At 43.3% G+C, this 121,896-nt stretch overlaps 1 protein-coding gene across 1 annotated transcript; it reads right to left on the reverse strand.

Annotated features, from left to right (window-relative positions):
- Positions 1 to 20,584: 20,584 nt before the first annotated feature.
- On the reverse strand, positions 20,585 to 114,799 carry PLCXD3 (phosphatidylinositol specific phospholipase C X domain containing 3). The gene is made up of 2 exons (XM_034774935.1): positions 114,543 to 114,799; positions 20,585 to 21,297 (listed from the first exon to the last, which is right to left on the reverse strand). Exons 1-2 carry the CDS (start codon positions 114,643 to 114,645, stop codon positions 20,585 to 20,587), a joined length of 816 nt encoding a protein of 271 aa, XP_034630826.1. The 5' UTR covers positions 114,646 to 114,799.
- Positions 114,800 to 121,896: the final 7,097 nt, after the last annotated feature.

Consider the following 121,896-nt stretch of genomic DNA (forward strand, 5'->3'; position numbering starts at 1 on the left):
TTCTTTTCTTTTGGTAACCATTCTGACTTTTTGCCTATCACTTACAATCACTTAAAATCTATCTTTTGTAGTCAATAAACTTGTTTTACTGCTCATCTTTGCCAGTGAGTTTGCCTGAAGTGTTTGGTAAATCTGCTCAGGTTTACAAAGGCTGGTGTATATCCACTTTCCATTGACAAAGTGGTGAACCAATAAATAAACTTGCACTGCTCGTCTTGAGCATATTGGTATATTCCTGAGATACAAGGCTGGAAACTGGGGGGGGGGGGGGGGGGATCTGGCGGGTGCTTTTCTGTGTGTGATTCATGAGTGGCTCTCGGAGCATTCATGCAATCTAGCTGGGTGTGGGGCTTCACATGCGGTTGTGCTGAGTGATAGAAGCGCTTGGAGGGGTTTGTTTCTTGTCACTAGAAAATCATTGTGTGGGACAGCCCAGGCTGGAATGTTAAGGGGGCACAGAGGTCCCACAATCCCAGTCTGCACCCCGGGGATCCTGTTACAGAGAGACCTTGTCAAAGTCTTTCTGAAACTAAATCCACTGGATTACCCATATCCATATGCTTGTTGACTCCCTCAGGAATTCTAATAGATTGGTGAGGCATGATTTCCCCTCACAAAAGCTGTGTTGACTCTTCCCCAAAATATTGTGTTTATCTATGCATCTGATAATTTTGTTCTTTACTATAGTTTCAACCAATTTGCCAGGTACTGAAGTTAGGCTTACTGGCCTGTAATTGCCAGGATCACCTCTGGAACCTTTTAAAAAGATTGACATTAATTAGCTATCCTCCAGTCATCTGGTACAGAGGCTGATTGAAGTGATAGATTACATACCAAAGTTAGTAGTTCTGCAATTTCATATCTGAGTGCTTTCAGAACTCCTGGGTGAATACCATCTGGTCCTGATGACTTATTACTGTATAATTTATCAATTTGTTCCAAAATCTCCACTGCTGACATTTAGATTTGGTTCATCTTCCTTTTGCCTTTTCCCCTGTAGGGTTGGGAGTGAAGTATGTTCTGTCAATGGTGCATTAATGTCTCAAGGATTCTGAAACTGCTTCTTTCCCTTCTTGGTTTTGCAAATCATAAGCAATTGCCTCAGTTTGCCCTTGTACCCTCAGTGCAGAGTCTCTTTTGTCTCAGATTAAAGGTTTACTGGTCTTTTCCCAGCTCATTTATTTCCAGACTTGAGTCTTGGGTTATTTTCATATATATTAATATGAGAGGCAGACTGATTGGATGCTGTGCAGGTATGCCTCTCCCCTCTTTTGCCCCGTAAAAAGGGCTGGCTGCATTGTGGCTGGACAGCAAGGCTCTGTTCTCTCTGCATGCTCCTGCAAACTGCCTGAAAGGAGACAAGGAAGAATAGGGCTAGTTTGCTGCCTTGCTCACTTGTTTACCAGCAGCAGCAGAACTAGCTGGGTGGAAGAGAAAGCACAGGGCAGCATTCTCAAAAGGTAGGGTAGCTGCTATACCACTCTTTCTAGCCAGGCTTTTATACTGTGCCTGTCACCATAATATCTGGGCTCCCAGGGTTCTCTGCATGGAAGCCCCCAGGAGGAATTGTGGCCAATTCAGACTCTGGGGAGCTCTGGCTGCCCTGTGACTACTCCTCATACCCTTCCCGAATGTCTAAATGCCCACTCTTACCTTCAAGGAGCTAGGGTTCATTCAGTCCAACAGAGATAATCATCTGAAAAGCTTGGATAAGAATACATAGGTTACTCAGAAACGAGAGCTTAATGAAATTGTGGCCTCTATGATTTGTTTTAATAAATGTTTACATGTAATTTTACACCCCATTATGGGTGAAAAATGAGCCTTGGAGAATCAGACTAGGAGAAAAAAATAAATACTTCTCCCAATATCAATAATAATAATAATAATAATAATAAAAAACCCCTACTTCTCCCAAAATAATAATCCTTTCAGAACAGGGTATTCATGCAATAGTACCACATATTATTCACTGCAACCACCTGAAATCACAAGATCTCATTGACAGATATGAGATCAGCGTATGCCACCCAGGATATCTTTGTTGACCTTCTTATCTGTCCTGTTAAAAGATTAATTAACAGCAGACTTTAAACTCAAATGTTAGGAGCCATTACTCCTAGCTTTTCATTCATCCTTACAGTCCGCAATAATGAAATGTTTAGATGACATCTGAATTGAAGACAGTATAGTATGATTGATGAGCAATTTTTAGATCTCTTATAAAGCCAAGTAATCTCCACCAGGCTCTTTCATGTTGCATGTCTCTAAAATTATTGCATCTAAATTACATCTACAATCATGTTGACTTCCCTGATTTCAAATAATTGTAAATTTTAACAGGGCATTTGGGTTCAACAACAAAGACGAGTTGAACTGGAATTAATAAAAAAATTACAAGAATTGGTATTAAGTTTTGACTTATTTTTCTTGGTTTAAAGAGCCTAGAAAATGTGCTTCTGTGTGAAACTTATATTAAAGTCTCTCACCCTCAGACCTTATTTGTTATTTCTCTGCTGTTTATTATGTGTTCACAAGATGAAGTATTTTTGTTAATAATCAGGTTTAGTTGCTGAAGATGGTCATATTTTCCCTGTTTCAACTAGAGACAGTCACTCTGGTATTAAATAGAGATAGTTGGACACCAGAATTTCAGTTTTGAAATTCCAACATTTCAAAATTTGTTTTTCTGAATTGAACTATACAATGGAAGCCTCTCAGAGATAGCACGTATATAAGGGAGGCTGCTTGACTCACATCACAGTAAAGGATCTTTCCAGTAAGCTGGAAGAAGCTATAAAAGAGCAAAGTGACATCATCACTTGGCCTCACTCCCTCCACAACTCAACACCTGGAAGCACGTCCAGAGGGAAATGACTTTGAAGGGGGGAGGGTTGTCCCAGGCTGGAAAGGAGTTCCAACCTGTGTATGGAGGATCTGTAAGCTGCTTGTACTATCAGAGTGAGACACTGCTTATTTCAAATCCAGTCTAGTTAATAGAACTCAGATTGCAAATTTGTTTTATTTCTTAGGTAACCAACTTTGATCTGTATGCTATTACTTATAATCACTTAAAATCTATCTTTCTGTGGTTAATAAATCTGTTTTATCTAAAACAGTGTGTTGTTTGAAGTGCAAAAGGAAATCTGCTCAGGAACAGGGGCTGGTGCATGTCCTCTCCACATTGAGGGAGGGGCAGACTGGGTAATAAACTTACACTGGTTAGACTTCTGACCGGGGCAGGATGGTACAGCTCTGAGGTGCTAGACTGGGGAAAATTGGCTGGAGCCAATCTATTGTTGGTTCATGAGTGGCTGGCGAAAGCGTTCATGTGTCCCTGCCTGCGAATGGCTGTGTGAGTGCAGGACCTGGAGGGGTCTGTAGCGTGTCACAATATCACAGTGTGAGAGGGAGCCCAGATTGGTCGGAGAGAGGGATTAGCGGTACCCCAGTTCCAGGTTGCACTCTGGTGAACCCATCACAGTCATCCAGTCCCAGCTTTTGGAAGCTGGAGGTTTAGGAACACCCACAGCACAGGGTTGCGTCCTTGATGATCTTGTCTAATAACCATCAATGGACCTATCCTCCATGAACTTATTTATTTTATTTTTGAACCCACTTATACTTCTGGCCTTCACAACATCCCATGGCAACCTATGCCACAGGCTGATTGTATGTTGTGTGCAGGAGTACTTCACTTTGTTTGTTTCAAACCTGTTGCCTATTAAAAATACATTATACTCTCAAACAATAAAGCGGGAGTGGGGTTGAGTGAGAACACGATATTACACAGGAGACAACCAAACTTACAACTGAAATCTGATTAGAACAAAACAGAGTTGGATGGCAGGGAGCTGCGACAGCAAAGGTGTCATCACCTGTTCTCTCAAAGAGTGCTGGCAGGGATGGCAAGTGCAGTCACAGCATAGATACCCATCAACACAAAGCTCAGGGAGGAGGTCTCAGCCATAGCCAGTGCCTGAGCCATTCAGGACTTGAAAAGCCAGCCAGGCCACCTTAAAAAAAAAAATCAAACTTTTACTTTATAGGTAAATCAATGGAAGAAAAGTGGGGTGGACATAATATGATTACAGCTGCTCAGTCCTGTGAACAGGCACTCTGCGTTCTACACTAGCTGCAAGCAGCAGAGAAGTCCCGCTGAGAGCTTTATTAAGAGGGAATTACAATACTGAGCGTGGTGATCAGGAGGGCATGTGCTGCTTTTCAAGGTCATTCCAGGATAAGGAAAATATGCCTGCGCTGGAAAATACAGATTCACGTCACCGCAACATGTAGCTCTCATTAGAAATAGCAAGGAAAAAATAATGCAAAAGGTACATCAATTGCCTTGCTACTTCCAGCAGTGTCCCCTCCGTGTGTGGGGACACAATAAAGAGAATCTCCTTGTCCTGACAGATCCCTCTCAACAGCTGGACGTAATGTCTTTCAGATCCAATGCAGCCAGAGATCAGTATCATTCAAACACTTTGCCAGTGTAGAGAAAGGTCATGGAGCAAGAGATGTACAATTAAGTATCATTAGCCTATTAATATATTCTCATCTGTGGTTAGAAATGACCTCACCAAGAAACTTAGTGTATACATTGAAAATGGGAGATAAGATAGAAGCTTTAAGGTCACCAAGTTTCAAATTCTTCAGTGATGGCCCATAATCATCCATTGCCACCAACTGATTTCAGTTTTCTTTAACCTCTAGACCATGGGTGTCAAACATGCAGGCTGCAAATGGCTCATATGATATATTTATTATGCCTGCATGTCTGTGATGCTCCCCAGGGATACTCCGGGCGTGAAGCACCTCTCCTCCACCTGCCCTTCGCATGAAGCAGTCATGTCTGTGCCTGCTGTGAATCAGCTCCCTGACACTACCAGCCTCTGCCAGCACATATCGTGCCTTCCAGACCTCGTTCACTCTGTGTAGGTAGCAATAGGCTCATACCAACCCCCAGTCCTCAGAGCATTCCCTGCAGCGTCCAGCCCCTTGTCCACTAACACTCATAGAATTATATTACAGCATATACCAGCTTGCAAGATACAGCTAAGGACCATCACTTTGCTTAACACCACAGCACTTAGATATATTTATAGTGAAAATAAGGATAAGTCTATTATCAAAGAATAGAGATTCAAGTGACAGTGAGTAAGAATACTGGAAACAAAGTTACATATAAAACAAAATCATATTACACTTTCCAGAGACTAAACTTAACTGACAGGTTAACATCCTGTCTAGATCAAAGCTAGCTCAAGTAACAGCAGCAATGAAGCTGGAGCAGCATAGGCAGTGACTGCTTGAATATGCACTTAGGGTGGTCCATAGTATCAGGTGTACATGGGTGGGCAGAGCTAGCTTTTGCAGATACCCTTGCATTGTTACTCAAGCTAGCTTTAGCTAGCGCTAGTATGTCTACACATGCTGCAATCACCCCTCTCAATTGCAGTGTAGAGCAGGTGGGAAACAGGCACTAAGACGTGAAATGACTTGCCCGAGGTCACACAGCAATCAGTAACACAGCTTGAAATCCACAGCTCCTAAATGCTAGTCCAGTGCCTGATCTACTGGACAACCATATCTCAACATAAGCATGAACGCTAAATAGCAGAGCTATTGTACTATTTAGAACTACGTCTGAAACACAAATGGCATCAGAGCTTAATGCCTTACAGCGTGTATGACAATATCAGTAATCTTAAGCTTCCCAGAGTATAACACTCCTTGTGATGTGGCTCTATAAACAATTTTTTTTTGGTGGGATGGTGCTTGCATATCACCATGGCTTGCAACTGCTTCTGACCAATCAGTCTGCTTCATTTCTTATTGCCATATTATATATGATATGATATATTCTAGATGACAGTTGCTTGGTTACTAAAACTCTTATGTCAACAGCTACAATATTAAAATCCTTCCAAAGGTCAAATCACTCACTGAATGATCAGGAAGTGTCTTAATATATATTATTTATCTTAACATCTGATATAAACACTGAAAGTCATTTCACGGTAATCGCTTGTACATCTGTTACAGCCACAGTGTAATATAGTATCATATGTGAAATATATCATTATAATTGTGGAAGTATTTCCATTATAAACTCTTAATGCAGTTTATATCTTGGCCATAAAATTCATTCCTAGCAGATAACAGAATAACAAAGCTTTTGCCTAGGAGTAAATTTGTTGAGAAAAATTCAATAAAATCAGGTTAGCTATTTCTGAGATCTAAGCGGGAAGAAATCACCGTAAGCTTTATGTTCACATAAAGAATGATACTTAATGAATTCAGCCTCACTATACCCCGGTGAGGGAAGTATTATTGTCTCTGACCTAATGGGAGAAAATATTGCACAAATGATGGCATTCTGCTGGCTGTTGTGTGTGCAAGATTCAAGTACAATGATGCAACATCAAGCTCTCCTGCACGACTCATCTGCATGGTTGCCTGTGCTATTTACCAGTTCATTTATTGCTAGGGTGACCAGACATCCCATTTTTAAAGGGACAGTCCTGTATTTAAGCTTTCCTGCAGGTGTCCCAACTTTTTCTTAAAAATGGGCAAATTGTCCTGTATTTTCAGTCTCTCTGCCATCAGTACTGGTGGGTCCTGCTGCTGGCAAGATCCCTGCTCACCAACCGACCGCCCACCAGTGGTGAGTGCGGGGAGGTCCAGTGGCCGACTATGGGGGTGGGTGTGCAAGGCTGGTGGTGGGGCAATGCTACAGCGCGTGGGGCCAGCCGCTCCCACTGATGGTCCGTCAGCACAGGCCCTGCTGTGTGCTGGCTCTCGGCAAGCAGGACCCAGTCCTGTTTCTGGCTGGCACTGGCTACATGATGCAGCGGCTGGCAAGTGCAGGCAGGCACTGGATGGCGGCGGGTTATGTGTCGTCTCCGCTGCCCACCCACTGGCCCTTTCCGTGCTCCCCCTCTCGCTGTCTTGCCCTACCTTTCCCACCACCCTCCCCCCACAGCTGGAACTAGCTCCCATCCCTTCCCTCTCAGTGCCAAAAGGCTGCTGCTGACCACATTGTGGTGTGAACCCTGGCAGAAATCTGGGGCGGGGGGCAAGTGACCATGCATGCCCGCACCCACGTGTTGCCACAGGAAGACATGGTACCAGGAGAGAGGGGTCCGTCCCGGGGATCCAGCCAGGCATGGAGGGCGAAGAACACCAGGCAGGGAGGGTTGGGTCAGTTGGTCACATTCCCTTCCCCCCGCCATGAGAGAGATGTACCGGAGCGTGCGTGCGTGTGTGACCCCTCCCCATGTGAACCCTAAAGCCTTAAAAATAAAAAGGTAAATAAAAAAAATACTGTGTAGCTGGATTATTTTTAAACGGGCTCAGTCAACTTGATGTTAATTTGAAAGTTTGTACTGCATAGTTCTGATTGATTGCCATTGAACTCACTTGAATAAGAGTCATTTTACCAGGTGTCCCGTATTCAGCATAGGGAAATATGGTCACCCTACATATTGCACCAAATACTGGCTTGCCTTTCTTCTATTAGATAACAGTGGTCTGCCAATGTCCCTGTGTCACTTCCTGTGAACATCATGTTCTTGCCTAACTCCAGGTGTATTCTGCGTAATTAACAGTTTACTCAGGATATGTACATAGGCTGTTAGAAAGGGATGTGGGAGCTTTTCATGGGCAAAACTGGTTTCAGGTTTGGATATGGCCCCAAATGTCAGAGAAGACTTAAGCCAGCTTGAAGCATATAACTAGAGGCCTCAGAGCGTACTTCATATAATCCTCCTCATCTTTAGCGGTCTTCTGATCAGACAGTCTAGCAGCTATTTAGCTCCATTCTCCTCCCAACTTCAGAGATGGCTTCAGTGCTTCAAGTGAGACAATACTGATCAGTAATATGTATCAACCGCTTTTCGTAGCCCAGCATATATTGCCACATAGCAGTGTCCCAGCACCCCTTGTATATCAGCATTTCTCTTTCTCTCTCCCCCCGCCCCCATTCTCCTTTGGGCTCTGTTCAGCATGCATTATCATGGCACATGCTTAGTCAGGAGTGGTGAAGCTCAAGGGTTTGTGTGAAAAAGAGGGTGTCTCTCTCTCTCTCTCCCCCCACCTCAGATGTTGGCTGCATCCTACCATCCAGTGGCTTATTTACTAGTCTGAATCTACAGCCTGCTCTGTTCCCTGGAGAAAGAAAAGAGGAAAGCAACACTCAAACAAGCCACCTTCTTTGGCACAGTCAAAGAGGGTGAGAAGAAACTCCAGTCCTTCTGTATGAACTGTGCATAAGGTCCTCGTTTCCACAATGTTGACCTGGGGAGAGGCTATAAACAACCTTGGTTCCTCCATGGGCAGTGAAGGAGAAATCTAGGCTAGTGCTCCTTTGGCATGGAAGAGAGAGAGAACCCCCCTTAGTTCCACTGTAGAGGAGGCAAGAATCTGTGGATAAATAGCTATGTTTTGTGGACTGAAAAGGGGAAGAGACTCCCACCAGCATGCCTTTCTCAATCTCCCGAAAGCATCGGGTCTTGGTGGCTGCTGTGAGTCTCCCATTCCATCGGGAAGGAGAGAGCATGGGTAATGGGGTTGTAGGAGTCAAAAAGAAAGGAAGGAATGGCTGATTTGGTTGGTGATGCAAAAGAAGCTAACTTGTGATTGAGGGATGAACAGGGAAGACAGGAGCGGATAACATTGTGGGGGGAGGGGAGGGAAAAATAGCTCCACCAGCTTTATGGCACCAAAGGAATTCTCTGTTTGCCAATTCTGGCCAGTTTCCATCCATTTCATACCACTCAAGCAGCACAGAGGGCATGTAAGAAACCAGAGAATCCAACCCACTGAATTTTTTTCGACTGGGTGCTAGTAAGTCTAGAAGTAAACAAGCCCACTGGTCAGAAAATGGTAATGACACTTTTATGTATCTAGTTAATTACATGGCCCTGTAGCATCTGTGTCACTTCTTGTGGGCCTATACCAAAGTAGCATTGTGGGTCCTCAAAGTCATATGATTCCTTATTATTACAGTGGTGTGGCATCACAACTTCTTTTTAAAGGTCAATATTTTAAAGTTTAAAAGCAATATGCTTAATCGGATTACTTGAAATTTGGTGTGCCTCAGCAGGGTACAGGGTAGGGTTAGTGAGCCAAATTTGGGGTATTGTGGAGGATTGTGGAGATATAAGCCCTGAAAAAATAGCCATTTTTCTAAGAGTTTCTAGGGTTGTGAGAGGTGGTTTTTGTTGTTGTTTTCTGAGGAGCTAGAGCTCAAACTTGATGTGATGCGGGTCAAAATTGCCTCACTCTGAGTTTTACCCAAGGTGGTGTATGGCCCCCCAAAGTCTTTGAGGGGACCCAAACTGAGAATGGCATTGAAAAAAATGTACATTTTTTATAGTGCACATGCACCAATACAGAAAAACGGCAGGAGGGTTTCCATTCTCGCCATTTAATATGCTTTAAAGCTCAACTCTTGTAAGTGCTCTAAAATGCAAATAGTTAATCGGATTGCTTTGAAATTTGGTGTGCCTTAAGGGGGCATGCAGGAGATTAGTAACCCAAATTTGGGGTTCCCGAGTTACAGGTGCAACAAAACCAGTTTTCTTCTACTGCCTTGTACTATTAAACTGAGAGGTATCATGACCGGATGAATCATAATCACAGACCTCACTGAAACTGATGGCTGTGAACTTGCTCTGCAGTTAATATAACTAAGTATACGATAACAACAAGTCCCCATCTTAGATAAAAGGAGTTCTGGACTGAGCAGCTGCAGGTTGCTACAATTCTGGGGAGAAATGTAATCAAAGTCTTTGGGGGAAAATAGACACGTGAAGGCTTCTGAGGAGGGGAGGTGTATTGGGGGGTAGAGGAGTGGGGGAATACAGGGAGAAGAGTTTGAGGCTGCAGTGAGGGGAGGAGGCTTATAAGGAGGGGGATAAATGAAATTGGATGATAGGGATACATATAGAAAGGCCAAGGCAAAAAAAAAGATATTAAACTAGCTAGAGACAAAGGGTAACAAAAAAACATTCTACAAATACATTAAAAGCAAGAGGAAGACCAAGGACAGGGTAGGTTCATTACTCAATAAGGGGGAGGAACAACAACTGAAAATGTGGAAGTAGCACTAGTGCTAAATGACTTTTTGTTTCGGTTTTAACCAAAAAGATTAGTCCAATCGCTACTAACATAGTGAATGCCAGTGAAAATGAGGTAGGATCAGAGGCTAAAATAGGGAAAGAACAAGTTAAAACTTATTTAGACAAGTTAGATGTCTTCAAGTCACCAGCGCCTGATGAAATGCATCCTAGAATATGCAAGGAGCTGATTGAGGAGATATCTGAACCATTAGTGACTACCTTTGAGTAGTCATGGAAGATGGGACAGATTCCAGAAGACTGGACAAATATAGTGCCAATCAATAAAAAGGGAAATAAGGACAACCCTGGAAATTACAGACCAGTCAGCTTAACTTCAGTACCCAGAAAGATAATGGTGCAAATAATTATGCAATCTTTTGCAAACACCCAGGCACCACATTTCAGGAAAGAGGTGACAAATTGGTGAAAGTCCAGAGGAGAACAAAAATGATTAAAGGTCTAGAAAACATGATCTACGAAGGAAAAGTGAAAAAATTTGTTTAGGCTTGAGAAGAGAAGACTGAGAGGAGACATGATAACAGTTTTCAAGTACATAAAAGTTGTTACAAGGAGGAGGGAGGTAAATTGTTCTCCTTAACCTCTGAGGATAGGACAAGAAGCAATGGGCTTAAATTGCAGCAAGGGAGGTTTAGGTTGTCCTTAGGAAAAACTTCCTAACTGTCAGGGTGGTTAAGCACTGGCATACATTGCCTAGGGAGGTTGTGGAATCTCCATCATTGAAGAATTTTAAGTGTAGGTTAGACAAACACCTGTCACGGATGGTCTAGATAATACTTAGTCCTGCCATTAGTGCAGGGGACTGGACTAGATGACCTTTTGAGGTCCCTTCCTGTCCTACGATTCTATGATAGTGGAGAAGAAAGAGGTTGGGAACTCAGGTGCGGGAGCACCTTCCCTGCTCTGCCAGTGCACCCCAACCTTCCTGCACCCTCAGCTCTGCCATTGTACCTCAACCTCTCTGCAACCCACAGGTCTGCCAATGCACCCCAACTACTCTGCCAATATGCCCCAACATCTATTCACCCCACAGATCTGCCAATGCGCCCCAAGCCAGGCACAATTCCTGCACCCATCAGCCATTTCACTTGATTGTGAGCTCCTTGGGGCAGGGACTGTCTCTGTTATTACAGTGATGCAGCAGCGCCATCTTAGTTAAAGTTGTGTCAAAATTTCTGTTTAAAGGTTGACCTAAGTTCTCTAAAATCAACATATTTAGACTGATTCTTTTGAAATTTGATGTGCCTCAGGAGAGTGGAGGGTAGGGTTAATGACCCAAATTTGGGATCATTTACCCACGTGACCTTTCTTCTGTTCTTCTGGAGCTGGCAGTAGCCAATGGGAATTATTTACATATGCTCTAGGTGCAGTTAGGATGTTAGGTGTACCTACACTATGTAGTGGAGGCAATAGTGGGATCTGATTGGTAAGTGTATTTGTGATATGAGGACATGTGTGGATTACTTTGAGGTGTGGGACAGAGCTGTGATTCTGATATGAGGAGATCTCTGTTTTCTACCCTCTCGTGTGTGAGCAAAGGGAAGAACTGCATGTGTACCTTCAGGATCCAATATGCGTCATTTCAGTGCAGAACTATATATATTACACAATTAGTATGGCACACGGGTTTATTACAAAGGGTATGGACAGTAGCTAACTGGGATATGAGAGCTGTCTAAGCATTTATTATCTGCAAGCACTCCAATAAAATAAGTGTGGTCAGTGTTAGGTGCAGCTGTATTGAATGGTGGAGGTGGCAGTTAGCTCTGCTTGGTTGAGGTGTGTTGGTGAGATCTGTGAATTACTTTGAGGTGTGTGATTATGAGGAGATCTCTATTTTCCACCCTCTCATGTGTGCGAGGAAAGACATGAGGTGCGTGTGTGCCTTCAGGATGCACTATGCATCATTTCTATGCAGAATTGTGCAGTGTCGTGCAGGTAGCAGGGCCTTCTATTACAAAGGACAGTGTCAGCACTCACTGAGGTTGAATAAGAGAGGATTCTAATGCTTTAATGGTGGTTAAGTGAAAGTGTACGTTAAGATGGTATCCTGGGAGCAAGTGTAAGGGAGTTGTAAAAGGCTTTGAAGTTGTTCTTAAAGTGTACATGTGTTGTATTCTTTCTGGGAAGTTGGATAGGTGCGTGAGTGCTGGGATCTGGAACCTCCTGAATGTTATAGTGCCAATGGCCAGTGTAAGTACCTGCTCTGTGCATACTGAGGCACTGCAGAAAGAGGGTAGTGGGCAAGTGTCATAGGCCACTTTGTCCTTTAAGAGTGTTAGATGGAATCTTGTGGGTGAGAGTGAATGGGCTGTAAAAGGAGGTGAAGACTTCATACCATTTTTCAATGCTGGGGTTGATATGTGGGTTAATGGGGCATATTGGGACATTGCTGAAAGAGGGCAGAGTTAAGGTTGCATAGGCAACGTGAACTGTGCATTTCCTGGTTTACAGAAGTTTGAGTTTTGCTCCACTAAATGTTCTGCAAGGGGACGACCTACCATCAAGTAACCTGAACTCTGCATTAACAGTTTTTTGTCATTAATTTAAAGGTTTGCCTAAGCTAGTGTTGGATTTCTTTCATACTGGAGGATGCCATTATCAACCATAAATGAAATCCATTTTGAGACTAAATCTGAAAAGGTTTTTTCTGTTAATCTTAGCGTTCATCTTGTAATTCACAACTGAAAATGGGTAGGACTAAACAGGCAATGACTTGTCTCTTTCACAGGATGTACAAAACAGCTAGGCGAGCCCAAACTTGTATACAGATAAATGCACTTATCCTTGAGGTCAGCACTTGTCAGCATTTATTAGCTGTAGAATTATCAGAGTTATCTAAGCAATATTGGAGAGAGCAAAGAAAGCACAACTGCTTTAAAATGTGTCTTGAGGTATGCATGACCTCATCTTTGAGACATGCATATGCTAGGGACAGGATAAACCCGAGTGAAAGAAAAGTTATTTTTGATAATGAAAAATATTTACCCCTCTCCCTATACCCAGGAATAACAAGTGCTCAGATATTACTGTGATGGGATCATATAAGAACCTATACAAGTACATAAGATCTAACAAAAGGGTTGCAAAACAAGTGTTTCTATGTCTAATGTGCTTGTAAATCACACACATCACAAAAGGTGTGTGTGTGTTCGTGCGGGGGGGGGGGGGAAATCCTACAATACTAACTCTTTGACTGTTAAGCTCTAAAACAATTTCCTCTTGGCTGTAAAACTAATTGGTTATTAGTATGTACTTGGATGCCTAACAAAGCTTTCCACCTATAAGGCTTTCAAAAAAATCATTGTGTTCTTGTATTCTGCTGCATTCATTTATACTGTTCCAGATGCATTGAATATGACAACAAAATACTGAATAGGGAAAATTGTGTTGATCCACTTATACTCAGAAGCTATGGTGATGATCACAAGAGAAATACCCAGAACTACAATAAAATGAACATTGGGACGTATCCCAGAAAATTCTGTGCAACTGCCACTGTTTGTGTTTATGTTCCAGTAGTGTCCACACAAACACACACTCTCTCTCTCTCTATAAGAGCCAGTTCCTGCCTGGAAGAATTTACAGTCTAAATAGTCAGAACAGTCACAGGGAGAAAGGAATATTAAGGATTTGGCTCTTTGCGTAGTTTTAGAAAATATATTCATATGCCAGGGAATTGAACTAATGCTTTGGCTTCATAAAAATGGCTAAGGACCACCAATCTTGGTCAACAAAAATGCGGTTAGAGAGGTAGTGCATTTGTATAAGCCTAAGGACCCAAGCAGGCAGGTTGATATGTAGGAGACACCAATGTAATCAGTACATCAGGTCAAAAATGGTAACTTTTTTTTTCCTGCTTCAAGGTTTGGGTTACAAACACCAAAAGCCTGCACCTCCAGCAGCAAATAAATAAATTAATGGAGATATCCTATCTCCTAGAACTGGAAGGGACCTTGAAAGGTCATTGCGTCCAGCCCCCTGCCTTCACTAGCAGGACCAAGTACTGATTTTGCCCCAGATCCCTAAGTGGCCCCCTCAAGGACTGAACTCACAACCCTGGGTTTAGCAGGCCAATGCTCAAACCACCGAGCTATCCCTCCCCGAAAAGCTATGCTAGGGTGAAAAATGGCAGTGCCACCTCCTGACTGGTGAACATCATTTCTTGCAGCACATGGGATTTTTCTTTGAATGACTCCGACCTACATGCCAACTAGGTCTGATCCTACTTAGCTTGTGACAGCAACCAGAGATGGTCCCTCTGCAGGCAGCCTTTCTTGGCCCAGTTATCCTTTTTCTCCTTTCTTAAGCTTTGGTTTTAATCAAAGGTTCTTATGTGTTTTGGGTTTGTTTTGCCTTGGTTGCTAAGGCAGAATGGTACATTTTTAGTGTGGTAGGCAAGGATTTAGTTACATGTCTGTTGAGGGGTGCATTATCCTTAGAGATTAATTTGGAAATAAAGTATTACTTTTACAGAGATGGGTGGATTTATGTGTTTTCTGTTCTCCAGTCCAGGTACATTAAAAGTACCTCAACATTTCTGCATTCTCTAAGGGAGCTATGTTATTCCACCCAGTCTTCAACTTCAGAGACAGCAAGGGTAAGAACAGCTCCAATGTCATTTACCAAGTTCAGATAAAATTGGCAATTTCACTGAAAGTCAGAAAACAAAACAGATTCATGTAAAGTACAGCTTTATGTGTATCAAAAAGGCTCTTTCACAACTGTCTTTCAGATGTGCTAAAGGCAGCTGTTTCACTGTCAAGTTAATTCAATAAGCAAAGGGAACGTAATTCATTTGGTGTGTACTGTTTGCTAATCAAAGAATATTTCTTGGCATGTAAACTGTGCATGACAGAATGTTAAGCCTGAAAACATATTGCTAGTCCTCAAAGTTTTTATCAGCTCCAAGAAACAGAACGTACAATCATGTGAACAATTCTTTTAATTAAACCACTGAAGGCCAATGCTGCTGTATAAAATTCCAAGCTGCACTGAGTATGTGGTCATATGAGGGAAATCAAAAGAAAAGACTTCCCCTCCCCCCTCCCCCCGGGTAGGAGAACAGGGACAGATGATAATATAAATTTCTCCTCTTTCAAATTATTGTCCAACTGAGAGTCATATGCAATATCAATAGCAAAGGCCCTAAGCATATAGTGTATCTGTTATAGATAAACTCCTTTTATCTAGGTTACCCTAATCCTCCCATATTGTACATCTGCTACAATGCCAAAGGGAGTGGTGGGGGAACAAAACCATTTTCCATTTTGAGAAGGATTGATCAGCATCTCTCTATAGCAGTGGTTCCCAAACTTGTTCCGCCGCTTGTCCAGGGAAAGCCCCTGGCAGGCCGGGCCGGTTTGTTTACCTGCTGCGTCCGCAGATTCTGCCGATTGCAGCTCTCAGTGGCCGCGGTTTGCTGCCAATGGGAGCTGCTGGAAGCAGCGGCCAATATGTCCCCTTGGCCCGCGCCGCTTCCAGCAGCTCCCATTGGCCTGGAGCAGCAAACCGCAGCCAGTGGGAGCCGCGATCGGCTGAACCTGCAGACGCGGCAGGTAAACAAACTGGCCTGGCCCGCCAGGGGCTTTCCCTGGACAAGCGGCGGAACAAGTTTGGGAACCACTGCTCTATAGCTTCATCTGCACTAGGGGCTTGGTCTGTTGCATCTTGAACAAGTGGGGCTGCTCCAGTGCAAGCTACATTGGTTCAGGGCATCTATACCAACCATCTTGTCTTGGCTGCAAAAAGCTGCACTGTATCTACATGCAGCTCTCACCGAGGGTTGCCACCTTTCCAATTCCTGGTAACCTGACCCTCAAGGCCCTGCCCCTGCCCTGTCTCTTCTTCCCCAGACACCACCCTCTGCTCCGCCTCTTCCCCAGAGGCCTCACCCTCTGCTCTGCCTATTCCCCCAAGGCCCTGCCCCCATCACTTACTCCTCTCCCCACGTCGCTCGCTGGATCATCTCAAGGAGCCTGCCTGCAGACAGGAGGTGTCCCTGGCCGAGCAGGGGCTGGCACTGGTTAATGACTCGGCACTTCCCCCCACACCACGGTAACCGGGCTTTTGGTTGGGTGCCAGTTAGGGTTACCAGGTCCCCGAAAACTGGGCACCTGGGAACCCTAAATGGCACCTGGACACAGAACCCAAAAACTGGACTGTCTAGGTAAAAATGAGATGGGTGGCACCCTACACTCGCTGCAAGCACTGAAAGTCTCTATGATTTGCTGCACCTATCCCACTATTCTCAGCACACTCCATGGAGCAGGTGCATGCAGGAGATGGTATACACTGTCTCTTCTGTTCATAGTGCAGATGCCAAGGCAAAAAGGCAGCAGACTCACCTTCTGAGTAGACCATTGCTGAACTGACTCCAGACCTAGATGCTTGAGGGCAATTGTAGGAGCACTGCTACTCTTGGGTGGGGGTGATGCACCAGGAAACTAGGAGCTGGATTTAATTATTGTCATTCACTTATTCCAATTTTTTTAAGCTCAATATTTTTTCCTATTCTTGTTTTAATACTCTTTGTTTTGCTTTGTTATGTAGTTAAATGACTGCTCTCTTTTCTCTTGTGTTTCCCTGTGGGAGACAGAGATTAAAGTGGTCTGGGTGTGCGATGGCAGGGATGTTATCTGTGCCAGCTCCTCCGTGGTGTCCAGTTGGCAACCCATGCCCCAATCCTTCACATCATGCAGTGGGGCTCAGAGGACGGACTGGTTCTTGGTGGGATGAGTGGTGCATGGTGTAGCGGGGAGCTAAATGGATCTACTAGGGGATAGGGGGAAAAGGATTGTGTGCTGCGTATCCTTTAACTCATGACCCCTTTGTTTTCCAGAGCTCAGGAGTGTGGAAGATGCTGTGAGGCAGCATCTAAGCCCAGTAAATAAGTACGTGTATGCAGGAACCCTAGGTTAGCTGTCTGCTATCCTTTGATGTTTGTGCTTTGCAGGACCAAATAAACAAACAAAGTTTACAAAGTTTTACCTGCCTTAAATAATAACAAAGTTTTATTTTCCAACCTGTCTTTACTGCTTTGGAAGATTGAGGTGGGGATGGAGAGAGAGAAGTGGGCAACTGTTGAGGAAGGACAGAGCCAAGCAGATACCAGACATGTTTGTCTCAGGTTGTTCCAGACCTGTCCTGAATGGGGGATGTGCACTTCTAAGACTAGCTGAGTAGTCAATGGCTCTTGGGCCTACAAGCAGCCAGTAGGTAAGTGGCTTGACAGATGGCAGAACGGTCTGAGCTAACAAAGCAGTCACTGAAGCGTGGGCAGGAGCACCGTGGGATTACACTGGGATGACAAATTGCACTGTTGTTGCTGCTAGGCCAGTGTTTGCTCTCTGCACCGGCACTGCAATAGTACAGAGTCATATGGTGGTGGATAAATACCATGCTTAGCCTTGTCCGGAGCAAGCACAAACACAGTGGTGGTGTGAATAATTATGTGTAGCTGCAAGCTCTTTTGTGGGTGCTACATGACGTGATACAAGTGTGCTGGGTGTTGTGTTACTGTTGGCAATGCCAAAATGCTCCAGCATCAACAAGGAGATGCTTCAGTGCTTAACTACCAATCAGGCATATTACAGCTTCTATTAGTATCCAGCAAAGAATGTCTGTGTGTGTGTGTGCACACATGCGTTGTTTTTACTATATAAATTAACAAGTACTGTATAACATAGAAAACACATAGTAGCTGTCTACTCTGCCCTTTTCTGAGTAGCTACATAGTTCAGATTATGGTGTGGTATGTAAAGTTTTCCCAGTTAATTAGAATGCGCCTTACTGCATCGGGGTAATGAATGTTGCATACATGCATGACATGCAGTACGGATTGCATGCTTATCAACTAGTAAAATCTGAATGCAGAGATGGTGAGAAGAGTTCTATACTTACTAGTATTGTTTTGCTTCTTTGGATTGCTCATCTATCTATTTTTGAACAGGATCACAGTCACATGGGTTCAGCTTTGGAATATTTGATCTTCACTTTCAAAGCAGTCATCACAGTGAGTTCAGGGCTATTAACTGTGTAGATCTCACATACATTCCCATCGGCTGTATCCTGCTGTGTGGTATTTTTGCATAACTAATGAAATTTCAGCATTCCTGGCAGGCAATATGTCATAGTTCTGAAACATATTGAAAGTTTGTTTCTCTTGCAGTTGTTACAAGAGGGATTGGGGGAATAAATCTTTCAGACCAGTTTGGATCCACACTTGCTGCTTGTGGGAAAAATCTCAATTATGGTTTTGAAAGCCATGATCACCAGATATTCCTGCCGTATTACTTTTTGACATTTCAAATATGTTAATTAGTGATAGGTTCAAGTTCCATGCAGAAACGAGATGCTGAGAACATAGAGATTCAGATTATACAAATCTCAACCAATCATTAAAATCTGGACTCCATTCATGCCTTATTTTCTTTCAAACAGCTACAAAAAAGACCATTCTGAGCAGAAGGAAACAAAAACAGATTCTTGCGGTCCCCCCCCACTGCAATTTTAAAAAGCATCATTCCAGTAATGAGTGAGAGACTGGTGGTTTGTCACTTGTGCTACTGAAGGTTCAACAGTAAAAGCCTCTGACAAAGCAAAGGAAAGAAATAGGGGTGCTTTCTAGATGCACAGTAAAGGTACATCTACACTATGATAAAAGACCCTCTGCACAGCCGCAGCTGGCCTGGGTCAACTGACTTGGGCTTATGCAGCTCAGGCTGTGCGGCTATAAAGTTGCAATATAGAGGTGCGGGCTCCGGCTGGAGCCCAGGCTCTGAGATCCAGCCAGTGGGGAGGGACTCAGAGCCTGGGCTCCACTGCAAGACTTTTAGCTCTACAAGACCAAGCCCTGTGAGCTCATGTCACCTGACCCAGGCTCTGAAACTCAGTGCCACAGGTCTTTTTATCGCAGCATAGATGTATCCTCAGAGACATTCCCTTCCCCAAGGAGTGCATAGATTTTATATAGGTGAAGCATGTAGCAATATCTGTGGGTCAGGTTGCACAAGCATTTCTGTTCCGAAGTCATTTTCAATTACTTACATCATTTTTTGCTGTCACATCATTTTGGCTGAAGTTTAACCTTGTTTTTTCCAGCCTGAATTTGTTTGGGAAAGCTGTCATAAAAACAGTTCAGCCCCTTTCAACTAGGAGGGAGAGTTTGGGGGTGTGCATCACAATTATTTGGGAAAAGCGGTTTCATCCTTAGCCATTCATCATATGGAAGGAGACACTATTCCCTCTGGACCTTTCCAACATAATCGCATCTTTGCAAAGAGAACAAAACATTACCAGACCATTGTTCCTCATTATAACTGTTTTGTTTTGCAATGCTCTTGTGCCTTAGGGTATATCTGCACTGCAACTGGAAGTGGGACTGCAGCACCTATGGATCAAAGCTAGCCTAGATACCAAGAGCCACGAAGCCACAACAGCGTGGATTTCAGGATGGGCTGAGTAAGTACCCAGGGTCCCGGGTAGATACATACTCAAGTGGTGAGTCCTTCCTGATATCTGTGCTGCCACAGCTTCATCACTATTGATACATGAGCTAGGTAGATTATAGCTAGCTCCATTATGTCAACACATGATGCAATCACACTTCTGATTCTAGTGTAGACATGCCATAATGGTAGTGTGGTGGCCACCTGAAATTTGGCAGGCATATAGTCACAGAGAGGTGCCTTTAGGTGATTTGGTGAAAATTGGTTGTGATTTGTCCAGTCACAAACGTTTAAATAATTATATTTCTTATATGCGCATTGATTTTTATAATGTAACAGCTAATAACCTGTCAACCTTCTGTTCACTTTGTGCATGCATTAGATCCACAGGGAATCTTACCTCTTTCTATATGATGAATGCCTGAGTGTTTGGGAAGGAAATAGACTCTAAAGAGTCCACCCACATTTGATATGATGTGTGAAGTTAAATAAAGAAGGATGCATGGCTCCGTCCTATGTCTGTCCACTGGGTGTGTGAAGGTTTGTAAGGAAGAAAATTTTGCACTGTCCGGCTTTGTTAGAGACACTAATTGATATCTCTTTCTCCTGTACCTAGAACTAGTGCCAAGAGCCAGGCTGGGTTCAGTGATTGCATAGATTTGCCCAGATCTAAAAAGCACATTTTCTGAATAAATATTTGCAGTGTTAAAAGGTAAGAAACAAAATGTGGGGGGGGGGGGGGGAAGTATCCAGAAAGAATCAGGACTTTGTTTACGCTTTAGTGCGAATTCTCTTTCCAGGTAAAAGCACTTATCTTTCATTGTTGTTTCCTTTAAATGCTTGAAGATCATCTTTGAACTTTGACCCTAACCCATCATAGCAGAGAAAAAAGAAATGCATCTGCTAAATCTTCCATAATAGGAGCGATAAAAACAGAGTTAATGACACATAGAACACAATCAATCTGAACACACAGTGCCTTCCAGACACTTACCTTTCTGTGATTGTTTCTCTGAGTCCACTAGTAACACCCTTAACCACAGTACTAGCTTTGGGGGTCAGCACCACTTGAGATATAAAAAAGGAGCCCTTCTTTCTTCTCTCAATGATTGATGCCTGAAGAAACTGAATCAGTTTTTCTGGGTCTGTTGTGTTTGCCCAAGGAGCTGGCATCATCTGCCCTGGCCAAAGAAATGGTACCTCAAGAGCGACTGGACTGTGATAAAATACCAACACTTGGTAATCCTTCTCCCACAGGTACTGGAGACTTACTTCTTGGGCAAATATAGCAGGGCACATTTTATTTCCAAAGGTGCCTTTGAGCATTTGGACCAGATTCTCATGATGATATTTCTGCATCCCATAGAAATGATTGAAGTCCAAGAAGACCACTTCTTTATGGTGGTCAGTCAGAAATGCATTGATCTCTTCAAGGCCCTCATTGACTTTGGCACTGAATAAACCATGAGCAAAGTAAAGTTCATTGTCAGGATCTCTGGGTTTGGTGGAAATTCTGAGATCAAAATATCGTATACCTGCACCCAGCTGGCTAGTAAAGTTCATCGTCTGTGTTGCCAACCACTTTCTCATCAACTTTTTAGCCACAGTCCCAAATACGGAGACAAAATTCTGGACAGTTTCTGGTTGTTCAGGTCCAACTGGAGAGGCTTCGTCGATGTAGAAGCTAAAGGAGTCGTGAGACCCTACAAATATAACAAAGAAAAATCAATGTTGCATTCATACACAAAGTTATAAATACTCCTCTTTCAGGATAATCTAATTCTGGTCAGCACACAGATACTCTAAAATTGGCCTTTTCCTACCAACCTTCCCACCCCCATCCCACCCCATACATTATTTTCATGGAATCAATATTCACATGTGTTGAAAGTGAATGAATTTAGGGGAGCTAAATGAAATGTGTATTACTTTCATTAGTACCCCTTACTTATGCCCTTAGTACTACTGAAGTCAATGGGCCTGATTATTAGTGTAAGTCAGGAGTAACTCCATAAGTCAGTCAACTTGCAGAAGTGTGTAATACCTATGTAAATGAGAAGAGAATTAGGCCCAATCAGTATGTTCACATGACTAATGGTTAGCTGGACCAGGACCTTTGTGATGAGCAAAAATACATATCCTTGAAATTTTACAAAAGCGAAAGTTTTCAATAGCCCTTAAGTGACTTAGGAGCATAGATACCATTTTCAAAAACACCTAAGTCCCACTGACTTTCAATCAGGATCCTAAACCAGTTACTTCTGAAAATTATATCCCAAATCTTTGCACTCATGGGAGAAACAGTGTAAGAATGATAGTTTAATAGTTATAGCTGATGCAGACTCTGTATTCCATTACTTCGAATGAGGAGGTTCATTGTGTACTTTGAACAAGGATGAATTGTAGGGTATCTTTTGGTGATCTGAGGTTAATTGCATTGCACATTTTTTAAAATTTGTACTACCAAAAAAGGTCAACAACACCTCCACTTTGCACTGCACATTTTCCTTAGTTTCAAGGATTTGTCTTTATCTTGCAATATTCACTTATTTTGTGTAGTCTGCAGCCACTTTGTATGAAAATTGCAACTACAGTTAAGGGTGTTAATGTCTAATAGGTTTTCTATAAGGGGACTATAGATCTTGCATTGCAAGGAGAAGCACGTGATCTAATAGGTCTTTTTCATCCTTAAGTACTGTGATGCAGTCTAAAGGGAAAGGTGACAGTCTACACTAATATGGTCACCACTGTTACAAAATTGTGAAATATTGTATAAAGTATGCCTTGTGAGGTATCACTGGAAAAGTTGTAATCTGCTAAATATGATCATCTTGTTACAATGTGTATATAGACGCTGTGTGTGGAGTTATGAAATTTTGCTCTGAGTTTGTAACTCAAACATGTTGTGGGTCTGAGAAACATCCACAGGCTAGCTCTTTAGAAATAATAAAGGAGGTGTAAACAAGGATGTCTGCATGTCATCCCTTAAGACCCCTCAGACGGCATGTAGGCAAAGGTGCAAACTAGAATCCGCAATTCAGATGAAGGACAGATGGCAGAGCACATATGTCATGGAACTGCCTGACCTGTAAGTAGGGTGACCAGACGTCCCGATTTTATCGGGACTGTCCCGATATTTGCTTCTTTGTACTGTGTCCCGACCGATGTTTGGTCGGGACAGTGGACAAACAAGAAATTTTGCCCTCCCGGAGGGACTCTTGCCCCCCCCTCCACACACCCCGGCTCCGCCCCCTCCTTCCCCCATTGGCTCCCTCCCCAAATCCCCGCCCTGGCCCCGCCTCTTCCCCAACCACGCAGCATTCCTCCTCCCTCAGGCTCCTAGGCGGAGGAATGGCCAGGAGGGCTCCGCGCACACTGACCCCGCCCTATGCGCCAACTCTGCAGCTCCCATTGGCCAGGGAGCTGCAGGGGCGGCACCTGTGGGTGGAAGCAGTGTGCATCGCGCAGAGCCTCCTGGCTGCCCCTACACCTATGGAGATGTTGCCACTTCCGGGGAGCCCCCCCAAGGTAAGCGCTGCCCAGAGCCTGCTCCCTGCACCCCCTCCCACATCCCAACCCCCTGCCCCATCCCTGAGCCCCCTCCAGCACCCAAACTCCCTCCCAGATGAAACTGAAAAATCCCCAAAGGTCACTGCCAATCTGACCTAGGGGAAAATTCCTTCCTGACCCCGCACATGGTGATCAGTTAAATCCTGGACATATGAGCAAGAACCAGCCAGCCAACCACCTGAGAGAGAGAGAGAATGCTCAATGCCACCTCTGGACCTCCCCATTCAATGTCCCATCTCCAGCTGTGGCTATCTTTCATGTTTCAGAGGAAAGAGATACAAAACAAAACAAAAAACCCAGAAGGTATTGAGGAAGGGGACCTCTGTAGGTGGCCAGATGTAACCCTCAGGAGCTTTTAGGAACATAAAACTAGGCTCTAAGTAATTCAAATTCCTAGCATCAAGGGTGGGATTTTCATCAGCACCTAAGTGTCAATGACTTTGAAAGCACAAAAGCTGTGGCAAACAACATATCAAGGTTAAAGAAGTCCCCCAATCTGCTCATTTCTGGATACCACATTAGCTAAACCATGATGAACCTTACACATTGCAATGACAGATGAAATGTTTTCTTCTTTACATGAAAAAAAGAAAGTCATTACTGCCCATCTCAAGCTTTGGTTGAATTCATCTTTGTTTATTCCAAAAAATACCCTCATCCATTATTAAAACCACCCCTACTAAACAACTCCTTGAAAGTCCCATTGTTTTTCCTTATTATCTTAACTGCCTCCTTCAACTGAATTTTATTTTAAATAAATTGTGAGCTGTGATTAACTTTTTTCTGACAAGTGCCTTGATACCATATTCCTTGCACAGCTGGTTAGATCATAGAGATGTATGTGGTTACACAGAGATAGCCTAATAGACTAGATCTGCATACAGAATTTTAATGCTAAATCAAATGGGTACCACCAATTTGAGCAGTGACTCGTGTTTCAACATATTACAGGAAAAATAAATGGAATGACATTAAAGGTTCTGCTCAGGTTAGCAGAGAGAGATCAAAGCAAACCTCTTGTTTAAGACTAGGCTTAGGTTATTGATACTATCCTGGAATGGATCATGTGAACATTTACTACCATGTATATCCTTAATCTAAAAAAAAGTCCCTTTGATTTCAGTAGGATTCTGTATGGAAGTAAGGATATCTACAGTAGCAGCTGATTGCAGGATTAAGCCCCCAAATTGTGGGAAGTTAGGAACAGACCAATGGTCTAGTTCAGTGGTTTTCAAACTTTTTTTCTGGCGACCCAGTTGAAGAAAATTGTTGATGCCCGCGACCTAGTGTAGTGGGGATGAGGGGCTCCGAGTGTGGGAGGGGCTCAGGGCTGGGGCAGAGGGCTGCGGGGTGGGGCCGGGAATGAGGGGTTCAGGGTGTGGGAGGGGGTCAGGGCTCTGGGCTGGGGTTGCAGGCTCTGGGGGAGGGCAGGGATGAGGGGCTTGGGGTGCAAGAAGGAGCTCTGGTTTTGGGGGGGGCTCAGGCTTGAGGCAGGGGATTGGGGCACAGGGTTGGGCCGCGGACTTACCTCGGGTGGCTCCTGATCAGCGGCTCCTGATCAGCGGCGCAGCAGGAGTGCTAAGGCAGGCTTCCAGCCTGTCCTGGGACCACAGACCACGCTGCACCCCAGAAGTGGCCAGCAGCAAGTCCAGCTCCTAGGCGAAGGTGCGCAAGCAGCTCCATGTGGCTCTTGCCCACAGGCACTGCCCCCCCCAGGCTCCCATTGGCCAGGAACTGGCCAATGGGAGTGCGGAGTCGGTGCGTGGAGCCCCATGCCCTCCCCCACATAAGAGCCGGACCTGCTACTGGCCACTTCTGGGTCGCAGCGCAGTGTTGGGATAAGTACGGACTAGCCTGCCTTAGCTAGGCAGCACCACTGACGGGACTCTTAACAGCCTGGTCGGTGATGCTGACCAGAGCCGCCACAACCCAGTGCCTTACATTCCGCAACCCACAGTTTGAAAACCACTGGTCTAGTTAGTCTGCTAGGTTGCCTCCAGTAGCCTGATGTTTCAGAGGAAGGCATACAACTCCCAAAATACACCTGGTCATGGAATTATAGAATATTAGGGTTACAAGAGACCTCAGGAGGTCATCTATTCCAGCCCCCTGCTCAAAGCAAGACCAACGCCAACTAAATCATCCCAGCCAGGGCTTTGTCAATCCGGGCCTTAAAAACCTCTAAGGATGGAGATTCCACCACCACCTGAGGAAACCCATTCCAGTGTTTCACCACCCTCCTAGTGAAATAGTGTTTCCTAATGTCCAACCTAGACCACCCCCACTGCAACTTGAGACCACTGCTTCTTGTTCTGTCATCTACCTCCACTGAGACCAGCTTAGCTCCATCCTCTTCGGAACCCCCTTTCAGGTAGTTGAAGGCTGCTATCAAATCCCCCCTCAGTCTTCTCTTCTTCAGACTAAATAACCCCAGTTCCCTCAGCTTCTCCTTGTAAGTTATGTGCCCCGGCCCCCTAATTGTTTTGCTGCCCCCCGCTGGACTCTCTCCAATTTGTCCACATCCCTTCTGTAGTGGGGGGACCAAAACTGGACACAGTACTCCAGGTGTGGCCTCACCAGTGCCGAATAGAGGGGAATAATCACTTGCCTCGATCTGCTGGCAATGCTCCTACTAATACAGCCCAATATGCCGTTGTCCTTCTTGGCAACAAGGGCACACTGCTGACTCTTATCCAGCTTCTCGTCCACTGTAATCCCCAGGACCTTTTCTGCTTAGCCAGTCAGTCCCCAGCCTGTAGCGGTGCATGGGAGTCTTCCTTCCTAAGTGCAGGACTCTGCACTTGTCCTTGTTGAACCCCCATCAGATTTCTTTTGGCCCAATCCTCCAATTTGTCTAGATCACTCTGGACCCTATCCCTACCCTCCAGCGTATCTACCTCTCCCCCCAGCTCAGTGTCATCTGCGAATTTACTGAGGCTGCAATTAATCCCATCATCCAGATCAGTAATAAAGATGTTGAACAAAACCGACCCCAGGACTGAACCCTGGGGCACTCCACTTGATACCAGCTGCCAACTAGACATCGAGCTGTTGATCACTACCTGTTGAGCCCAACAATCTAGCCAGGTTTTTAATCCACCTTATAGTTCATTCATCCAATCCATACTTCTTTAGTATAAAACAGTCATTATTGGTCAGTATAAAACAGTCATTATTTAAATTACTAGAGTCAAGAGGAACAGCACAAAAGTCTCATCGCACAGGACTAAGCTTGTCAATATACACAATTTAACTTTTGTAAAGTAACCACAGACAATACAGAGGAGGAGGGGGAGATTCATTTAACGTCTGGCAAGCTTCTGAATATTTTCAGCCAGGGAAATTTAGAAAAGTAATTTTTGTAATTTTAGTATCTTTATGCACAGGCCGGAGTCCAGTGAGTTGGGACTTTTGGGGGCAGGGACAACAGGAGAGGAGAGTGCCATAAGTTTTGAGACATTATGTCATGTTGTGCAGTTTGGACAGGAGGAATTCATTAAAAGGTATCCAAAGACAAATGAAATCAAACTACTGTTTGGTTTGCTGATTGACACTATGTATTGAACAGATGTGATCATATCTGGAGCTGACCATGATGATATAAAAATTCTTCCTAGTTGGAGATTATAACTGACTCATAATATCCATAGGTATAAGTAATTTGAACAGTTCCTTCCAATATGATTTATCATGCACTTGTCAACATCAAAATTTCTCTGTCTTCATCTTGGCCTGTTACCTTTACAAATCTACTCATATGACTTTGAGATTCCAACATCTTTGCACCTGGTAGAAAAGTTATTTTATGGTCCTCGTGCCATCACATCTAATTGTCAATATTCCTGATGATGAGAGGATCTCTTACAACCATCACCTTTATTATATAGCAAACTGGGTTCCGTTCTATTGTAGAGCTTACCTAGGTGGGTGAGGAATCCGCCTCCCCCTCCTTCCACTAGAAAGTGGGTTTTTAGGGACAATTGTCTGTCAGTGTTCTATCAACTGTGACACTGGCTTCCATAACTGAAGGAAGGATGCCATTTCTGAAGTAAGGTTTCTCTGGGGTACATTAGTTGAAACAATGATAGATTTAAAAATACAATCTTTCTCTGTCTTACTCATCCTCCCCTTTAGTGTCCCATGCTTCAAGGAAGTATATTTGGATTCCCGGAGGCAGAATGTGGAAACACAGTTCAATGGACAGAGCACAGGACTGGAAACCTGCCATTCCCTGAGTTCTAATCCTTGTTCTATCACTGACTTGCTGTGTGGTCTTGGACTAGTCACCTATTCTTCAACTGCACTTTAAGGACCAGGAATCCCAGGCTTGCTACAGGTTCTCTGAGACGCTCCAATTTCCTTTCAAGACCTTTGGGATGTATTATGTTCATGTAGTTAGATTAGTAACTGCAAGAGCCCTGAAGACAACTTCCTGCACATGGAAGACTGCTGATCTGCACCCTTATAATTTGTATCACAATAGTGCCTAGAGGCCCCAACCGATATTGAGCCCCATTATATAGGTAAGTAACAGCTAGCAAGAGAATCTCTGCTACAAAGAGCTTACAATTTAAACCGACAAGATGGACGGCGGGCGGGAGGCAGAGAAGCAAAGTGACTTGCCCAGAGTCACACAGCAGGAGACCCAGGAACAGAAACCACATCCTATTGTTAGCCCACTATCATATCCATTAGACCATATCGAATTTTCCTGCAACATATATTCTGCCACAGGCTGCCTCCAAGAAGGGTTAGGTGATGGAGTGGCAGCAGGTCAGTGCAGGGCTCACTGGTAGGCTTTTTAAGTTGCAAAGGAGAAGATCTGACACTCACTCTTTATCTTTCACTCAGAACAAACTCTTTTTTTATATTGACTCACCCTATTTCCATCTCTCTCTCTCTCTCTCTCACACACACACACACAGCTTCTCACTGTTCTGCCAACTTTTTATACCTTTTTTCACTACAATCACTCAGTTCCCCCGCAATCAGTCTCGTCAAGGATTGGCTTCCGTTCCTACATTTACAGCTCTTAATCAGTCACTCCAATTTTATGTACTCAGCAGTGGTAACATGTTTTCATAATTCTCATTCCAAAATAGCTAGTCAGAAAGAAACTTGAAAAATAAAATGCTTACTCACTGGATTTCCACTCAGCCAAACTCCTTTTTAGCATGCAGTCACCCTGTGTATGTTTTTGTTGCTGGCCTCTCAGCTTTAGAAGTAATTGCAAATGATGCTTAAAGAGTCTGCAGCATGCACAGTTAAAAAAATAAAGTGGTCAATTTCAACCACTAAGACATTAAGCTTTGATGTACTTACAGGTAGTCAAGCATTATTTAGATATTCAAGAGTGGAGTGTACAGTAACATCTAGCTTGCAGGCAAAAAGCTTCTGGTACTTTCATTAAGGAAACGGTCTTAGCTTTCTATAGTGAATTCTTTTAACAGGACAACTGGGAATATGCAGCCTAGTTATCAACATATTTATAGAATCCCTGGAGGACTATACTCCCCCATTTAAAAAATAATTGGACTCAATGGTGGAAAAAGGACCCTAAGGGAGAATGTATTTCAGTTTAGAAGTTGTTTCTTTAGTTCCCTAGAGTTTTACTGAAATATTGCCAACCTACTGTTTCCTGGCTCCCAGCATTGTCCCGTCATCCATAAAAAGGGCAAGCATAAATGGACTTTGGTATGTCTCTCCCCCATCACTGCCCCTCGGCAAATGCTTAGATCCTCTTGCTTAATGGGGGTCTAGTGACTGCCTCCTACAATAGTTATCCTGAAATGAAATACTTCTTCAAAGCAGTGACAGACTCCATCACATCCTCAGTAATGTTCTCAAGATTCACAAGCCATAGCAAGGCACAAGTAGGATACACAGGTCTGACGCATTTTCTGACACCATAACCCCCAAATCTTTTCAGTGTCACTGCTTCCCAGGATAGGGTCTCCCCATGGGTGATGTGTGAACCCCCCATTTGGGGAAGCTCACCCCTAGCCTTGGCCCTGCCCCTTTCACCCCAGGCCCCGCCCCTCCCCTGCCGGAGCCCCTGAGCTCCCCACCATGGCTGGAGGAGCCCTGCCCCAGCCAGCTCAAGTCCCAGCTGCCCCATCCTAGCCCCGGGCTGGATGGGCAGCCCCAGCACTGGCCCAAGTCATGCCGAGTCCCGGGCAGGTGGCAGGCCCACCCTAGCCTCAGCCCCCGCCCACTTTAGGCGAGAGGCTAAGTAACGGTGGCAAGAAGAGCATGACCCATGATTGAAAAAATTGGGTTTGTTTAGTCTGGAGAACAGAAGACTGAGGGGGGACATGGTAACAGTTTTCAAGTACATAAAAGCCTGTTACAGGGAGGATGGTGAAACATTGTTCTCATTAACCTCTGAGGATAGGACAAAAAGCAATGGGCTTAAATTGCAGCAAGGGAAGTTTAGATTGGACATTAGGAAAATCTCCCTAACTGTAAGGGCAGTTAAGCAGTGGAACAAACTTCTTAGAGAGGCTGTGGAATCTACGTCACTGGAGGTTTTTGAGAACAGGTTAGACCAGTGGTTCCCAAACTTGTTCCGCCGCCCTTTGTGGGCCGGGCTGGTTTGTTTACCCGCCACGTCCGCAGGTTCGGCTGATCGCGGCTCCCAGTGGTCGCGGTTCGCTGCTTAATTTACACTTAATTTACCTAAAAAGTGTGTGGGTGCATGCATGCAAAACAGACAGATTGGGAGGAGTGTCTTTAGGTCTGTCCCAATTCCTACTGCAGAAGCAAAGTTCAGTTACTTGTTTCCTTGAACCCTAAATCAGCTTATATCACATTTTCAGGGTTACCTTTGTAAGGAAGAGGGCTAGAAACTTCCTTTTTAAACAAGTTAATAAATAAAAGAGAGCAAGCTGAGATTCTCCTTTGTATTTATAACTCTCCAAATAGGGTGCACGTGCTACAACTATGGGTTTCATGAGCCAACTGCTGAGGCAGTTTTTTAAAAAAAGGCAATATAACCACATACAGCCCTCCTAACAGCAGGTTTCCCCTTCTCCTTTGATAATTTTGTTAGTCTCTTGTAATTATTTGTGTAGGAGGAAGTGTTGCAGTGTTTTCTATGAAATTTTACAAAGTTAAAAAGACATCACTGAGTGTACATACCCTCCCACCTCTTCCCAGTCAACCCACCACCCCCAGACAGATTTCAGTTTAGAACTTGTACAGATAAATGAAAGCATGATGGGAGATTATTTCAGAGGCAAGCCCTTGTTGGGTGCTTCAGCACAGAATGGTAATTTCACCAAATGTGGGCTCCACATTAAGAACCCTATTCTACATTCTTTACTCAGGCGAATGTCCTTTAACGTCAGTTAACTGACCAAGGACAGCAGGATTAGGCCTTAACACAGAATCAATGTGGAACTGACTAATCGGCATGTTGAATCAGCTCATTAGAGATTGCATGCTGTGCTAGTACATTAACAAAGCAGGTGCTCCTTATGAGGGAACAAGATAAACTCCTCTGGGAATTAGGCTTCTAACGCATATTTATGCCACTGAAAAGTGCCCCACACTTGTAAAAGACAAGTAGATTTTCCATGAAGGACTGCAAGCTGAAGCTAGAGAAATTCAGATTAGAAACAATGCTCAAATTTCTAGCACAGAGTAGTTAACTATTGGAATAATTTACAGTAGAACCTCAATTACAAACACCTCGGAAATGGAGGTTGTTCGTGACTCTGAACAAAACGTTATGGTGGTTCTTTCAAAAGTCTACAACTGAACACTGACTTAATACTGCTTTGAGTGTGTGTGTGTGCGCGCGCACGCGGGTGGGTGCGTGCACGCGCATATGCGTGGCCTGAGTGCATACTTCTGGTTCCAAATGAGGTGTGTGGTTGACTGGTCAGTTTGTAACTCTGGTGTTCATAACTCTGAGATTCTATTGTACCAATGGATGTGGTGGATTCTCCTTCACCAGAAGCCTTTAAATTAGGATTGTCTATCTTTCTAAAAGATGATCTAGTGTCAACCAATAGTCATGGGCTTGATACAGGAAATAACTGGGTGAAATTCCTTCGCTTGTGTTATGAAGGTCAGATAGGAGATCATAATGGCCCCTTCTAGCCTAAAATATCAAAATTTCAGCACAGCATATGAAGATTTAACTGAATGTTTGATATGAAAATTAAAGTGCATCACATTCCTTAATACTTTTTTCAATGCATTACAGATTACCCAGATCTGAATTTAGGGGCCCAAATACAACTCCCCTTCAAAATTAACCACAAGAGGCCAGATCCTCAGCAGGCACAAATCAGCATAGCTCCTTTAATGAGGATCTTTCCCAAATCTTTGCGAACCTTGTGGCATGCATCCTTTTTGAGAAGAGCAAACAAACCTGAGCTTGTTATTTTTCCTTTCTCTGTTAAAGCTCAATGCTGCTTGTTTAGATGTATCAGGGGGAAAAAATCTTTATCAGATTTGACAGTCTGGTTAAGTAGTAGTCTCACACAGCAAAGTACCATATTAGTTATTTTCTCTTCTCCTAGTTCAAGGAATAGCATATAAAATATGACTGGTCTGTGGCAGGGAAAAAATAGCAAGGAGGATATCCACTGGTAAGCATAAAATTCATGAGCCAGCAACCATTTAGGGTATGTTTTACTGTAGCACCAGCACATCCAAGCCAAAAATATCATCAGCACCCATGTTATACTTCTTGGGGCAATCAGCAGTGCTTGCGTTTTGAGCTTATACCTTCGAGAGTAGCATTAAGCTATGATGACCCAAAGTGGCTTTGTTCTGCTGAGCATAAGAAATGGCATCTTACCAATCCTAGTGCCTTCCTATCATAATTCTTGTTCAGAACCCTGATGCTCCCACTGACAAGACAGCCTTGAAGGGCAGAATGTCATGTGATAGAATTTTCCTCTTAAAGCCTCTATTGATTTGTTACTATCCTCCCTTCTTCACACAGATACACATAAAACCCTATTTAAGATATGACCCAGGATGACAGCCTTCGTACTCTTAAAAATATCAAATGAAAGACACCCCCTTAGCCCTGAGCTGCTATTTGTTTGATTTCCTTTCATGAATAGCAACAGTCCTTACTAGTGTTTGTACTATGGAGAGAAATTTCCCTTAAAATACATTGCTTCGGATTATACGGTTTCCTCACAAAAAACTTCCTTTCTTGCCAATTACTGGATCTATTGTTGCAAAGGGACATTTTGCATCCATGGATTATGCATCCCATTTTACCACTATTACAGACAGTACAGTCCTTTCCTAATCCAGGGCTGTCTTGGATGTATATTTTTAGCTTCACTATGGACTTTATTGAATTAGGCCTCTTTCCTTTTCTACCACTGTAACATATTCTATTAAATCTTTAAATGACCTTAAGGATATAACTCACATTGCTCCCTACTACAATACAGTACCGATATTATGCTGTGGACTACAGTACAGTGGGCACTTTTAAGAGCTGGATATTTGATTGCCACAGTAACTTTAAAACTAACATATTTTACATTCTGAATAAAGGGAATATGGCAAATACTCTTATAAACTGACCTCTATGGGGTTTTTTGAAGCACGATGCACAATTTCAAATAGATAAATGAAATGATTTAAAAAAATAAAAACTAGATTAAATGTATTCACATTTTTGGTAGAACCACATGTTCTCTAATTGACTTTCAGTGGAGCTGCAGGTGCTCTAGAACCTCTGGAAATTATGCTTGGTTTTTTGGTGGGCTTAAGTTACATGTGAGATTTACATGTGCACTTAACATGGATAGTAGTTTGTGGGTTTTTTTAAGCTAGTTCAAATCCCTTGTAAAAAAGATGAGGTTTGCAGAATTCAGGATGACAACTGGCCAATAATGAACGCAAGTAGAAGCTGCTAAGTTTTCACATTTTTAGCCGTTAGATTGCCTACCATCTTGTTTATCTAGGTTGCATGGATGGATTAAATGAGGTTGTATGAAATGCATCAAATCCCCCTTTCACTGGCTTTAAAAGTGGATTTTCCATGACTCTTAGTGTATTGCCACACTGTAACTGAAGCAGGTGATTGTAGCATGTGTAGACATATCCAAGACAGCTTTAACCTAGTTAGCTCCTGTACTGATAGCTGTGAAGCCCCAACAACAAGGGCTTCCGAAAGGTGCAAGCCTGCTAAGGATCCTGAGTGATTACTTGGGTGGGTACTTCACCGCTATTAGTACATGAGCTTGCTAGATTAACACTATCTTGGGTATGTCTGCATGTGCTGACATCACACACCCCAACTGCAGTGAAAATATACCATTTATGTCTCTGCAGTCTGAAATTCATCTCCAGGAGATTTTTAAAGGTAAGATTTTTAGATTGTTTGTATAAGCTTCAAACTTCTGCAAGGAAGCCTTTAATACAAAGAATAAGGATTCCTGCAGTACCTTAATGCTCATACGGAGTCTGACCACTGGTGTATCAGTGCGGGGGATAGGGTGGCCTAGGGATGCCATTGACAGAGTTCTCTAGTACTAGGAAGAGACATAGGCTAGATTTCTATGTGCATTTTCTCAGTCACTGAGCCAGTAAGGGCAAATCCAAGTAGTTCACTTGATCCTTGTGAAAGGAAATTGAGAGATCAAGTAGGGAACATGTTATAGATGGGGTCCTACCAATTCACATCCATTTTGGTAAATTTCACTATCATAGGATTTTAAAAAATTTACATTTCATGATTTCAGATATTCAAATCTGAAATTTCACAGTGTTGTAACTGTGGGGGTCCCGATTCTAAAGGAGGTTTGGGGGGATGGTCACAAAGATATTATAGGGCAGGGCTTCTCAAAGTCGGTCCACCGCTTGTTCAGGGAAAGCCCCTGGCGGGCCGGGCCGGTTTGTTTACCTGCCATGTCTGCAGGTTCGGCTGATCGCGGCTCCCAGTGGCTGCGGTTCACTGCTCCAGGCCAATGGGGGCTGCAGGAAGGGCGGTCAGCACAACCCTTGGCCCACAACGCTTCCCGCAGCCCCCATTGGCCTGGAACGGCGAATTGCGGCCACTGGGAGCCGCAATCAGCCGAACCTGCGGACGCGGCAGGTAAACAAACCAGCCCGGACCGCCAGGGGCTTTCCCTGAACAAGCGACTTTGAGAAGCACTGCAGTAGGGGGGATGCGGTATTGCCACCCTTACTTCCGCATTGCTGCTGGCAGCAGTGCTGCCTTCAGAGCTGGATCTTTAGACAGCAGCCATGGAGCTTCCTGTAGCCAGGGGAGGTTCCTGGAGGTGGGTCTGACTTTCCCTGGGAGCAGCCGGTGCTGGGAAGAAGGAAGTTTCATCCCTCCCCAGCGCAACTGGGACTAGCAGCTGAAGCCTGGCGCAAGGTAGGAGCCCCTGGCTGGGACTCCCCATTCTTGCCCCTCCTTAAGGGCTAAAGGAGCCTAGGGCTGGCTGTGACAGCACCCTGGGTGGTTGCTCACATCGCCCACCCTTAAAGCCAGCCTTGCCCCCTGCAAAAAGTGATGACCCCCCTCATACCATGCCACCCTCACGTCTGTGCTACTGCTGGCAGTGGCACTGCCTTCAGAGCTGGGTGCACAGCCAGTAGCTGCCATACTATACTCTCCAGCCATGCAACTCTGAAGGCAGGGCTGAAGGAAGGCTGGCAATACCTCAACCCCACTACGATAGCCAGATTTCAGGGTGGAGAACAGATTTCACGGTCTGTGATGCATTCTTCACGGCTGTGAATTTGGTAGGGCCCTAGCTATAGAGCAAGTCTTCCAGTGATGCCACACTTCCTGTACAGTTTTGAGGCAGACTTTGGTTCACTATGGCACATTTCTTGCTGGGGCAAAAACAAAGAAGCGCAGGTCTGGGCATTTGCAGGCTGCAGCTACACAGAATTGTAGAAAGTTTTGTTACTCGATTGTTGTATGTAGCTACTGTTCATAATAAAGGGTTTATCTTGATAGCACTCTGCTCATCAGTAAGGTACTACAGGGAATAATTCCCCTTTCTGAAGTTGGTTCCCAAAGGTTCCATGAATAAATCCTTCCTATAGATCCATTTCTATCATGACACCTGCACAAAACTAGCTGACAGACAATGGCAAGGTTGATAGGAAACTGTGGTTAATTCATCTAGGGGGGAAATCAAATTAAAATATTGTATTGTGAACACATGGCCAATCACCACCTTGACCACTTCACAAGTATGTTGTACCCTTTACCTTTATTTACCTGGTGTTTTTACACTGGAAGGTCTTCTACCACGGACTAGGTCTTATTTTAAGGTTTGCTCCATGCCTAGCACATTTTAGGTGTTATCAGAAACTAAATAGCCTCTAGCTATCATACTTATATTAGAAACATTTCTAGTGGTGATGTACCACAAAAGGATGCTCTCATACAGGGTCATCTCAGTTAGAAGGAAGGTCACTGCAACATTTGGGCTCCATGTGAATGGGTGGGAATGGATTAAATCAGACCCTGAGATGTACATGGAAAAGAATTCTGTTTTCCCTATAGCTGGAAATCAAGTGCCTTAGGAAGAGAGTAAAGAATTAATCCTAGATACTCCATGCCTGATTCCCCACTCCCTTGCACTTTATGGCGTCATTTATGCCTTTGCAAAGTGGGTGTAAAAAGCTCACACTCATGAGAGGACTCTGATTTGTTAATGTTTTACAATTAGTTTAGTAAGTAGCTACACCAGGTGCAAGGCAACACAGAACTAAGCCCTATATATTCACTCTTAGCTGCTGTAAATAAGCTTAAAGGCATTTCTCATTGATCTGGATTACTGCCATCAAGCTGAGACTGCTGGCCGAAAGCATACCACTGACATTCTGCTGTCTAATGCCAGAGATCAGAGCATCTAGTGCTGCTGTGCCTTACAGTATGCACCTACTGTTTGCACAGCCACCTGGTGTGAAAGCACTGCAGATTAGGAACCCTTTCCAGGAGGCCTCCATTCAGCTCCTCCATGGGAAGGTAAACAGGATCATCAGTATTTGATTTTTAGCTGTGCCTGTAGAATAAGGCTAACAATCTCATTCAAAGATTTGACAAGTCACGTTTCAAGATTGGGATGGCATCATTAGGTGCTATACAGAGATTTCCTAACCCATTAGAGGATGTCATCCTCCGATGTTCTTTACTTGGCACTGTAAATCAGATGTCATAAAATGGTACCATGTCCTCCTGCTATATGACATTTCATCAGCAACATCTCTTGCACAACATTTTAATGTTCCAAATCTCATGTGACCGCATTAGTTACTGTAAATTGTCCTTCCTAACAGTATGTACAGGGGTAGAAATTGTAAAACCGGGACTGTAAATGTATGTTGCAGGAGGAAAAGGATTAAGACAGGGGTAATCAATAGGCAGACTGCTGGCCAAATCCAGACTAGCTGTTGCTTTTGAACCGACCCCCCCAAAATTTTTATTTACTTATCTTTATTATTTTCTCTGGAATCTGGACCTTGATTATACCTTGACCAAGAAATTTAGACCTTGACTAAAAAACCTGACTACCCTGGGTTAAGACACACATGGAACATCACATGACAGGATCTTTGCCATAAAATACTCATCTGCAACCTGCTGTTACCAGGACTAGAAGACAATGGGCAAAAGGTCTATTGCAAATGGCGTGCCATGGATTTGTGAAGGACGGCAGTGAAGTAATGCATACAATATGAAAAGGAAATCTTGAGTACAAACAAAAAACAAGCCAAAACATTTGATGACTACTCAATGGGAACAAGTGATAGGTGACTTGTGCTACTTCTTAATTTTCCATAATTGAGGCATGGGTAGTGGTGAAAGTAGAAAGGGGAATGCTCACTGCACATCAAAAGGGGGAGACATGGGGAGCACTGCTTAGCCAGCCACGGAGGAGTGAATGAGCTCCTCTCTGCTTTTATTTCAGCCTCTGGACATGGAGAAACCATGACAACAGAGCACAGGAATTATCAAAACTGGATCAGACCTGAAGACCATCTAGCCCAATGTCCAGTCTCTGACAATGGCTGGAATCAGATGTTTCAGAGGAAGGTGCAGGAACAGCAGGCAATGAGGGATAATCTGCTTCCATATTAGGTCTCATCCAGATCTCTAATAGTTAGAGATTGGCTTAAGCCCTGAAGCATGAGGTTTAATATTTCTTCCAAAATTTTCATCATCATTAATTATAACTCTGGATATTCTTGATAGCTATAGAAATATCCAATTACTTTTGAGCCTGAAGGCCCAGGATTTGACAAAGAATGGAAGAAAAAAAAGTATCAAACTACAAAAGATCTCATGAGATGTTTCTCAAACAATATTCTGTGAACATAAGAGGAGCTTTGATGCGATTTCAACTATCCCATTAAAATAAAAACCACCTTGTAAAATAGTTAAAACATTGAGAAAGCGAGTGACAGAGAAATAATAGGTAGGATTGTAAAACAAGTCAAGCAGTGAGTTGCATCGCTTGGTGTACATCTTCTGTGCCCCAAGGAATACGAGGAAAACAATCATAATTCCATTTTGAAAAACAGGAGTGCAACAAGAAAAGATTCACAAAATGTAAAAGGATTGACTTCAACTGAGTCAGGCCAATTTACACTAGCTGAAGATCAGGTCAAGAACGTTTAATAAGCAGTCAAGTACAAAGAGCGCTCCATTCAATTAATCTTAGCACTCAGCTGACTGAGTTTGCTCAGGTTTCTGAAAACATGTAGTTCACACTGGGCATGTGCATGGCTTAATACAAGCATTACCTCAGTTGCTTCATGCTAAAATTACACAACATATCATTTGCATAGTCAGAAATATACATGTCCAGGGTTGCTAGAACAATTTGTAAAGTGTGTGTGGAGGGGAAGAGGGGGTGGGGGTGCTGAGAGCCATTGGAACCAAACTGTAAACCCTGTATATGATGGAAACCACTTCAAACCAGGGGGTGTTGATGCACCCCCAGCATCTATGTACATGTAATTTGATGCCTATCCTTATCCTTCCACCACATCAATTTTAGCTACTTAATTCCTGTGTCCACTGTTAATATATAAACTGGTAAATATATTTTAAACACTTTTCAAAGCAACTGAATCACTTACATTCAAGACTGAAATAAACAAATATCCCACAGGTTTTCTGTGGTCACACCTGCTAACATGTCTCTCTCCAGCAGGAGTATGTTGTGGCTGTAATATGATGCTGCCTGGGCTTGGAAACCTTGAGAATGCTGATGTCTGCAATAATCCTGCAACTGGCAATGTTGAGGGATCTGATATTTGGTAGGATTTTGCTGACACCAATGCAAATTCTTTTATTGTTCCTTGCTAATCGAGCTGTCACCTTTTCCTTTGGCATTAATAGGCATAGATCACCATAGTATCTCAGCAGAATTATCACAGCCAAGACGAGCTTGGGGTCTTCTTTCCCGTATAGCTCTCCAAGGCAAGCTCAGGTATTTCAGGTCAAGTCACTGGCAGGGATCTGCTCACACCCTAGACTATCAGTTTGTTACCCTGTTGCAACAGTAAAGACTCTGGCTGTTTTCTAATTGTTGTGCTGTTCTTATTAAGGCGAGGTGACCTTGTACTTAACAATTAAGTTATTTTTATTAACATCATAGTGTGGTGTAAGCTGCAGCCTGCCACTTACTCTGTTCTATCCCTTGCAGTCCAGAAACCTCCCTTGCAAAATGGTGGATGACCTTTGGCCTCTGCAGCCACACTCCAGATCTTTACAGAACAGCAGCTGCTTCACTCAGTTCTGTTCTGAGCTGGTTCACGCTGAAAAGTTACATCCGCATAGCTACGTCTCTCAGGGGTGTGAAAAATCCACACCCAAGAGATGTAGTAAAGCCAACCTAAGCCCTGGTGTAGACAGCACTAGGTTGACAGAAGAATTCTTCCATTGACCTAGCTGCCACCTATTGGAAAGGTGGATTACCTATGCCGAGGGGAGCACCCCTCCCATTGCTGTAGTGTCTGTGCTGAAGTGTTACAGCTGTACCACTGTAGCATTTTAAATATAGACATAGCATCAAGTGCCAGACTGGAGAATGTCTGTCATAGTTGATTTTTTTCCTGTTTGCCTTTCTTTCAGTTGGTGCACAGTAAGTCAGGGATTTGCTTCATTTTGAGTAACTTTTAGGTTTTGTGAAAAACAAAGCCCTTGTTGGTCTGCCCATAAATATTTGTGCTGCAGAAGCCAATCACATTATTTGTAAACTTCTAAAATCTAACATGTCCAGATACTAATCCTTATTGTCAAGTTTAGCTTTCTCTGCAAAGATTTTTCCCTGCTAGAATAACTCTTAGACATTTGTGACGGGTTGGATCACAGAAACCCCCTTGGGAGCTGCCACCCAATGTGCAAAGACTANCCAAGATGGAGTTTTGGAGTCACCTGGGCAAGTCACATGCCCCTGCATGACTCAGTCTTTGCAGGCCGATGCCATTGTCCACATGGCATCTTGCATGTCTCCAGGAAGACTTCTCATGTGGATTGGAGCATTCCAAGATGCATTGTTCCCTAAGTGTCTCCTGATCAGGTACTTAACCTGGCGAATTCCTTCCTAAAGCAGCTGACCAAATGCCTCACAAAGCTTACTTAGAAATCAGGCAAGCATACAGCCCATATTCTTAACCTCGAGTAGAAAATGATATATATGTACAAATAGGATGAATAGATATAGTAGATCATAACCCTTACGGAGATATGTTACATGGCACAGGCAGCACAAAACATATTCCAGTTATGTCATACATACATTTATAAGCACCCCCTCCCCATAAAGTCTTATGGGGTACACTGTCACATCACATCGTTCTGTATCCCTGGCCAGTAGAAATTCCTCCTCAGCCTGTCATATGTCCTCTGTACCCCCAAGTGACCAGCAAAGGGACTGTCATGCGCTACCAGCACTAATTCCCCCCGGTGTTGGCTGGGTACAACCAACTGCTTATAGGGTTGACCGGGACCCTGGTTTTTACCTACAGGGGCCTGCCTGTACAGTTTCCCGTCTTCTTCAAAAAACTTCTCCCCCCCCCCTCCCTTCCTGGAGTTCCCTCCGAGATACACTGTCTTATACTTTCAAGGGAGGGGTCCGCCCTTTGTCTAGCTGCAAATTCCTGACAGACAACCCTTGAGATAGCGTCCCCGTCCCTGGGCACTGACTGCATCTCCCCGGCCCCCACCCCTGGGAGCCTGTTGTCCTCAGCCAGACAGAGGCCTGGCTCTGTCTCTCCCATATTTGGAAATACCCCGCCTCCCTGCGCTGTCCTGTCACTGAGACCTTCCCCCAACTCCCCTATGGGTTCCAAGGTCCCCGCCCCATCCCTGGGGGCTCCCTCTGAGTCACCCACTACCATGTTCCCTGGGGCAGGAGGGGTTGGCTGTTCAGCTGCATCAGACCTACAGTCATCAGCCGGAACAGCCTCCCCCTCGCAGCCTTTCTTCATGCTGCGAGTTACCACACTAACAGTCCTAGTTCTGCTGAAAAAATCATTTCCCAGCAACATGTCCGCGGGGATGTCCTCGAGCATCCCCACCAGTAAATCCCTTTCCCTACCTTCCCATTCCACATGAACCTTAGCCAGGGGCACAGGTAACTTTTAGGTTTTGTGAAAAACAAAGCCCTTGTTGGTCTGCCCATAAATATTTGTGCTGCAGAAGCCAATCACATTATTTGTAAACTTCTAAAATCTAACATGTCCAGATACTAATCCTTATTGTCAAGTTTAGCTTTCTCTGCAAAGATTTTTCCCTGCTAGAATAACTCTTAGACATTCCATTATGTTCTGTGCATAGACAGGATTGGAACTAGGCCCCTGGTCTTCCTTTTGCATGAGGGGCCTCGTTCTGAAAACCTTTACTCATCCAACTTCCGTATTCTTGTGAAAGTCGTCTCACTAGCTTCAAGAATGAGAGCTTCATGCATAGCTCTTGTGCTCACTGTATGGTTAACATCTGGACTGAACACTGGTCTCTTTTACAGAGTTGCCAGGAATAAAGCTTATTAAAATAGGATCTAAAACTGTAAATGTCAAAATAAGCTCAGCAGCAGTCAAATCATACGGAAATCCCATCATGTGTTAGTTAAAGTGACTTTGAGACTCTCTCAGATTTCCTCTGGTTTTACAAAACTGAGTTTGAGAAGGAAGCATTGGAGAGATGCTTCTGACCCTAATAAGCCTGGTTAATGAAAATGAGCTTGCCGAACAAACTATGGGGAAATCAATGGGATTGCTTGTCTGAGTAAGGATTTGCAGTATCAGTTATATCTGCAGTAACTATTTCCTCAACGTCCTCAAAAAGCTGTATGGATTAAGCATCACAGCTGTGAATATTTACACAGCAGCAAGATAGCTGATGCCTGTTTCTGAGAATTTCAGTGGTGAATCCATTTTAAGTTAGTAGAGAAACCTGTTTGCAAAACAAACCCTATCTAGTGAGTACACTTAAAGAGTTAAACTACAGTATCAGCTTTTGATCTCACGTTGGTTTAAATCCAGAGTAACTCCATGGAGTTACCCTCCTCCAGACTTACCAGTGTAACTGGATCAGAATTTGCTCCCCTGACTATAAGAGAAATTTTCTGAATGTTTATTAAGTGGTATGCAAATGAACATTCGGTTTAAGGCACATTGAGTAAAATTTTCAAAAGCATCGAGGGTTCAGATCCACAGCAGTACTTTGGTATTGCTCCATTCACCATTGCAATGCCTCACCCCTAGGCGTCCTGCTGCCTAGTGTAACCCTCAGCCCTAGGCCAGGCGCCCAGGCTCCTCCAGCAATCCCTGGGGACAGCGGGGCACCTAAGAAAGGGATCCTTAGAGGCCTTCATGATGAGTGGGGAGTTGTCTAAACCAGCCAGGAGTGAAATGCAGAGGAAAGAGGAGGGGCTTCAGGCAGGGAACTTAGGAACCAAAGTGACTGACCTGGTGCCTGAGATAGACACCTTCCTCCACTCAGAATCCTCAGCTGTGAACCCCTTCCTGGAGTTAGGAGCCTTATCCAGGTCAGCCACGAAGGTAGCATATGACCAGTTTTCCCATCCCATTAATAAAAAAAACAGAGGCAGAGACCACTCCACGATATCCCAGGGCACTCACCTGGGACGAGAGATTCAAATCTCTACTCTGCCAGGCCTGGAGCAGGGAGTTGAACCCAAGTCTCTCATAGGCCAGGTGAGACTCATCCACACTCTCTCCCCCACCCAAAAAAAGTTTTGAAAAATTCCCCATCTGCTCATGTTGGCTGCCATCCCCCCCCCCCCCCCCCGCCAGCTCTCTTATGTGCAGGTGTTGGGCTGCCTCCCTTCACGCCCCCTCCTCCATCCAGCCCTTATGATGCAGAGTGAAATAGGCGTCAGGCCCTAGGCACGCTTAGAGCATGCCCAGACAACCTGGGCCCGCTGGTGAGACCGGCATTCCACCACCTGGTTTGAGAATCCCGCTTCTGGGCCATCAGGACTTCAACTTGAGCTAGGGCTCCGAGCAACTTGTTAGCTAAGGGGTGGCATCAGAACTTAGGTGGCTTTGCAAATGGTGACCAGCAGGGACTTAGGCAGCAGCTGAGCATCACTTTTGAGAATGTCGGTGGTGCCCAACAGTGAGACCAAGCAGGGCCGGCCTTAGCAAGAGCAGGGCCCAATTCCTGGGGGCGGGGCTTGCCACTGGCAAGCCCCGCCTCCAGGAATCAGGCCCCGCTCGGGCTGAGGTCGCGGGGTTTGGGTCCGGGCCGGAGCCACTGGGGCCGGGGCCAGGCCGGAGTCGCTCGGCCCGGGGCCCGAGCCAGAGCCGCTCGGGGCTCGGGCCCGCGCCGCTCGGGCCAGCGCCCCAGGGCCCGAGCCGGGCCGGGGGTGCTCGGCCGGCACCGCTCGGCTGGGGATGCGGCCGGCGCGCCGGGGCCCGAGCCAGAGCCGCCGGGGCCCGAGCCTGAGGTGTTGGGGCCAGGGCTGGGCCGGCGCCCTGGGGCCCGGCCGGCGCCCTGGGGCCCGAGCCGTGGGGCCGTGCTGGGGGTACTCAGCCGGAACTGGGGCCGCTGCCCCGGGGCCCGAGCCGGGCCGGAGCCAGAGCCAGAGCCGCTTGGCCGGGGCCAGAGCCACTCGGGCCGGGGCCGGGGGTGCTCGGCCGGCACCAGGGCCGGAGCCATGGGGCCGGGCCGGCGCACTCGGCCAGGGCCGGTGCCGGGCTGGAGCCAGAGCCGCCGGGGCCGCTCGGCCAGGGCCGGACTGGGCTGCACCCCCCCTCCCTCTTACCTGTTGCTGCCGCTGCCTGCCCCTTTTCAGACTTCCCGCGAACATCTGATTCGCGGGAAGCAGGGGAGGGGGAGGAACAGGGGGTGGAGCATTCAGGGGAGGGAAGGGGAGGAGGGGGAAGTGAGCTGGGGGCGGAGTGGACAGCTGCGGGGCCCTCTTAGGCGCGGGGCCCAATTCAGCCGAATCGGCTGAATCGGTTTAAAGCCGGCCCTGAGACCAAGGTACGTAAAAGGGCAGTTAGGCACCTAAGTACCTTTGTGAAGCTGGACCTAAGTGACTTAGGAGCACTCAAAAGTGACTTAAGCACTTCAGAGCCTAAATCTCATGGACTTCAATAAGACAGTTTCCCAAAGGCCATATTTTCAAAGATACGTAGGAGCCTGAAGATGTAAATGGAAGCACAAAAATGCAAATAGGTACCCAATAGGATTTTCTAAATCACCAAAGCAGGCTAGGTGCCTAACTCCCATTGAAATGATCATTATGTATAAGAAATGATGTACATTTTTGCCTTAATGTTTTCTTCTTTAAAGCTGGTATTCAGTGCAAATAGACGTAAATGGATACTGTATTCTTTCTGCTTATAAAGTGCAGACAGGAAGAAAGCACTTTGTCAGACTACAAAAAGCATGTCATAAATAATGTGATTTCACACTATATGGAGAGTTTCTGCTGCAATAATGACTTTTGTACCATACAAACGCACACATAAAGATGCAAGCCTCCTTCATAACAGCGCATCACAAATTTTCTAAATGAATGATAGCTAATTAAAGTACGTCACTAACTCAATGTCCATAATGGCTGATTGCCAACTGAGATGCAGAATTAGTGTCTTCCTGTATATTTTATTTTTTTATTAATATGCTGGGAGTTTTCAAAATATTCTTTATGGTAAAACACATGTTCCTGTTTGTTTATATTTCATTGCTGTTGCTATTAACAAAAGATTACAGGTTAGCTGGTTCTAAAGGCGGGAACTGTCTTCCCACCGAATTATTTTGATCTTGTCTTTTTAAAATGTTCAAACATCCCCACTGCCAGTAAGGCTCCATATTCTAGTCAGATTAGCACAGCACAGCCTCCTAGACCAAAATCCTACAACAAGGCCCTCTCGCAGTGTATGCTTCATTCTGGGCCAAACTGACAATTACACAGCAATGTTAATAGATTATTTAAATCATTGAATAACCTTCAGTTTAATGCCAATAGTAATAAAAAATACATCACAATGTGAAAATCTAATCAGTGCTTGTTAGTTACAGCTGTGCAGCTTTTCTGCTGTGTAATAGGTGTTGGGGTCTTTGGAGCCTGGGATGGCAGTTGCCTCGCCCTCTCAGATTTCCCATGTTCCCTCAACATCCATTCGCTTTGCTGCAGCCCCTACCCATGGTTCAGAGAAATTTAGCTCATCACCCATAGCCCCCAATTGCCAAAGCGATGCCTCTCTGCCGTCCTGCAAGGGAATTTCATTTGGGCAATGGGATTGCTCACAGTGCAGAGGTTCAGGGCTAGTCTGCAGAATCTCAGAAGGATCCTGTTAAAGGCAGAAGCCAGCATCATAGGAACAAGCACAGGAAAACCACTGAAGCACAGAATTACTCTTGTGCGTGAGGTATAGCACAATATGCAGATGCTGGCAAAATGACAGCTGGATGAGTTGAAGATGGCAGCAAAATGGCCATTTTTGTGGATAAAAATCACCATAAATAGATTTTATTTTTTAAAAGTGTACTATAGAGCCTCTTAAGTGAGCGCATGCGCATTATACACATTGTCCTGACTGTACCATGAATTTCAGCACTACTACCGGCTAGCTCTTACATAACACTTTTCTTCTGTAGATCTCACAGCACTTTACAAACAGGAAAAAAATGGCAGCATAGAGAGGTGAAGTGATCTGCCCAAAGTCACCCAGCAGACAAGTGGCAGAGGTGGGAGTAAACCCCGGTCTCAGGTCCAGTCCAATGCACTACTCACTGGCCAAACCGCCTCTCAGCCTAGAACTACTGTAGTCAGTTCCCAGAAAAGTAAGAATCCCAACTAAACGAAAACCTCAGACTCTGGTGAAGTTCAGAGGTGGATATGAATTGTGAGGCTTGCACCCATTTTTAAACATTGGGGCAGATAAGCTTCCATATACTGAGTTGTTTATATGAGCATTAGAACTGCAACTCTGGGAAATGTTCCCAATAAAGCTCAAAAATAATTAAGCAAAAGTCAACTGGTTTCATGTTATGCTGCAACCTCAACAAAACTCAGACCATGTTCATGGAAAGATTTGCTGAGAGCAAATCACAAGAAAGCACTCTTTCAAGTGCTTCTGAGTCCAAATGAGAACATCTCTGGGTTGACTTCTGGGTTTGGAGTGAAATCAGGCAAAAGACAAATTTGCATTGTTTTGTCACAAAACAAGGTGAAACTCAATGGATCTGACTGAGTAGTTTCTCTTTAAGATTTTGCATTCGTCTGAATCCAAGCCAAAAGTGAAACTTTGGAGGTGCATGAAACCCTGTGAATGGAGACTACTGAATTTTGAAAGCTCTCAGTCTAAACCAGGGGTGGGCAAACTTCTTGGCCTAAGGCCGCACTGGGTTTCATAAATTGTATGGAGGGCTGGTTAGGAGAAGGGGTCGTGGCCCGGCACCCACCTCCTATCTGCCCCCCCACCCAGGACCCCTGCCCCATCCATACACCCCTGCTCCCTGACTGCCCCTAGACCCCTGCCGCCCCATCCAACCCCTCCTCTTATTCCTGACTGTCCCCCAGGGACCCCTGCCCCCATTCAACCCCTTGTTCCCCCCCCCGAGCCCTATTCACACCCCTGCCCCCTGACCACCACCCCAAACTCCCCTGCCCTCTATCCAACCCCCCCTGCTCCATGCCCCCTTACCGCGCTGCCTGGAGCACCAGTGGCTGGCGGTGCTACAGCCGTGCCTCCGGGCTGGAGCCGGGCCACGCCGCCACCACGCAACTCAGAGCACCGAGTCAGGCCGCGGCTCTGCAGCTGCACTGCCCCAGGAGCTTGTGCAGCAAAACAGCACTGGTTCTCTGCCAAGGGAGCCTCTAGAGGTGGCAGGGGCAGAATTTGCCACTCAGTGTAGGCAGAGGAAGAAGAGTGAACAAAATAGCCATAACACCTACACCCACCACAGAACACCTTCCCCAATATGTGAACTTTGGTTTCCTGTCAAATCATTACTCTGTCAAATCATCTGTTCCAGCCATTCATCAGCTCATTCCAATCATCTGTTCACATAAGCAAAGGCTGTTTTGAACCTTCCCTGACCTCTACTGTGGCAGTCCAATGGCCAATAAAGGTAGCTCCCCTCTGGAAAGGAGACAACTGCAGAGTAATGTGCTGGAGGGAGAAAATTAGAGTCTAGAGGCCTCAATGTAATGTCCTCCCCTTTCTGTGCGTCATAAAGAATAATGCTCAGAATAATTACTACAATAGGGATGTTAAAATGTTAATTTGTACAGTAGTCTATGGCGCATGTAGTTTTGATTGACATTTTGGCTAGAAAGTGAATCTTACTTAGCAATCTCTGTTTGCTGAATTAAAGTACTTATAAAGGCAGTTTGATAAAGTGATGTCTCCCTTTTTGAAAATGAGCCAAAGGAAACAAATGTTCTTATGACTTTGCTCCTGCGACTACAAAATGATATTTAGATAGATAAGATTTCATGGTTCTGAGTGTGGGTGGATTTGAATCTTTAGCACTAGAAGATAAATATAATGATTAGGAAGTCTTTATAAAATGTATGTAAGCTGTGTAACAGTCCTCAGTTAGAAACACATGCTGCCTTCAAGATCTGCCCTATACTGGATGCTCCATCTCCTTATGTTGATCTGCACTTCTCTGACCACTATCATTGAAGAATATGAGTACCTCAAAAATTAATGAATATATCCAGATGGGAAAGGGAAGTATTATCACCATTACACAGACGGGGAACTCAGGTACAGAGAGGCTATGACTTGCCCAAGGTCAGAGAGGAAATGTGTCGATGAGCCAGGAATTGAACCCAAGATTTCAGAGTCTTAGTCTTGTACTTTAACCACAAGTTATGGTTGCTAGTTACTTCAACTAAAATTTTCACAGGTGGCCACTATTTCTGCATTCCTAGTTTTTGGGGGTGTTCAATTTGAGTCACCTGGAGCATGAATTTTAGAAGTGCTGAACACTCAACTGCAAATGAAGTAAAAAGGTGCGGAGGATGCTCAGTAGCTCTGGAAATAAGGCTATGTAGTCTAGAAGAAGGAGCATATGGCTAGGAGTCAGCAAGTCTTGTGTCCTAATCCCAGCCCTGCCAAGAATTAGCTGTGTGGCCTTGAGCAGGTTACTTTGCCTTTCTTCTCAGTTTCCACATCTATAGAATGGGAATAAATATCACAAACTTACCTACCTCTCAAGAACATTGACACCATTAAGTAATGTCTGTCCAGTATTACATGAAAAAAAAAAAAAAAAATCACACCCCAAACCTAATCTGAAAATTCAGGCCCAGGAAGTCTCTAATTGCGCACCCAAAATTAGTGGAGATTTTTTGAAAATATTGTCCTAAATTTCTCTGTGCCTCAGTTCCCTACCTGTAAAAACCTTATAGGGTTGTCATTATTTAAAAAAAAAAAAAAAAAAAAGAAGAAGAAAAAAAAAAGATGCATTTGTTAAAGTTTGTTATTTTTTCTATTGTGATAGTGCCAAGAAGTCCCAGTCAAATGGGCAGGATGCTAAGCACTGTACAGACATGTAATGAAAAGCCCATACTTTTGTGACACGGTGCAACTTGGACTGTGGTTCCGTTGAGACCTCTCTCCTACCAACTTGGGCTCTCTCTCACACTGTGATGCTGTTGGTAAGCTACAAATCGCTGGCAGGTACTGCATTTACAAAGACATCCACAGGCAGGGACATACCCAACTGAGTTACATGAATGCTTCTCCCAGCCACTCATGAACCAACAACTGAGAGGTTAATGTTCAACAGATTAAGACTTTCAAAATGATACCTCACAAGGCATACTTTGTATAAAGCATATCATAATTATATGACAGTGGTGAATATGGTGGTTCCAGGGCGGCTGCTTTGAGGTACAGAGTGCCACAACTTTCCTCTAAGATCCTGCAATCCAAGTATAAAATGAAAGACAATAGGTGAAAGTAAACTGATGAGGGAACCCCAAGAGAACAGTAAGACAATTACAAACAGTACAACAAACAAACAGTGCTCATCAGCTGCTTAACCATTGTTGAGTTGTGTAGCTCTGCTTCATGGCATAGGCAAGTTTGAAGAAAGAGAATGTTGTGGCTTTGCTGATTTGAAGCTGCTCCTTTCACAAAAAAAGAGAGCAGCATGAGAGAAAGGGTGACAGTATTTGGGGAAAATTTGAATATACAATAGAGGCAGCCATTGTTGATGGAAAGGAGGCAGAGATCGATGGCTCAATAGCACATTTGAGATAAGTAGAGCTAGGCTAAACCACAAATAGTCTTAAAAGTGAAGACGAGTAGTTTGTGTTTGATGTGGGGGGGAAGGAGAAGAGTGCAAAGATGTGGTTGGTGCATGGCTGGTAAAGCTCAGATACCATAGTGATGAGCACCATAGAAAAGCCTTAGGAAATTAATTCCTTATTCAGTGTAGGGTTTGTATGGCATATGGCCACACGTTGAATGGAAGATAAAAAGAAATATGGAAGAACTGCCTTATTTCTTAAGCATTGTCCTTTTTGTGCACTGAATAAGGTAGGGATATTGTGAGAGAAAAATAATACGTGATCATGTAATTAAAGACTGTATCATAATGCACAAGGGAGCAAATTAAATTTTCACAGGCAACTTCTCGCAAGCGCCCCCTGGCCAAGTGCGTGTGCCTGCATTCACTGCCATAGTTTGTGGTGGGTCTTCAGTGACTCAGTCTTCCGGCCAAGTTACACACAGTCTGTGCAAAATACAAGTCAAATCCTTTCTGGGGTAAACACTCCAACAGGGGCCTATCCCAGTCCCCCTCAGTTGGAAAGTCTTTGTAGCCCTCCCCAGGCTCAGCTCAATATCAATTTAATAGTCCCCCAACCCTGGTATGGGGCCATGCCCCCAGGACTTCCTCCCTGCAGACTCTTTGCCCCCTCTGGGCCTTTCTGACCCCAGCTCTCCAGCCAGGCCACTAAACAGTTCAGTTCCCATCTGGGGGTGTGGGGGGAGGGAGAGGGGAGGCAGGATGTATCAAAGTCCAATATAATCCAATGTCACTGACCCTCTTTGGGGGTCTTCAATCCCCTCTCCTGGGCCTGGTCCAGGGCTTAAGTCACTTCCCCAGTGGCTGGTTGGGGGGACCCATGCCTGCCCACTACTACAGGTCCCAATCCAGGGACTCTATGAATAGTAGTTACTGGCTGCATCCCTTTGACTACTCACGATGCTACTACATTTCCCTGGACCACTTCCCTGCAGCCCCTTCACCTTCTTTGCTCTTACCTTAAGGCTTACAGTTGCTAAGTCCCAGCAGCCAGCCAAGAACTCCTCTACTCCATCAGTCCTTGCCAGAAACAGCTCTGTCCATGGTCCTGTAGCTTCTTCAATCATCCAAGAACCCCATCGACACTCTTCCAGCTCCAGGCAGCAACTGCCTTCTGAGCTGCACTGCAGCTCCTCTTATATGGGCCCGGAATAGCTGCTCCCTGCAGCCTCTCTCTGATTGGCTGCATGAGACGCAGCCTCTCTAGGCTGCTTGGGGGATTCACCTCCACTTCTCCTTTCTGGGACAGGGTGTGGTAGGACCATGAAGCCTTCCGTAGGGGGGGGTCACACTAGCATTTTTGAATTTCTGAGTGCTTGCTTTGCAATCTTAACATTCTTTTAATGAAGGGTTTTTTCCATGCAATAATATCCTGTTATCAAGTGATTAAAAATACCAGGCTATTGATCACTCTAGTTCTCCTAGATCCTTGCTAGGCTGACTCTTCAAGAGCCAGGGGGAACCATCTCTGTGGCACTTTCCTCACAACCAACGGTGAGTAACAGTCATACTCCACTGATTGAGTTACTCAGGTTTTGTTTATTTCTAGAGGATGTTGCTATTAGATTGATGTCAGGTTCTAATTCCACAGCTTTTTTCTCTATCACTGTAATTCAGATTGCCTTCACCCCTTTCCTCCTCAGAAAGGATTCTCCTAAGATGTCCTTGTCTTTGCCTTCACCCTTAAAGACATTTAAGCATTATTTACACATCCCCCAGTATCCTGGATTTATGAGCGGTCTACATGCCTAAACTCTGCCACTGTTAGCAACACTGTTGGTCCCAAGCCCAAATAACAGAGAAGGGTTTTGCAACACTCTCTGGTAAAACTTTACAAAAGAACAGCTCAGTTAAATCAAAACTTAAGGACAGTGGGAGCAGATGGAGTTTGAGAGTCAGAACGACCAAATCTGTAACTAGAGTAGGCATGTGGAATGCAGAACTTTGTACAGTATGGGAATATTGGCACAGGTTACATGAGAAAGAAAAAGATACCATCTGAACATAATTGGTGTCAATGAGATGAGATGGGCAGGGAGTGGAAAAATGGGGTCTGATGGTACTAACATCTTATACTCAGGAACAGGAACACATGAAAGAAGTATGGGAATTATACTGGATAACATCACAGCAAAGACACTACTAGCTTGGTAGTCAGTGAATAACAGAACAACAGTCAGGCTGCAAAAAAAACACGCAAAGAATTTAATAATCCAAGTATATGCACCAACAAATGCAGCTGGTGACAATGAAAAGGATATATTCCAGGTCCAAGTGCAGCAAGTACTGGATGATGTGCCTAACTATGACATCAAGTTGATGATAGAGGACTTCAATGCACAAATTGGCAACAACTCTCCTGCCTGGGAAGGAAACATGAGCACAGCAGTGGATAGCATCCTAACTGATAGCGGCAAACAGCTGTTGAATCTGTGGTAAAACACTCTAAAAACAGGAGGCAGTCTCTTCCAGCATAAGAGGGTAAGATCACATAAGATTACCGGACACCGTGATGATCAACCAGATACATCATGTGTGTATATCTAAGAGATGTGCATATATCTAAGAGATGTGCATCTTCACCAGGGGGTGGAGAAGTGAGAGAGAGTCAGTCAGCAGAGAAGCAGATGTTGGCTCTGATCATTATCTTGTAGTGTGGCCCCATTACAACTTAAACTCAAAAAGATTACAAAAATGGACAAAAAAAAGTGTTACAGCAATAGAGAAGTTCAAGGACAAAGAAATGCAAATCAGACTGCACTTAGCAACTATTTCAGTGTTGTACAGGGAGAGGCTGATGAAAGTCTGGAAGAGAAATGGTGAAACTGGAAGAAGACAGTAGTCAATACATCAGAGGAGGTAGCGGGCCTCCAAAGAGGTTGGAAGAAAGATGCATGGATTATATCTGGAACGTGGACAGCAACTGACAAGCTGAAAATTCTGAAGGGGAAAAAAAAAGGAATAGTGCGAGACACTGACAGAACTCAGAGGCAGATGCAAGATATAGCAAAAAAAAAAAAATAATAATAATAAAGAAATGAAGAGAGGCAGGCAAGATAGAAATGCCTGGGTTCAGAAGAAGGCTGCAGAAGCAGGCACACAGAGGGGCGACATCAAGCAGCTGTATAGAATAGTGAAAGCTCTCTCACAAATAACTAGACTGCCACATGGACAGATATTGAAAACACATGAACAACAAGCCAGATGATGGACAGAACATTTCCATTCCATATTAAACTGTCCAGAACTGATGATCATGCACAGGTCTGAGAGAAATGCCAATGCTAATTTAGAAAAAAAGAGGAACCAACAACACCTGATGAAATTAAAGAGTTATCAAAGGTCTCAAATAGGGGAAGGTTCCTGGGGTTGACAGTACTCAACTAAAAGGCCGGGGGTGGGTTAATTCTGATTGAGCAGCTAACTGATAAAGAAAGTTTAAGTGCCACAAGACTGGAAAGACTATCATCATGGCATTGCCAAAAAGGGTGACCTTATTCAGTGCATGAACTGGAGAGGTATTGTACTGCTACCAATCCTGAGCAAAGTATTTGCTACTGTTATGCTGAATAGAATAAAGGCGGCAGGGGACGAAATCTTACAAGAAGAACTGCCTGGATGGAATCCAGCCTGATCATTTTGTGAACCCATTCACTGTTTGGCTGATCATCAAAAAGCTACTGCTTGGCAAAAAACTAACTAACTATCTTAATAAATTTTGACTTTAAGAAAGTGTTCAATGGTGTCCACAGAGACACCCTATGGAATATTGCCAGGAGCTATAGGATACCAGACAAGCTGATCAACATAATAAAGAGTTTATATGATGGAAGATCAGATACAGGCCTAGGTGAGTAGTTTCGTACTACGACCGGTGTTAGACAAGGGTGTGCGTTGTACCAATCCTTTTTGCATTATCAAGAGGCTGGTTGATGAAGTGGACAACAAAGGCATTGTGGACAGTGTAAAATGGTTAGTGGAGATGAGTTACATGACCTTGACTTTTACTAAGTAGGACATGGAATAGAAGGATTCCCCTTACATAGGTAGAACTAGAAACAGCAAAAATTGGATTGAAAGTAAATGTAGAGAAATCCAACATTATAAAGGTAGGAAATTAGAGAACAGATGCAAAGGTGTATGTGGATAGAAAAGAAATCAAAAAGGTAGAAAAAGTTCTGCTATCTGAACTACATGATGACATTTGAAGCTGTATGCAATAAAGGATACTCATACAAGATTAGCAAAAAAAAAAAACTTCTGGAAGGCTGAGGGAGCTGGGATTGGTTAGTCTGCAGAAGAGAAGAATGAGGGGGGATTTGATAGCTGTTTTCAACTACCTGAAAGGGGATTCCAAAGAGGATGGCTCTAGACTGTTCTCAGTGGTACCTGATGACAGAACAAGGAGTAATAGTCTCAAGTTGCAGTGGGGGAGGTTTAGGTTGGATATTAGGGAAAAAAAAAACTTTTTCACTAGAAGGGTGGTGAAGCACTGGAATGGGTTACCTAGGGAGGTGGTGGAATCTCCTTCCTTAGAGGTTTTTAAGGTCAGGCTTGACAAAGCCCTGGCTGGGATGATTTAGTTGGGAATTGGTCCTGCTTTGAGCAGGGGGTTGGACTAGATGACCTCCTGAGGTCCCTTCCAACCCTGCTATTCTATGATTCTATGAACAGCATCTGGTCTCCACACCAAATTAAGAGATCAGATTATGTCATGTGACTGTAGCAAGCATGCTACTATATGGAGCAGAGATTTGGCTAATGATAGTGGCTTTAAAAAAAAAGGTTGGAGGGCTGCCTGTCACAGATGGCTGAGGAAGACATTACACATTTCATGGCATAACAACAAATGCGAGAGTAAGGGAGTTGACATAGCAGGACGTTAGCAAATATCAAAGAAAGAAGGCTCAGGTGGTTCGGACATATATGCCTTATGGAAGATGGGAGACATGCTAAGCATGGATTTGGGTGCATGAATGAAGAAGGAGAAGGCAAGGAAAAAACTGGCAGAAGATAGTGATAGGAGGATCCTGAATGTATCCTGGCATCACCTGTGAAGAAATATCACAACAAACAGGCAACCATAATCAGTTGACAAACTGGACTGCCCAATGTGTCAAAAGCACAGGAGAAACTCAGGTCGAGGATAAGGACTACATAAGTTGAAAGGTAGAAGCTTCCTGTAGTTCTTAAAGCTTGTGAAAAAATACATAATTTTATTAAATAAATACATACATACACAACTGTCATTTTCAAGTGGATATAATACTATTACAACTGCTCTTATCTCTTGGGAAGAACTGCTGTATAATGACAAACAGGTGCCACATTCCACATCACAGGTGGCTACATTTCAGTGAAGAGGGTAGCAACTATTGTATGAACAGTTTAAAAAACAAACCTCACTCTGCATCATTTTGTATGTGTCCTTTTCAGGGTTAATCACGTGCTAACAACCAAACTTTTAATTCAACCAGAAGGATGTGGAGTTGGTTTCATTCTGGGAGTCGAAATTACGTCCTGTGAGTCATCATTATGGAGCCAAGCTGTGTGAGGAGGTTTGGCTAGGAGCATGGAAACCTAGGAGCAAACGGGTAAGGTATTTCTACAGATGTCTTTGGAATTGTTGGTTCTATTCTGTTGCCACGCAGCTTGCTTGGTAGAAAATCAAACCGTTATACAGAATCTTGCCCTATTTTTTCCCTACATGGGAGAGGAAGGGCAAGCTTGTCATTAAGGCACTGGATTGGGACACAGGAGATTTAGATTCCCATCTCTGCCACAAACATCTTGTGTGATCTTGGGAAAGTCACTAAATCTCTCTGCACTTCTGCTCCTCATCTATCTAATGGAGAGAATAAATTATAATACATTTCTTTTCTCCAATTCTTTGTCTGTCCTATTGATTTAAATGGTGAACTCTTTAGAACAGGGAGTGTCATTTGATAAGTGCAATATATGTTTGATCATAAGCCGGTTCATATATAAGCCGACCCCCCCACCAAGATGGATAAGCAAAAATGGCAAATTTTTATGATCCATTCATAAGCCGACCCTATAATTCAGGAGTCGGCAAACTTTGGCTCCCAGCCCATCAGGATAAGCCGTTGGTGGGCCGAGACAGTTTGTTTACCTCGAGCGTCTGCAGGCACAGAGATAAACCCAAGTAAACAAAATGTCCCGGCCTGCCAGCGGTTTACCCTGATGGGCCGGAACAACAACTGGTGGGGAAATTTTCGGGGGGAGGGGGGCAGAGAAGCTGGGGGTCAGGGAAGTAACCCCTGTGACCACGCCCCACATGACCCCTCCCCTAACCCAGGACCTCCCCACATGACCCCTCCCCATATAATCCCTCCTCACCCCACCCCTAGCCCGGGACCCCCCACACACTCTCCCCATCCCAACCCATCCCTTCCCATCTTACTTGGGGTGGCCAGGGGAGGATGTCTCTGGCCTGGCCGGAGCAGCTCCAGCAGGTTGGGCGGCACGGCTGCAGCTTGCCAAACCTGGAGCTGCAGCTGCTTCGGAGGCTGGGGGGAGAGCAGCGTGGCCAGAAGCGGAGACACTCTGGCCCCGCCTCTTCCCTTCTGGCTCTGCTAGCTGTGCTGCCTCTCCTTGCCCCCTCTGTTGGGGGGAGGGGCTGTGTCCCACCTCTCCCCCTCTCTATACCTGTTCATAAGCCGACCCCCTTCTCTGATGCTTCCCTTTTTTACTAAAAAAAAATTCAGCTTATGAACAAGTATATACGTTACTTGTACAGTGCCTAGCACAGTAGGATAGGTAGGTGCTACTATAATACAAAATAACTAACAATAATATCTGCAATTAGAAAAGGTGAGTCAGGAAATGATGAGTCAAGAATTTCTGAGCCCCTTCCCCCGCCCCATTGCTTTTGAATTCAATGGTGAATATATTTTAAAAAAAGCAAACCTGCATGCAATTTGGGCCTGATCCAAACCCCATTGAAATGAATGGAAAGACTCCCATTGTCTCCGGATCAGGCCTTCTCAGTGTTTTAATTTCTTTCTTGCACAGTTGGAGGTTAATAAAAAATGCAAACTTCTAACACCTCTAATATTTCCTGAATCAGGAAAAGTCTTTTCCTTAAGGTGTTCCCATTAACTCTTTATCAACAGGAAACAAATCCAGCTGCCAGACCCCCACTGGGTTACGAAATACCACCTGGCACCTGCTATTGTTGATTACCCTCCCATCTGCCAACTACATACCCATTAATCTCAGACTACACTCTAGATGCAGCCCTAAATATTAGAGGAAAGCCTTTTCTCCGGGTATAAGAGGCAAAGCATCTCTCTCCATAGTGTTCCAAAGACCACCAGGAGGAATGCTGAGGCTCGAGCTCTGGTTCACACACCATGGCAAGCAAGAGGCATGCCCTCCCAGTCGCCTCACACATATGCTGCTAGAGGCACATGCAGCTTGTGATCAAAGAAGCAGCAAATCATAATCAGCAGCCCTCTGAGCCATCTTGCTCTGCATCTGCAAGATGGCTCTTGTTTGGAGCCCAAGGCCAGCACTGTTCTGTTCTTACCCACCCTTCAGCCTGCTCTTGACAGGAGTGAAAAATTCTTCCCTTTGAATTTTTGTGAGGCTTTTGTTGTGATGACACCATGCGTTAGTGGACTGGCTTTTTGTTGTTCGGCTTTTGTTTTGTTTTATTTAAGTAAAACAAGGGGGAGGGAATAGTTTTTACTAGGAAAACAGTGTGTGCCTATATACAAAAGGTTATTATTTTCTCTCTCTTTCATGTGTATGCGCACGCATGCGCACACGCACACGTGCGCAAATGTCCAGACTTTGCTTGAACAGACTTCTCGTTTTCCCCCAGCACGGTGCTGCAGACACATTTTTAGTCTCAATTCTAAGAAATTCAAGGAAGGTCAGTTGTGACTTGTGCCTTCTGTAGGCTGAATTAAGTACAAGGCTAGCTTATTGCCTTGTAAAGAATAATTCTTGGTGGCAGAGTATTTTCAAATAGAAGAAGTTTATTTCTATCCAGTTTGCAGTCTTTCATTAAAGGGCTGCACACAAATCTGCTCATCCTGGTTCCCAACATAAAGATGTTTACTGGTACATTCCAAACATACACTCCCTTTCCCTATCCCTACCTCCTGGTAAATGGGGAGAAAGGGAGCAGACGCCTTAAATCAAGGACATTCTGAGTAGAGCTGGTTGAAAATTTTCAGATGGACACATTTTCAGAAAAATGCTGATCTTCTGTTGGAATGTGTCAATTCTGTCAAAACTTTCAATAGTTTCTAGGCAGCCAGCTAACCTGGCTCCCCCACTATTGCCTCATAGAAATGTAGGACTAGAATGGACCTCGATAGGTCATCTAGTCCAATCCCCTGCACTGAGCAGGGCCGGCTCCAGGCACCAGCTTGCCAAGCAGGTGCTTGGGGCGGCCACTCCCGAGAGGGGCGGCAGGTCCAACTATTCGGCGGCAATTCGGCGGACGGTCCCTCACTCCCACTCAGAGCCAAGGACCTCCCGCCAAATCGCCGCCGCAGATCGCGATCGCGGCTTTTTTTTTTTTTTTTGCGCCGCTTGGAGCGGCAAAAACCCTGGAGCCGGCCCTGGCACTGAGGCAGGGCTAAATATTATCTAGAGTTCTAGACCATCCCTGACAGGTGTTTGTCTAACCTGTTCTTAGAAATCTCCAATGATGCCGGTTCCACAACTTCCCTAGGCAATTTCTTCCAGTGTTTAACTACCCAGACAATTAAGTTTTTCCTAATGTCTAACATAAATCTCCCTTGCTGTAATTTAAGCCCATGATTTCTTGTCCTGTCCTCAGTGGTTAAGGAGAACAATTTATCGCCTTTCTCTTTACAAAAGCTACCTGACTCCCTGAGTAGTCAGCAACTTGGAAAAGTTGGACAATAAGGGGAGGCAGCTTCTCAGGGAGCCTCTTCCCCAACTCCCCAGGGAGGGGGCAAACCCCTGGAGGCAGCGGCCCATGCAATCAGGCAGCCATGAGCTAGCCCAAAAGTTCTGTTTTCATTCTCCTGAAACAAAATTTTTCAGGAATTTTCCTCCCACAAAAAGTTTCTAATTTTTGACTTTTCATCCTGATTTGGGACAAAGTCTTTAAGGTGACTAATTCTCCATCAGAAATAATGCACAAGTATAGAAACTATTCCAGTAACTAATAATATAACCTGTACCCTATTGCAATATACTCCCTCTTATGCCGTTAATGCTAATGCCTCTCGGAAATATATAAAGGTGTTCAACCAATAGCTGTGGTATAGTACTACACCAAAGAGAGATGTATTAGGATATCGATGGATTGTGATTAATACTACACTAGGGGCTGTCAAATTTACATCGCCCTTATCCAGTTTCCAGATCACCTCTACATATCCAAACTGCTCAAAGGGGGCTGCCATTAGATTAGCACAGCAGAGGGCCTGGGTTATTTCCTCTAGAAAGAAGAGGGACTTGACCAGATCCCTATGGGATGGTGCCAATAGTGCAGCAACAATTTGGAATATTTTTAAAAGCCAAGAACATGATGAGAAATTAGGACAATTGGAAAAAGCCAAAGGCCTTATTACTGGAGCACAGCTAATCCAAGTACAAGCTGGAATTGGTGAGTTACATGTTATTTCCGCCCTTAGTTCAATGACCCAGAAGTTATTGACCCAGATGGTATTGAATATCACTGAGGCTGGGAAGGCATTGCAGTGGGATTTGGCATGTTTAGAAATTCAAGATTTTCTGAATGACAGCTAATGGCCATTCGGAGTGATCTGAAGCACCAGGTGTGGCCCACTGCCCTTACAGACACTTCAGGAGTACCATCTGATCTGTGGCCATGGAGACATACTTGGAGATTTTCTGGGTGGAAGTGCGGACGTTCACAGTGCTCCTTCCAAGCATACAGACTGGTTGGAGGGGTGTGGGCTCCCACATACCAAATCCTGCCAGGTCCATGGGGAGGATGCATGTGGGATTGGGTAATTCACCGAGACATCTGGGAAATTAGACTACCTGGTATGCCTAATCGATTTTTAGTCAGTGCTCCTGGAATAACACCCAACATTTGGATGGGGATAGGGAGTCAATGGACATTTTGGTTGTTAGAACCTCATAAGAACATAACATAAGAACAGCCGTACTGGGTCAGACCAAAGGTCCATCTAGCCCAGTATCCTGTCTAACAACAGTGGCCAATGTTAGGTGTTCCAGAGGGAGTGAACCTAACAGGTAATAATCAAGTGATCTCTCTCCTGCCATCCATCTCCACCCTTTAACAAACAGAGTCTAGGGACACTATTCCTTACCCTTCGTGGCTAATAGCCATTAATGGACTTAACCTCCATGAATTTATCCTGTTCTCTTTTAAACGCTGTTATAGTCCTAGCCTTCACAACCTCCTCAGGTAAGGAGTTCCACAAGTTGACTGTGCGCTGTGTGAAGAAGAACTTCCTTTTTTGTTTGTTTTAAACCTGCTGCCTATTAATTTCATTTGGTGACCCCTAGTTATTGTATTATGGGAATAGGCAAATAACTTTTCCTTATCTACTTTCTCCACATCACTCATAATTTTATATACCTCTATCATATCCCCCCTTAGTCTCCTCTTTTCCAAGCTGAAGAGTCCTAGCCTCTTTAATCTCTCCTCACATGGGACCCTCTCCAAACCCCTAATCATTTTAGTGGCCCTTCTCTGAACCTTTTCTAGTGCCAGTATATCTTTTTTGAGATGAGGAGACTACATCTGTACACAGTATTCAAGATGTGGGCGTACCACTGATTTATATAAGGGCAACAATATATTCTCCGTCTTCTTCTCTATCCCCTTTTTAATGATTCCTAACATCCTGTTTGCTTTTTTGACCGCCTCTGCACACTGTGTGGACATCTTCAGAGAACTATCCACGATGACTCCAAGATCTTTTTCCTGATTTGTTGTAGCTAAATTAGCCCCCATCATATTGTATGTATAGTTGGGGTTATTTTTTCCCAACGTGCATGACTTTACATTTATCCACATTAAATTTCATTTGCCATTTTGTTGCCCAATCACTTAGTTTTGTGAGATCTTTTTGAAGTTCTTCACAGTCTGCTTTGGTCTTAACTATCTTGAGCAGTTTAGTATCATCTGCAAACTTTGCCACCTCACTTTTTACCCCTTTCTCCAGATCATTTATGAATAAGTTGAATAGGATTGGTCCTAGGACTGACCCTTGGGGAACACCACTAATTACCCCTCTCCATTCTGAGAATTTACCATTAATTCCTACCCTTTGTTCCCTGTCTTTTAACCAGTTCTCAATCGATGAAAGGACCTTCCCTTTTATCCCATGTCAGCTTAATTTACGTAAGAGTCTTTGGTGAGGGACCTTGTCAAAGGCTTTCTGGAAATCTAAGTACACTATGTCCACTGGATCCCCCTTGTCCACATGTTTGTTGACCCCTTCAAAGAACTTAAATAGATCAGTAAGACATGATTTCCCTTTAGAGAAACCATGTTGACTTTTGCCCAACAATTTATGTTCTTCTATGTGTCTGACAATTTTATTCTTTACTAACCACCACAGCTTCAGTGTATACGTAAACTGAAGCCAGGAGAAGTTGTTACTGTACATGACAGCGTTTACTGAGAGGGTAGGGGACAAGGAACTACCCTGACAGGACACCTACTTTTTCAAGCTAATGATAGCTTCATGTTGAAACCACCACGTTGCGAGATATACATTTTAATCTTACTATTGCTGCAGGCAATCATATTATTTACTGGCCTGTGGATAGAGTTTTACAAGTAACCCTTAGGTTTCAGATATCCTTTAATTGGACTAGTTTAGTATCCGATCGGTTTCAAAATTTGCTTTCACAATTACCAGAGGTTCAAAGAATCTCTGAATTACAAGGGCAAATTCACATGCTACAAAATATATATCAAGTTGAAAAGTATGCTTTTCATACAGCTTATAGAGTGTCTACTTTATGTACTAAGTATGATGTATTGTGCTTTGTGACTAAAACTGTACAACAACCCCATCATATTATTACTATGGGAATGTTACTGCTTTTATTGTTGTTGTTTAGTTTAGGATTATGTTATTATTGTTGTAAAGGACGTAATAATAGTAATACTTTTCATGTCCATGCTAATTATGCATTGTCATTGCATCCAATCAAAACGCCTAAGGTTGAAGCATTTGATGTAGAATCTGAAATCTAAGGCTTGATGCAAATGGAGGTTTAAGAATGTTAGGTGTGCTAGAAACACAAAAGAGGGGGGTGTGGAAGTAGAGAAAACTGACAGGGATTTGAAGGGGATTTCAAATTCAAACAGTCCCTTATGTGAGCAAGAGTCAGGCTAGCTGTAACCCTAATAACGCGAGATTTGTAGAAGCGAGGATTGTGTGAGGCAAGTGGGAAAGAACTGTATGAGAAGTTGTTGTGACCTTGGGTTAGATAAGTATGGAATGTAGACTATAAACAAAATGCAGCTGTCGCCCATTATTGTATGTAACAAAAGGTATACATGCTTGCTGTAATTGTTTACCTGTAGAGAGACGTGTTCTGCTCTCTCCCTCCACACAATTGCTAGAGAAAATAAAGTATCTAACTTGCTGCACCCAACCTGAGAGTGAGAACTCTGTTTTTCTCCAACAACTGACACAAGCCAGGTTTAAATTGATGGAAGAGTGTCCACACACAAAGTTGTACCTGTTTAATTAAATCGGTTTTAAAAACTCACTTTTAGTTAAAGTGGCACTACTTTCCAAGTAAACTAAGCCTAGGAGTGAAGTGTCCTGTCAGTGTCCCCCTCCCACCACTCCTAAAGTGGGGAAGGTGTGGCTATAACAAGTGGTGGTGTTTAACAATATTCTGTAATGTTGGCTGAATGAGCCTGCTGACAGCTTTTAGTGCCTGTTGCGATGATACACAGTTCCAGGTTAATAGCACTGTAATGCACCTAAATTTGTGTTAATGAAAAGACAGCAAGTTTCTTAAGGATATACTAACAAGTTGCTGGGAAAGAACTCGCCACTGTTAAAAACCTGAGTAGTAAAATTTAGTCAACCACACCAACTCTGATAACTATCTGCAATGGAAACATAGCCACTGGAGTTTGAAAATTAAGTGAGGCAAATGTTCTTTGGGATTTTTCAGCCACCTCTAGAGAAAACTGAGATTCACATTTCCTATTCTAGGATGGCCGCATTTTTCTGCATAAAAACCCCAAATGCAAGCATCAGTGAAAAGAAGGATATGTAAGACAGAGAGAAATGCAGATCTAAAAATACAGGGAAATTTTAAGTAAGCAACACTTGTGAGCCAGAACTCTGACAGGGACATATTGTTAACTGCAGAGATTATAGAAAAAAAAACCTGATGTTCCAAAATAGGAAAAGCTACTACTTAATTACTTCACTGACTTGTCTTCAGGCAAAACCATTTACTAAGTAAATAAAATATTTCAGTGTAGAGCTATGATTTCTTATGGCTCTCGCTTCGGTCAGGGTGACAAATAAAACTAGCACAAACCTCAAAACCTGGGAGGCAAACAGTTCTCTCATTAAAGCACACTATATTAACTTGCAGCCATCAACCCTGCTGCATGCTATGCTATGAATAAATTAAATGTGAATTCAGAAGCATTCTGGCTGGCTGTGTCTGAGAAGCAATAGAACTGTACAACTTCACCAATCATTTCAGCTTGTGTAACAGAGTCACAGGGAAGACAGGAGGGAGGCAAAAACAACTGAGTTGATTTCTATCCTTGGGCATTGGTATAGCTGTAACTCAAAACACATGAAATAGCTTTGTATTAATATGATGTTGAACATACAAAGCTGAACTGATCTCTGGTACAATAACCAATAATAAAACAGATATTTCAGTGAATTACCATGATCAGTGTCTTTTTCTGGTTGAACATAACATGCCCACTTCAGAGGAAATGTGATTTGGGACATGAAATGTACTAAATCTGGCCCTGTAACAGCTCAGACAGACAGCAGAATCAGATCACACACTGGATAATGGATTTCCCCATCATCTTAAATTCATTGGGTCGGATTCTTATCTTCACCAAGCCCCTTTACTCCACCCTGACATTAAGGAGGCTTTGACGTGGGCATAAATTATAATTTTGCCTACTTGCATCGAAATTACTTTCCAACAATTATAAGGCCCATCCTTGGTGTACAGCAGATACACCATCTGAGTGGAGTAAAGGGCTTAATGTAAATGACAGTCAGGTTTTGGGTCCAGTTCTATCATCTGATATACAGGCATAACTCTTACTGATGTCAACAGGAGTGAATAGCACCCATTTATATCAACAGAAGTTGCACCTCGGGGCAGAATCAATCCCTCAGTGTTATATATGAACACATTTCTGAATACATACATACACTCTTGAATTTGTGAATTTCAGTTGGGTTAAACCCAGTTTAACAGGATAGCTTCTCTTTCCTTCATCATAATAAAAACAAGAATGAGCAGGCAAGTGTGACAGCCACCATCTTGGTGAACACCAGGGATTGAACTGGAAACCTCCAAAGCTAAAAGCGCAAGTCAGCTTGAACTAAAGTGGGTTACACAAGGATAATATTGTTCTAATGCACTCATGATAAATATAAGAAATACAATATCAATGGAGTAATGCCAAGACTGACAAGTTCACAGGAGACAGATCTTGCTGGCTGCCTGGCCAGTTTGGTACAATGGCAGGAGCATTATGGAAAGACAGTCAAGGAATAAATAAGAATCAAAATGTAAAAAGAGAAGATAGTTTAAAAAGAGGTGTAATTATGCCTAGAACTACACAAAGCCCTTTTCTTTTAATAAATCTAGTGTGTTGGCTTGTGGCAAAATAAGATTCCATGGCATCATATTTATTTCAATGTGCAGACACATTAAGTCACATGCTGTCAGAAGGTTTCTGGGATAAAAAGCATGCTAAATTCTAATTAGCAAGTTTAAATTGATGGGAAATTAAAAATTAACCTTTTATTCATCAATATTTTAAAACCATATTAGGCTCCATTCAGTAGAGAATGCCCTAAGGAGGCATACAAGGCTGTCTTACAGAACAACTGAAGGGAAACTGGGATGGATGAGACGCATCAACTTTAATGTGAAGAAAGTACTGTAGCACACAGCTAAACTCAGGCCCATTGTGTAAATGGTTCCAAAATTAGAGCTATTCTGCACCTGTATTCCACAGCTAGAGAACTCCATTTGCCTACTTGCCATGGGAAGCATTCCCAGGCAAGTAAGGGGCCCCTTCATATCTCCAGAATGAAAGCTTTATTTCAAAAGCATTTAAGAGATTTCCAAAGCAGTATCAGAGGGAAATTAACAAAACTCTCATGCTGTGGACAGTTGCAAAACTATCTGGACATGTACATTTCACAGTGATCTCACAACAGGAAAGAAAAGTATCAACCCATCACTCCAGCTCTGGCTCCTAATTAGATCAAAGTCTAGGTCAAGATTTCTGTCCTGATACTTAAATCTCTCCAGGAGATTGTCCTTACTGAGATCACCTTTCCTTCCACAACTAGAACCCCCCAGAAGTCCCTCCATTCCACCAGAACAATAGAAAGAGGTTTATACATGCAGAAGACAGATCTTTCACAGGAGCTGGACATAGACTATGAAGCTTATGACTATATGAACTTATGAATTCCCATTTGATTTTATGAACTCTGTATAGTTATACCCTTACTGAAGTATTTCACTATAGATTGACATCCTCCCTCTTGTGTTAAGAGGAGGGGGTATGGTACTTGGTGACTGTCCTTGAACGGAAGAGACCTTAATGATCATCAACAATTGACTAATCTTGCCCTAGCAGGACAGTGGAGCCACTTGTTAATGACTCATAACTATTGTAACAAACACAGGAGGAGGCTTTCAGCCACAACCCACAGAGGATCAGAGAATGGAAAAACCCCAGGGGAAGGACAGAAAGAGACAATGTGTTTGAATCCACTGTTAAAAGGAGGATCAATACTGTGGCCTAGTGTGCCCATCCACAAGGGGGTGTTCAGCCAGAGATGTAATGGAGCTAACTCCTGCCTAAAATGAGAATGGCCATGGAACTAAGCACAAATCTTATTTCTTCAATTTTGCTTTATCTCATTAATTCCTTCAGACATAGCTGGATTTATTTACAGGTTTGTCTGGAAAGCAAAAAAGAAAATTTATTTCTATTTTTAAATACTTCGGAGGTGTCTAGATATTACGATAATGGGGTTATACAAGTAACAGAGATGGATGTCAGACTTCAATGCATATTTCAGAGTGAAAACAATGGGTTTGATTAGGATACCGAGTGCAGAGAGCCCTTAACACAGGGTTTAAATGGTGCATAGGGCCTTGCATGGACCCTCTACTACAACGGAATTGCACTTAGTAAGAGGAAGGGCTGTTTGTCACATTTGACCAACTAAGAAGAGGGGGTATGTTTACACAACAGATCAAAAACTTGCATTTCTGGCCACAGAAGGATGATCTCTCTTCTCTACACTGGCTGCAATTCATTAAGATACTTTTCTAGAATTTAGCTCTACGCCCCTGAGCAGCATGAGCACCAAGAACACAAAAGTAGCAGCTACTCACCCATCACACACAAACGTAACCCTCAGCCTTTGCTGTCTTTGCCCTTGCAACTAAACTTAATTCTTCAGAAAAGAGACACAAAAAGTCTGAGAGACCAATTGTTTAGGAAGAGGAGGTTACTCACCTTGTTCAGTAACCGTGGTTCTTCAAGATATGCATCCCTATAGGTGCGCCGCTTCAATTGTTCAGGTGCACATGCACCTCTCAAGCCTTTGATCCGAGGTTTTCCATCAGCAGTGCATGAACACCAAGTTCCATTTGGCCTGTACATGAACGCTATACAACCTTGTGTCTCACACACACACACACACACACACCTCTCAGTGCTTTCTCTAGCCAAATGTCCAACAAAGAACAGTCCAAAGCAGAGGGGAAGGAGAGTGGGTAGTGGAGCACCCAGAGAGGGGCATATCTCAAAGACCCAGTTACAGCCAGGGGTGAAAGTAACTCCAGACACTTACCGGTACGGGAATGGCTCCAGCATCCCCCAGCCAGCCCTTCCAAGCCACCTGACCCACACTGCCCAGGGCTCCAGTGGCGATTTAAAGGGCCCGGGGCTCCAGATGCCGCTGCCACTACTGAGTAACCTCCTCCTCTTCTTCTAGTAGTGTCCCTGTGGGTGTCCCACTTTAGGTGATTCCTGAGCAGTATCCCCACAGGGAGGAGGGGCCTTCACAACTGAGTCTAAGATGACAGTATAGCAGAACCAAGCACCACATCAGATCTGCCAGTGTGGACCAAGGCATAGTGTTTAGAACAATATCCACTGAGGCCCATGTAGCAGCTCTGCATATCTCAGACACTGGAATGTTCTTGATTAAAGCTGTAGAAGTTGCCTGTGATCTGGTAGAGTATGCTATAATCCTTTGGGGAGGTAAAGCACCAGCTGCATTGTAGCGAGCAATGATATACTCAGACTGTGGACCCCTTGGACTTTTCTGCAACAGAGGCAAACAGCATAGATGATTTATCTAGATAGGACCAAGAAATTTCAGAAAAGGCCAATGCCCATCTCATATCTAAAGTATGAAAGGAGATCTCATGCTGATATTTATGTGGTTTAGGAAAAAATACTGATAGGTGAATGGCCTGGTTAAAATGAAAATCTGACAGCACTTCAGGTAAGAATTTAGAGTGAGGCTGTAAAAAGATTTGTTCTTGAAAAATACCTAAAATGGAGGGTTTGCTATCAAGCGCCCAATCTCCCCAGCCCTGCAAGCTGACATGATAGTTACTAGAAAGGCTACCTTCACAGAGAAGTGAAGCAAGGAGCACTTGCCATAGGTTCAAATGGAAGTCCCCTGGAGGCATCTAAGTACAAGGCGGAGATCCCAAGAAGTAGGGGGATCCTTAACCAGGGGTAGAGGTTCCCGATACCCTTAACAAATCTTGAGGACATAGGGTGAGCAAAGATAGAAAACCCTTCTACTGCAGGATGAAATGCTGCTACTGCGGCCAGATAAACCTTAACAGAGTTAAAGGATACCCCAGATTTCTTCATGTCCAGCAGGTAATCAAAGATGGCTGAAAGCAAAGAGGATTCTGCCACTCAACAGTGATAGTGACACCAGTGATTGAACTCTTTCTATTTCAGAAGGTAAGTAATTCAAGTAAACTCCCTTCTACTATTTAGTAATACTTTTTGAGCAGGTGGATTCTAATCCTGGGAACCAAATAAAACAATGCGTGGAAGTGGAGGACTCTAGGCTGGGCTGAAGCATGCAGCCTGTGTTCTGGGAGAGGAGATGAGGGATGGTCAGAAGCTTAAATGCCAGGTGGACACCCAGGTGAAGGAGGTAAGGATACGATGTCTGTCTCAGTCAGGGCAGTACTATAAGGATAATCCAGGTCTTGTCCTGTCTGATCTTGTTTATCACAGTTAGTATTAGTGGTGTTGGAGGGAATGCATAGAAGAGGCCCTTCGTCCAGGGAAAGGGAAAACCATTCCCTAAAAAGAGTGGTGACCTAGGCCTCCACTTGAGCAGAGTAGGGGAGCACTTCTGGTTGCAGAATATGGCAAATAGGTTCATCTGTGGAAGTCCCCACCTTTGCAATATCCCATGGAGAATTTGAGAGTTCAACTCCCATTCGTAGTCCTGGGAGAAATATCTGCTGACCATAGCAGCGGTGTCATTCTGGACTCCAGGAAGATAAATGATGCAGATACGACTCTAGTGGGCTATACACCAGTTCCATAACTTTATAGCTTTGGGACCAAGGGAGAGGGATCTTCTTCCTCCCTATTTGTTGATACAGAACGTGAAAGCAACATTATCCATTGTGACCCTGAATGGACTTGCCATTGATGCGGGTAAGAACTGAAAGCAGAGACATTCCTGACTGCCCTGAGTTCCAATGGGTTGATATGGAGACCAGTTTCCTGAGGTGCCTAGCTGCCCTGAGTTGTGAGGGCATTGATGTATGCTCCCCACCATAACAGTGATGCATCTGTTATCACACAGTCATTGTTCGAGCTGGGCCAATAAAAGGGACATACAAGCAGACACTGACAGAAAAAATTAACTCAAATTAGGGAGTTTTTATGCACTTATTTGTCACCCCTCACCACTCTGATAACCCTTTAGACTGCTGCAAAAAGCTGCAGGATGGGTCTTCTGTTCTAAGGCCTTATTCCAGAGGTCCCCAAACTGTGGGGCGCACCCCCCTAAGGAGGCACAGAGAAACATTGGGGAGGCGCGGCAGAGCCCGAGCCAGCCCCCCTGGGGGTGGGGAGGAAGCACCACCCAGCCCCGCTCTGCTCTGACTCTGCCCCCAGCCACAGCCACAGGTCCCAGCTCCAACCTGCAGTTCCACACCCAGTCCTGCCCTCAGCCTCAGCCTCCTTACCCCTGTCTGCCTTCCCTCCCAGAGAGGTTGGGGGAGGCACAACCCTGAAAAGTTTGGGGGCCACCTCCTTATGCAGAGTGTTCTTCTACCCTTGTGCTGGAGAGACCCCCAGTGTTCTATCTAGCTATTGGGGCTGAGTTTTGGAAAGAGGATTTGATCTACAGGGGCCTGCCTAAATTACTAGGTCCCTAACAAAATGCGATCTGACCTTTTTCCCCCCTCTGATCAGAGCTCATCACTGGTTAGCTTGAACATGTAATCATGGAAATAAGCACAGATGGTAAGCCTGATATAGTTGGTGCCATTCTAGAGGAGTGTATGCCTTGGGCATCCCGGTCCTTCATAGATGGCATTGGGGGCCTGCTGGAGCCATGCTTCCCCAAAGTGCTCCAGGATCTCCTGACCCCGCTGTACCAGAGGAAGAGTTGTTTGCTTCCACACTACCAAGCTGAGCGGTTGAAGCCTCTGACACTGTAGACTCAGTGGGAGATTGGGGCCTTTTGGGAGCTGGCTTCTTGTGATGGGAGACCAAGCTCCACTTCTTCGCAGCTTTCCCTGAGTCCTCCTGCTCTTAGGCAAGACAATGGCCAAGGTCGAATGGGTGCCGGATCTGCCCAGAGACAGATGTATGGGGGGGGGGTGTGTGTCCTGACCAACTCTGAAGAAGGTCGAAGAGAGTGCTCTGTCATCAAAACCCTCAGTTTGGTCTCTCAACTCTTCTGTGCTCTAGATTTGAGAGCTAGGCAAAAAGTGTTACACTTTGGGTTGATATGAGACTCTCACAAGTAACGAATACACTTAGAGTGGCTATCGCTGACTGGGATAGCCTCCAGACAAGAGAGACAGCGTTTGAAGTTTGGTGAGCCAGGCATGCCCAGAAAGGCCAAATAAGTGCCCCAGAAAAAGAAGGGGGGGGGGAAGGAAAGGGAAAAAAAACAAGCCTCTCACTAACTAATTCTATGCTAGCAACAAAAATACTCTTAGAACACCCTGAGGCACCCACAAGGTGGACATGCGAGAGCTCCGTCTTGGGCCGAGGCAGTAGAGAAGGAACTGAGAGCAGTTTGCCTGCACAGCTCTATATACCCTCAGTGTGCAGCATGAGGTTGTATAAAACACATGCACAGGCCAAATGGACACTGGTAATGAAAAATCTCCTATGAAGGCCTTGAAAGGCCCATGCACACCTGAAATAATTGAAGTGGAGCACCCACAGGTATACTACTCAAAGAAGAATATAAAGAGTTTGGTATATTGCTACATAAGGTATATTTCCTCTGAGGAAAAAAGGTGTGTGGTGGTGTGGAAATATTTCCTTTAAAAGAGTAAAAATATTTATTACATATTAGTGTGCTTCTTACCTGCGCCTGGATCTCAGAGGTGCTAAATTTACAGCAGGGTTCTTAGATTGCTATGGTAAATATTCCTTTTTTATTGAACAGCAAAGTAACCACCACCATAAAATTCCTGAGCAGATATCACTTGTGCACATTCATGTTTTTTTAAAAAGTTCCCAAAGGAGGCTATTTATCAGAGCAAGACACATCACTGCCTAATGGCCTACACACCGCTTGATGGCACAATGGAGAATGAAACCTGTGTTGGTAGAATAAGAGAACAGAGACTAAAGGAGAGGGAGAAAAAGGAGGCAATGACAACTAGTTTTGAATAGGACCATTTATTCTGAGTAAATGCTACATAAGAGCCATGTAACCAGACGACATCTTTATAGCAATTAAACCTTCCTCTTGTATTGTCTGTCTCTTCTGGCACTTGACTTGTCATACAGAAAATATATTCATTACAATCAGAATTACTGTATCACAGCCATAGTTTGTGCAAATTATAAATTAAATTCACTCTAGCTTCATCCATCACAATCTTTCAGTATAACAGTTACCTGTAAGGGCAAAGCCAAGGGAAAGAACATTTGACAGTCACCATTGTTAACAGTGAGGCCATAAAACAATTGTAAGATCCCTACTATATGAGGCCATCAATAGAGTGACAGCATAGCGTCCTTCCCTATTGTCATCGGCAAGCAAACTTTTTTCATTATCCTCCAGCGGTGATCCATGGTCCTGATAGCAAAGATTTGCCTTGACCTCTAAGGAAATAATGGTTGGCAAGGAAAGCCTCTATTTCTCCTACCGCTAATGCCTGTCCAAGAACGGTCTCAGAGTACGGCCAGCTTCTTGTTGAAGGAAATCATTCATCCTGCCCTTGTTCTAAGGAATTTATTCTCTCATTGTGAGTGCTTGTAGGGGAAATGTACACTGATAACTCCTGTTACCGTTTATGTGGGTTTCATCCATTAATTTCCTGTACATAGTTATTAGAAGTATCATTAGGTGCCCGCTGCTATGTTATTTGGATGCCCTCAAATGGGGGATTCAATCCCCAAAGTAACATTATATTGCATGGTTACTTTTTCCAGCAGTTGCTAAAAAAATAATTAAACTATCAAAATTCAGAGAGAGTTTAAAATAACTTGACTCTAACACGCACTGCAGTGCATGCTCTGTATGCCTGGGAATTGCAGGTATAGCTACAGTGCAGTACAAGAGGCAGGTTCCCTTTCATCCCTCTGTCGCTTAGGAATTCACAGGCGGAGGATGTACAAGTTTGACCTGCTTGCCACAAGGAGTCCTGTCTGAACAAGAGATTTCAAAGAATTTTTAATGTTTTTTTTTTTAATCCAAGTTGCTGGCAGACAGAACATTTTGGGGGCCAGAAAACGACCCACAGATGTGTCCTGATCATAAAATGCTACCAATACTTGCACTCAGAGTTGAGAAGATATTATAAGGCTCTATTTTCAGGTGGATAAACATTTTTGGGAGTAGAAAAGGGAGAAGTTAGTCTTTCAGCTGATATTTTTCCATGCTTATTCTCAGCTCAAAAAGGTGAAAGCTCCTACTATATGAGCTAGTGTAGAAATCAGAGCTAAGCACATTGAATCCATCTGTGCTTATTTCCATGATTACATGTTCATGTTAACCAGTGATAAACTGCAATAAAAAAAGTTAGATCACATTTTGTTAGGGACCTATGCATAGGACAAAAGTAATTTAGGCAGGCCACTGTGGATCAAAAATCTTCTTTCCAAAACACAATCCCAGTAGCTATACAGGACTTTGGGAGGGTCTCTCCGGGGGCAAGGGTGAAAGAATATTCTACATGAGGTCTTAGAACAGAAGAAGATCCTTCTACAGCAGTCTAAAGAGTTACCACAGTGGTGGTGGTCGTGGATGGGGAAGGACAGATAAGCGGATCCACCTAGTGGCTATTTATTCCCTTCAGTCCCCACCCCTAGCTTTCCCCCAAAGAGTGACGGGGTGTGGCTGTCCTGGGAGACCTCGCTGAACTGGGCTGTGGCCAGAAAAGGAGACAGGATTCTGGCCTGAGTTAGATAAGTGGCAATTATCACACATAAGATCCTATCATGAGCTGCACGCAAAATGCCTTACAAACCTGAAACCAAGATCTGCCCAGACAAGCATGTACACCTCGCATATAAGATCCCCAACTCAGCAGATCACATAAGCACATACTTAATTTTGAAGTCACTGGATGTTAAGCACATGCTTAAGTGCTCTGCTGAATCAAGATCTAAGTCAACGGGAATTGTACTTGCTTATCCTGGAGCAAACCCTGACTCAAATTCCTGCCTAGATTGAGAAAAATATCAATTGCTGAACACTAGTTCAACACAACCAACATCAGCAACACAGAGACCTAGTGTAGACAGGGCTCAAATATCTGGGCTAAAAAATCTAATAATCAGCCATTGATAAAAAGTCATTACACAAGAGGGGCCTCCACACTATACAAAGCCTGTGTCCTCAGAAGAGAGGATCACAAGAGATACAAATAACTATAGGGCCAGATGTCTCTTCTGAGTGCACAAGGTTTCCTCACGGAATTCCTAGCTGCATTAATGAGAATTACAGATATGGGGTATGAGTCTCAAAGATGCTCAGCACTGCTCTAACTTTGCTTCCATTGAAGTCAAAGGTTAAACTCCCAATGAGAGCTGAATTGTGTGAATGCTGAGTGCTTTTGAAAATCCAACCTATGAATATCTACATCAGGGGTCTCAAGCTCAATTTACCTTAGGGCCAGTGCCAGTCCTCCAATCCTCCCAGCAGGCCAATGTCACTTATGCCACCCAGAACCCGCCCTCCCAAAACTCCGGCCCCACTTGCCTAAGGCTCTGGGATGGAGTTTGGGTGGGGAAGGAGGTCTGGGGCAGAGGATTGGGGTGCAGGCTCTGGGAGGGAGTTTGGGGGCGGGAGGGGAGGGTGTGAAGGGGAAGGGGGTGCAGGCTCTGGGATGGAGTTTGGGGGCAGGAGGGGATATGTGGGGTGGGGGTGCAGGCTCTGGGAGGGGGTCAGGGGTGCAGTGTTTACCTGAGGCTCCAAGGCGGAGCGGGCACCTCCCCCGCGGTTTCCCATTGGATGCAGGGGTGCTCAGGGTGGGGGCAGCGCTTGGGGCGGGGGCAGCGTGCGGAGGCACAGCCCCACCCCGCCCCTGGGCCACAGGGAGGGGCCGGCAGCCACTGGAGCGAGCAGGCAGACACTGCTCAGCTTCGCTGCACTGCCAGGGTCCCTGAGGGGGGAGCACCTGGGGGCAGCAGGTGGGGCCAAGGGAGAGACTCGGCCCCAAAACTGCTTGAGTCCCACGGGCCACATTGGTGAGGCTCGCGGGCTGCAGATGGCCCGCGAGCCAGGACTTTGAGATCTCTGATTTACACGCTCATATGAAAATAGACCTTCATGGCTCTGAAACCTGAACAAGAACCAGCAGACAAACACACACACACACACACTCACACACTCACACACTCTTGTGCTGATTACTGTTAAGTAGCAGAAAGGTTTAATGCTTTAAATGATGGCATTTTATTTACATTTGCATTACAAGAAAGTGCAATTGTTTATATTTTCAGTCAGTATACCCAATATATGTAAAAAACTTTAAGTGGTATAAATTCAACACTTTGGAATTAACAACATTCATCCTCATGAATATTTTAAGGTGTCTAAGTCATCCCTGAGTGTTTTGACTGATGCTTCAAAACTTGATAAATTTGATTGAAGCATTTACTGATGGCTTCAAGGCTTCTGTATCTGATACAAGCTTGATTGATCAAGCTAGCAAAGTGAGTTCGGTGACATAGCCCTAACCACACAGGTCAGTTTTTCCATTTGATGTAATTTCAATACATATTTTAGCCTGAATGGAGGATGTTGTGTCTGCTTGGCTCACACTACTGTTTGGTGAATATGATCTGATTGATATATAGGGCCTTCTACTGCTGCCTTTTCTCCAGTGAGTAATCCTTACAGCAAGTATCTCTAAGTAGGCCCACTGGGACTATTTACATTAGCTCACAAATTACTCATGGAAGGAAAGGTTGTTAAGATCATGTCCTTGAACGGAACAATTATGTCATTACAACCAATAAACCTTTTTTTTGCCTCTTATTTTTAAATTAATACTTTTCTGTTTCAAGTCATTTCCACTCATTGAACTAGGATCATGGACTTACCTCTTTTCATCCTTTCCTTGCTCCTATTTTCAAAATAAAATGTCCAGGCATCGATATTTGAGCTATGGAGTATACCTTGAGCACATAGCCAGTCTGATCAGTCATGGTACCAGAAGGGTTAGTCCTTGACATCAGTTTTCCTTGCCAGCTTACATTTCTTTACACTGAATACAAGCAATTGCTAAATATATTCTTTAATTTTACAACCAATTTTTTTTTAAACTTCTTAATACATATATGGGCTCACTCTAAATTGTCCACATTAGGTTAGCTGATGAGGATACCTAAGCAGACATGTTTCTCAGTCCTCTCCCTCCCTCCACCCCTCCCCCACAAAGAGGAAAGCAAGGGCAGCTGCCTAACTCTAAGCTAGAAAATAATTTTATTTAGTTTTTAAAGGCTGTAGATGAAATTTCAGTAAATACACAGTCAAAAGACAGCAAGAGTACATAGAAAAGAAAAGGGCTAAAAGTTAGGGGAAATTTATATTCATCAAATAGTCAAGGAAAAACGAATAAAAGCTGGGGGGGGGGAGAAAAGAATAAAGAAAAGCAGGTTATAAGAAAACAAGTGCAGAGATGAATTAAAAAAGCTTTTTTAATTCAAGTACTTTAAAAACAATCTCATCTTGATAAGTCTGGAAGTCACTAGGTCTACCCAGAAATTCTTCACTTCTCAATTAATGCCACTATTGTCCACAAATGGGTAGCTAAATGTAGACTCCTAAATCCAGTCTTGCACACCCAAATAAGTCATCTAAGGACCAGGAAATGTTAGAAAAGAAAATTCTCACTTTCCTGGGAGCATCTATGAAGAGACCAATTAGTGCACATGCTGGTTTAAATCTTTATTGAAGGGAGCAGCAAAAAATTGCTTCAGGATGCATACATATAGCCATCTCTTCTTTTATAACCCTGTTGACAGTTCCCTCTTCTTTAGGTTTACAAGACATTACATGATGCTGGTTTGAATTTTGACTGACTTATCTTGGAAGCCTACAAAGTGGCAGATGGCTGCCACACTACCCAGGTCTCAAGGACAGTGGAGAACAACATCCGCTTCTCTTTGATGGACCACTGAGTCTGAGCGAACAGATTATATGGTCTGTTCTATAAAGCATTTGCTGTTACGGAAAGCAGTAGATGGTAGAATTCACTTCTACATGTGATCACACATCATTCTAAGCCAGGGATCGGCAACGTTCGGCACGCGGCTCGCCAGGGTAAGCACCCTGGTGGGCCGGGCCAGTTTTATTTACCTGCTGACGCGGCAGGTTCGGCCGATTGTGGCCCCCACTGGCCGTGGTTCACCGTCCCGGGCCAATGGGGGCAGCGAGAAGCCGCGGCCAGCACATCGCTCGCCCGCACCGCTTCTCGCCACTCCCATTGGCCCGGGACGGCGAACCGCGGCCAGTGGGGGCCGCAATCGGCCGAACCTGCCGCGTCAGCAGGGGCCGCGATCAGCCGAACCTGCCGCGTCAGCAGGTAAATAAAACTGGCCCGGCCCGCCAGAGTGCTTACCCTGGCGAGCCACGTGCCGAATGTTGCCGACCCCTGTTCTAAGCACACACATTTTCTGGTGAAATAGTATCTGAAAAGCAGTGACGTCTAGAGAGGAGAGAGTGGTGGAGGGAATGGGAATGCATGGGGGAAATTACCAGATTACACTTTTTTTTTGTTGCAGATCCACAATAAGAAGTATACACACCATTGCACCACAACCTTAACAGGTTGATCTGGCAGTTACTGCCTAAAACAGCCTGACACAAAAACTCTATTTAAAAAAAAATCTAAAAGCAGTAAGTAATATTGATTTATATGCTATCTGATAGCTAGTAAAGATGACAGATAGCCCTCCCCTCTGGCACCTTGTTAGTGGTTGGCAATGCCCTTCCAGTAGCCACACTTTCTGATTTTAAATCCATAGTTACATAAAACAGGGATACGACCCCAGAAGTGATTTGATACATTCCTGGTGCCCTGCAAAAGGGGCCTATCCCAAATCTAGTTATTTTGAAATAAAAAAAAAAAAAATAACTTTGTTTTAAAAAGAGCCGTGGTTGAAAAAAAGTGTTGCAGTGGAGTCCAGTAACCTGCTCTTCCCAGTCCTCCAAAAGGTTACCCTTCCTTTACCAAAATTCTACAACTTCTAGAACAATCCAAAGACTGGCAAACCTAGAAGACAGTGTCCCCTTCCTGGAGGGGTCTCATACAGCTGGATGAAAAAGCTACTTCAAGCTTTAAACCTGGAGACTTATGAAATATAGTGGCTTGCCTGGGATTTAAACAAAATGGAATGTTGCCTTTACGATCTTAGTACGGGCTACATTCAAAGCTCAATGAAGTCAACGTAACTCTTTCCAGTGGACTTTGGATCAGCCCCTATTCATAGGAGTTTAAGGCCAGAAATAAAACAATATTATCTAGTCTGACTTCTTCCATAACACAAGCCATAGAATAATTTCACCCAGTAATTCCTGCATCAGACCTAGAACGTCTGGTTGTGCTAAAGCATATCTTTTATAAAGATGTCTAATCTTGATTTAAAGACGTCAAGTGATTGAGAATCCACCACTTCCCATAGTAAATTATTCTAATGGTTAATGAGCCTTGCTGTTAAAAAGCTTATACTTTATTTCCACTTTGACTATATATGTGACTGAAGTGACATTTATATTTCACTTCTCTGCTTCCCCACAGCATGCTGTGTTAGTTATTATCTTACTGGAACACCATCCTGATAAATATTGCTTATATTCTTTAATCAGATTCAGCAACACTTTTGTATTTTGTGAGGGAAAACAGTTTTCCAGCAATTCTAGCAGTATTCTGAACCTACAGTTCCTCTGTGTTAGCGATTCTCTTGCTTTTTGGTTTTGCTGTGCCAACTGACTGTGTTCAGATTTTATTGTTTTGATATTTTTAAAATAAGTTAAAGATTTAAAAGGCAGCAACTTAATACACATGGAATAAGTAAGTTAGAAAACTTCATGCACTACAGCAAAACAACTTTCAAAGAGTAACATTGGTAGAAACAGTGCTAGAGCAAGCTTGTGGATATCTTCAATCAGTGTTGCAGATGGATTACGATACACTGGTCAGCCACAAAGCAAAGGAATCATGGTCAAACACTTAGCGAATATTGGACCCTAAAAAAATATGGAAAGAGAAAGAAGAGCATGCCAGCTCTGTCATTGCAAAGACAAGTTATGTGATTAGAAAACACACACAGAACAGGGAACTACATGATGACCGTGAAGGATGAGACATGTATTGGAACATGGAATGTAAGAACGTACCATGCTGGAGCACTTGCAGTAATGACATACGAGTTGAAAAGATGTAGGGGGAAAAAAACTGGGTCTATGTAAAATGGGATGAGAAGGCAAAGTAGAATTCTACCCTGATGAAAATAAGATATTGACCCCAGGAAGAGAATATGGTGGACAGCAGGACAGAGTTGCATGGTACTGTAGCCAAAGTAAAGCCAGACTCTTAGGGCATCTAACTTGATATCATCTTGTATGCTGAAGGTGAGATTCCAAATCAAATCCAGTGAAGTTACAATAGTTCAAGTATATGTAATGACCTCAGCAGTGCACAAATAAGAAATTGACTAATTTTATAATGACCTACAAACAAACAAAAAAACCCCAATGCAAGCAGTTTCAAGACAAGACCAGTCATTGATGATGGAAGTTTTTAAATGCGAAAGTAGGAACAGACTGAAATTCCTGGGCTGGAGCATAGGCAGATTTTGACTACATGAAGAAAACGAAAGAGGAGAAAGGTAGAAATTTAATAGCCTACGCATCAACCTGGCAATAACAAACATACTGTTTCAACTAAAAAAGATTCAGAGGAAGCAGACATGGATATCACCTGATGAGCAAAGGAAGAACATGATAGACTTTACTTGTGAATCACAGATGGAAATCAAATGTGTTGTCATGCAGATCATTAGCAGACAATATCAGATCAGATCATAAGTTAGTGCTGGCATCCATGAGGTTGAGGCTCAGAGCAATTGAGAAAGTGTCAAGCACTAAGATCTATGACACGGATAAATTGAAAGAGCTAGATATCAGGAGAGAATACAAAGAAGTGGTGCAGAGAAACCATCACAGCGCTGGTGGAAGAGGAAACACAATGTGTGATACCAAGTGGAGTTACTCAGACACTTCAGTTTGAACACACTGGATTAGGTAAAGCAATAAAACAAAGTGATAGATTGCAAGGGAGTACAAGTAACAGGCATAAAAGTCAGAAATGGTTACAAGGAAAATCGCTTACTGGTGCCTAACAAACTATATTAGAGTCAAAGCAAAAGTTTCTCACCACATGCTTTCAATAGTGTTACTTGACCAAACTCTTTAGGTCAGGACCTCCCCCCAGGATCCAATGGCGATTTCCTTGGTCTTCTTAGGTGTGACGCCAGAAACAGACAGAGAGAGAGAGAAGTGTCTGCCCTTACTTTTTATAGCCCTGTCTCTCCCCCCCGCCCGCTTTGGTGATAGCAGGTGACATAGCCAATGGACTCAGCATCAGCTGTAGGCATAGTGGCAATCCTCTCTTGGAGAGGCTGCTGAAGTTTCTCCCGAGTCACTACATCTTCAAGGGACTTGACGGTGAATTTCTTTCATACTGATTTTGCCTGCTTGCGATGCCTTGAATCAATCAGGAAATTCATGATAGATCTAACATGGATGCTCTGTCCAACAGCCATAGGTTCCATGCATGGGCCTCGTGATGCGTACATCCTTCTGATCTCGAGCTCTAACAATAAGAGTCAAGAAGGTGCCAAAGCCTGGAGCAAGTGTGCAAGTGCTTCCTTTGGGAAATTGCTCCAACGCGTTTTCACGGACTGTGACCTACAGCAGGACACCAAAATCCAGGTCTCTTAAGATGGTTATTCCTACACTTCTTTATGAATGCAAAACCTGGGTGACCGATCAACAGCATCTCGAGAGTCTGGAAAGGCACCAACATTGCCTCTGGAAGATCCTTTGCATCAAAAGGGAAGATCCCTGCACTAATGCCAGCATCCTCACTGAAGCCAATGTCACCAGCATTGAAGCAATGATCCTCATGCACCAACTCTACTGGGCTGGATATTGTGTGCAGATGCCAGACTCTCACCTCCCAAAACAAGTCCTCTATTCTCAGCTCACCCATGGTCAGAGATCCTGTGGTGGTCAAAGGAAAAATACAAAGACATACTGAAAGCCTATCTTAAGAAAACTGACGTGGACATCACAAGTTGGGAGGAGCAAGCCACCAGCCGACCCCAATGGTGCCACATTCTCCATCAGGCAGTGGCCCATTTTGAGGAGAAACGCCTTGCCCTTGAAGCTGAAAAGAGGGAGAGGAGGAAGGAAAAAAAAAAAAAAAAAAAAAAAAAGTTCTCCCGGCAGGCAGCTGGCCCGCCCAGAAATGTCAGTACCTACTGCGGGCAGATCTGTGGTTCCAGGGTCGGACTCCTGAGTCATCTCAGGACTCATATGTAAATCCGTGGTAGAGATTGTCCTCGAATCGAGGGATCACTGATGATGATAGTCCTGTCCCCCCTTTGAGAAGCATTTCCAGCTGGGAGACAGGCAACAGGAAACGCCATGTGGTTTCTTTGCTAAGATGTGATTTTTGCCGCTACCCCCTTTCTCGCCAAAGAAAGGTAATGGCCCATCAGCCTTGTTTACACCTGTTAAGGCATCAGCTTGCCCTTGGTCTCTGCAGAACTGGTTTGGTCACTCCCCAGACTTATCTGGAAAAATGTATTTTTAGTCATGATTTCAGTTTATTTTAATAACTATACATATGAGATGTTGCTATGTTCAGTTTGCCACAATATTACTGATCAGCAAGTTACGAGTTTTTAAACAATACTTCACAAGGCATACCTGGTACAAACATTACTACACTAGTGTGTAGGGTGTGAACACAGGGCTATATTCTGTCACAGGTAGCATTTGGCAGAATGGATTACAGCAAGTCCTGACAACATATGGCATCCCTGAAAAACTGATCAAGCTGATAGAGAATATGTACAGGAGGAGTCAATGAACATGGTGAGAGTAGACAGAAAGCTGATGGATGGATTCAGGACAGTTGTAGGAGAGAGACTGGAAGCAGTAATGGCTGTAGCACTGAGATGAAATGGGAAGAATGATGTTATGTGGTAGGACAGTGCATAATCTTAGATTCACAGACAATATTGACTTCACAGCATTGACCAAGGAGAATTTACAGAGAATAACTGACAAGATAAACGAGGAAAGCAGAAAATTCAGATTGAAGATCCACAGGAATATGACAAAAAATTATGGCAATTGTGAAACAAGAGGTAAAGATCAAACTCTGAAACAAAGAACTAGAACAAATGGAAAAATCTGAGTACATTGGAGGACTAGTATCAAAGAATAGGAACTGTGAAGATGACATTAAAAAAAAAAAGCCAACAAAAAAACAAAACATGAGACTAGCCGCTACTGCATTCCGAAAATTTTGCAAGACCTGGAAGGCTAAAGACATTTAGATAAAACCAAGAGTCAGCATAAGCCCACTGTCATGCCAATACTGCTGTATGGATTGGAATGCTGGAGTGTGATGAAAAACGATGAACAAGAGATTTTGACTGCAGAAATGAATTGGCTGAGAGGAATACTGAGAGTTTCAAGACTGCAGAAAATAAGAAAATGACTAAGGCAAGATATAATGCTGCTACAGAAGATTGAAGCAAAATAATTGTGATGGTTCGGACACATGTAAAGAACGACCAGAGAAAAGATACCCTATGTGGCAATACATACCAGTCTGCAAGGAACTAGAAACAGAGGATGTGTTGGTGAAGAATGACAGAGAAAAAAAATGTTTAAGGAGAAAGGAAGCTGAGAAACTGGTACGAGATAGAAAGTGGTGAAAAACACTTCATTCAGCCCCATCATTGCTGTTGAGCTGACAGACAGGAACCAAAGAGAAAAATTTAGTACACATCATCTTGAACTAAATTGTGAACCTGGGAACATGTCACATGATAAACAATGTGCCATAACACGATGCACAGGGGTTGAAGTATAGGAGAGGGATAGCTCAGTGGTTTGAGCATTGGCCCGCTAAACCCAGGGTTGTGAGTTCAATCCTTGAGGGGGCTACTTGGGGATCTGGGGCAAAATCAGTACTTGGTCCTGCTAGTGAAGGCAGGGGGCTGGACTCGATGACCTTTCAAGGTCCCTTCCAGTTCTAGGAGATGGGATATCTCCATTAATTTCTAATTTCTAAATCAGTAGGGAATGCAGCTTCCCCTCCTCTCCTAAAAGCAGAGGAAGCGCTCCCTTCTTTGCCTGGATTAGCTAAGCAGTTCCTCACCACAGCTCCTCTCCCCCATTCTGGATGGTGCAATGGGAACTCCTTGTTTCTATCTACTTTAACCACAAATGGCACAAAGAGCATAACAACAATCTCCACTTGACCCAGAAGCACAGCAGCTACAAGGTCATATGTTCCACCACTGGCACTTCTGCAAGAGAAACACCAACCAACCATGTCAGAATTGCCAGCACAGATCACCTAGACAGATTTCCTGATTGATCTACCAACACAAGATTCCCTGTCCGTTTACTTTGTTGTTGCTTTAATAGACTGATTTCTAGTGTGACACATTATACAGTAATGCACTATTCTTATGCAGAGAGATTATCATCGCTGTGGAGTGCAGAATAGTAAGAATCATCCATTTTAGACAGAGAGTGCCATTGCCATGTATAGAAGTGTCAAATTTCCAACGAAAGGCATAATGTGTTTTAACAACTGTAGGGTTTGGAATATATTAGGGATTGTATATCTGAGTAGGCAGTATGAACAGAATAGCAAATACACTGGCAATGGTTGGAGTTTTTTTCCTTTCTTTACAGATTTCACAAAAGCTCAGGAAACTACCATCACTGCATCAGAGACCTCTAAAAGAGAAGAGGGTAATGGGATACTGTACAGTAATGACTTCCTGCCATGCCTCATAGCATTTTCATGTATGCGTTCAAGAATCGGTGTAAATTAAAACAGGATTTTTTCTTTAGCAGTGTATTTTTGCATAATCTGTATTAAAAAGATAGATGGATTCACCCTCCCTCCCTCCCCCACCCAAATCTCTGGTTTCTCCTTAAGTTAGAGAGATTTTTATGTTATATTAAGGGGCAGAACACGTTTCCTAGATCCATACATGGTGATTTCTCTGTTGAATCATCTTTTCTCTCGACCCTCTGGAGATCTCTCCATGTGGCCCAGGCTCTGGAGACAGGACAGGCAGAAAAATTATCTTTCCCCTCCCAACCCCTTCCAATTCAGCTTGCTTAGACAAAAGTGATATTGCAGTCTGCATCATCTCAGGATCTCTAGGGAAAGGAGCCTCAAGCAGCCTGGTTCTGATGAAACTGCACTGCCAGTGTAGATGCTCTACCAGGAGGCAGAGCCAGGGCCGAGGCACAGGGCCAACATTCAGATGACCCTGGGATCTTACAATGCCTGTTAAAAATGCTAAAATACATAAAGGTGGCATTGTATTTCTAAATAGACAGCATACAGTGTCTTTTTTTTATATAATGATACTACACTATTAACACATTTCCCCCAAATCCACTGCATATGCACAGAGATGTTAGATAAAAACAAATACTCTTTCTGGAAGGTTGCAACGTAACTTTGTTTCTTAGAATTCAGAAGGATAACAAACAAGAGCCCCAAAACAGAGAGAAACAAAGCAGGCTGCTCCCTAAAACAGAGAAGCACAACTCAATCCACCTTACTCTAGGCTGGCTGTAGATTCACTGCTACTATGCCCAGATTGTTCGCTTCCCAACAGAGCCCTGTAGCCTGCAAGTAGGACCAGGAAAACCTCTGAAATTTAAAGTGACAAGCTACAATTTCAGCACAGTTTTTAAAATATACCACAATGGCTGTTTTAGCTTACACACTAAAGCCCTGATTCAGCAAAATATTAAAGTGTTTAAATGCTTTGCTCAATTAGGGCATTAATCATTTGGGGCCAGATTGTAAACTGTCAACTCCTAGTGGTGGGTAGTTATTTGCCACATGAGTAGTCCCACCAATGGGATTACTAGTGAAATTAACTGCTCCCCAGTGGCAGTCATAGGTTTACAATCTGGCCCTTAATGAGCAAGAACAGCTGCATAATTATTGGCCTCTTATTCAATTAAGGGGCAACTCAGCACAGAATAGTCACAGCTTTGGGCCATGTAGAAAAACTCTAAGGTCACTAATCTTGGCCCTCAACCAGACTGAGTTACTCAGCACAAAACTTGACCTGGGAGCAGAATCACTTTCTGGCAGAAAGTTAGATGCCTCCTGCAGACAGCTGGTCTGTGCTTGACAAGTCATATTAAAGCGTTCTCTCTCACTCAGACTTTTTATACCGAGTAAGACAAAAATTTCCTTGTCTTCTGCACTATCAGGATGAGTTTTTTAAAGGGAATAGCTGCTGTAGTTCAATGATTTGCATTACCTATCCTCCACTCATGCAGGTTTCTCTTTTTTAGTCAGAGACAGGCACAGAGTGGTCAATCTCTAAATCAATTCCTTAAAAGGTTTTTTGCCAGCAGGTGACCTCATTCTGACTGATGGTAATAGGACACTGAGCAACATTCTTCTTTTTTTAAACATTGTCTAAGAACATTCCAAGAAAAGTTTTCTTACTAATAAACCATCATTATTTTCCTGTCAGCCACATTTAAATAGTCTCCTTCCTGGAGGCAGACTGATGCTCAGTGGAGTCTGACATTGTCACAGATAATTATACTCCAGATTCAGGATAGCTAAACAGATCCATATGATCCAGAGAAGAGAAAGTCAGCTGGAGAAAACTGAAAGCACATTGGAAGACTGACTAGGGTGAGGTTGATGTCAGGGAACAACTTCTAAAAGGCTGGATAAATTTAGTTGGGTTTCAGATAAGCATCCAAATGGAATACGTGGAATATACAGTTACTCTGAATGAGGTAGACTGAAGAATCACTAGGTATCAACTTGGATTTCTTAGAGTCAAAGATGTGAATTGAAAAAAAAAAAAATCTGTTAGGTCATGTAATGCATATACCTACCAAATGCGATAAGTCCTTATTTTGTGTTTACCAGTGTTGTGTGCTATCCAGTTTTACAATAACTAAGCAATGCTGCTTCCACCACTTCTCTGGAGAGACTATTAAACCTAATACAGCTCCTTGTCACATATTTTCCTGATCAGAGTTTAACTGTCATTACGGAATAGAATTCTATTAAAAAGAAGTTTAAATTAAAAGTATGGTTGGGAGAATGGGCGACTCTCAGAAGTTCTTTTTAAATGTGATCTCACACTCTGGAAGGATATTCCTCCAAAATATAAAATATTGTAATGTTTTTATACCCACAATAGTGGGGGGGCAGCACACAGGAGGAGAAGCAAGGGGGTCATCTGTGCCAAACAGTAGAAAAAGCATAATGAAAAACAAACTAAAATGCATTCCAATTAGGTATTCCTTTCGAGTTTTAAGAATGCTGCTAGTTAGGGAAACTATGACATTTTTATTCAAATAAAAACAATTGGAAGGAAAAGGCATGCCCTTCATCTGTCTCAAGAAAAGTTTATGTTCCAATTTATTAAACTCCCCTATTGACACTTCCAGGGGCATGGTCAAAATATAAAAAACAGATACAATTAAATCTTCAGATGACAGTGTCAAACAAACACTCTTCCCATCAGACAAAAACCTGATAGATGACCTTCATGCTGCACTGCCAGACTAACAAACACTGGAGCAGCAAATTCCAAAGGCAAGGTAAAATCAGCAGCAAAGTGCTAATATTGGCAGCTGGCTAGCACCCAAAGAATCCTGGAAAAGGACAAGCTGGACTGAGAGGAGTCCAAAGAAGAAGTTCCTCTGGGCTGTGGCAGTGCTACAGAAGACTGAGAAAATTACATTCTCCTTTTGAAGCAATGAAAGGATGATGGATATGAACAGGAGGTGGCTATTGGTGGAGCTGGGTTCCCACTACTTGACCAGGATGTCATGCATGTGAGGGAAACTAGGGCTTCAGTCTAGATAATTCTCATATGTCCTCTCCAAATATGTAATTCCAGCTATGGACATCTGAATTAGATAGGCACGGTATTGCCAGCCGCCACCCCCCCAAGTATGCAAGAGTCCTGAGTGAGGCTCCTCAATCATGAGATTTAATTGGCTCCTTTTTATTTGCTTTCTGGATTTTGAGTCTTTGGGGGTTACATTTTCAAGCTGTCCTCTGCAACCAGGAAGGATAGAAACTTAAAAAAATAAAAAAAATGGGAAAGCCAAAATTATCATGATTCCAGGAGCTGGAGCTTTTAAAAAAGACCAAATATCATGATGAAAATCACAAGGGTTGGCAACACTGTCAGGAGCCAGTCACAGGCAAGCCCAAGTTCATGCAGGAGTCTATACAGGATGAAGAAATGAATACATCCGGGGCCTGTATGTTGATGGTGCTGTTTTTTCTGCCACAGGGAGTAGGTAAGGAAGACAGCAAATGACCAACTTCTCCTGGCCACAAGATACCAAAATCAAGTGAAGAGTTGCATTTGGTCTGGGAACTACACCTTTTCCATTCTGTATTAGCAACCAAACAGGCAGCTCTGGCTGTAACTAGATTAGAATAGTATGTTAGCTCCCCTTCAAGATGGCTTGACTCAAGGTGAGGGGAAGCAGAAGATCAGGACAAGAAATTAGCTCTCAACTCTTACCTCTCTCCCTCTTAGCAATTCTAACTCATCTTAACCCTTTAGCAATACTGCACAACTTGAAAACACCCTAAGAAGAACTGATTGCTCATGATTTGTGAGATGCATGATTAAAGTTCCCTGCTAGGCCATTTCATATGCTGTAGAAGCTGCACTACTAAGCAGACTGAAACTAGCACCTTCAAAATTGACCAGCCTTGCCAATCCTCCCTTTGGTTCAGAGACTCACTCCAGTGGCACTACAGGGAATTAGGCCCACATGCACTTTCAGCGGCAACTAGCCATTCCTTCCCACTGCAGGGGGTCCCCAGTATACATCTCCCCCTTACCTGTCATTTCACATATCCATTGCTTATCAATAGGGGAACATATTCCGATTCACATCAGTCCTAATCTGCATATCTGTTGCTTCACCTTTTAAATGGCTTTTCTTTGGGTGCTTCCCCCGGCATTCAGGAGGTACTGGGAGGAGCGGGGATGGGGCATGCTCAGAGTAGGGGGCGGAACTGGGTGGGAAGAGGCGAGGTAGGAGTGGATGGGGGGCGGGCCATTATTTCTTGGGGGGGTGGGAATTCCTCAGTATCCATCATGTCAGTATTCGTTGCACTTTTCAAGAAAGGAACCCCAACCTATACTGGGGACCCCCTGTACCATGTACCTCACTGACCCCAGATTTGCAGCCCACCAATTTAGTATCTATTTACACCAATTAACATTCCCATCATGTTTGAAGACTGCCACATCAGAAACTGGCACATTGATACTGGCTGTGGAACTCCCTCCTTTAGCTGAAGAACTTTGAAATTTTGAGGAAAAAGAAATTAAAACACTGTGTGGCTTTTGGTCACCACTTCAGTCCATAGGCACTTTTTGTACTTGTAATACAGAATCTGAATATTTTCTGCCACTATTTAACTATAGAGATTATACTGAATTAAGGTTTACAGAGCCATTTTGTGTGACTGCCAGAACACCAGTTACATGCTAGAGCTATAATAAAAGAAAAAAATATTGTCTTCTACTAAGCATTAATTGATGCAGATAAAAGCGGGCCAGCAATTTAAAACCAGAAAGTACATTACTTATTAAAGCTACACCTTGTTTTTACAAAATATATTACAGGAACTATTTAAAAGGTTAGAGTAGTTCAGTTGCCTCTAACCTCTCCTTTTTAAAATCACGAGTAATTTTTGTAATCGAGTAAATCTCCTAGCCTCCCTAGCAACAACATCTCAGCTAATCTGCAGTGTCCTGTCTGAGTGTGATGTGCAGAGGGTAGTCAAATCTGGAACCTGTCCAGTGGAAAATATTGATTCAACTTTCTGAAAAGATTTTATCTGATGGTTTACTCATCCAGGGAGTATGTAAACCAGTCAGATTTTACATTAGATAAGAAAAAGATTAAACATCTTTTATCACTAGTGGGGATATTAAACCAGCTGGCTAGGCATCTGAAAATTGTTCCATTAGTTGGCTTTAGGTTAGATTACCTGAAAACCATCATGTGATTTAAAGAAGACAGAATTTGTATTTTTAAAAAGATTAAAAATATATTTAGTTTCATACTGAAATAATGTCAGCCTCTTAAATGGATTTATCATTCTACTCCACTCCAGGAGAAGGGGCATTTAAGCAATAGTGACCCATTTAGGAAACTTTGGGCCTGATCTTATGAAATGAGTAGCCTCAATTCCCACAGGAGCTGAGAGCACCTATCAGGAATGAGGCCTTTCATCTGTTGCACAATGATCTATTAGGGAAAAAATATCCTTAGCTTTTCCTCAAGTCCTAGAAGACAATTATCCGACAGGTAGAGAACATCTGAGAAAGGGATGATTACACTGCTCTACAGCCAAAATGCTTCTGAAATAAATGTAGTCAAACTTTACTAATTCTGGGTCACTGAGAATGAAAACGATGTTTAAAATTGTTGATTGGCTCTAGTTTTCAAGATATGCTATTGGGTCAGTATATACGACCCTTGACTTGGGAATGGCGGAGGATAAGTGAGTTATAAAGGGAAGGGATCTCAATTTAAACCAGAAATGACAAAAATACATCTTTGACTGGATCTATGAATAAATCTATGACTGGGTTTGGACAGTACTTGCTTTTTAGGCAAAACAATGAATGATGAAATCTGAAGCTGGTATTGCATCATACATGATATGAATTGCATCATGTTATTCCTAGAAGTCATGGATGATGCAATCATAACGAAGCTTACATCATTCTGCTGAACAAATTGCCCTATATCAGCTCTACAAATCATCCAGTGTCATGCTCTCTCATTTGTCAGTGTTTGCAAAATCAAAGGGACACATTTCTGTTTAGCCAAAGTGAGCAGAGATGCCTCGTACTTGTGTGAACAGTGCAGGTAACTTCTGCTATGTTTGTGGTGAAGTGACTTTTGCATCACAAAAGCGCAGTATAACCACGATGGTTAAGAAAGCCTGTCACCTTTATTTTGGCTGCAAAATTGGAGATCAGGACAAGAGGTGGGCCCCACACATATGCTGCAACACTCGTGCAACAAACCTTCGCCAATGGTTGAACAGGAAAAGGAAATCTATGCCTTTTGCAGTGCCAATGATTTGGAGAGATCCAACAGATCATACCAGCAATTGTTACTTCTTCATGGTGCCTCCAGTTGGGAAAGGTCTGTCAAAGAAGAAAAAGTGGACTGTGCATTATCCAAACATTCCATCAGCTATACACCCAGTACCCCACGGAGAAGGACTGCCAGTTCCTGATGCACCAGAATCATTCTCACTTGAGTCAGATGAGGAAGAGGATGAAACTTCTGGTCCTGAACCATCAATGTCACAGGACCCACATTTTCTCCCATCCTCCTCCTCTGAACCACACCTCATAACACAAGGTGAACTGAATGACCTTGTCAGGGATTTGGAACTACCCAAGAGTAAGGCAGAGCTGCTGGGCTCCAGACTACAGCAGTGGAATCTCCTGGCAGGTGATATTAGGGGTTCCATGTTCCGTGACCGTCAAAAGGATCTTGTCCCATTCTTCTTCATGGAAGGTGATCTTGTAGCCTGCAACAACATCGATGGTGTGATGGCAGCCCTCAACATCGTTCACGATCCAGATGAGTGGAGACTGTTCATTGATTCATCGAAGACGAGTCTTAAAGCTGTTTTACTGCATAATGGCAATGTTTTGCCATCAATTCCAGTTGGTCATGCAGTCCATATGAAGGTAACCTATGACAACATGAAACAACTTTTGAGGTGCATAAACTATGACCAACATCAGTGGCGATTTGAAGGTTGTTGCTCTCTTGCTTGGTCTGCAGACTGGATACACAAAGTACTGCTGTTTTCTCTGTGAATGGGATAGTCATGCAAGAGATTCCCACTACATCAAGGAAGATTGGCCACTCCGACAGTCATTGGAGCCGGGAGGAAAAGTGTTCAGCATCCACCACTTGTTGAATCAAGGAAGATTTTGTGACCACCCTTACACATCAAGCTGGGTCTGATGAAGAACTTTGTCAAGGCCATTGACAAAACACAAGCAGCTTTCAAGTACCTCCATGGAAAATTTCCATGGTTAAGTGAAGCTAAAATAAAGAAAGGTGTCTTTGTTGGTCCTCAGATTCGTGAACTTCTTCGAGATGAAGCATTTGACCATGCACTGCGTGGCAAGGAAAAGACGGCATGGAAAGCCTTCCAGTTAGTGGCAATACATTTTCTCAGAAACAACAAGGTAGACAACTACAGGTTGTTGGTGGAAAACCTCCTCAAGGCATACAAAAGCCTTGGTTGCAACATGTCACTAAAGATACATTTTTTGCACTCTCATATAGATTTTTTTCCACCGAACTGCGGAGTAGTGAGCGATGAGCACGGCGAGCGATTTCACCAGGACATTGCAACAATGGAGAAACGCTATCAGGGCAAATGGAGCCCATCAATGCTTGCAGACTATTGCTGGACAGTGACAAGAGATGCTCCATTTAATGAATACAAAAGACAAGCCAAGAAGCGCCGAATAGACAATGAATAGGACTAAACTATGTACATAATAGTTTTTTGCCTTTTGTTTCATAATAAATTTTATTTATATAACTCTTGCTGATTTTTAAAGTGTTACATAAACAGGACAGGTGAAATATTATCATGTAAAGCAACCATAAACACATGAAAAGACCTAGTTTTCCAATTTATGATTAAAACTCTACTATCTACACAATATACATAGACATAAAATGTAAAAACTTAAATATCTTAGAAACTGTAGTCAGTTGTTTTAATTGTCATATTTGAATTCAGATCAAAATACATAATAGCACATTTTATCTCTGAAGCAGACGACTTCTCAAAAATTGTAGACCAGTGTTATTGCTATCATAAATGTAAAAGTTGGAAGGATATTTAAATCAAACTATGTAACTAAACAAACAGAAATAATTATTGTTTCCTCATTTCATATAACCCACTGCTTTTTAGAGCACAGTATTTATTCTGCTACCTAGCTATACCCAATTATGAAATTGCATTCTTGCTATAAAAATCCTAACCATGACCTCAGTGATTTGGTATGAAAAGCTTTGCAGCACCATTACAAAATTATACCAGCAGCACGTATACATTTGTACATGAAAATATATACATGAGCTGTTCCTCACCAAAACCCCTGGAGGGCTTCAGACCTGGGTGGCAGGGCTCAGGCTACAGGCTACCCCACATAAGGCTGAAGCTCTTGGGCTTCGACTCTGGCCCCCGCCCAGGGCAGTGGGGCTCAAGCTTTGGCTTTGCCCTGGGTGGGGGAACCAGAGGGGCTCAGGCTTTGGTCCCCCTCCTGGGGTCATGTAGTAATTTTCATTGTCAGAAGGAGTTCACGGTGCAATGAAGTTTGAGAACTGCTGTGAGTAGTCATCATCTACCAATGATTCCAATTACTGACTTGCTACTTTGGGGGTGGGGGGGGAAGAGTTACACTGCATTTGTTTCCACTCATTTGTTCCTGTCATGACAATATTTCTATATAACTGATTGCTGAGTTCTTTGACACTACAGTTGTATTCCAGCTAAAGAAACGCCCAAACCAAAATCCCTAATGATTGGTCAACAGATAATCCTGCTTCCAAACATGCCCTAAATTCTAGGAAAGTTTAGACTGAAATCCAATCTTTACAACTTAGACTCATCTCTCTTTCAAAATATATTCCTGTGCAGAGACTCATGAATTTCAATGGGGCTCCAGGCTGGAATGAAGGACTGTACCTGAGGATCTATTTGCAGGACAGGACTCTAAAATTATAACGCTTTTGAACACAGAACGAACTAGGATAGAGGTTATTCTCACTGGAACAGATGACCTATAAAATCTAAGCAGTGTATAATCAAAAGTGTCTTAAAAGCAGAAACCAAATTATATTTAATTAAAAGCAGGAAGACATCCCTCCTCCTCTGCTCTCCTCCCTCCCCCCCCCCCCCAGCCATTAGAGTGTTCAACATGATGAGTAAGACTTTTCAATAGAAACAGCTCTCTGCAAAGCCATGGTTGTAGTTCCCATAACCTTAACTATTTTGCTTTGTATAAGTAGGATTTTATTATTGTTATTATATGGCACACTCATTTTGAGCTCTTAAATTATGCATGTGTGGCAAAACAAATAAAAATATTTTCTATGAAAGGTATGATACAAAGTTACAATACACAATTACAATTGCAGAGTTACATAGTAGCAGAGGAAAAGAGGAGTTTGGATGCACAGACAAAGGAGTAAAGATGTTTTCAGCCATGGTTTGGAAGGAGATGGGAAGTCAATGAGGTAGCAAGACAGGAATAATACTGGTCAACATTAGTGAGATTGTATGGAAGGTCAGAGAAGATTGGAACTAAGTCAGCAAGTAGGGAGTGGACAGAGACAGAGATGCAGTAAATAGGCAGCTCTTATTTAAAATAAGTAAGGTAGTTCTGAATCGGAGCGGACAGTAGATGGGGAGCTAATGAAGGAGGCTAAGGTGGTTCTGCTCTTTTAGGAGGAGGTCTGAGGAGGCAGCATCACCATTCAGAGCATGCTGGAGTCTGGAGAGCTGGGACTCAGAGAGACCATTGTGAAGGGAGATTAATAGCGAAGGCAACAGAAAAATAAGCCCTGGCTCAGGATTTCAGCAAAGGTGGAAATTGAGGCAGTGGAGAGAAGGAGAGGTGTTGACAGACTGTTTTACAAACAGGGCAGACGTGAGAAGAGTACAAGAACAGAGGAGAGAGAACAAGGTTACAGTTAGTAGAAACAAAGGGAGGGGGGAAAGGGTCAAGGAAGCAGATAGAGTTATTTTTGAAGATGATCGTTCATTTATTGTCTTGAAACAAGAAAGCACTTCCCTGGGGCAAGAGGAAATTAAGACAAAGCCATAGCATGGACTGGAAATGAAGGAATGATTATAATATATCAGAAATATATGTATACTTTATCACCTCAGTGCAAGAATGGTAGTTAACATTAAAAGTAAGACTAAGAGGGGAAACTATGTACATGTCAAATTTAAGTTTCTAAAAATGTATGAATTATCTGCTATTCAAGCTCAAAGGGAAACAACATCTGAACAATATTTAGTAGCTGACTTCCCTCCCCTCTCCTCCATTCTTTGATAATCTCAAAAATGGCTCAACAATTTTTCTTAAATCTTTCCAAGAAGTTTCCTCACTTGGCTGAGAATATGTATGAGAAATGTCCATCCAAGAGGTAATATTTTCCAACAGTTATAAGACACTAATATAAAGGACTGGAATTAAAGTGTCATCTGAAACAGAGCTACAGTGCTGTTCATGCAGTGCTACATAATGTATAAAACCAGGTAAAATACAGCTATAGTAATTCAAGCGGCCTGTTCAATGAAGAGCCGAATTAGGCATAACAGCCGCCATACTGGGTCAGACCAAAGGTCCATCCAGCCCAGTATCCTGTCTTCCAACAGTGGCCAATGCCAAGTGCCCCAGAGAGAATGAACAGAACAGGTAATCATCAAGTGATCCATCCCCTGTTGCCCATTCCCAGCTTCTGGCAAACAGAGACTAGGGACACCATCCTTGCCCATCCTGGCTAATAGCCATTGATGGACCTATCCTCCATGAACTTATCTAGTTCTTTTTTGAACCCTGTTATAATCTTGGCCTTCATAACATCCTCTGGCAAGGAGTTCCACAGATTGACAGTGCATTTTGTTTGTTTTAAACCTGCTGCCTATTAATTTCATTTGGTGACCCCTAGTTCTTGTGTTATGAGAAGGCATAAATAACACTTCCTTATTTACTTTCTCCACACCAGTCATGATTTTATAGACCTCAATCATATCCCCCCCTTAGTCGTCTCTTTTCCAAGCTGAAAAGTCAGTCTTCTAAATCTCGCCTCATATGGAAGCCATTCCATACCCCTAATCATTTTTGTTGCCCTTTTCTAAACCTTTTCCAATTCCAATATAACTTTTTTGAGAGGGGGCGACCACATCTGCATGCAGTATTCAAGATGTGGGTGTACCCTGGATTTATATAGAGGTAATATGATATTTTTGTCTTATCATCTGTCCCTTTCTTAATGATTCCCAACATTCTGTTCGCTTTTTTGACTGCCACTCCATATTGAGTGGATGTTTGCAGAGAACTATCCACAATGACTCCAAGATCTTTCTTGAGTGGTAACTGCTAATTTAGACCCCATCATTTTAATATGCATAGTTGGAATTATGTTTTCCAATGTGCATTACTTTGCATTTATCAACACTGAATTTCATCTGCCATTTTGTTGTCCAGTCACCCAGTTTTGTGAGATCCTTTTGTAGCTCTTTGCAGTCTGGTTGGGACTTAAGTATCTTGAGTAGTTTCGTATCATCTGCAAATTTTGCCAATTACTGTTTACCCCTTTTTCCAGATCATTTATGAATACGTTGAATAGGACTGGGCCCAGTACAGACCCCGGGGGAACACCACTATTTACCTCTCTCCATTCTGAAAACTGACCATTTATTCCTACCCTTTGTTTCCTATCTTTTCATCAATTACTGGTCCCTGAGAGGACCTTCCTTCTCCTCCCAAGAGAGCTTACTTTGCTTAAGAGCCTTTGGGGAGGGACCTTGTCAAAGGCTTTCTGAAAATCTAAGTACACTATGTCTACTGGATTCCCCCTTGTCCACAAGCCTGTTGACCCCCTCAAAGAATTCTAGTAGATTGGTAAGGCATGATTTCTTTTTACAAAAACCCTGTTGATTCTTCCCCAACAAATTATGTTCACCTATATGACTGACAATTTTGGTCTTTACTATAGTTTCAACCAATTTGCTCAGTACTACAGTCAGATTTCCCGGCCTGTAATTGCTGGGATCACCTCTGGAACCCTTTTAAAAATTGGTGCAACGTCAACTTCTGTATCAAATGACTGGAGGATAGCTAATTTAAATGATAGGTTACAGACTACAGTTAGTAGTTCTGCAATTTCAAATTGAGTTCCTTCAGAATTCTAGGGTAAATACCATCTGCTCCTGGTGATTTATTACTGTTTAATTTATCAATTTGCTCTAAAACCTCCTCTAATGACGATATCTCCATCTGGGATAGTTCCTCAGATTTGTCACCTAAAAATAATGGCTCAGGTTTGGGAATCTCCCATACATCCTCAGCCGTGAAGACTGATTCAAAGAATTCATTTAGTTTCTCTGCAATGGTTTTATCATCCTTGAGTGCTCCTTCAGCATCTCAATCATCCAGTAGCCCCACTGGTTGTTTAGCAGGCTTGCTGCTTCTGATGTACTTAAAAAATGTTTGCTATTACTTTTGAGTCTTTGGCTAGCTGTTCTTCAAATTCTTTTTTGGCCTTCCTAATTATATTTTTTACACTTAAATTACCAGAGATTATGCTCCTTTCTATTTTCCTCATGAGAATTTAACTTCCACTTTTTAAAGGATGCCTTTTTGCCTCTCACCGCTTCTTTTACACAGAGGCACTTTTTTAGTTCCCTTCCTATGTTATTTAATTTGGGGTATACATTTAAGTTGAGCCTCTATTATGGTGTCTTAAGTTTCCATGCAGCTTGCAGGGATTTCACTTTTGGCGCTGTACCTTTTAATTTCTGTTTAACTAACTTCCGCATTTTTGTGTAGTCTCCCTTTCTGAAATTAAATGCTACAGTGTTGGGCCACTGTGGTGTTTTCCCTACCCGCCAGAGGGATGTTAAATTTAATTATATTATGGTCACTATTACCAAGCGGTCCAGCTAAAGTCACCTCTTGGACCAGATCCTGTGCATAGATCCACTTAGGACTAAATCAAGAAATGCCTCTCCTCTTGTGGGTTCCAGATCTAACTACTCCAAGAAGCAGTCATTTAAGCATCTCGAGGTCCCAGTCTTATGTCTGTCATTATCCAAGCATTGTGACACCTGGCATAATATAAGCAAGAATGAAATAATGCAGCAAATTATGGTGTATAGAGGCACGCCTCCCCAACCCCCCCCCCAAACTGTTTGAAATTTACTTAGAACACATGGAACAAAGGATGAAGAAATGGCTTCTAAAGAGGTATATCATTACTAGATGTTCAAAATGTAGGGTATTCCTCAGTAAAAAGAATCTGAACTTCAAGCATCCCTATTATTCTTGGGGTCCCATTCATTTCCCACAAAGCATAAACACGTAAAACAATGGAAACAAATTAAATCAGTAAAAGAGAAAGATTTTATTAGCAGGAGCTTGAAATGGCTACACAGCTCACAAGCAATGACGTGGACGTGAGTTATGCCAATCATACTGAACCAGTCCAGTAGAACTTTTTATATCTCACTCTTCTAGGTGTGTTTTGTGACAGACTCAGACCAGTGGGGTACAGGAGTCTGGTAGAGGGCAAATATACTGGTCACTGGATGAGTAGTTTTCTGTTCCCTGAGGGACCAGAGCAGGGGCTGCACTAGAGTAATCAAGAAGCTGCTAGAATCAGTAAAGGCAGGCTAATCAGAGCACCTGGGTTTTAAAAGGAGCTCACTTCAATTTGTGGTGCAAGTGTGAGGAGCTGGGAGCAAGAGGCGCAAGGAGCTGAGAGTGAGAGGGTGTGCTGCTGGAGGACTGAGGAGCACTAGCGTTATCAGACACCAGGAGGAAAGTCCTGTGGTGAGAATAAAGAAGGTATTTGGAGGAGGCCATGGGGAAGTAGCCCAGAGAGTTGTAGCTGTCATGCAGCTGTTACAGGAGGCACTATAGACAGCTGCAGTCCACAGGGCCCTGGGCTGGAACCCGGAGTAGAGGGCGGGCCTGGGTACCCCCCAAACCTCCCAATTGACCTGGACTGTGGGTTCTTCCAGAGGGGAAGGTCTCTGGGCTGTTCCCCAACCCACATGGTGAATCTCTGAGGCAAGAAAATCTGCCAATAAGCACAGGACCCACCAAGATAGAGGAGGAACTTTGTCACAGTTTCTATACCATGCTCATCTGACTGCCTTCCAGTGTGCATTAAACAACATGACTATACATCTGTCACGTTTGTTCTCTCATCCTCTCTCCAGAGGGAGCAGCATGTGCAATGGAGTATGGTTTTGTTTTGTTTGTTTATTATTACATAAATAAACACAGAGGAACAGGTCTATCTTAGAGAATGCAATTTGCACTTGAAATGGAAAGTGGTAAGATTTGTGATGTCATTAGATTTTAGGGGTGTTCGGTCCAGTGTCTTGGACCACCCTTAGAAGGTTCTGTATCCTTCACAGACAAGCTTTGCTCATATTGCTGAGAGTTCCATTGTGCCAAAGGAGCGAAGTTGTTGACCACAGTCTTTGTCCCGGAGCTTTAGACAGTCTTTTAGGTATAATGGGCGTAGGCCATGGTGCGCTTTGAAGATAAGGACCAATACCTAGAATTTGATTCAAAGTTCTACAGGAAGCCAAGGTACAGCATGGAAGACAGATGTGATGTGTTCATGGTAGCTCGTGTTGCAAGAGAAGTGCTGCAGCATTTTATACTAGTTGGAGTTAATTCTAAGTGCTGAATGTTTCACGCTCAGGTATATCACATTGCTGTAGTCCACCAGAGAGGTGATGAATAATTGAGGCCAGGTATTTGTCAGCCAGAATAGGACAGAGTTTCCTAGCCACCTGGAGATGGTAGAAAGCATTACTCACAACTGTTACGATGTGAGAACTCAGCAGCAGCAAAGAATGTGTATTCCTAGACTATTGACTAATTGTAGATGTAAACTTTCAATTGGAGGAGACTGAACTGTGGCTACAAAGTCCTCAGAATATTTCTCTCTGCACATCAGCATCATCTCTGTTTTGCTGGATTCAGCTTCAACCAGCTCTTCTCCATCCATGAGCTGATCTTGTTCAAGCACTGAGCCATCTTGCTGCTAGTTGTGGTGAAGGACAGGTATTGGCAGGGGCAAAGCTGACTCCCAGCCTGGTCACAACCCAGCAAGCTCAGCTGGACCAAATGAGCCCCCTCCAAATGGCCATGCTTCCTGATTGCACATGGGAGCCACCAGTTTGCTACTTGAGTTTTGCAGCAGCAGCTCAATGTCTGCCACACCTACAGCTGCACTTGCCCTGCTCTCAGTTCTAGTTCTTGTCATTGCTCCAAGACCTGCTCCTGCTCCAGCCCCAGATTACATGCTCCATTCCAGGTTTCTGATTCCTGGCTACATCCCTGACCATGACTATGGCTTACCCTTAGGCTTTGATTCTAACTCTGGTTCTAACCTTCAGTTTGGCACCTTGACCCTGACTTCACCTTTGAATCCTGGATCTATGCTTGCCATTACCCTTACCCAAATTGTCATCACAACCACCTGGCAAGCTTCTGCTCCACCTATTAGGTAGGCTGCCCATTCCCCATCAGCTTACCAGTAGAGTTGCATCTCATCTGCATATTGCTGGCATTTATGTCCATGTCATCTGACCAATTCACCTAGTAGTCGCACACAGATGTTGAAGAGGACCAAAGAGAATTGATCTTTGTGGAAACCCACAAGTGAGGGGTCTAGTGGTGGAGGTGCAGTTTCACACCACCACTCATTGGGTGCATCCCTCAGAGAAGAACTCAAACCATTTTATTACTTTACCCTGGACCCCTACCACCCCTCTCAGGGAAACAGCAATATTGCATGCTTAACAGTGATGAACACAGCAGAGAGGTCCAGAAGTGTGAGACTAGATGCCTGCTGTATTCCCTCTAAGCTGCGCGGTCAGGCGGCCACCCAGGAGCGATGCAAGTGCCACACATTTGATTAGTAAAGCTGCACATATCCGGCTGGCAGCACCTGTTCAGGGGGCCTCCCCCTGCTGCCTTGCAGCCATATTCTGGTGAGCAGACAGCAAATGTGAAAAATCAGGATGGGGGTGGGGGGCAATAGGAGCCTATATAAGCAAAGACCCAAAAATTGGGACTGTTCCTATTAAAATCGGGACATCTGGTCATCCTAAGCCACATTGGTCCTGTCCCCTGCCTTGGAGCCCTTACAGGTCCTGGGCCCCTCCTGCTGGCTGTGCACAGGAGGGGTATTGAAGGGAGGTGCTGATGTCAGAGTGCAGAGCAGGTAGGGTGACCAGATGTCCCGATTTTATAGGGACAGTCCTGATTTTTGGGTCTTTTTCTTATATAGGCTCCTATCACCCCACCCCACCACCACCACCACCACCACCTGTCCTGATTTTTCACACTTGCTGTCTGGTCACCCTAAGAGCAGGAGAGGGTCTGAGGTCTGAATGAGCTTTCTGAGCAGTGAGTGAATACTGTCTTAAAGAGACAGTGCACGGCCTCTTGGAGACCGCCCCAGCAGCCAACACACAATCTCTCCTCCTCCCCCCTGCCTATGTACCCCATCTCCACAGAGTGGGGGAGGGGAAACATGGCTCAGGAGAGCTTTCAGTGAGTGCCTTAAAAAGACAGCGCACAGCATCTCTCAGAAATTTCCCCAGCGCGCGCACACACTTTCACATTCACCTCCCAACACATACTTGTGTTATTGGTGTTACTTCTTGGTATTTCCTGCAATGCACATATACCCTTTGTAATTTCATTCTTTCAAAGTGTGTTTTTATTTTTTTGACTGGTCTATGCATTTCATAATTTTTATTTCTCTTACGCTTAAACTTAATTCTTTGAGTAGTGAGTTCTAAAATGCCTAACCTGTCCTGGCTGCAGGGCCAGTGCAAGGAAGTTTCACGCCCTAGGCGAAACTTCCACCTTGCGCCCCCCCCCCACCCCTGGGGCAACCCCCCCCCCCGCCACCCTGAGGCACCCCCCTTGCGGCAGCTCCCCCCCCTCGGGGAGCCGTGCGGCAGCTCCCCACCCCAGCTCACCTCTGCTCCGCCTCCTCCCCGAGCACGCCACCCCCCCCCTCTAATTCTCCTTCCCTCCCAGGTTTGCGGCGCCAAACAGCTGATTGGCGCCGCAAGCCTGGGAGGCAGGATAAGTGGAGCGGCCGCTGCGCTGGGAGAGGAAGTCTGAGCCGCACCTGTCAGCGCACCACCGGCAGCCCAGCCCAGGAACGCTGTAAAAAAAATTATATATATATATTGGAGGCACCACATTTTGGTGCCCCCAAATCTTGGCGCCTTAGGCAACCACCTAGTTTGCCTTAATGGTAGCACCAGCCCTGCCTGGCTGGCATAATTATCCCTATGGTAACTTTTTAAAAATATGTATTATATCTAGCTTTTTTTCTACTGGTGGCACACATCACCTCTGTGCACATAACAAAATTTATTCCACACATGGATGGAAAATATTAGAGGGAACATTGAATGTCTTTCTTTTATTCATTGACAGGTGAAGATCATCCATCAGTGCTACTAAAGCAGTTTCAATTGTGTCCTGGCCCAAATCCAGATTGCTCTCTTCATTTAGATGAGCTTGTAGTTGCCCTGTGGCTAGCTTCTCCACAAGCTTGCTCAGGCATGGGAGCTTGTTGAGATTCACAAGGCTTGGGTCAGGACTCCTCTATGGTATCCAGAACTTCTTGATGAGTGACGGTATGTAGGCTATTGGTTGTTGGGTGCAGGTGGAGAAAATCCATACTGTTGGAGGAGGCTTCCCCTCAAGTGTCTGATCTTTTCAGCAAAGCAGGATGACAGTTCTGATGAAGCAATTTACCACCCAGATTTACCAATGGAAGCTGCCAAATCCACATCACTATATTCAAAGCTTTCATTAGTGACTTGGATAATTGAGTGGAGAGTAAGCTTATAAAAGTCTGTGAATGACACCAAGCTGGGACGGGTTGCTAGCAGATTGGAGGTTGAACAGGATTAGAATCTGAACGGACTTTAACAAGTAAGAGAACTGGCCTGAAATCAACAAGATGAAATTCAATACAAGTTTGAAGTACAATACTTGGGAAGGGGAAAAAAAAAAAATCAAATGCACAAATACAAAATGGAAAATAACTGCCCAGGAGTAATACTGGTGAACAGTATCTGAGAGTGACAGTATATCACATATTGAATATGATTCAACATGATACAGTTGCAAAAAAGATTAATATAATCCAGAATTATATTTGCAGGGGTGCTGTATGTAAGATACGTGAAGTAATTGTCCCACTCTACCTCATGCTGGTGAAGACTCAGCTGGAGTACTGTGTCCAGTTCTGGGCACTACACTTTAGGAAAGATGTGGACAAATTGGAGAGAGTCCAGAGGAGAGCAACAAAAGTGATAAATGGTTTAGAAAACCTGATCTATAAGGAATGGTTAAAAAAACTGGGCATGTTTAATCTTCAGAAAAGACAACTTGAGGGCGGACCTGATAGTTTTCAAATATGTTAAGGACTGTGATAAAGTGTACGGAGAACAATTGATCTCTCTCTTTGTGCCCTGAAGGTAGGACAAATAGTAATCAGTTTAATCTGCAGCAAAAGATTTAAACTGAATATTAGAGGGAAAAAATCTTAACTATAAAGGATAGTTAAGCACTGGAACAGGTTTCCATGGGAGATTGTGGAATCCCTGTCATTAGAGGTTTTTAAGAACATGTTTGACAAATACCTGTCAAGAATGGTCTTAGGTATACATGGTCCTGCCTCAGTGCCGGGGGCTGGACTAGATCAGTGGTTCTCAACAGGGGTACATGAACCCATCTAGATGTGTCTAGTTTTACAATGGCCACATAAAAAGCACTAGCAAGGTCAGTACAAACTAAAATTTCAAACCGACAACTCGTTTATTCTGCTCTATGTACTACACACTGAAATGTAAGTATAAATATTTATAGTCCAATTGATTTATTTTCTAATTATATGGTGAACATTAGAAAATAAGCAATTTGTCAGTAATAGTGTGCTGAGACACTTTTGTATTTTTATGTCTGATTTTATAAGCAAGTAGTTTTTAAGTGAGGTGAAACTTGGAGTACACAAGACAGGTCAGACTCCTTTACAGTCGTCTGGAAAGGTTGAGAGCCACTGGACTAGATGATCTCTCAAGGTCCCTTCCAGCCCTACATTCTTATGATTCGGTAAATTCTGATGGTGACAGATATTTTTAGAGCATTTTTATAAAGGACTGTTTCTTATCACTCTCTACTTGTGAAGCCACAAATCTAACTGTGCAAGACTTGGAGTAGTGGAAAATGTAGCTCCGAAATTGAGGAGCTTTTGCTTTTCTGTGTACTGCACCTTTATTTTCTCTCAGCTCTTTCCTCCTGTGCCCCGTACTCTAAATCCCATAGTTGCTGCCAAATTTCTTATGTTTCTCCTTTAGTAAGGAGCAAATGGATATTTTCTGAATAAAAACTAAGTCTCACCCAGAAGTGCACTGAGCTCTCAGGACAAAATGGCTACTAAACTAGGTACATAATGTTTGTATGCATAAGTTTAAAAAGAGCGGGTCACAAAACAAAAAATAATGAAATTTCTCACACTTACAATTAAATATAGATGTTTAACACTACTCTAAAATAATCTATTAAAAACATAAGTGTCACAGCATTAAAGAGAGACTTTAAGGCTAGAAGGAACCATTGTAAGTATCTCGTCTGACCTCCAGCGTAACACAGACCAAGAGCCTTCCTTAAATTAATTGATGCTTCAATTTCAATTGCTGTGCTTGAACTAGAGCATATCTTTTAGAAATAGATCTAATTATAATGTAAAAAATTTCAATGATGGAGAATCCACTACAATCTTTGTTAAGTTTTTCCAGTGGTTAATTACCCTTACTATTAGAAATTTACCCCTTATTTCTAATTTCAATTTGTCTAGCTTCACCTTCCAGCATTCCATCTTGTTATGCTTTTGTCTGCCTCACTGAAGAGCCCTTAATTATCAAATTTCAGTTCCCCATGTAGGTATTTATAGACTGATCAAGATGCCTTTTAATCTTCTCTTTGATAAGCTAAATAGGTTGACCTCCTGGAGTCTCTCACTATAATTCATATTTTCCAATCTTTTACTCATTCTTGTGGCTCTTCTCTGAACTCACTCCAATTTGTCAAAATCCTTCTTGAAGAGTGTGTGTGTGTCACACACAATATAGCTACTTTTACTTCCCCTCTAAGCCAAGCTGGTCTTTTCAAGGTGGAATCATGTGTTGTGTGTGTTGCTCTCACTGGAAAGTTCCGAACTTCCCTTTTCCAGTGGTGCAAAAATAGTTCCAAAGTATCCACCCCTGGCCTCATGTAGCCATCAACGTATTATTAATACAAGTTTAGCAACACAATTCTACCCCCTCCCCCACAGCCAAAGCTTCATTAGTCAAAGTTAAAGATATAGTACCCTACCTTCTTCTAAAATTAACAACCCTAATCCCTCAAAAAAAGTTATGCAACTTTTCTTAAAAATCAACTGATTTGGGTATTTTTTTAAATAAAGCAAAGGGATTGCAGAAGGGGTGGGAGAAGTGTAAATGTCAAAGCTCAGAACATCTCTAGCCATGTGCAGTCTTTAAAAAAAAAAAAAAAAAAAAAAAAAATCAAAGCCTAGACATGGCCACAGAGAACATGTTCCTCCTTACCCAGCAGTTCCTCCTTACCCAAACTGACGGCGTTCCAGCTCTGCCTCCTATAATAATTGCAACTGTAACAGTATGGCATAGAGAAGAGACAGGTCCTTTAGGTGGGTGGTTCCCACAGAATTTAGGGCTTTTCAGGTCAAATCAACTACTTGGAAACCACAAGGCAGCCAGAGAAGATCACAGTGTGCTGGTCTCATGTGTTCCCAGTGAGAAGCCATGGTGACATTCAGCACTATCCGCATAGATTTAAGGTGTGAAGTGCATTACAGCTGGCTAATCTCAAGGTGACATGGATGAGGGTAGCAAGATCTGCACCTGCTAAAAAAGGTTCAACCTCCAGGTGTGACAGAAGAAAAATAGAACAGTCCCAGCTACCCATGAGCCCCTATCATTCAAGAGCAGCTGAAAACCTCACACTGTGTACTTGAGTTACCAACATCAGGCACGCACTCTCAGAAGGGAGGTACACCTCTGGCCTGATATAACACGGCCCAATATAACATGAATTCGGATAGAACACGATAAAGCAGTGCTCCGGGGGGCGCGGGGGGGGGGGGGGGGCTGTGCACTCCAGCAGATCAAAGCAACTTTGATATAACACAGTTTCACCTATAACACGGTAAGATATTTGGCTCCTGAGGACAGCGTTATATCGGGGTAGAGGTGTAGATAGACACCACCGTATAAACCTTAAACATGTAACTAATGCAGGACCAAATATTGCTCATGCCAGGTCTAAGTCCAGACTAATTTTGGTGGGAAGGTTACACAATCTGGGGGGTAGGGCAGAACAGGAAAGATCTTGTGATAGGTTATTTTTAAAGGAGCTCAGAGATTCAGAATATTAGAAGTAGCTCAAGAGAGACAGATTAATAAGCAGAGTGCAGGTGAGATGGTCAAAGATACATGGCAAATTAATTTATCCCATGACTAGCACCTCTGCATTGTATGTGTACATGCAATACCTCAAGTCACATTAAAACTAGCTACATGTTCACTAATGGTATGTGCATATAATCAGTGGGCGATTTCTTAAGGGCATGCTTTCTATTGTTGAAAGCTTACTTTGTTGCATAACATTTGTATCCAGGACCCACATAACAAGCTTTGGGCACACTGATATTGTTGAATTAATAGGTACAATATTTAATCTACTCCTATTGGTTTGCAGACACAAAGATTCAAACTGCCACCACCACCTAGACTGGTTATCTAAAAGTATTCTTTACGCTGGCATTATCAAAGGCAGAGAAAGTGAGCTAAATTACTTTTTTTAAAAACCAGGTACAAAGTTAATTTTACTTTACCTTTACTACCAAACAAGATAGAGTTGTTTTGGAAACAGACTTATAACTTTAGCTGGGTGGATCTTCTAATATGAAAGGTAAATTAACAGTATCAGAGGAGGTATAAACTAGGACAGACTCAAAGGAATATATCCATTCAGTGTGCTCCATGCAGTTATCAACAGGAGATTAAATGTGCATCTGTTGCTTTCCAGTAGTTTGAGATTATTTTCCACCGTTATTACAAGTTGCAAGTTCCCTTTCCTGGGGATAACACTAGTGGAAAATTATAATTAGATATGTTAGCATAGAGCCTTTCAGAACAAAATAGATATAAGACTTCACAGCAAAATGCTGGAAGAAACACCATGGTTTAGGGAATCATCTTAATATTTGCTGGGATCATCCCAAGTTGAAAGGTTTCTGGTTGTTAGAAAGTTGACCCAACAGTTATTTCAGGGAATATATCTCCCAGTTTACCATTACTATGGTGTTAGAGAAAAGTGTCCTGATTTTAGGAAATCAAACAGATACCCAGTTAGAATTATTGAGACTGCAGCCAGCTAATGTATTTAAACAAGGTACTGGCAAAATCTAATACCGACTCTAGGAGTGTGATTGACAAGAATTTAAGTAGTGAAAAATTGAATGAATCACTCCATGTATTAGATTAACAAGTGACAGAGCAAATGTGATAACCTTGTAAAAGATAACTAATAAACAATTATTGTAACTTATACTATACTGCCTCAAATCTGATTGAATACATCTGTAAAATAGATTGAAGGGAAACAACTTTAAAATAGTTATATACATGCCTATGCGATTAGCACATTGCTTGTATACTGTGTTTGGAATTGGAGACAATGAGAAATTGTACTGATACTTGCTAATAAACAAACAGGTTTCCTGTTATACTGGAGCATCTTTTGTATTGGATAAGTTATTATGAATCTATTAGGAAAGTGAATATAATGTTAAACTAATACTTTGCTTCTTGTGACAATAGCATAGAAATAAATATTCAGGCTCTAAATTAAACTTTAATCTACTCTGCTGTTTAAAATCAATACTTGTCCAGCTGCCAAAGAAGTTTAGGTCCAATCGGAAAGAATAAAACCACCTCTATTTATCAGAAAATGAAGACAGGAGGGAAATAAATAGGAGTTGCAAGAGATATTACATTTTGATTTCCTAAGACTTAAGGATTCACAAGTTTAAAAACCAGGAAGATTTGTAGTTTTTGCATCTGCACATTTCCTTACGTAGCGGAAGTACACCTGTCCAAATATTTAATAGACTAACAGTTATGTGCACTTAAATTTAAGTGTTAAAATGTATACGTACTGGGAAGAATTTGCAAGATGGCAATATGAGCTCCTGGAAGTTAATTTCTTCTCAATGAAGTCTTATGTTTGACTTTCAAGTAAAGCCGATGCAGTGTCATGGTAGTCATGTTGGTCCCAGGATATTAGAGAGACAAGGTGAGAGAAGTAATATCTTTGATTGGAGCAACTTCTGTTAGTGAGAGACAAGTTTTCTCTCACCAACAGAAGTTGCTCCAATCAAAGATATTACCTCTCCCCCCTTGGCTCTCTGAAGTCTGTCAGTTATAGAAAAAACTTCATGGAAATAAATGTTGGATACAATATCAGCAGCAGACATTATTATTACAGTTGTGGTAGCTAAATGTGCTAAACACAGGGCCGGCTTTGGCTTTTTGGCCACCCCAAGCAAAAAAAAAAAAAAAAAAACTGTGGTGCGGCCGGAGCCAGGATGTAGGGGGACTCCCTGCACTGCAAACGTGCCCCGGCTAGAAGGGGGAGGGGGAGGGAGAAAGAGAAGGGGGGCATCCAGGGCTTCAGCGGGGCGCTACCACGCAGCCCCGACTGGTGCGCCGCCTGCCGGGAGGCTCCGCACAACTCCGGTCATCTGGGAGGGAAGGACGTGGACTACCCTGCCAGGCTTGCTGCAGGGCGCTCCCGTCCTCCGCCCCGCCACCCACTACAGGGCGGCCGGAGCAGCACAACAAACAAACAAGCGGCCGTGCCGCCCTAGGATTGCCAATTTTGGTTGGATGTATTCCTGGAGGTTTCATCACATGACAATCTTTAATTCCTGGAGACCCCAGGTCAATCCTAGAGGGCTGGCAACCTTGTTTTATGCTGCATTGCAATCCACAAAACTCCCACTCAGCTACCTCTAACTCTGTAGGTTCCTAAATTTTCAGGGTGAAAATTCCCTTGGTAGCTAAGTTTCTGGCTCTGCACATGCACACTGCTGCCTCCCTGTAGCATCCAGATGCCTATCTCCCAGAGAGGGCCATGAGCCAAGAGAAGATAGGCAGCCACAGGCCTGTCTTGTTCAAGGGGCCCCAATCTGGCAGGCATACAGAGGCTATTAGATTACATTGCATTCAAAATTAGGGTAGTGCCCACATTATTACTTTTATCCTGGTGGTTAGAGCACTCCCCTGCAATTTGGGAGACCTAAGTTCAATTCCCCCTCTCTGCCTGAGGGGGGAGAAAGAAGGTGACCCCTTTTCAAAGCCTATGTCTCTCAGGAGGTTGTGCTCCCTGAATCTGTCCTGTTGCAGCTGTTTCACTATGGATCAGTAATTAGTCATTGGAGAAGGGAGACTGAACCCTGGGTGTCCCACCTTGAGATGGGTGCCCCACCTACTATGCTACACAGTCATTCTCTCTACGGCCTAATGACTAAGTCTTTATATAAAATGGAACAACTTCAACAGGAAAGACTGTGGGAGGCCCACATCAGAACATCCCATAGCTCAGTGGCTAGTACACTCTCCTGAGATGTAGGAGACCTGGATTCAAATCCTGTCTTCTCATCAGAGGAGGGAACTGAACTCACATCCCAGCTGACTTCTGTAACAACTGGCCTAAAAGATATAAAAGGAGCAGCAGCAGCACCACCTCCAGCAGCTTTGCATGGCGTGAAGTAAGCATGAACTTGTTCTCACAAGAAATTACTTAAGCACCTAAGCTACCTGACTTCAAGAGAAGAGTTCCCACGTGTGGATTGCAAGCAGAAGTAGGTGCCTCCCGGCAGCCTGGACTTCCAAGCTAAACTCTGTGAGAGGGTGTCAGAGGATGCTCCCTCAGCTCTCCGATATGTCACACAGCCTAGCCAATTTCCATCATCTCAAAAACACACCCAAGCTGTTTGCCTTTCATAATATATACACACCTTTTACCAAACAGTTCTTCTGCAAATCAGATATGATACAGGCATATTGCAGCAGAAGCTTTCCACATGCCTTCTCCCCTTCATACACCTTACCTTGTGAGCTCCTCCCTCTAGCTTCCTGTTTCTTCTACTTATATCCTCCCCATTCTACCTTTAGCTCAGTAATTACCATCCTGGCCCTCATAATCCCCCAACAGAAAGTGGCTAACTGCCTCCAGCTGGACCTACAACCCTCTTCATGCCACAGCTAGCCTGGTCACATTCCTCCTTCCTGACTTCAACTGACACCCTTTCTTGCCTCCTGGGGGTCTTCTTCACTGCTTAAGCCCTACCCTCTTTATGGGGTTGGAGTCCTAATGGGACGACTTCTGCCTTTTCAGACTAGCCTCCCATGGGCCACCGGTGAGGGTTTCTTGCCTTCCACCCACAAAAAGTACACTTTAAGGATGGATGTTTCCACCACAGCTTTGTCTCAGCCCGTAGGTCACAGCTAGTTACACCCCACTGACCTTAACTCTGCTTTCTTTTGCCCCTGTAAACAACCAAGTAAGTCACCCTTCCAGAGCTGCAATACCTTGGTCTCTGTCCTCCTCTGTCTTATCTTGTCCCTGACTCAGGACTATCAGAGTAAGTTCGCCCATGGAGGCCTCATTATTAGGACCCTTCTCCCTCTCTGCAGCATGCCCTCTTTCTCAGGCCCTGCCTACAGTTTGTTCCTCCTGGGAATTAGCCAAGCCTCTGCCCTCCTTCTCCTCTAGGTCTCCCTGATCCACTGCCCCCTTCTCAAAATTTTTCTCCACCACCACTCAAGTCCTTGTTAATATATGTCTAAGGTACTTTTATACTATCCCTGGAGGGCTACTGGAGGGTCTTCACTCAGAATTACTCATTCAGACCCATTTATTGGGGTCTCCCCCTCCATCTTTTGTCCTTCTCAAGGGAAACTGAGCCCAGTCCATGCCTATCATGACCGCAATGGATAATGACTTTATTACACCTACTCTCTGCCACTTAAGTTTTCCTTCCACCTCCACTGGGAGGACAGCAGACGGTAAGTTTTCTTTTCCCCCTGCACACAGTGGATGGTTATTGTCACCCCTCTCTGTTGCCACTGCGGTTTAACCAAGATACTTAGGACTAGGGAACATGCACTTGCTGAGTCTACCACTCCCTTTGTGGTTCTCCAGACTATTCAGATGGGAACAGTCTTTATCCCAGACCCACCTTGTACACTTGCCCACCCATAGAGCTCCATGAACGGGCAGTCCCTTTGTGTCCTTTGCCCTCACTCCCCCACCCCTCTGATAAGACTACTATATGGGCAATTGGGGCACCCTTGTTCACCCCTTACATCTCCTTGCCAAGTTTTCATGAAGGAGGTTTCTCAACCTTCTTTCCCCTTCCCTGATTTTGGGGCAGGGGGGCAAAAAAAGGGATGGAGTTTTCTACATGGGAAGTCTCCTTCCACATACTCCTCCATTAGTTTAATCATAGCCTCTAATGATTCTGGCTGATGCCTCTGAACCTAGATTTGCATGGCCTCGGGGAAGCTCTATATAAAACTGTTTGTTCCAGGACAATAAAGTCCATTAGAGCCTCTTTATCTTTCCTCTGCCTGCCTACCCAGGAGTACTATTCTTTCCACCCACTGGGTCTTCTGCATCTCCATCTCTTGCTCGACTAGCCAGAGTAACATTTCCTCCTAGCATCCCGATCCCACCATCCTCATGTGGGTCACATTCCCTCAACCAAGAGGGTTGAGGACCCTAGACTAACTCCCACTTGTCACGAGTGCTCCCTGAGCTACCTGGTGTGTCACAGTGCCTAGCCAGTTTCCATCCCCTCACCGTCATGAACTCACCCAAGCTGCTTGCCTTTCACCTCTTATACCTTTTATTGCACAGATCTTATGCAAACAGAACATGACACTAGCCTATTGCAGCAGGGGGCTTTCCACAGTTTCTTTCCTTTGTACAGCTAACTTTCTGAGCTCTTCCTTCCTGTTCCTCCTACTTAAATCCTTCCAATTACTTCATTAGCCTAGTAACTACAACCCAGGTGCTCATAACCTCCCCCTCTCCCCCAACAGAAAGTGGTTAACTGTCTCCAGCTGGGCCTGCAGCCTTCTTCCTTCTGCAGTATCATCAGTGATCAGGGTGCTGCTGCTAGCACTCTGTCACAGAGGGGCAAGAATTAGGACACAGCCCTTTCATCAGCATCTCCCATTGGCTAGTTTAGGTGGCTTCCTATCTAGTACGCTGGCTTTTGTTCTTAGGTACATATCTCTCCCCATTCATTGTACAGAAAGCCTAATCCAGACTTCATGGATTCCATTGTTGTTCCGGCGATTTCCAAGGTGCCTAAAAGTTACATCACAGTGCTTATGTCCCTTTGTGGATCTGGGCCACGGTCATGTCCCAGGCATCCTAAAGATACTTTTTTTTCCCCCCCCAAAGAGTATCATTAGCTAACACCAGCATCTAAGAATTAGAGATTTGGATAACCGGATATGCTTTGGGATGGTTAATGATTTATAGGAGCAAAGGGCCAAATATCAGAGGGTTTAATCTGGTGCCAATGAAGTCCATGGGAGTTTTGCATTAACTTTAATGAGAGCAGGATCAAGTACATAGTTCTTAAATGAGCAAGAACTCCTTTTGAAATCAATGGGAATTTTGTTCAATTTAAAGACCATAGAATTTGCTCCATAGTTAATAATAATATTGGTGCTGTCTGGAACTGTTAGTAGACTCAGCAAGCAGTCATAGATCAAACATACATGGAGACTGAAACACCCTCTCATTCCTAGAAATAGTTATTCCTGAAGAGTGTTGAGGTATGTTAGCAGGGCAGTGGGAGGAAACTTGCATTGTTACTGACGGTGCTGCACCTGATCTTTGGACAAAGCTACACTAGGAAAATCAGTACTGATTTTACTGCAACATTTCAGCTGCAGTTGCTGAAAAATGGCATGAAATTTCTTAGCACAGATGCCCCCATTAAAATCTTAAGGCTCTTAGTGATGTCAGCCAAGCAACCAGTACACTTTATGAGTATCAAATGTAATTTAATATGTACGGAAATAAATGAATTTGATGATCTGCTCAACACTGACACAAAAATCTCTTTAAAAAAAAACCCCAAGTCCTGTATTTTCAAGGGAAACTTGGTCTGTAAATGTCCCTATACATTTAAAGTTAACTTATTTGTCATTATACGCAACACACTTTGACAACAACAATTTGTTTTTAAATAAAAAGCTATTAAAAAATAATAAGCAAGTTTTTTTTTTATAACACAAGCACAATCTGACCTAGTGATGGTCCTTCATAGATTCCGATAGCTGGATATTAACATCAATACCAAAAATGCTGCAGAAGGTAAGCCATGTAATCATTTTGTGTTGTGAAGACAGTGGGAGACTCAGGCAAACACACCGCAAAAATAGAGGCACAAACTATAAAGAAGAAGTTTTGATGTTTAAAAACAAAAACAAAAGCAAAAGACAGAAGGACACTAGCAAACAACAGTTGCAATGATATCAGCTTGACGTACCTTTGACTGGTGATACAAATGTCATAGCACCGGCAGCTGGTGTTTAGGGCTTGCAGGAAATGAGGTATGAAATGTTTTCATTTATCATAAGTGTTTACTGGGACACCTAAGAACCATTATAATTTATATTAGACTGTTAGAGCCCTGGTACAGTACAAAAGGACATATCAGAAAACTTCCCACAAGCCAGACTTCCTGTTAATCCCAGAACCCTCAGGTTGATCTAGGTTTACTAACTTGATTAGCATTTCAGACTGCGACACCAATTTTGGCATCATTTTAGTGTATTGTTAAATAGAATCTTTTGATGAAAAAAAGAGAAGGAGGTGGAGAACAATTGCTTTAGTAATCATGGCAAATCAGGCATTGTGAGCTATCATTCTTTACCTTATTCGGTTCAGGGACTAGACTGACATTTTACATGAGATGTTTTCAAAATGCTACAGAAAATGAAGTCACATATTGAAACTCAGTATTTACTGTCTGTCTCTCTCTCAAAACACACACACACACACACAAGCCCACCATAACTCACAGTCAAAACTGGGATTTTCAGATATGCCCCAGGGAAATGAATTGCCATCCATTGAAATTCAATGTAAATTGTGCACCTAACTCTCTTAAGCTCCTTTGAAATTCCTAGAATACAAGCTTACTTTACACCAGGAGTTTATCACGATTTTAAGTGATAGTACATTTTACTCTTGTATTGTCCCTTTTACTCTGGTAAAGTAACCCAAGGAAATGGTATTTCTCAAGGAAATGATCTTGTGCATGTAAGAGAGAGTCAAATGCTATGAGTTTGTAATTCATTTTACCTACAAAGGTGCATACTGCTCACTTTGCATGAGTAAGAGAACTACCTCCACATACAGACAAAAAATGTATTTGTTTGGAATCAGCCATATACAGCAGTAGATAAATATTATGCAGCCAGTATTCTTGTCTGTACATAGGCAATGCGATGGAATAAGGTACCATAATTTAAGAGAAAGACACAACAGTAGCACGGACTAGGCTAGTTTACTTCCTTAGTAGTTCACACCATTCATGTATTAGATAGAGAGAAGCACTATTTTCAGAGTGCTTTACAATTTTCACTATTTCATCTCTTTAGCTGTGTTTAAAATCAGTGGATTTATGTCAGTCCATTTACAATGTAATTGTGGCATCAGAATGACTCATTTAGAAAAGACTATCCCCTGCTCTACACTACAGGGTCAGGTTGACCTAGCTATGGATGTGTCTTCATTTAAAATTTGGCTGCCGCTGGCATAAGTGCCTCTCTACACCAATTTAGTAACACCACCTCCCCAAGTGGCATACAGTCATGGTCGATGTAATTTGTCAACACAGTGTCAGTGTAAACACTGTATTGCTTAAGTCAACTGTTACTGGCCTCTAGGAGCCATCCCACAATGCCCCCACATGGATGATACAATTGCTACAAGCACGCCTGGTGAGGATGTGCACTGTCGACACAAGAAGCCAAGCGTGCACACACATAAGCAATGTACAGCTATGGTGGCTGTAAACTGACATAAGTTAGTTGACATAATTTTGTAGTGTAGACATGGCCTAACAAAAGAAGACATTTAGAACTAGTCAGTCCAACATGTCCATATATATTTTAATACCTTTACCTCCCCTGCACCACCATTTTTAATGACAGTGGGTTTTTAAAAGTTTGTCCATTGGGGATACTAGCTGGGATAGGTGGGAGGAGAGGGATTCTTTCATGATCATTTAAAGAATGGAAGCAAAAATTGTAATCAGACTGACAAGAGCATTTTGAACATGTGTGTATAGCAAACTAATTGCATGCCATATAAAGAAAGAAGGATACATGCTAAGTTACACTGAAATGTCTGACAAAAGCAGGCTATATCTATATGTGATATCACTTTCATAATAGAAATGCATACCACTTCGAATACCCATTAGTTGCTTAACCTCATCTGGTTTTCAAGCATCCAAGTCAATACAAAATCATGTAGTCATGTAACCACAAGGCACTCATTTCTGGTGTTATCCCTAAAGAGTCTCTTTCTTTAGAAATCTTATAAGCATGAGCAGCACAGTGTTAAGTGACACACCCTGCAGACTATCATCTTCTCCTGCAGCAAATTTAGTTTGTCAGTTATTCCACATGTGCAGCCCTTTAATAAGACAAGACGCCACAGGCATTGAAAGGCTGTGGTTGAACCATTGGTCAGGTACTTGAGGAACAGCTTCAAATATAGAGAAGAGGGGTGAGAGAGATTATTGTTTTTTTTTTTTTTTTTTTTTTAATTCAGACTAATGCAACTGGCAAATAAACATGTCGCAGCCCAGTAAGCTGTTAACATTCTTATAGGGCAATTAATTTATTAGCATTTAATAGTCACCAGTTACCATCTGCTGAATACCAATGTTTTTTTGTCATTGTTTTGGTGGTATTGCTTTTCCCCCAGAACACTCTACCACACAAATTCATTTCAGTCACGTAATTATTGAGAGAACACATTAGCATTCTCAAAGATCTGTCTGATTTTTACCTTTGCTCTGTCTGGCTGCAAACCCCCACTGAACAATGGGAGTTCAGAAGCAGGCAAATGGGGCATATTCCTACTACAGCTCCTATAAAATGACAGCCCAGTACTTCTTACCAGCTCCTGTGGATTTTGAACAAGCACATCCCATATACTATCAAGCCCTTATGTGCTCTCACAAAACTGGTACACTGCATTTGACATTGCCTTGGCAGTAGAGAGGATGCAATAATGATACTGCTTTAATAGTCCTAAATAAGTTCTCTTTCAGTTTCCAAAGCTGAGATACTTTGCTAATTACAGCTCATTGATCTGTTGGGAACGGGGTGGGAGGAAATGCATTAAGGATCTCCAAACAGTTTAGCACTCCAGATTGTGCAGGTCATTTGAAAAGTTAAGACAAAGTAATTTCTCCTCTATCCTGGGCTGCATGAGTTTCCAACCATAGTGAATCTTTTATGGAAGAATGTGGTAAGCATGCAGTGTCTTTCTTTCCCTCAGTCAAACTGACCTGAAGAAGAGCTCTGTGTCAGCTCAGAAGCTTGTCTCTCTCCCCAAACCCAAGCTGGTCCAGTAAAAGACCCACCTTGTCTCTCTAACATCCTGGGACCAGCAGAGCTACAACAAGACTGCATATAGGAACCTTTACATATACTTCATGCAAGCATCAAGCACAGAACACGAGCTCACAGCAATTGCTGGCTCGCTCTCTCACAGCCATACAAACACACACCCTTCTGCATGTCATTGACTAGCTGATTCCCTTGCACATCTGCACCAGATCACCCCAGTGCCAACACGTCAAGAAGCCCTGCAGGGAACAGAGCTTTGCCGCTGCTGTGGCTGCCCCGAACTTTCCTCGCCTCTTCTCGCAGGGAGAGGCCTTGTCTCTTTAAGTGAGACTTGAGAAGAATATTAATGACTCTGGGAGGGTCTGGCAAAGAAATCGCCAGATCCGTGCAATTCAATGTCAACAAGAAGGAGGTGAATGGCCGTGGTGGAGGCAGGACAGGGATCTGAGCTACAAAACCATGGCAGGGGGGGGATAAGGGCACGGAGAAGGGAAGCGAGGGGGAAATGAGGGGGGACAGACCGGGCTCCACACGCACAAAGACAGCTCAGAAAAGCAAGCAGCGCTCCGCTAGAGATTTCACCCCTCAACCCACCGAGGCAAGAGGTGGAAATGCAAGAGCTCGCCCCATTTCTCGGCGAATGAGGCTCTCCTTGGCACCTGCTAGTTAATAGCTCCATTAACATAAACATAACGGGGGAACAAACCACGCCGCTTAGCTGCAGTCTCCTACCTGGGATCGCTAGGTTGGTGAGGGGGAGGCGGTGGATGCTTTCTGGCAAAGTTGCCATCCAGTCTGCGAATTTCAGCTCACTCTTCCCTTGCGATGAAGCCATGCTGCTGCCTTGGTCGCCTCCTCACTCCTCTGCCGGGCAACCTCACTGCCTGTAATCCGACGTGCGCTCCCCCCGCCCTGCTAGAGTTTACACTCTGCTCTGCGCCACACCCACAGGATGGCGCAGACACATGCTCATTTTAATAATTATTCCAAACGCTCCCGCCACGCAGCCACCGGGCTCGGATGGAGCTTTTGGCTCTTGCCCACCACTCCTGCTTGAACGCCTGCCCTTCTAACAACCACTTTGCCTTGCATTTAACGGGATCCACGCTGCTCCCATATGCCTCACACTCTCCTCCCCCCCTTTGTTTGCTGTTTCGGGCTGACTCGCTGGAACCAATTTGCCATGCTTCTGATTGGGATTTTGCTCATTCATTTTTAATCAATGGCGTATAATACTTTCTACCTCAGGAGCTTGGTTATTTTTCTTGTCTGTTTCTCCCTGCTCCTCACAGGGGTCTTTGCTTCTGGGGCTGGCCCTCTCCAGAAGCATGATTTTCATCTCACTCAATCTGTCTCCTCACACAGGGCTTCTTTCTTTATTAAAAAAAAAAAAAGGCTGCCATCATCCTCTTTTGTTCTTTGATCTTTTGGGCACAACTCAGGGTTGCCTCTTCTGCACTTCATTCCCTGATTAAAAGGATGATCTAAGTGTCTGTTTTACATGGAGAGGGGTGGTGTATATTCATGAATGAACTCAAATACCCCTTTCAATGTATTGATGTGTACAGCAGTTTAGGTGGCAGATGGAGACATAACTAGGACACCCCCACTACACTGGGACACGGACACTAGTGGGAAGAGAGAACACCCTCCTGACCGCCCCCTGACAGCCCTGTGGGATGAGGAAGAAAGAATGTCTCCCAAAGGAAGGTCACTCCAGGAGCCAGAGGTAGATGCAGTAGAACGGGATGGGGATGGGGGGAGTGTTGAAGAGGAGCAGGCATGAAGCCATCAGCCCTTAAGAAACTCCATCGAGGACACATAGCAGGTCTCAGCAACACCGGCTATCCACAAGCACATAGAAATGCTGGAAAGGATCTTGAAAGGTCATCAACCTCAGTGAAGAGGGCTGGCAGGAGCATACATAGACCATCCCTGACCGGTGTTTGTCTAAACCTGTTCTTAAAAACCTCCAATGATGGAATTTCCACAACTTCCCTTAGAAGCCTCTTCTAGAGCTTAACTCTTCAGTGCTCAGGTAGATCAGCCACATGGACTTCATCTTTTCTGTTCCTGGTGTTTTTCTTAGTGACTGGGGGTGCATGTGTTAGTTCTGCCAGTACAAGAGCAAAGGCAGTTGGCCTCTGTGTCCTTGTTTTCGTTTCAATGTCTTCTACTCCTCTAAGACACTGTCAGGGAGAGTTATGACAGGTGGCTTTGGCACGCATGGTATATCTATTATCTTGGTAAACTGCCAGCCTCTTTTTGTTTGGATTTTAACTTTCTCTCCTACTTGCAATGGGAGTGAATTGTTGAGCATTTTTGTCATAGTATTTCTTCTGGTTCTAAATTCCTTTTGTAGCTACTTCCAAGTTAAGTGCCTTCACTTCAGGAAGATTATTAAATTTAGGCAGAGTGACAAATGTCTGAATAGTGCCACTGAACTGGTACACCTACTAAAGCATTGTGAGACATGTTGCAATTTTTTTTTGACAATTCTAAATATTGATCCCTTGAATGCATTATCACTTTGTATTTTTATCTAGTTCTTGATGTTTGTTTTGACTTCTCTGCTAGCTCATTCAACTGTAATAATAATAGTAAAGGCTTGATGTGATGTGCTTGAACTAATAGGTGAAAGGAAATTATTGAAATGAACCACTTGGACCATTATTGGTTATCAACGTCTCTGGAATCTGATGTTGAGCAAACTGTGATGTATAATGTGGCATTGCATTATTACTCAATGTGGCAGGCAAGAACTCAGTTTAAAAAAAAATCTGAGAAGTAGTTACTTGTTTAAGTCAAATTCACAATATAGATAAGACAAGCATCTCCCAGTCCAAAGAACAGTGGAGCGATTTCTTGGCATATGGAGCATTTAAAAAACATTTAAATAAAAGAAAGGATGCTTTTGTTTTAACACCCACAAAAAGGTATTCAATAGAAGTAGATCTCAAGGAAGGATTTGAATAAGGAGATAATATTGAACTGATGCTCCATCACAGGAAAGATGTTAGATCTGTAGTGAGCAGTATAGAAAAAAAGTGGGATGAGTGGGCAAACAGGCATCAAGGCTACCATGCTTTTCTCCAATATTAGCAATTCTTTACTCCCTGCATGTTAGTGTGTAAATCCATTCCTTCCAAAGTAACTGGCCTTATTATACACCAGAAATTAACACAAAACAGGGCCGCCCGGGGGGGGAGGGCAAGAGGGGCAATTTGCCCCCACGAGAGTTTTTCGGGGCCCCTGGAGTGGGGTCCTTCACTCACTCCGGGGGCCTTGGAAAACTCTCGTGGGGCCCGGGCCCCCGGAGCTCCTTCCACTCCGGGTCTTCGATGGCGGGGGGTCCTTCCGCTCCGGGACCCGCCGCCGAAGTGCCGGGTCTTCGGCAGCAATTCGGCGGCGGGGGCCCCCCGCCTCCGAAGACCCCAGGTCCCCTGAATCCTCTGGGCAGCCCTGACACAAAAGTCCATATGGTCTATGCTGTGAAGCAAAACAACACACTGCACTCCAGAGCTAAAGACAAGGTATCATTTTGCATCATCTTAGAGTGACAGGAAAGAATATACAATATAATACTACACATTTTCAAACAAGTGCTTTAAGTTTTGTAATCAATACAATCCGTGACAGAGGGGTGAGGGCTAAAGTTTTTATCCACACAGGTTTGATCACATTACTCAAAAGTTACAAATGAATTGTGCTGGGTAACTCAAAAAGTACTGATAAATCTTTATACCACTCCATCATGTATTCTGTAGATGATATTTTCTTACAGAAAAATGATTTTATAAAGCTTTTAGAAAAGTTAAATACAATTGGTACTATTGCTTGTATTTTTCCATCTGTACCCAGGAGACCATGAATCAAACTGTATAGAACTCCGGGCAAGAAAAAAAAAATTAAAACACCTTCAGTAGCTTTTTTCTATATCTAAAAATGACAGAGTTTGTCTGTTATTTTGGACTTTCCAGGGCTGGAAGTCAATGTTTTCTGTCTCATTGGAGAGGTATGAATCTTCCCCTTTGCAGTGGTATAAAATTGCTGGCTAAAGCTTTCACAAGCAATTAGTGATTTGAGTGCCTCAATTTTTGGATTCCCAACTTGAGACACTTTAAAGGGGCCTGATTTTCAGACTATCAGTACTTGGTACTTTTTAAAAATCAGGTCCCTTTAAGGTGTCTCAAATTAGTCATCCTTGAAAATCTTTGTCTCTGTTTCTAGTACACTGCAACTCTTAAATCTGTCACTGTCTCCAAACTCAGAGTGGTAGCCGTGTTAGTCTGTATCAGCAAAAACAATGAGGAGTCCTTGTGGCACCTTAGAGTCTAACAAATTTATTTGGGCATAAGCTTTTTTGGGCTAGAACCCACTTCATCAGCTGCATGAAGTGGAAAATACAGGAGCAGGTATAAATACATGAAAAGATGGGAGTTGCCTTACCAAGTGTGAGGTCAATCTAACTAGACAATTCACTTAACAGCAGGATAACAAGGGAGGAAAGATAACTTTTGAAGTGGTTGATTAGAAATAAAATAATGGCTGTTTGAAGCTGCTCAGAAATTTGGAATGTCAGAATAAGGACTTGTCTACACACTAACTTGTACCAGTGTAGTAACACCAAAACGCACTCCTGTGTGGACATTCTTATTTCAATTTAAGAGTGACTTATTACTTAAGCCTGTACCTACCTAATTTAATATAAACTGAAATAAGCCTGGTTTTCATGTGACAGAGTGCTAGCACCCAGGTCACTTAGGTAATTGTATAACAGAGAAGATTACAGACTTATTTGGAAGCAATTAACCTGTTATGGTGGAGATTATTGACACTTGAGGCAATGGTTGGGTTAATGAGGCAATTAGCTCAATAAGGGGAAGATGTATATTGGCAGGTACAAGAAATAAAGAGAGGAGGGGAAACTCAGGGAGTGAGCTGGGTGTGATATAAAAAGCTGGGTGGAATGCTCCTCCCGACACATGCCTGTATTATGTTCTGTAATGATTGGAATCTAAAGATTAAAGGTACACATGGGAAAAAGAAGTGGAGTGTGTGTATGTTGTGAATGAGAGACCAGGCAAATGGGCCAGGCAGCATGGCACATCATATAGCGAAGGGAGCACCGTGTGATATTGCATCTGTTTAACTAAATAGGTTTTAAAAAGCAATCAGACTTTCAGTTAAACAGATGAAGTCTACATGCAAACAAGCCTTGAGCCTCAAAGGAGGTGGATTCAGGGAGACAGCCATATAAAAATAGTATGGGTGATTGTGAGAAAGATATAAGTTAAAGGGAGTCTCCACATATCTAGAAATACAATCCCTGATCAGTTAATTCCAACTATGTTAGACTCAGATATGCCAAGGAATGAATGTTCATGAAGACTGAACTACCCTTTAACTACTAGTAGTATTCCCTCCAAAACAGGACTGTAAGCACGCTGGTTAGTACTAAGTGCCCCTGCCTATTCTGGAGCAGTTGTGTAGAAAAATGGAATATTTCAAGCAGTAAAAATGTCAGTTTAGCACTTTTTAGCAGTAATACATGCATTTAATGAAAATGTTTCCTGTAGTTTTAGTTCTAGTAAAAGTAGCATTTTATAATAAAACTTCACTGATAAACTTTGTCATTTTAGCTACCAGAGATTGTCTTTTCACATGTCCTTGGGTTTAGGAAATGGCTTCTATTTTAGTCATGTGAAAAACAGAAGTAACAAGATCCTTCGCTTTAACCACCTTAAAGTACAGTTCTACTCTGAAAAGTGACTCTGGAAAAATGGCCTTGTGGGGCATTGGCTCTCGATTGCCAAATTAAATGTGTTCAATTTACAAATACAAATAGTTATCTAAATGCCAGTTCTACTCAAAACTGTTTTATAAGCACCACCGATCAGACTAAAAAAAAACATTTTTGGCTTTTTTTCTACTTTTTGTTGGAATTTCAGTGTTTGAATTTTTCTGACTCAAATTCTAGGAATCAGCCTGTTTTCTCTCCTTCTCACATCTCATGACTATTAATAAAGGTCCTGCAGAACAAACTAAGTGCTTCTTTACACCTGTATACCCCACTGCCTTCAAATTATTCCTCAGTGACACTCGGGCAATACCACTGCCTATAATTAATTGGAACTTAATTATCAATTATGCTGTTGCCACAAACACACACACACAAATCCAAGTAACTGTCTCTCAGCTTCACTGCTCTGCACAGCAAACAGGAGTAAAATGCTATTTTCATCCCCAAAGTGAGAAAATATAACTCTGAATATAGTCACAGGACACAGACCTGCTGAGTAAGAAGGTGCCATTTTGACAGTCACAATAAGGATGTGTAGGAGAGGCCACACAATCTTTTGACAGATCTCTTTATAGCCTTACCTTGCATTCGTTAAGAATGCAGCATTAACTAACATCATTTTTGGCCAAATAATGTGCAGCATTTCTGAAGGAACAAAAAAATCCCAAAGCAATTAATTTTGTCTTCCTTCTATAAGGAAGATTTGTGCACAGCTTATATTTTCAGACAAAAACAAGTGAACGTGTCTCTTGCATTGTGATCTGAATACATAAAAGTTGAAGTCAAGCAGCTGAGTTATACACTACGCTACTGTGAAAAGGTGTCCACCTAGTTCCTGCTGAATTTGAAAAGATGCCACATCTGTCCTATACAGTGTTGTTGTAGCTGGGTTGATCCCAGGATGTTAAAGAAACAAGGTGGGTGAGGTAATATCTTTTATTGGACCAACTTCTGTTAGTGAGAGAGACAAGCTTTTGAGCTTGCACAACTCTGTACAAACTTGAAAGATGAAGGAGCTTCAATTATCACCTAAATGTATTACTTTAATTGATGACTGGGAATGTGGCACTGCTGCTAAATGATTATATTTTTTTGGTTTTCCATGCGGAAAAAAGAAATCAGTAATGCAGGTACTTTTGCAAATAATGTAACTGAATTATTGACTGCAAAGATGGCAAATCACTCAGAGCCCTATTCGCCAATAAATTCTTTATATGGTCACATTAAAATATGGAATTGGGTGGGAAGGGTTCAGAAGAGGAGAGAAGTTTTGGAAGTTTGCCATGTGATCCATCAACCTTAAAGTTAGTATAATACCAACAAATATATTTTCTCATAAATAAGAGCATCTGTGACTAAAAAGCCCCATGTATGGCTTGATTAAAGAACTTGTCTAAAACCTTGTTTTCAAGCATGTTGATTTCAGCAAGTTCTCAAAAATTAAGGATGTCAAACAAAAATGAGATCTGGACCAGAAAATTGGTCAGCAGCTGAACTAGCCTTGGGCTGCTCAAACACAGATTCCATAGCCATCATCAAGGTAGCCAGCCTAAAAACTAGAGCTCTTCCCCCCCTGTAGAAAATGTCCACCTTTATCCAAGAAGCCCCCCCCCCTCAAAACAATGCCCCCAATTTTTCAGTTTTGAAAAAAAAATCAAACAGTTTCAAGGATAACATACATGGTTCCATACATTTTCTTTTTGAAAAAATCACTTTTTGATTAATGGAAAATGTACCTAAGACACTAAAAACCATTCACAAAACACCAGACATGATCATAGGAAGTATAGTCCAGTGAAGGAATCGAAATTTTCTAACAGCTATTCCCACCTGCTGGGATCCTACCATTGTGGATTTTATCTAGCAGCAGACAGAGTGGGAAAGATAAGAACAATTTTAAAAGTATAGAAAACATAAGAAGACAGCTTCAGGTCAAGAACAAAGTGATTCTCATTTGACAATATTTACTTTGTTATCACATTGTGGCTAGAAAAATCAATGAGAAGAGTAGGGCTGAGATGCAGAAAGTTATTAGACATGGATAGCATAGATAGCACCAATGAATTATGAGCAATCAATCTGTAAATGTCATCAGTTTAAGATAGATAGCTCAGTCATTTTGGATACCTACACAATGTTAGGCAATTGTGAAAAGATGTCTGCACAGACTTCTTAATAATAGAGAGATTATTTTCTGCATAAACCAATTTAGTTAAAGTAGGAAAATTATACAAACATTCTGAACAATTATAAAAATGCAAGTCTTTGAGATATGACAGCTGG

This window comes from Trachemys scripta, chromosome 6 (assembly GCF_013100865.1).
Source record: "Trachemys scripta elegans isolate TJP31775 chromosome 6, CAS_Tse_1.0, whole genome shotgun sequence".
NCBI lineage: Eukaryota > Metazoa > Chordata > Testudines > Emydidae > Trachemys > Trachemys scripta.

What these genes read in the sequence shown, in the direction of transcription:
- PLCXD3 (XM_034774935.1), bottom strand. Translation starts at nt 114,645, where the DNA reads ATGGCTTCATCGCAAGGGAAGAGTGAGCTGAAATTCGCAGACTGGATG. An exon ending in CACCAACCTAGCGATCCCAG is followed by an intron (nt 21,298 to 114,542) that starts GTAGGAGACTGC and finishes TTATATTTGTAG; the next exon opens with GGTCTCACGACTCCTTTAGC.